Source organism: Poecilia mexicana, unplaced genomic scaffold (assembly GCF_051168715.1).
Source record: "Poecilia mexicana isolate PSO_F unplaced genomic scaffold, ASM5116871v1 scaffold_21, whole genome shotgun sequence".
In the NCBI taxonomy this organism is placed as follows: Eukaryota; Metazoa; Chordata; class Actinopteri; order Cyprinodontiformes; family Poeciliidae; genus Poecilia; species Poecilia mexicana.
Genome location: NW_028263390.1, coordinates 7,084,592 through 7,228,770, shown reverse-complemented (window position 1 = coordinate 7,228,770; position 144,179 = coordinate 7,084,592). Strand labels below are relative to the sequence as shown.

Genomic DNA, 144,179 nt, shown 5'->3' with positions numbered 1-144,179 from the left:
GTGTGTGTGTGTGTGTGTGTGGGTGTGTGTGTGTGTGTGTGGACAGAGGCCTCCTTGCGCAGATTGTGGCTGTGCGAATTGTCAAATTGGAGTGGATGTTTGGGTGTGGAGGGAGCACATCTGGAGGGAATTTATTGTATAATTCAGTCTATTATTGCTGCGGTCGGTGCTTAAGGAGCACGCACACAATTACCGTCCACTCTGCAAGGCTACAAGTGGCCTCTGGCCTAAACTAATAAACTGCGGACGAGGGTGGAGAGAAGAGAATTCATTTGAGGTTATCATCATCGCACTCCTCTCTGCTACCTCTCAGACTGACACTTACCAGAGTTTATTATAAATCAATGAGCAGCACTTAAAGTTAAAGCCCAGATTGTGGTCAGATTTGATGGGGATCTGGTTTTGAAGATTTGCATTAGATACAGACTGAGACAAAACAACTCACTTAAATTTTAAAGTTTGACGTGTTGAATTATATTTCCTAATGTCCATCTTATCCAATGCTGGGTTTTTTGTGTGTGTGTACTTTATTGTGAATTATGTTAGAAGACAATTTCTAGGTTTTAGTATCCACTACTTAGACGTTCCATCCACCGCTCGCATGTAAAATATACATTAGCAGAGAGATTATTTTAAAAATACTAGTAATGTAACAATATCCCATGCCGTGAAATCATACAACATGAAATGACACAATATTTGGGTCAAAGACAAACCTATCTCGCGAAATAGCATTGGTAGTTGAAGACTTTGTGAATACATTTTACAAGTATTCAGCAGCTCTGTCAAAAAGCAACTAGTGGCAAATCTCGCAATGTTTTCCGATTTTACTGTACAGCCTGACATAATGGTTGTAAAAATTGTTCTTCTCAATGAGCGACGGGTGTGGCTCCGTCCTGAAGCACGTACAGTCCAGTCTTCAGAGCCCTCGACGTTTTGTGGAAGCCAATGGCTCCTTTTCTTAATGAGGAGCTAGCAATGACGTGCTAACAGCTATCCAGTTGCTGTTCGCATGTTAAAGTGAAAAAAGGAACCAGCTTTGTGTTCCTTTGTTGCCTTGACAACGTTGGCCGGTAAAGACCACTCTTCAGCCTGCCCAGGAACGTCCAATATTTAGGGTAGGTGGAAGTGAGAAACGTGGAACTGGAAACTGTTAGCTGCTAGCGAGGCTAAAGGTTACCCCTTGCTGCACAGCTTTCTGGGAATAAAATTAATCTGGAAACAAAAGCATGGAGCTTCTCAGTTTTTCCAAAAACATTAAGATTTCGCCCACGTGTGAATGTCGTCGTGAAGGATTCATCCCCTCATTAACGTCTCCTATCATTATTTACTTCCTTTACATCAAATTAATCCTGTTTACGAAGGTTTTGCTTTCTGATTGACCTACCTAAGAAGGGCTCAAACCTTGTTGATCCGTTTACGAGTTTAGCTTCAACACGTTCTTCTCAGCGCCCTCCTTCTCTATGATGTCACCTGGTCATGCGTTGCCATGGAAGAGGAACTGGTGCGTTCAATCAGCCTCGATCTGAAAAAAGAAACACACTGACTGGAGGGAGGGGTGATGACCTGGACTGTATACATCTTTGTTTATTGTTTGCTTTTGAAGTTGAGTTCTTCCAGTGAGTTTATAGATACATAAATAATATCATTGTCTCGATGGATTCTTGAAAAAGAAAAAGTGAGAACATTAAGTAGGTGCATGAGCCGGAGAGCTGTATTGGTTTATGAGGTGACGGCTTTTCATATACATTAACTCGCGCCATGAAACAGTCCAAAGTTAAACCCACTTCGCCTTTTCCATTTTAGCAGGCCTCCTGGAATAGACTGGCGAGGCGTTCGGGATAAAGACTTTACCAGGGGGGAAAAAATCTGCCCAGGCCAGCCCGGACTCTATCTGACTGTGGCAACCCTGAATGACCCACGGTATGTGTGTGTAAGTGTGTGTGAGGGAGTGATTTTGGAGCTCCTGACAGTGTTGGCGAGGAGCTCGTAACCCAGAACAATAAAGTACTTCTCCTCCAGGCCTCCCAGCAGTGATCTCCGCCAGAAGTGAAAGGTTCAACTTGCTGCACGTGTCAGAGTTTTGACCTTTCACCCTCGGAGGCTGTTTGTCTCTCGCTCGTTTTCTCTGCCTCCTCTTTCTGGCCCTGCGCGTTCACAGTCTGAGACGTTATTTCTTTCTTTTCGTGTCCGTTATTAATGATGAGTTTAGTTAAAATGGTTTAATATTTCATTGCTGATTCTTGGACTTGGTGACCAAGTGATTCTTATTCCGAGAGAGCAGTTTGTTTATTTCTTAAAGTAATAGCGTACCCACAATTTCTCTAGATTGAATAAGCAATAGACGTAACACTACACATAAACTCTATTTAGACAAGAGTGAATGTTAAGATAATGCAATTAAGATGAATAAAAGCCTTAAAAAAGTAATATGAAAAGTCCAATCTGAAACTCTTGGAACATTTCCTTTGATTTAGTAAGAATTAACCAACGTTTTTCTTTTTTGAATATGTGATTTGGCTGTAATAATATTACACACTTATTTCTTTGTATCTGAGAGCTAACAATGAAACATAAGAAGATATTTGTTTTGTACTGGTGGATTATTTTCATTTGAAGTGTCATTAAACACTTGAGCCGTCGGACGGACTGAAAAGAAGACGATTTCTCAAGATTACCAAAGACAAGGTTTGGTTTGTTGCCATCAAAGAAGAAAAAAAAATGGCGGTTGTTATAGTTTCTGCACGAAAACAAAAATACAGGAATGATTTTAGATATTTTTGTTGGGGGTCTCATTTAAAAAAAAAAAAAAAAAATCAGATATTACGCTCGGTGCCAGTCCTTTCTAAATATATGAATAATTCCGGGATCAACAGCTGAAATTGGAGTCTGGGTCGAAAAAATCGCAATCAGATGTGAGTGGGCGCCTGTTTGAGTTAAAAACACAGATCTATCTGTTTTACACTGAGCTTTGTAGAAGTGTAACGTAAACCAGAGAGATTTATGTGGGCTTCAAACAGAGTTGTTTACGCATATTTGGCTGCAGAAGATCACCAAACCATTTCTACAGAGTTTTGGGCTCCACAAATCCATACGCAGACAGACATAAACACAAGGAATCCTAGACCACTGTTACCTTGGTTGTGCGAGATGACCATTGAAGACCAATCGACGAGCCAGGTTTATAAAAGTTGTTGAATCCAGAAAGAAGCTCATGGGAATGTCTAGGCAAGTATGGGCATTTGTTTGACTGGCTCAGAAATGATGTTGATGAGGGCATGGCAGGGCTACAGAATGAAGGCAATACTGTGCAATAAGAAGACTGCAGATTTCCTTATAGATATTTAAAAAAATCTGTGGAGCAAGCTGTGTGGAAAAAAATGTCAATGGTCTGACCTCTGTTTGGAGTCAATTAAATGTAAACAACAGAAAATGAACGTTGCTGTACAGTAACATCTCACATTTATTTTAGTAGATGAACTCTGAATTCAAAAACTTATCATATAGACACATTAAACTGATGCATTTAAAGCATTTGTGCTGATAATAGTGAAGCGCTTATTAAAAAAACTTGGTAACATTTTATTTGAAGAGGTGTGCATAAGACTGACCTGACACTGTCATAAACATGAAGGAGTCTTCATGAATGTTGTCATGAAGTGTCACTTGGTAAATAACAACACTTTTAATGCAAAGTTGCTCTAAAAGTTGTGTTAAAAGTCCATTAAAAGTGCCATCTTTGCATTAAAGTATCATTATTTAACAAATGACACTTCATGACAACATTCATAAAGACTCCTTCATGTTCACAATAAATGTTATGTCATGTCAGTCTCATGCACACCCCTTCACATAAAGTGTTACCAAAATTATACTACATAATACCAGTAAAAAAGTATTCTTGATTCAGAATTTATTTATTTTTTCTTATGGCCCACACACTCACAGTGAAGAAAGCTGACTTGATAGGTGCCTGGCAAACCCCATTTTTTCCTTCTACTTAACTTCCTTTTCAATATGATCAGTTGCAGAACTGTGTGAACAGCCAGCTTCTTTAGCTACAACCTTTAGCGGCTTTGGCTTTCCCTACTGGTGCAGGGTGTTAATGACTGTTAAGTCAGCAGCTTCTTCATCATTCATCATGGTGTAGACCTTGACATGACTGTAACATAAATTTTATTTCTAAAGACCTTCTTTTTTTTTGGTGATAGAGAGCCATGATGATGAAAATTGATAGAAAATACTTTAATTCTACCACTCTGTGTGTAATAAATCTATATGGCGTAGAGGAGCTCCCCTATTTTAACTGAATCCTGGAAATTATGGTTTTGATTTGCTGGGACGCACCTTCATGTCGCGAGGCCAGGGATTAATTGGACGGACAGACAGACGTTTAGACAGATCGCTCGCTCCTGTTTCCCAATCCAACCGCAGTATTGTCTCATTTCTGTGAGGTGTTATGCCTGCTGGGTGCAGCGCAATCCCCCCCAGCTCTGCAGCGATGTGGATGCGCTACAGTATTTACCAATATTGAAATAGCTTGGGATGAAGTGAGTATTAAATCAGGAATGTGCTTGTGGCAGATCTCCACCCTTGATAATATGGGGTGTTTTTTTTCCCAAGTGGTTTTGCCCACTTGTTTTTCCCACTATGTTTTTTTCTCCCTGCGCAATGCTCTTTCACTCTTCCAGTAAAACAGTGCATATGTGAGTGTGCGTGTGTGTGTGTGTGTGTGTGTGTGTGTGTGTGTGTGTGTGTGTGTGTGTACGTGTTTTTCAAGGCAGCTTGTTTTTATTCCGGTTGCTGTCTGCGTTTGTCGTTATACTATCTTTACAAGTCTCGGGTTGTAAGCTGGAATGTAAAGTCACACATGTCCAAGGAACACAATAAAATCTGCGGGTTTTACTTCCTATGTACAGTCTCTTGGCTATGCAGTACGCATTTATCTTGCTTATTCACATAGTTAGGCGTGCTATAAAAAATGGCAAACTTCCCCCGGCCTGTTGTGGTAAATAGATGTTGTTTAAAGCTTCTGAATTTGGACATTACTGGAAAACGCAACCATCTTGTGCTACAGTAAGCAGGTTCAGAATGGGTCCTTCCTTTTGTGCGTCTGAATTGTAAAGGGACCCGTTCAAGAAGAGCCACAAGGACATTATCATTCAACTTGAGCAGGGATAGTGGGTTGTATGTTTATTATTACTCTATCCCATTCATTCGAGGCGTTTCATTCATTTCGTTTTTTTTTGTTTTTTTTTCCCCCTTAACTGTGCCACGGCGTTCAGTAGCCGAAATGATAGCCTACTCCTTTGTCTGTCCCAATGTACAATTTACACAGCTTGGTGATTTGGTCAGACAGAGACCACACGATGAAGGCGATATACCACAGAGCAAGTGGCAAAAGGATAGGAAACATGCAATGAAAAGCGCAATGAAGTAGATGAGGTCACCCACATTCAACAAGCGAAAATCAAGAGACTCACAGCCTCAAAATTAAAGATGATCATTTCTCTGACCTACAACATTTATGCAGCCACCACTGAAAAACTTACACGAGTCAAGTGTTTTTTTTTCTTCTTCTTCTCCTTCCTCCTTTCCCTTTCTTCCAGGCAAGTCTGTGCATACATTCATTTAAGCTGAGTGTAGACAAACCACATGAGAAGAGGATACAAACAGAAGCCAATTAAAGAACGAATGGGGGAGGAGGGGGTTACAACAATAAAATTAATGTCATGAAACAGCTGCGGTCAGTGTTTGTGTGACACTTCACAGGCTTCCATAAAAGAGAGTGCAGAAGAAACTGTTTAGGTATAATGACTGGGAACCAGTTCACATTCCTGATTTCAATGGCTTTGTTTTTTTTTTTTTATTTTTAGTTTCGACTTGAAAGGGTCAGGAAATGTGGGTTATTATTGTTGGTTGTAACTGAGTTTTTTTAAGGATTAAGAGATGAAGTGTCTTCATTTAGTCTTTATTTTGCCACTTGAACAACATTTGCCATGTTAGCAAATGTCATCATAGATTATACGAGTAGTGTCGCCCCTAGATGCCAACTTAAATCACTTATTGGTTTTTGTTTATATGTGATAGCTAAAGTCTAGCAGCTATAAGTCTGACAAAGTGATATTGTGATTTCCTCAGTCTCATGAGTCTCCACCAGCCTTTAAGGGTAACGCCCACAGAGGCTGATGCTTTCCATTTCCTCAGAAATTGCAGTTTATCATTGTGGATGAAATATCCTGACAGCAACTGAAAAAAGCCATGATTTATTTTGCCTCACAAATTAATCTCCCTCCATGTTATGAACTGGCATGCTGGAGTAGCGTTCGCTGCCATCTGTTTAAACTCTTAAATGCATTGCAACAATTTCTGTTTCAAACAATATAGTTACTGAACTTATGGTAATCTCATTTGATATTTATAACTATGGCACATTAGCATAAACAAAGGTAAATGACAGCCAGAGCGGTGCAGAAATGCTTTGTAACTGTGGGAACATTCTTGGAAATTTTTGAGCTGAATGACGTTGTATGATTTACTCCTCGAATTCCACCAGGGGGCGTCACAGCGGACCGGAAGTGACATGACAGCGAACCGGAAGTGGCTGGACGGAGATTCGGAAGTGGTTTTCTGTCATCATTTGCTGAAAGCTAAATTAACCTTTAAGCTACTTCTTACTTACTTTTTAAAGTATTGCTCAATGTGGTGAGTTGATGAATGTTGTAAGCTATTGAGAGATATGTGTATATGTGTGTTTTGACAAATTAGCTTTAAGCTAATGAAAATGCTAGTGGTTTCATGCTTTATTTTTTGCATTAGTTGCTAATTAGCACAATGGTAGCTCTTGTTTATTGCACAGTGGTATGTAATGCTGATGTCCATTACACCTTAAAGTATTCAAGGAGTTAAATATGTGCTTTATAATCAAGCATAATCGGTGATGATATGATAATATGATTTACTTTAAATGTCTAAATCGAAGTTTTACGTTTTTGTTGATTTGAATATTACACAGTACTAAGTATTGCAATTTAGTTTTCACTTTGTTTAGTTTAACTGGCACTTTTTGATGCCGAGTTGCGTCTGCCGTTTCTGTGCAGAACATGCTCCAGGCAGGGAGTGAGAGGAGCTGTGGGCCTGCAAACACACCAGAGATGAGTAGAGCAATGAAGCCTCTGTGTGTCCTGCCACTTCTTGCTTTTATCTTTAGCTGTAATAAAGGTAAGTATAGCCAATATAAACAGTACAAATGTTGTGTTTACACCAGCTAGTGTGGTTAAATAAAACCATGATTTTTATTAAGAAACTTTTAGTAGACCGGTGTTGGTTGCATTTAGTCCTCTGTTGCACAACACATGTTCACTCTTTCTAATCGTAAGCAAGGTTAAAAATGTCCCAACACATTTATTTGATGTTGATTTTGCTTTTTGTCTTTAATATTTCATTTTACAATTTTCTTTTTTTTTTTAGCACATGTTTACAGGAATGCAACAAAAAGAACCTATTTGTCACTGTATAATTTGGGATTAAGTTATTTCATGTCATATATTAATTTGTTTTAAATCGCTACTTTACCATAAATTGGAGTCTAACTATGAAATATTTCAACATGATTTTTTTTCTTTATGCTACACAGTAATATCAGTAATAAAAGTGTTATTAAGCTATAGTGTATCTGTACTGTAAGCTCGTGAAATATAACCAAGCAAAACTAAAATTTAGCTCATCACATTTCAAACTCTCGTATAAAACATGTTTTTAAAAGCCTCACACATGACCATAGCATGTTCTGTTGACATAGACTCTCTCAATCTAACACTATAATCCACTGTATTTTACTGTATTGCACTTTAAGCTGTCCTTCAATTTTTCTTATCAAGAAATCAAATAAAACAATACATTATTAAACAAACAAAAAAAAAATCAATCACAAAATCATTGTGCTAAAACTTAAATTTTTTATACTGTACAGTCACTTATATGTCTGATTCCACTGCACAGTTTCTGGACATCGTTTTCGTTTTCTGCGCGTTGCGCTTTGAAGACACTTCCTCCGATTGCGTAGTGTGCCCTTGCGTTACAAATTAATTGCAAATGTAGGCGGCTTGTTTCTGCCCCACTTGTATAAACTTGATTTAGAATCCAAAAGCTTGTTCACTGGGTAGGAAAAGAAAAAAACTAAAATAATTTCTGCTAAAAAAAAAGTATGATGATCACGAACGAGGTAACTGGAGAATGTCTGGAAGACTGATTTATGAAAGTTATTGCCAAAAAGGAAGAACTCAATTTGTTCACTTTTGTTGCATATTGTGCATCAAATATAAACACAGTCTTCATAGGCTGCCTTTCAGTAAAAACAGCAGAATAAGTTTGCATTTAGATTGTCAAAGTAGGACAATATGCGAGCAGCATCGCTGAGGGTTTGTGTAAAATAAATAACAGTTTATGTGAGCTAACAAACAGGAGAGAAGCGAATGATATGATAAAGACACACTGATGTCATCTTTTATGTGCGGTTTGAGAGTAAGCCACGTTTCACGGTGGCATATTTTGACTTTATTTCTTTCCTTACCAACGTCAATCCGAACGGTCAGCAGAAAGACAGTTGGTTCTTGTGAACCCGGGTTGATGTCGGGTTTCAAAGGCTAAACGCGCTCCAAGTTCAATCACTCAGGCTCTTTCGCTGTCAGGACCCATAAACAGTGTCTCCGCAATTACCAACAATTACAGAGTAAACTTCCACCTACTGTTACTGAATGATTTTTTGTATGTTTTAAGGGGCCTTATAAATGAATCTGTGTGAAGAGCTGTTTGTTTTTGCATTGGGACCACAATCTTCTAATCCTGGAGCACTTCAAAGTATTTACAGAAACAAGCCATAACAGGATCAGCCTCTGAACAAGCCAACAGATCAAAGGGAGGGGCTGCTGCCTACATAAATATGGAAATAATATGACTCAGTGGGAACTTAGGGTGTAACAGAGACTCTACGGCAGACGAGAGGAATTGATTGGGAGACGCACGAGAGACAAAGATTCTTGTTTTAAATCCAGGACCTTGATGTTGACCGTTTATTAATGTAGTCAAACTGCTTGAGTTATTATTATGATTTTTTATTACTGAGGAGCAGTAGTAAAATTAATAGTTTTAAACTTTTCCTACACATTGATTTTTTTTTCTTTTCTATATTGAGTGGGTTATTGTGTTTCATCTAAAGTAACTAAAAGTAATAAATATCAAAGGCAAAATGCTTGGCAGATGCCTTTGGATGCATTGGCTCATATTAAAGTACACAGTAGTTCACTTAATAGTTTGACTGAGTCATAAATATTATTAAAACAAATCAACATCACTTTTACAACTGCATGTTTTCATAAGTCAGACCACGTTAATAATGTTGCTTAAATGAAAAAAAAAAAGACGTTGTGTACTTTTTAAATATTCTGTTGTATCTTTTTATAATTATGTCAAAATATCAGCTGTGATTCATAATTAAGATTTTGATTGACAATTTGTGTTATGTGTTTTTTTTTTCACTCTTTCTGCCTATTTTACATGTGAAGGACTTTGATCACTTTATCGTGTGTGTGATGCCGCTATGCAAATAAAAATTAATTGATTGAACGAGAGGATAAAGACAAGCAGATTTTTTCCCTTTAAAGATAATATCAACAGTGTAAACTCAGCACAGAAGAACTTCAGTTTCACTGGAAAGTGAGGAAATTGAGTGTGAATGAAAAGTGTTCATGGGTTATTCTCAGTAAATTCCCTCATATCACTTCTTATCAAACTGTGGACAATAGAGCCGAAGGAAGCCTCGGTGCTAAAAATGCTTGTTTAAGCAAAAAGTGTGGAAGGACTTTAGTAAAAAGGTAAAACAGGGCTTAGGTCAGACCCATTATATTTCTGGCAAAACATCATCTCGGGTGTAAGAGGAAGTTGTTAGCCGTCACTGTTAATACGGATTGTGAGCCATTCACTACGACTCAAGCTGCCATTAGAAGGAGGGTTTTTCCAACCATAGTAGCAGAATGGATGGGGACAGTTCAGGGATGATTTGAGTATCTCTGAAGCTGAAATATACTGAAGGCAACAGTGCAATCTGGATGAGATTGCATAGCAGCTGGAAACAGAACCTATTGATTTTAAAACAGATTGATACAGTTTTTGTTTTGGTGTTTTCAAGGAATTTAAAAACTACAAGGTTTCCTATCTAGTGTCTAATAGTGAGTTTAATTTGGTATATTTAACTTGTGCTGCAGGGATATTGGTATTCAGCTGTATGCTTTTCTTTAACATCCTAACATGGGTATGTTTACTGTAGGCCCTGGCCTTACGTTTTACAGGCCTCTGTTTATTGGCAACTTCTGTTTGACTTGTCTCGATGTCATCCACACACATGAAGGTAAAATGAAGACACAGATGGATTTGGTGTGAGATAAAAGTACCTATTTACTGCTTGGTCTATATTCTAAGTCTCTGTCCAATCATAGCTAGGTATTGTGCAGTTGGTGCTTTTAGTCAGATTTCAGTTAATTAAATCCAACTGAAAACTGATTAAATCCAAGTCTATGGAACACAAAATGTCACCAAAATCACTCTGTTCCTCTAAAATCTTTCAGAAAATTATGAAAGTGTATCAATTCATATTGTCAGTTGAATATTGTGATATGTATCGTATCATATCGTGAGATTATTGTATCGCTACAGCCCTAGTCTATAATCATTCCTATCACTGTAGAGTGGATTTGCTCCTTCACCATGTCGAAACGGGGAATGCTCAGTTTGAGCATCCGGTGGGGGAGTTATCAGGTGTCTTCCCAGGTGGAGTTCATGTCCCACAGGGATCAAACTCTGTGGGATGATGTAGCTATAAGGTTTAGCATTAATGAAATGCTAAAAAAAAAAGAAGTCTGGGAATCTTTTGTTGGTCAAATTACTTGTAATAAGCCTCAAGGTTCCACCTCCAATAAAAAAAGGGTAACACTTTATTTGAATGGGGGTGAATAAGACTGTCATGACACTGTCATAAACACCTGTCATGAACATGAATAACTCTTCATGAATATTTATGACTGTTGTCATAAAGCATCATTCGGTAAATTATTACACTTAATACAAAGTTGACATTATTCAAAATGTCGTTATGACATCTTGACATTAACCAAGAAATCATTACTGATATCAATTTGTTCTAAAAGTATTACTGATTGCACTTTAAAAATTAGGTATCTTTATGTTACTAAAGGTAAAATTTAAACAGTAATGAGTTGTCATAACAAAGACATTTTGAATAATGTCAACTTTGTATTAAAAGTGTCATAATTTACCGAATGACGCTTTATGACAACAGTCATAAATATTCATGAAGGCTTATTCATGTTCCTGACAGGTGTTATGTCATGTTTATGAAAGTGTCATGACAGTCTTATTCAACCCCCTTCAAATAAAGTGTTACCAAAAAAAGTTTTACAATACATTTTATATAAAGCAAGTATATGCCGTACTTCTGAACCAATACCACTGCTCTCTGTTGTGTTTGTCCGGTTTTACTGCTGTTCATAACCAGTCCTCGGAACCTCATAAGCTGCTGTAGCGGTAACGCAACCGTATGAATCAACTGGATATGAACAGAGAGAGTCTTAAAACTTACAGTACTCTGGCCCTTGAGAACCAGAATTGGACGCCACCGTGTTCGCTGATATGCTCAACTTAGGGCAATTAACTGTAGGGCTTCTAAAATTCAGTAAACGTCAGCTCAGACCATTCATCAATGCTTTTTTTCACTTCCTTTCACATCTTTCATGGCCAAGTTGTTATCTTACCGCACTTTTCTGCCATGCAGACATCCTAGTCATGTCATCCCTTCACAAGTTTCTCGGGTTTTGAAACAGATTACTTAATAGACTTAAATTTACTGTGCAAATCCTACTTAAGCTAAAATACGAATGCATATCATCACGTTTGTCTCATGCAGTCTTCATAATTTAACCTTATTTGAACTCCAATTTTATACTTGCAACAATGCATTCAGCTGCTTGTTGCCCACCGGCAACATGCGGCCCGAATCCATGCGGTGATGTCATTTTCTGTCAACCAGGTACATAAGATGAGTAGCTCTTCCAGGCCGCAAAATATTATGAAGGTAATAATTATCTGCTGGATGCTGACTCTGTGGCTAGGTATGGATTCAACAGAAACATAAGTCAGCATTTGAGCACTTTAAACTCTAAAACTTAACTGGAAAGTTGGCAGCCAAGCTTTGGTGGGAAATGTTATCCCTGTAACCAATGTTTGTATGCACAGGAGATAAATTTTGGTGCAGGGAATGTCAGTTTTCCATGTGAGTGCAGTTCAAAATTAAAAACAGCCCCATTCATAAAAAAGTATGAAGAAAGTCTGAGGCCTCGGTTCTCAACAGGAGAAAGGTAGAGCTTCAGTCTCTGCCTTTGGCAGAGCAATTTAAGCGTCTTGGCGAGTGATGGTAGGATGATGTACGGATAGACGGACTGAGGATCCGTCTGCTCTTGTTAGTTGAATTAAAAGTTGAGGGAAAGAAAAGGAAGCTCTTGATTCATTTGTTCCAATTATAACTTGTCTATGGCTGAATATGGATGGCTGGAGTAAGCTTTGTTTGTAAGGTGGCAGGACTTTGCTTGAGAGATAAGTCTGTCATCAAAGTAGAGTTGCTACTCTGGATTGAAAGGACTTGGGAATCTGTTCAGGAAGCCTTCAGTTTGTCCGTTTGGAGTTTTTCTTACTCACTGGCTTGTTTGGGAATGTCCTGGATTTCCCCAGAGAGATATGTACTGTTTTCTTTGTAATTGATACTGGATGAGCACCAAAAAATGGACAGATGCATAAAAAAATAAAAGGATAAATTAAGCAATCTTATGTTTTTGTTTTTCCCGTTTTTTGACACAAGAAGGAAAAAAAATAGCGAAACTTATCACTGATTGCAATTAGACCTTTATCTTTATTAATCTCACCAGCTTAAATATTTAATAGTTTCTCATTTTACTCTCATTCACTTTGGGTTGGTTCAGACTAATAAAAATATTTTTTCTGTGCCTTATGTTCACATTCAACCATGATCAGTAAATAATTAATCAATTACAGTTGGAATTCTGCAACTGTCTTTTATAACATGATAGGTCCATAGTTATGTCTCACTTTAAATCAGACTAAACTTTTCTGGTTATAGATCAGTTTTCTTTGTTTGCTAAATACCAGATCAGTGAGCAATATGTATATATATGTTTTAGCATTTAGCGTTGTGGAAATACTTCCAGAAGCTTTTAACTGTAGCTTGCTTGAACTTTGACCTATCCCTCCTGACATAAGTATCACAGATTTTCTATCTGAGGTGAGGTCAGGGTAAATACTCTCTAAAACATCGACATCGATGACCTTAAGTCAGACTGTATGGCAGGGGTCAATGTTTGAATCTTTATAAAGAAAAAAAAATTCTCATTATGTTGGCGTTTAGAAAATAAAATTTTTTAATCCTAAATGATCTAAAAAAGAAAAAAAGTCAGATTTTTTTATGTCACACTGAGAAAAAAAAATCATGTTGTTTCTATGCAATTTCTGTAAATATTTGGTTTAGGCTTTATTTTACCTCTTAGTATTTGTCTTACTCAAAAAGCTATAAAAATGTATAGAAATTTGTGCTTGCTGCTTGTGTGTCTGCAGGAGAGTGTGTGTGTGTGTGTGTGTGTGTGTGTGTGCGTGTACACGTGTGGGTTCAACACAAAAATTATAGAGGTGCTGGGATGAATATTTAAAGCAGATTTGATGACTGACCACAAGGGCCTGTGGCCAATTTATAGTGTAAGACAGTGTGAGCTAAAGAAGACAGAAAACGTGACCGTGGAGTTCACTTGCTTGAACCAATAGCTGGAAGCTTCAATGCGATGTAAACTTAAAAAGAAATACATATGCTTGACCCCTCATGTGGAGGGGTTTCTCTTTACCAGCATAATCGAGGTTGATGCTGGAAACCCACTTTTACGACTTCCCACTTTAATTTCTGCTCCAAACATAAAAGCATTTGTTATATAATAAATCCCAGCGACTTCCAGGGGGAAAACCTATAACTCACTCCAGTTGGGTAATGTCTTCCATTTGTTTAGTCACACACACACACAAAAAAAAAAAGGTTTTGGTTCAGGATCAGAGACGAGCGCATTTTTGAAAGTGCGCAGACTGGCCATTGATCAGTCAGTTCCTCCACAGTAAAGACCAGGACAATGCCTCTCAGTAGTCTCAACAAAAAATCTCCACGAATCACAGTCTGTTCCTGTCGCGCTGCGAGGAAGCTCCATGTCAGTGTTTCATCTGAAGGCGCCCACATGCTGTTGCTTTATTACCCCCCAGCCTGCCCACCCACACGTTTGGCTCGCTCCACCTAAAAGCACAGAGACCGGGCACACATAAGCCACACAAACATAAACTGTTATGAGAAAAGAAGGGTTTGATTTTGCACTATCCTGCAGACAGTGTAACAACATTGTCCCCAGCTAAGTGTTGGGTCTTTAACTACAGATTTAAGATGCTGATTTGTGGCTAGAAAGTTGGTGAAAAGCTGAAATGGTTGGGTCCTCATACTTACTGTGACATTTACTCACTGGAGCGGAGCTGCTTTGCGGCCACCAGCTGAGGATTCTTTTTATTTATTTTATTTATTTTTTTATTTTACAGCTACCAGGTGTGAATGTGGGCAACTATGAATCAGAGTTGCACTGAAGAGAATTTGTCATGTTGAGTCTTTGGTGTGAAACTGAAAACTTGCTAAAACTGTATCCTGGTCTTTTAACAAACACATGAGTTAAAAAACGTACTCTTAGTGGTAAGAGTTTAATGTACTACATAGAGTAGACCTTTATTTCTTTTTCTAATGTGCAAAAAAACAGCAACTAGCGACTGTAAAACTCTAGATGCTAACATTTCGTACAAATGTTTGTTACTTTGTTACCACTTGGGGGCAGTGTCAAGAACATTTAGTCGGCGGTTTAGTTTGTTTTTGGTGACAGTTGTTTCATAAAGGTGTACATCCTTTATCTATTGTTTTTTTTATTTGACTCTTTTTAAAGATGTAGCTGAATAAAATGTGAGCTCAAAGTAGAATTTATAAGTTTAACATCAACTCAAAACATGTTTTTCTTTTCACTTCACATTTATACTTGGGGACGGGGGGAAACATATCCTACTTCGCTTGTGCTTTAGCTTCACTACACGGCAATGAAAGTCAGCATTCAGTTTTGAAACTGGACTCATATGGCATCACTCTGTGTCTGTCTTATATCATGTACTTATCACTGACCAATTCCTGTGCAGGCATCTGACATCGTTCTGCGATTCATAGCATGGAGCTTCAACTATCAATTGGAACCATGTGTCTCATATTAAACACTTCCCCTGCACTTCAAATAAATCAGCCATGGTTGATGTTCAAATTTTATTGCTGCTGTATTAGACTGCGTCATCCCAGTCAAACTACAGATATTCTATTATTTTGTGCGTGTGTGTGTGTGCAGCTACTGTTCTGTAGTTCAGACGTGCTAACAGTGTAAAAACAAAGTAGATGGCTCTCACGCAGTGGAAAGCAGCTCTTTGGTAACTCAGTGGAAATTTAGGTATAAATACTTTGCAAGTTGCAGTATGAACAAATTAACCTGAATGTAAAGTTCAGTCAGAAATATTTTCAAACTTTCCAGTATGAACCAAACCGAATCCATGTGAACCAGGAAGAAGAGCTGGTGACTTCAATGACTTCTGTTTAACAGTTCTCTCTTTCCAAACTCATCAACTAGTGTTTGCTTAATCAAACAGTTGGTGACTAACCAGCTGCTCTTAGCAATACAAACAGAAAAACAATGCGTTTCTCTCCATTTTTACTTTTTAAAATAGCTGTGCAAACATGGTAACTAAAGAAGGTTGTGAAGACTTTGCACTGGATTTTTGAGGTAGAGATAAGTGAGAAACCTCAAACATTCCCACTCTGAGTTGGAAATGACTTCAGTGTTACCTTTTTTTTATGTGAAAAATTTCACTTCTTAGTCAACTCTAACGCACAGTTAAACCACGCCCTTCAACCAGTTGTGCACTACCAGTAAATTAGAAGGCTTTACTATTGGAGGGGCCTTTCAGGATAGTGGTACTTCAAGGGAGTCTGTAGTCCTAATGTATTCACACTGCAAATTCGAGCGTTATCTTTGCATACAGCAGCTTCATTTCAGCGAGCCATTGCCTCCCACATTCAGCACCCCGTGTCACCCCAAAGTGCCTCGGTGTGCCCGCGAATCAACCCTTTTTTTATTGGCGCCTCCCCCTCTGGCACTGCTGATAATTCCCTGTGATAAAATAATCTCATAGGTGAGGGTCAGACCTCAGGAGAGGATGACATGCTTCTGACTCTCCTCATCTATCCAGGCCTTTCATTACTAATCCCCATGCAGCTCTGTCTTGCGTGAAACCTCAACCTTATAGGCTCAACCTCAGTCCAGGGCCCTGAGACAGCCAGGCAGCCAGCCCCCCTTTGGAGAGGCACGCTCCCTTTGTGTGGCTGCACTCCCCCGGCTTGTCTGCCTCCCATTATTCCCCCATTCAAAATCCAAATCAAAGCCAGCTCGCATATGAAATGCGTTTGAGGTTTAAAGTCTAGTACAACTACAGCAGCTACTATTTCCAACCCTGCATGATGGATCAATATTCATGTTTCCACAGTAAGATCTATAGAGATAGCCGTTCTGCAGCAACTAATCAATCCAACGTTATATATATATATATATTATCCTTTTTTTTTTTCCAGGACTAATAAGATCTCGGTGATATATTTAATTACAAGGAAGTATGTTTTATTTTAATTAATACTGGCTCATTCTTGTGGCGAGACATGATTATAGTGTATCTTTTTACGCTCCTAGTTTGACAACTAGTAAGTCAAAAGGAGTGCCAGCAGCCTGGAGACGGGGGAAATGTGAAGTACAGACAGACAGATTTTTTTTTTTGTAGCTCTCTCTTTATTTAATCTAGCATGAGTGGAAATGAAACGACAGCTGCAGTGCTCTCACGTACTCCTCCCCCCTCTGACAGTGATGACGGACGCTTTTTGATTCCCCCCCACCTTTTTTTCTCCCTGGATGTTCGTTTTTGCTACGGTGCCCTTTCAATAAATATTTCTAAGTCTGTCAGTTAATTCTGAAATTCCATCGATGAACTCTGTCCAGAAAAATAAACGGGGCAGTCGCAGCAGTTGGCCTGGACGGGGAGTTGTTATTTTGTTCGGGGCTATTGGCAGCGACTCTTCACAGAAATATTGCTTATTTTTGCTTCGTTCCAGAGTCGAGCCTCTGACAGTTTGTGTGAAAAACTGCAAACTGGATTGTCGTTTAAACACAGCTCCTCTGCTCTGTAATTATGAGCACGGTTCACGCAGACGGCTTTTACAGACAGCCACAGAATAAGGATGGTTCCTCAGACGTACACATCCCTGCAATCTCTAACAAATAGTGGTCAAATTGCAATCAGAGGTATAAAAACAATAATTTTCCTCATCACATTAGTCATCGCATTTGCATCAATCTGTGCCTGCTGCTCGAGGATTGAACTAGAAAACCTTGGAAATCCCATTGGGAGTAATTTGTTGGGTAGGCTTTGGGAAAACACTGTGGTGAAATTCACTGTCAGCTCGCTCAGTTATATTTCTTTATAAAGGATGCAGCTCGCTACAGATGTTGACACAATTACCTCAAAAATGTCTTGCATCAAAACTTGCGACTGTCATCGGTTGTTTTTTTTTTTTGTTTTTTTTTGTTTTTTTTGACCTAACATGGGGCTTTGTTGTAAAAATCCTGAGAGGGGCAGTGGCCGCCATGGCCCACAACCCACTGAGCGGGCTCGCTCTAAAATAGAATGGTACATTCCAAACCAATATAACAGCGGCAGTGCACCATCACAAGACCGCAGTAAATGGCAAAATTATTGTGCATACTTTCTGAGGCACGCCTAAAAAACCCCACTGTGTCCACATGTACTCCCGCTAACATCAGGTAGTATTTAAGTGTCCTTCATCCTAATGTATGACTAAACATGCTGCCCCTTTACCAAGCAGCCCTGATATGCAGAGCGGGGCACTGTCATTCCGCACCAGACACTTTAAAAACAGGATATGGTCTGGATTTCTCAGCTCTATATAATAAAACCCAACTCCAGTTTGATTAAAGTAAGAGAAAAAGACAAAGAGTCATGCACACTGCCACCCACTTCCTGGGAAACTGCTCTATTTTGTGTGTGGATTTCCTGGCAGCTTGCAAACAAAACGCTAGGACTGACTGCCTTAAAGTCTTGTTGAAGGAATGACTTAATAGTATGACAGGCAGTGTCGGGTTTAGACAGCAGATTGAACAGCCTTATAAATTTACAATGATTAGTAAAAAAATAGGGAGTAAAGGGAACTAAGTAAAACAATGACAATTCCCGTACAATGCCCTGGAGCAGCCCTCCAAAGATGTAGGCATGGACAAAAACTAGAAAATCACACCTCAAGCACCCATACCCAATAAAAGGGAACCTGCTACCAGACAGTGGACTGCTTGTACCATTGACTGGTACAATGGTACCGCAGAACTCCAAACAAAAACAGCCACCCACATATGTGAACCCCATTGAAGGACAAAATCCACCAAGTGCATTCCTCATCCCCCGCACCCCTTAGACGTTCCAGAGCAGCCCACAATACTAGGCAAGGTTCTCACTGCCAGAACCCGGTCCATGTAGATGGTTAAGATGATTCCCTGAAACTCTTAAATCTGGAAAGGTTGCCTCTAAGGTTGACAACCTTTCCAAGGTATTCCATCTATCCATTCATTTTCTATACATGCTTATCTCTGTTAAAGAAGTAGGGTAGACCACAGACTGGTCACCAGTCTGTCATTTTTTTAGCCTTTTGTTGTTGTTGTTTTTTTCGTAAATCCAGATTTTTTAATCCCTTAACTATCACCCTCTATACTTACATGTAAGTCAATGGGTCCATGAGGATGCTGGTGTCATTTTGACAGTTAAACTATTGAAGTTTTCATCCATATCATGAATCATAGTTCTATTATTAACAAAATGCCAGAGAAAGTAAATAAGACAGGAATTTTCTGTGCTGCATTTAACAAGTGCCAACCCAATCCCTTAGTGCTACTTACTGCCAGTCAGCTGGCTGCTAAAAGGTTATTATGGTTTTCCTTTTAATACACAAAACAGGAATTTGACTGATTATAAATATTTCCGGTCAGCTATGAAACTAAAGGAGCACCACACTAACTATTAAGCTAGCTGATCGAGTAGACAGCTACACTAAACCAGCTAATATCATTAGCTGGTTTAGTGTAATGATATCACTAATATCATTAGTGTGTGAATGGAGAATGGAAAACAGCATCATATTATTCTGTTCAAAATGCATGTTTAAATTAAAACTGCTCTTATATTTTTGCCAAGTTCTGTGCATCAAAATATAAATAAGACATTTTATATATATATATATATATATATATATATATATATATATATATATATATATATATATATATATATATATATACACATATATAAACTATAAGATCAATTATTATCTATTTCTATTGCTTTAGCCAAAATTTTGGATTTTTTGCTTTTACGGTTGTAAAGAAAGGCAGTAAGATTATCCAATACATTTTTGCTTAAACTTTTTGTGTTGACATCAAGATACTGTCAGACTGCGGTATTTTTACTCCAGGGTGTCATACCTTGAGAATCGCATACCAGCCGACGCCTACACTGAAGCGTTCTAAAATCTGTTCCTTCTGTGTTTTGGTACTCAAACTCCTGTTATCCCACTCCGCTGCTGTAAAAATTAGGAATGCCCCAACAGTACTCCTTTAAAAAGAAAGCATGTGAGAATATTGAATTAACATTATTAAGACCATTAGGATACCACCCAGCGAGAAAAAATAGTGCAGGCCTCAGCCGTTCATTCTTTGCAGCTGTTAATCACTTTGTTACACTCCGAAACGTTCATCTGCATAGTTTTGGCCGGAGCAGGGAGGAGAAGTCAAAACCCAGGGCTAAACCAGAGATCTGTCTACGGCGTAGTCCGTCTTCCAACCCTTTCACTGAAAGCTCCCAGTGAAACACACAAACTCCGCTGTGAGGTATCCTTGAGGAAAATATCCACTTACTTCACAGCAACACATAAAGGTGTTCCTCAAACCAGGTGGAAATAAGGAAACTGACACATGCCGTCACTCCAGCGCTGTCAAATAACTCTCCTGTTTCCAGCTTTCTGAGGTGAGCGTATCTGCCAGGACTTTGCTGGCCTCCGAGGAGGATGCCGGGTGAAAGGGAGCAGTGACTCGGACCAAAGCTGTCATAAGATTTAATGTAATCTTGATGGAAAACTTCAGCTCACACAACAAATAGTAGTACGGCTCTATGTGTGCTTTGGTTTTTATTTGTTAACAGAATTTACGGTCTAAATATTGACTTTAAATTGGCCCTTTAATTAGCCGAAGCAGTTGGAAATACTCAGTAACCGATGCAGTGAAAGCGAGTCTTTGGATGCTGACACACACAAAAAAAGAGGGCTTACAACGCCGGGCACCAGGGCGTTGCTAGACATACGGCAACAAAGAGGCGTAACTTCCAGCTGTGACCTACAAAGATGAGGCATAGTTCATTTATTAGTTTGATTTTAACCTTGTTTAAAAAGAAATTTTACATCCATGGTCCAAATCTGCACTGGATGGGGATCAAGTTCATGTTCAAGAAACCAGTTTGGGGTGAGCTAAGCTTTATTGCATTATCCTGCTTAAAGTAGCTATAAGAAGATAAGTAGACTGAAGTCACAAAGGTACGGTAGGTGTCTGTTGAAACAGGGTTGGATAGAACCATGTTGGATACATCACAGTCTCACTCCACGATATGAGTGTTGCAAATGAAATTGTAACTCACTGGACCTCTTGCAATCAGTTAGTGACCAGTTTTGGAGAACTTGTGTGGATTGTAGCCTCAGTTTTCCTTCGCTGATTGCTGTCGGACCTGGTGTGGTCTCCTGCTGTTGTACAGCCTGTTTGCTTCAAGGATGAACATGTTGAATTTCCAGAGATTATATTCTATGTAGTTCAGTTGTAGTGAGAGGTCTCTGTTATGTTACTATTATCTCAAGGGTGTTGTTATTACCATAAATCAGTCTTTATCTAATGGTGGGACTACTGGTGGTCTGCGGGCGCCCCCTAGTGGTCAGTGGGGTACTGCATATAAACAATACCGCATCCCGCAACGTTAGCTCCACGTGTGAGGCATAAAGTTAGCTTACCAAAGGATTGCGTTTAAAAATGGTAATGGATAAATGGCTAAAAACCGGATCATTCAAGAGAAAATCTGAAGGTACAGGCAATTTCACAGGGTGAGTTTCAGAACTTTTGTTTTTCAACATTATTACGATACGTGCAGATTTTGGTCTGCGGTTTTGCTGAATGCGATATGAAGGTGAAGAGGAGAGCAGCGCTGCGACACACGCTGACTAATAAGACATTTTCCCCATCTTGTGTGAAGTAATCTGCCACCTAAACGAGTACTTTCTCAAAAGTCAACATTAAGAAATTATTGACTTTAGTCAAGCTCGTATAGCTTGCTAAAAAGTTAATTGTAAGTTAGTTTTGTCTACTAAGATATTTGCACAAGAAACTAGACCGCAAATGCTTGGTAAGATTTTGTTTTGGCGGTGTGAAAACCAGAGGTATGGTTTTTATGTGAATTTTGCAGTGCCGAGAATAGCAAAAAAAAAAAAAAAAAAAAAAGAAAGGAAAAAACAACAACATCCATTTATGGCAGTGTCGCAAACTTTTTCAGCCGGAGGACCACTTAAGCCATTTAACAAACAGTCATGGACCACCTAACTTGAAATTGCCCGGCAATAAAACAACAACATCTTAATATACACAACATGAATTTAAATATTAGTCTTTTAACTCATTGTCTTTGTTCATTTTTTTAAGGAATTACTGACCTAAAACTATATATTATATATATATCCTATATTTTGCAAAAAATTACTTGTAAGTTTGTTTTGTCTAGTAAGATTTTTGCACTAGAAACTAGACCACAAACACTCTAAGATTTTGTGTTTTTGTAGTGTGTAAAGTATTGTGTGTGTGGGTTACCAGTATCTTATATTTTTATAAGCTGATCTGGTCACCCATCAGTCAATGTCACTTGCTCGGTTTGAGCAAGTCCTGTATTGTGTTGCCGCCATGTGGCAACTCATTTTCTATTTTTGTTAACAAGCAATGACCAGGTACACTCAAAAGCGGGTCTGGTGACTGTATATCTCGGGGATCTGAGGTAATGGCTCTGATAATGCCTGTTGTTAGGCACATTTCACAGATCTTCCTGTTTGAGTCTTTGTCCAGATACCATGAATCATCTGTTGTACATCAAATAGATCCGCAGTTTCGTCTGACAATGGGAGTCGCATCAGCACGAATGTATTCCAGATCTGGCAACCTGATAGCACGCCTTTCTTCTCCCTGTAAACAGATCATCCATTCAAAGCTTCTACATCTAACTTAAGAGCAGCTAAGGCTCACTGTCCGCTGACTGGTTCCACGTGTCTGTAGGCGAAACCCGTGTGTGAGTCGCACGTTTGTGTGTGTGTGTGCGTGTGTGTGTGTGTGTGTGTGCGTGCGTGTGCGTATTGATGCTTTTGTGTGTGTGCGGCAACACTAAGGGGGTCATGAGTCACTGAGACACGGACATGACTGATGCCCCCTCTCTAGGTTTTACTCTAATTACCGCTGAGGTGTTAGTGATTGTCCTGGTGACAATCCAGAGCTTGGCTGGTGTGTTGTTACAGCCTCGCCAAGATGAGGCAGTCACAAATCCAAGCTCATAAGCTGTAATTGCGCGTTTTTCAAAAGTGCAGCACTACTAAGTCACAGCACACCTTGACGCTTGGATGTGCGTAGGCTGTGGCAAACAGCAACCCTGTCAACTGCTGTAGTAATTGCTGCTGAGTAATGTTCTTGCTTTGGCTCGGGTAACAAAAAAGCTCCCCAATAAATCTGGAGACCATTTTAGGACGTCACCCAACAGGCTGTGAGTTTGCATGGGAAAAAAAGCACTATTAAAAGAAATAGCAAAGCTGAAACCATGCAACCTTAACAACATCAAATTAAAGCTCTCATCAAACGCTGGCTGCCACGAAAAGGAGGCGAAAAGGCACAAAGTTGGCCAACAAAGCATCTCAGTTTGAGGAAATACCCACACTGCACAGAAGCACAGCCTCCAGTCATTTCCAATGCTAGCAAAGACAATGGGGATACGCTGAGGCTTAAGTAATAAGAACAAAATGACTTCCAGAGCAGTGAGGCCTCCTCGTTTTCAACGTGGCAGTCATGCGGGAAAATCAGAGCCACGCGAGCAGAGGGTTTCGTCGAGGATCAAAGATCGTGATTAGCCCGCACTGTCCGTCCGCCTTAATGGGGAGATCTGCTGCCAATGGCAACCATATGCAGGCTGGATTAACCTCTCCATCACAATCACTACCCGAGGGAAGAAGAGAGAAATACAAAGCAGGAGAGGAGGGCAGAACAGAGAGGTGAGGGAAGCCAAAGAGATGGGGACTAGAGAAAGGAGGGGGTGGAAGTATAGAGGTAAAAAAAAAAAAAAAAAAGCACAAAAAAACCCCAAACATTAAATGTCAGTCCCTGATGTGTGGCATAACACGTGTGCCCAATATGCAGGAACGGCTCCGGTAAGTTTACTGACCTATAGAGTCCGGAAGTTAGAGGAAACTGCCAGCTGAAACAAGTCTTTCAACTTTTAAATGAGCCACAGTAGATTTCCTGCACATTTGGAATTTTAATAAATCAGATGCAAGTGAGGAGAGAAGTGGTTGATATAATCATGTTGCTTTGAAGTCTGTGGTGTCATCACGTGTTGTAAAAAGTAGCCATTCCGTTTAAAAATCAATATTTAACTTAATAGTAACTGTAAATTTACCAGAGAGAACACAGGAAATGAAGGGACAGGGATCGTGAAGTTCCAGCCAGATGTAATTCATGGTTAATGTACTAACCATTTTTCCTGGAGGAGTGTTTACCAAAAGACTCCCTGCTCCAAGCTGCAGCTCTCTTTTTATATTATTTTTGTTTGTCAAAAGATCTTTACGGTGTCCTGAAAGAAGTACATTTGTTAAAACATTTTTTTTTTTTTACATTGGATTCATTAAGTCCTAGACTAGTAAATTTATTGAAATCAAATGGTTTAAAAAAGCGTAAACAAAGACTCTTGACTGGAACTACAGTATACGATTTTTGTGTTGACTGGTTTGAGGGTCAACATGTCTCTCCGCGTTGAAGTACATGAGCCTTGTGGACGAGCACCCGTCAACTCTTACTATTCATTTTGTTTAGCTGAACATCTGTGTCCCATTCAGATTTAGGGTTGTCATTAATGCCTCATACGGTGCCACTGATGCACTGTCTCCTCAGAAAAGGAGAAGACTGGTCAAATAGGAACAAAAAGGGATTTCTCAGTAAAATTCCAGTGCAGTTTTTGTATTTGTATTGTCTCGTACTGGGGAGAAAGTAGATCTCTCCACACCAGTTTTGTCCAAAATAATCAAAAAAAAGTAAGACAATCTGAAACTGACAAAAGCTTGTTGGTAACCCTTAGTATTCATGTCCTTTTTGAGTTGATCCAATGGTGGCAGATTGGAGGTTTCTATCTTCTATGTGTTCCAAGTTATGGTCTGTTGCTAAGTTCTAGTATCTTTGTGTGCCTTGGTGAAATCGTGGTGCTCACCTTGGGTTACCATCAGTGTACTCTCAGTGTTTTGTGGCCTAATAATGTAGGACCTACTTACTAATTAACCCACTGGCATCAATTGCCCTGTTCAGTATTCCATCTGGAAAAGCTGCTAACCCACAATTAACCCACCTGCCATAGCTGCTACTTCTTCCCCCACCTGCAATTTCACCGTTAACCTACCAATATAATTAGTTAACACCCTGACTCCACCATGGTTGTTCATGAGATACACCAAATTTTTTTGTTTCCTTGTGGACGAATGTTCAACACATCGGTATGGTCAATTAATCACTTTAGCTTTTAGCTTCCTCTAATAATACATACTTTCCAAAAACCTTTTCAAAATGCTGAAGTCTTCATTAATCCTTTGCCACCAGACAGGAAGTGGCTTCAGCTTCCGTCAAGGAGGTCAAATTTGTGACAAATTTTTAATGCTGGTACATTCACACCAGCCCTGCTTAGTGCGCTTTAATCAAACTAGTTCGTTTGTTGTGAAAGTCCGGTTCAGTTGGGGATGTGTGAACGCATAATCAAACTGATGCGGACCAATAAAGTGAACTCTGGTCCACCTAGAAACCTAGATCGCTTTTCCTTTGAAGTGAACTCTGGCATGATTCAAAGTGTGGATACAAGCAGACCAGAGACCGCTCCAAAAGCACGAAGCAGACTACAGCGCAGGGCATTCTGGGTAAATACTACCAAAGCAAACATGCTAGAAGAAGAAATAACATGACACCGCTCCATTTTTGTTTACATTTTGTGAATGAAGTTGTGTTCAGTGTCTTCTTTGGAGGTTTCCAGGTTGTTCCCTTCAGTGCTTCTTGGTGTAGCGCCACCACAGGCGGGTTGTGAAGAGGTTTTCAAAGGATTTGGATCGTTTGACACAGCGCAAGGTGAAAGCCAACCGCACCCGATGAAAATGTAACAAACTCAATTTTGGTCTCCTGGTGGTGAAAACAACTTAAATCGGAGTTACATTGAGCCTGGCCAAATGTATCATAGACTTGCAGAATTGATGGGTGGCCGACCGGAACCTTTCACACCACTTGCGGCCACCTGCAACATCAATTTTAATCTTCATTCCAGACGTCTGTCAGTCTCTTTTCGATGTGGTGCTCTTAGAATTGGTACTTGATAAATAATGTTGAATATTTAATTTCCAATCTAACTGTAATGTAAGAGTTAAGTCTCGCTTAGGTGTATCGACACATCTGTCTCAACTACTTTAGCATCTCTCTTAAAAAACAATAAATACACAAGAAGCAATTTAAGTTCACAGTTTGTTTGAGCCATCTCACACTAAACGCATTCAGCAATACATGAAATGACTGCAGCTATACCCGCATACTAACAAATTGCTCCATGTCTGTCCCGTGTATGTCAGTCAGCTGTTTTCCTCTCTACTTTGCGCCTCGTGCATACATGCGCTCCTTCACTCGTGTGCCTGTTCTGTGTTACTCAGATGAGCCATTGAGTCCTCGGTTTAATGGGCCTCGGCTCTCTTTCATCAGCAGAAAGCCAAGTCATCACAGCTGAGCGCCGGCGACGTGGGCTGGAGCCTTCAGGGAATAAGAGCCGGATTAAGTGATATCATATCGCTTAGCGGAGGATCTCCCTCCTTTGGCAGCCGTCCCGAGAGCTGGTCATGCCTTCAAAAAGTGTGCAGTCATTTGGCTCCGAGAGCGCCTTTATCTGCTCTGGTGATATTTAATTTCGCAGCTGTCTTGACGGTAAATTGGAATGAAAGTGAAGGCGTTTGTTAGCAAGAAGTGAATCACTTGCGTTCATGCAACCAAGTGACACATCAAGAGCATCTGCTTGTGTCTGTCCGTCTGTTCTCCTCCTGAGTGAGTGAGACCTTCTCTTAGGTAGACTTTTTTTGGACTGAGAATCAAGCTCAGCGTTTAAGTTGTCAGCTTTTTTATTTCCACACTTTTCCTGTTTAAAGCTTTGAAATCCCTCTATGTGGCAATTTAGCTCTCAGAATAAAAAAATAGAGAAGACGGTATAAAATCTTTCTTTTTTTCCATTCTGCAAAACTGAACCGTCCAAGACAAGCTCATGCAGGGGGATTTTGAACGCTTCGCTTTAATGTTACATCAATCTCCGTTTTCCTTTTGAGGTTTCCTTTCATTTGAAATAAATAAAACGAGGAGATTCTGTAATCAAGTCACACTCGCTGCGGTTGCGTAAGAAGAGAAAAGATATTTGTGAATCGGGCAACGTTTCCTGTGAAAAAGCCCGCTCCTAAGTCCACCATTCCGTTTTAATTAAGTGCAACAGATTCGACATAAACGTCATGGCCTTTCACATAATCCCGTCTGTTATAATAAGAACCACCGTCAGGGAACACTGATGTAATGACTGTTATGAACACAAGCGTTTCTAAAAGTCAGATGCCATTTATCAGGGCCACCCACATTACACTGTGCAGGAACGTTTCAGCAAATGTTCACAAATGTATTTTTTGAAACCGAAATCGTGACCCATGAGTAACGCTTTCTAAACTTTTGGCGTGAGTCAGTGTCATGCTAATTCTGTGGCAGATTTGACCAAAGAAAATTTGCATTTGACTTCAATACTAAGTGAAGGAAGCCGTTGAATTAACTAATATTTTGTAATGTAGACGTAGACATACTGACTTTTTTCCATTTATTATGCTTTGATGAAACATTTTTCTTTCTTTATTGAAATTATGAAAATGCAGAAATTGCTCAGCAACCAGATTTTTTTTTTTTTTTTTTTTTTTTTGCAGATTTGGATCATGTTGACAAATGTGACAAATGTACATTTCAGGTCATTGGTCCTTCAATTCCTAAACAGACAGTGATGTTTGAAAGTCATTTTTCTTGTATGTTTTTCTTCTCCATTCAAAAATTCTTCTTTCGCTTTTGTTGTCTTTGCTGCAGTACCAAATAGGATTGAGTGAATGCATGCTTTTATTTTTTCTACATAAAAATAAAATTTGCGTAAACCAAATGAGGACAGGAAACATTCTGTCTTAAGGTATGGAAACTGATATCTATGCACATCACTGATTCTGATTTTTTCAACTCTGAAAAATGGGAAAAGTATCCATTATTGATGCAGAGCAAGACTAAACAGTAGAATGAAGGAGGAAGTTCAAACCATCTCTTCCATTTATCCAATGTCTCTCTCTGCTTCTTCCTAGCAATTCAATCACACACAGATTTAAATAAGAGTGGCAAAAGCAAATGAATAGGGTTAGCAGTAACTGCCAGCAACCGATGGTGTTATCCTGTGTAATTATCTTTGCTGCCTGGAAATTGAGCTGTTAACATGTCATGACAGTTGTGAGTCTGTGATATAGCAGCAGAATAAGAAGCTTTTTCAGATTTGATGCAACACTGACTGCTACCAGAGATCCTTCCTGCCCGCAGCCTCACCGTCCACGATGACTCTCTGTAGATACTTGAATCTTATGAGTTATGACAACATTTCATTTCCCTTCTGGATAAAATGTTTTTGAATATTTACCAAGCTCATCTCCAGACATTCTTTTTTTTTTTTTTTGTATGTTAGCTAGCCATCTATCATTTTGTATAATACCCATACTGTAAGCCAATGAGTTTCCGCAGCCAATTTCCTTTTTTGAACAAATGTGCTGGACTTAAGCTTAAACAGCAGCAGCTCCCTGTTTGCTTGCATCATGTCATCTACATGTGTCTATTGTCTCTGCGTGGAGAACAGCTGATATTCTCATCATAGATTTTATGACAGAACCTTCTAGAAATATCTATTTCTGGGGTGGAACAGCAAGAAAGAATACACTGAAACATTTCATAAACTTCTCCCTCAAGTGCTAAAGTTAGAAACGTCTTCTCTTCCCAAATACAGCAAAGAATCTTCCAGCTTTAACAGAAAAAAATCATTTCTTTGATTTCTTTTTTGAGTGAAAACTGGCTCATTTATTTTGCAGGAAAATCTTGACCTTCAATGCTGTTCTGTTGATCAAAAGGGAACCAGGAGGATATTTAGATTTCTAAATAAAGACGACTGAACCAGGCTTTTTCTTTTAGGTCTCGTTTCTGTTATTTCAGTGGGATTGAATTGCTCTTGCTTTGCTTGAGCAACGCTCGACACAGTGGACCGGGTGGAATGTGTGTCTTTTCGGCGAAACTTTTGATAAGCTTCATCCTGAAAAGACCCCACCGCCGAAGAGTCTACCCTCAGTGAAGAAGAGCGCATCGTTTGTTAGGCAGTAACGAACGCGATGATGAGTGTGCGCGCATAAAAATTGCTGCATCCACACCCTTACTCTTTAGGGAGGACACCAAGAGGAAAAACTGTAAATCTTTCGTATGCAAGACTTTCAAGAATTTTAGTCACCCTTTGAAAATTTGCCTTGATGAGCAGTAATTGCCGTGTGGACCCTTCCATCTTCCGCACGCTTTCATGTCCCCTCAGTGGGTCTTGAATCACGGCATCTCGTGGTCTCCCTAACGACCCTCTGGGCGTCTGATGGAGGAGAGAAGACCACCATAAGAGCAAAACTTTGGCACCCGAGACGGTTTCGCTGGTGTGCCGTTTAAATCATCTCAGCCCAATTCCCATCTCAGTAGAAGCTTCATATTCCTGAACAAGATAAATATTTGCATAACACATATACTGTAGATGCAGCATTGGGCTCGGGCCAGAGACTGGGTAGTTAAAACATAAGCGAGAGAGAGTACCATTTACCATTAGGTAATTACGGCACTGTTTGCATTTCTCTGACAGGACTTTTGTGCATGTTTTACTTCCAGGAACTCCTCCTATGTAAAATATATCATTCTGACATTTTGTCATGTTTCAACCACAGTGTTCAGTGCATGCGTTGGGATTTTATTCTATCAGAAAAACGCAAAGTAGAGCATAATTGTGAAGTGGAAGAAAAGCGAGACATGATTTTTCCACATTTTTAAGCCGCCAACACGTTTTTCTTTTTTAAGACCGTCACGTGTTTTGCTCAATCCTACACAAACAGACTTTCATGTCAGAAGCACAGAAAACCATCCCCACTGAACGGTGCTGTCACCACCGTGTTCCTCTACGGCGATGTTCCTCTACGGCGATGTTCAAAACGACGCGTGAAGGTCAGAAAATGTCAGTTTTGGTCTCGTGTCATCACAGCACAAACAGAAGACCTTATGGCCTTCTTTTCAGCTGTTGCCTCTCAACAAATAGTTGCCCCGTCAACCAAACTTGAGCTTTGGATCCCTAAGGTGTTCCCAGAATTACCACGGTTGCTGCTCTGATTTAAGCTTTCATTGGTTAAGTGGACAGCCTTGTCTTAATCGCTTTGCCATACGCTTTCAGTTGTCAGACGATGGATTGAGTCAAAAGAGTTGAGTAAAAAAGCAAGAACATTTTTGCATTCTTTAACCTCCTCCTACACTTTCCTTGTTGTTTTGAAGTTATGTACTACTTTATGTTGGCTTCTCACTTAAAACCTCCTTTTCTTGTAGCAACATCTGGAGCTCATACTTTTTCTTTCTACAGTCACACCTTGAAAACTTACTGAAATATTCTAACTCTCCTGTTCAAATTAGGGAAACATAATAGTCCAAATTCCCTTAATATATACATAATAAGTGCACCCCACATTCAGGTCCCTTCAGTTACACAGAAATATCAGATATATCCTGGAACCAAAAAAAAAAAAAAAAGAAAAGAAACAACAAAAAATAAACACTGATAATTTGTTGAGAGAAAATTTTGAAATGTTTACGGTATCTCAGTTACATAATGCGTTTCGGGTTGTCGTCCAATTGGAGAGACACACTGCTGGCTTTCATTAGCATCAGGCATTTTTCTCCATCACATTGAGTGATGCTGCCAGAAGTCTGTGCTTCTGAAAACATTGCAGGGCCCTGCCAACAAGTCCCCCACACCTCCCCTCCGCCTCGTCCCAGAAAGCCCCCGCAACCTTCCCCCCGCCCCTGTTTTCGGCTCCGGCGCAGCCAGAGTGGGGCCGGGTAGCTGAAAGGCAGCGCAGGCAGCGTGGCCCGGCTCCAAGCCCGGCCACTTTGGAAATTGCCACACGCGAAGTGCTGGCCTCTCCGGTTGTTGGCATGACGGGGGTCACCTCTGGGGCCTCAGGGGTGGGTAAACACACATGACCCAAGACAAACTTTCACAATTCCGCCAGGTGTGCAAACAGGAGGCCGCAAAAATACCCGGAAAAAAGTCTGACCTTGCAGAAACAATATGACCGCCTCCAATGAACTCCTCTCCCAAACGCAGAGGGTTGCAAAGGAGGAGAGAGAGAAATCCAGGGTGGAGCCGTTGCTAGAGGACAGGACTCGCAAAGGCTTGTTGCACAACAACCATCACGCAAGATTGATTGGTTTGGATCGGGCCGACCCGTCCTGATTGGTCGTCTGTGTGGAACTCGTTCAGCCATACCAGATTGCTGAGAAAAACGAGAGCTTTTCGTGAAAGACATACTTGTGTTTTTCACCTTTTTATTTTTTCTTTAAGAAAGATTCCAGTTTGACAAAAGCCTCAACATGGCAAATTTCAAGCATAATCAGATTTTCTTTCCTCTCCTTTCTTTTTCCTTTCTCGGGCTGCATCGGCGATCCAATCCCCTGTCTCCTGAACCATTGTCTCCTGGGTCGGTGCGTCCCAGAGCTGACCTCTGTGGGGAGTCTTCCAGGCACCACAAGTTGGTCTGTGCGCTCGTATGAACTCAGACTTGTTTGAGCGCTCGGGCCCGTGCCATCGAGTCTGAAGGACGCAGCAAAACAAGGCCTTAACTGGAACCAGATGCGGCACTGTCCTCCCAGATCATCAGATATAATTTGTGTCAGATTTTAGTCCGATAGCCGCGCTCTCTGGCGAAGGGATGGGCTGTTTGTTTGCGAAGGACAAACAAAGCTCTGGAGTGTTTTTTTTTTTTCCAAAATTTGTTTTTATCTTCATCTGAAAGCTAAAGGAACCCCGAACACCCATTGCTGCCATCTCAATTTCTCCACTTTCCACTTAAAAAAGTTCATTCAGAAACGCTCCTTGAAGCCAGAGGCAGTTGATTTTCTCCAAGCTGTCATAAATCTCTGTCACACTAATATGTAGTTGTAACCAAATGATATAATGATATCATTGTTAGAGCTTACCTCTGCTCAGCCCCTCTGCGAGACAGTGAGCGAGCACGTAGCAGCCTGCTGGTTATACTATTAGCAATACAGATGAGAGATGTCTGCGTGTCTGCAAAGTCAACCTGTAATTATCATGGCTTTATGTCCCCAGGCTAGAGACTGAGTCAGATTTATAGATTTATTCTGTCTTCAAATTAGCATCGTGCCTCAGATTCCAGCATTTCATCTTGGAGGCTGCAGGAATGTTTTTAGGGCTGAAAAAAAAAAAAGGGCGAGTCATTGTAATTCACAGCTACACATCCCGAAACCACTCCGTGGTAAAAAAAACGGTGTTTGGAGGGGCGACGCTGTATGAGACTGTGCTGAGTTCTTCAAAGCGCACGCATCAGGAACCCCTCTCAGAGCTGCAGCCGCATGCGACGCGTTTCGTGTTTGCGAAGCAGCTGTAGACGTTTTTTTTTTTGTCTTTTTTTTTTTTCTTTTTACAGGGATGGGGAAAAAGACTGGTTTCAAAGTTTAGACTGCACTTTAACTGAGTGTCCTCTGTAAACAGAACTGGATCGCAGCTCTTGTTGTTGCGTGCCGGGTTAGACCTCATGAATCAGTTTTCTGGTTGTTTTTAAGTGTGTTGCTCATCCAAGAGCAGCGAGCCTCCAAAAAACAGACACTGGATTTTATGTGCACATGTCACATCAGATCGAGTCCCCTCGCTTTTATATTGTCTTGTGAAAAGCTGAGCTTATTGTTCTTTTTTTCCTTCTTTTTTTTCTGTGATTTCCAACATTTGGACATTGAGTCAGGTTTAGTGGATCGCAGTCAAAAATATTCTGTGGCTCATAAACGTGCTGGTTTTATTGGTTTTCTTTGCGTTCCAGTACAGTTTCTCTGTCACTGAGCTTCAATCAGCTCGCTGACTGAAGTGTTTCAGTCTTGTACTTCAGTTACTTACTTACAATAATCGAAATTCTTATGTTCTAAAATAAATTTTCCCTAAATATTTTCACATTAGGGGTGCACCAGTTTATCAGCCGGCCGATTTATCCTTAATTTTGGGAGATTGGTGATTGGCCGATCTTATCTACCTCAGCAACAGGCTACAAATCCACCACTGTCTCCAGTGAAAAAGGTTTGAGTGATAGACCAGCCCATGTTTACAGTTAGCAATACTGTTACTCCACTGATGCCAATTCAGAAACTTTCTTTCTATAATGAGCAACATTTCAGAGAAAAAAAATAAAAAAATTGGTATCAGCCAAAATCAGAATCAGCAGGCTTTTCAAAAGATCGACGATCGGCCAGAAAACTCTGATTGGTGCACCCTTAGTTCTCATTCATATTTTCAAAACTAATTTGTTGTTTGCATGTTCTCCACGTGCTCATGTGGGTTTTCTCCAGGAACTCCAGCTTTCTTCCGCAGTCCAAAAATATGACTTTGTTTGTTTGTTTGTTTAACAGGTTTCTCAGAGATGCTCTGGCATGACAGAGTGTGTGCCTGGTTGTTTGCCCATCTGTGTTGGATTTGCCTGTCCAGGCTGTGCCTTTCCTCTCAGCCAAGCTTTCCCAAACAGCATAGATAATAATAATAATAATACAAAGTGGATTAAATTGAACTGAAACACACAGTTCAGTTCACTGAAGGAGAACTGAACTGTGTGGACTTGAATTGAACTGCTTTAAATATGACACACTGAGCTAAATGTTAAATATATTACTCAATATAAAGTCAAATAATGTGAGTTGAATCACATCCTCTTTACCTTTATGTGAAATTCTCTAAACTAATTTGGACTGGATACAACTGAACAACTTAATTGTTTGTTGTTGTTGTTTTTTTTTTGTTTTTGTTTTTTTTGCATCACGTACAAATTAAGTTCATGAGCAGAACTTAATTTGTACGTGAAATGCATTAAATTGAATTTAATTGAGCAGACGCAAATTAAACCTGAATAAAAGTGAACTTTTGCAGACAAACTTAAAAATGTACTTTTCCCAAATATAACATTTCTTTATTCTACTCAGTTATATCACAATGTGAGTACGCTGCTTCAACATCCTTGCAGACAGCCGTTTTAAACTGATTTTCTTTTTCTTCCTCAAAAGCGCCTCCGACGTTTTATGAGGAAAATTGAATCCGCACGCTTCTTCAGTAGTTAAAAACTCTGGCGCTATCATAACACGATTAGCGCTTTCTGTTTGAAGCCGCATGCTTTCTTCGTGAGTAGTGGATGCATTCCTCCTGCGACTTGTCCTGGATTGATCTCTGCTGACTCAGAAGGAAGGCTGCATACCTCCCCAGCATCTAATACATAACACCCCCGGGGGGGGGGGGGTTACCTTCGCGCACGTGCAGTCGACTCCGTCTGGAGAGAACGTGCTTTACGTTCTGCGCTCATTTGTACTAGATTTTCGAGAGGAACCCTGCTGTCAGGAAGAAAGACATGTTAATCTCTGGAAAAGTGCAGGCGATAAATTTCCCCCGTAAACGTAAATTTGCTCTATTTAGAGCTTATTTAACGTGAATAAAGAAGTAGTTACCTAATCTACATGGCATGAGGCTGACGCTGTCATCTTTTATTCAGTGTGAAGCAGGGTTGATTTAAAGTAGCTCCATCTGATCTGAATTTGATATTCAGACATAATCAATGAGACAACTCTGTTTGAAATGATAAAACAATCCAGGCAGTGAACTCTGGAGCGCCGGCCTGCCTCCCCTGTGCTTCGGGCTGTATTGTGACTGGTTCAAGTCGCTCATACATCTTTCTAAAATTATACACCACAACCAAGAAAAACCCTCCACTTCTAAACAACTTCCAAAAATTCAGATTTCAGTCTCTCCACCTCTTTTTTTTTCTGTATCTTGTTATTGTGTTACACGGGGACTGAAAGACGAGTCACAGCATTATGAAATCATGTGAGGAGAGCAATTATCCATCACAAAAGCCCCACAGAACAAAAAATAACCCACCGGCTGGAGGAGACAACAGAGCCTTTTGTTTGCCCGATTGTAAGCGACACAGTGCCGAACTCCTCCCGCATAATGGCTTGTTTCTCCTGCGAGCTGTCTGCTTTTATCAAGCATACTTTGTTCTCTTCAGCAAGCAAGCCGGGTCTCTGGGCGGCTTATCTGTGAGCTCATTCAGGTTGTGATTGGCTTTTCTGACCTCCACGTTTGAGTCACGGCCAGCGCTGCATTAATTCATTCTTCCCTGCACTTGCCACTCATGACACACGGGCCATTTCTGTTTTTTGACATTTGCCTGGAGTGACGGCATCGTGTCACTGGGGGCGTCATGTGACTGCCGACCCTACAGTGGAGCTGTATCATCGGAGCAGTGTAATTATAACGCTGACTTGGCAGTTGAGCTGCTTGAACCTTGTTGACCCCGATCTCGGAGCCATTGTAAAATGTCTCAGCTGTTGACAGCTGACCACACAATGAAGGGTTCCCAGCAGTTATCTCGCTGTTTTTGCTATACCAGACTATCTGGATGGGGATCTGAGTACCATCAGCTGGAAGATCCTTAGTCATGGTGTGCAGGTCAAGAAGTTATTCCACTTTAATCGAACTTTAGTTTGTTTGCCTAGAAAGTCCGGTTTATTTGGGGAATTGTGAATACGCAATCGAACTCTGATGCAGGACAAAAACAGCAAACTTTGGACAAACCTAGGCTGCGTTTGGTTGAAGTGAACTTTGGCGCTGTTCAAATGCGCCGAAGCAGACCACAAAAAAGCAGGAAACCCAGTGCAGTGCAGGGCACTCTGGGTAAATACAACCAAAACAAATGCAATAGTCTAACGCCAGTGGAAGAAGAAATGGCTCGTCTTCTGAGGTTTTTGTGGTGTTTCCTTCAGTAGTTCTTGGTGCAGCGCCACCACAGGCGAGTGGGCGAACAGATTTTTCAAAGGGTTTGGATCGTTTGACACTAGTGTAAAAGTGAACCGCACCAAATGTAAAATAAAAAATAGATTTTTGCTCATGAAGGGATTGAATAGATTTGATGGAGTCTACTCTGGTGGTTCGGAAAGGGTTAAACCGAGTACCGGCCACTGTTTCCTGGATCGTTTTGGAGTGGGTTGTTCATTTAAAAAAAAATTACAGTGGAACAGTTTCTATCTTTGCATTACACCGCTGATGCGTGTTTTTCTTAATTTTCATCTGGCCAAACCGCATTGTTGAAACTAGTCCAGGTAGATTTCCTGTCATCACCCTGAAATAACCATTTTCGCATAGAAATTGTCCGACAGTTTGTATTAAGAGATGGCTACAACTATTTTATTCTTTACTTTAGTCTCCTTAATCTATCTGGCATCAAGATAAATATGGATCCACGTCAAACTTAGTGGTCAATGCAAACAAAGCGTCACGTATTACAAATGAATTGTTTATTTGTACTGAATTGCATCAGTAACGTTTCATTTAAAACAATGGTGCAGAAATCCATAATTGTGCCACTGGTGATTTTGTTAAAGACCGGTTTTGCTACTGCAATAAACAGATGAATTCATTCCAATGCTTTTCGCACGTTTTTTTTTTTTTTTTTTTTTTTTTTACTGACGGTGCAAAATAAATTTGCGCAGGACCAGCAGAGGCCTGCTCTTCTTTTCCATACAAAAGTTTCACAGAGATGTGGAAATAGCAGCAGGGTTTGGGTGCCAAAAGCAAGACGTCTAGCTCCATCTACTTAGCACACAAATTAAACCCGCTTGTCAGTGAACATTTAGAAATCATCGCTAGCGTCTCAGTGGGCCTCGCTGTTTGAACTGCAGTGTAGGTAGGCACTGTTTACCCTGGACCTGGTCCTTGATTAAAATGAGAAATGGGAGAAGAAAAAAAAAAAAGAAAACGAAAACGACATGGCTCAGTCTGTCGGTGGTCAGCCACAGACCCCTCATCGCAGCGCCTAGTGATGATCTGACTCTCCTCATTTTCCTTTTTTTTTTTTTTGCCGCACTTTTATGCAATCACAGCTCCTGGAGCTATTTTTAATGCGTGTTTAGGTTGTGCGCGCGCCATTCGATATTAAACATTTCCCCTTATTACTTTATTTTCCCTCAAAGCTGTGACTCCAAAAACAGCTGTCCAGACACCACAAGAAAGGGCCCCGGGCTCCCCTGGAAGACGTCGATACGACTTCTGGTCTCCCCGAAGGAAAAATATCTCCCTTTCATTAAAGGTAATACCGTAAGAGTACCTCACCAAACAATTCACGCAGAACATCAACATCCTCCAGGCGACGCGGCGTCTTCAACGAGACCTGGCCTGGAGCGCGCGTCACGCCGCGGCTGCAGCCCGGCGCTCAGGGCCCCGGCGACGGCGCGGGGCAGATATTTACCCTCACACCAGCCGGCAGGGGCGGCCAACAGAAGCTGATTGCAAGTGGTGTTTGTTTCCAATGAAAGCACGTTAATTCAGGCTCGGCCGCAGTGTAAACTGCCTTGGCGTTTTACAGATGTCGCCTGTTAAAGCGAATCACTGTACCTGCCTGTTTGCCCGGCCGGGGCCGTTTTGATGCCCCGCCAGAGAAAGTACACAACACAAGCCAAAAAACGTCTATTAATAAGCCCTTCCTCTCCTGATGCTGTAACTCCTCGGCATGTAACGTCTGCCTTGGGCTAATTGCGTCGCGTCATTTTTAGCCTTCACGGCGAGCGCTGCTTCACGGCACCAGGAGCGAGTTAATTTTAACTCATCTGAGGTATCATTATCCTCCAATATTTTTCCAGAAATGCTCCCATCCAAGAGCTAATTTTCTGTGAAAACAGCCATCGTCTCATGAAGGACATCTCCTGTGACAAAGCGAAGGAAAGGAGCGGCCCGTGTTTTGCACGCACGCGCGCGCCGCACTAATAGCCCGCGTAATTTTCGAGCATGTTCCAGCACATGATACTTCCATTATGTTACCGGGAGAGCTTGTGATAATAAAGTGAGTCCGTTTCGAAAAGGTGTGTGTGGTCCTGGGTGGTAGGAGGGAGAAAGTGTCTGGCAGGGTGGGCCACCAACCACAGTCCTCGGGGCAGACCTTGGTCAGAGCTCTGAGGATGGCCAAGCTCTTCAGCACCGCACAGACAAATACAGCCAGAGTGGTGTACGGCCACCGGTGGAGAGCCAGTAATGAATGAAATATTATATTCCGCATCAAATTCCAGACCGTAACGTTATTAGCCTCACATAAAATTATTTTTTTTGACAGCGAAATGTACATAAATTAGAAAAATGTCTCTGCAGCAATTTGAAGTCTTCAACTGGCAGCAAGGCCTTGAAAGGATTTTTTTTATTATTATTATTTCATGAGAAACTGTAAAATCATTTCTCATCTGCTTATACTTTGTAACTGGACAGTTACAGCGCTGTGAGCCAACCTGAGTGATTTAAAAAAAAAAACAAGAAAAAAGTGGCCTAGTCAAAGTCTAGTATTCAATCCAGCTGAGAGATGCATGGAACAAGCTGTTCATGCTTATAAACCCTCCAATGACATGTGAAAAACTTCCTCCTGGGTATCAGAGGTGTTGCGCAGTCTGACCAAAGTGACGTTTACATTTTCACACTGAACCAGATTTGACTGGGATTTAACATTTTCCCTTAATAAATACAACCTCCTTCTGAAAACGTCTTCTTTGTTTGATATTAAAATTTATTTGATGATCTGAAGGATCTAAGTGAGGCAAAAAAAAAAGAGGAAAAACAGAAGACAACTACACGGGGGCAAATACTTTTTTTTTTTTTTTTTTACCATCCAATGTTTCAAACTGTATTTATCTATTCAAGGAAAGACAATAGATGTTTGAAACATTACAAGAACAAAGTTTGATATTGTAAGCAGTTTAATTTCAGCTCTTGGTGCTGGAGTTTTCTTCAGGGGGCTGAACCACTGACCTTCCCGACAGTTTTGCAAGTAAGACAATATTTGGCCGACTTTATCTAAACTCTGCGCCTGTATCTCGAGGAAAAAAAAAAAACACATGCTCGGCTCGCCTCAGATAGAATCTGTTCAGTTTTTTAAGAATCTGTGCAGTGATACTTGAGACTGCGCAGCATCATTACAGCTGAGATTTTCACCATCAAGGATGTTTATCGCATGCCGTGCCACCCAAGAAGTAATGTTTCCTGCCATGCAGTTGACATTTATGCTTTATTTTTTCATTCCGCGTCTCAGGGCTCAATCACGTCGGGCAAATTACACCCCCATCAAACTGCACGTAATTTATCGTGGCTCCGCCGAGCTCATGCCGGTGCTGGACTTTGTCCGAAAGTTGAGCGCTTCTGACAGAAAAGGCATCCGTTTGCAGTAACCTTAAAAATGTTTAGACGTGACCTTAAACATTATTCTTGAGAAACCTCAGAATCACGAACCAAGCCGATCCGTAAACGCGGCCGGCACTGTGTTCCTGCCAGATCTAAAATGTGCAACAATCATTAAGTAGGATTTTTTGTTTGTTTGTTTTTGTCTTCTATCTAGAGAAAAGATGAAGTGCTAAAGGTCGATAAAATCTTTTAAAAATGGAAATAGGTGATGGGTGTTTCCTATATGATGCTGGGTTTGTTTTCCAGGATTCAGATTGCCTTTCCCGGAGGATTCTGAAGCATGCGCTTGCAGCTCAAGAGGCATGTTCTTGTTTTAGACGGCAAATATTTACAAACCAGCGAGCCAAAGCAAACGTTTCACTGCACAAAAATAAGGAAGGCGGTAAAGGCTTGTGGAAACGCTGTTGTGCTGCCGAATTTATTTATTTCTTTATTTTTATAAACCTACAGCGAGGTCAGTTATGGAAGAAATGAGACTGTAAATAAAAAAGCATTTATTTTATTTACACGCATGTTTGTTAAAAAAAAAAAAAAGAAAAGAGTGCAAACTAAAGTCGACGCGTCATTTACTGGTGAGGCGGTTTTATTTTTTGGAGGCGTTGCTGCTGCACAAGTACGCTACTTTTTAAAACAACGCAAGTTGTAATTAATCACATGTAGCACTAAAAAAAATCTGAAAATGATAAGATTCTCATGGGATGACATCTTTGAGTTTCACCATGCATTCGACCACCAAAATGTAAAACAACTGCTGTTAAATGATTTAATTTACTAATTATTACACCACATACAGTTATTTTTATATAGACTACAGTAAAACTCTAAATAACATAGTTAGCACACTTCTTATAGTGGAAAAGACAACATCTTTGTTTTGTAGTAATACAAGTTAATGGTTAGTTTGTTGGGCTGTCTGCTCATGTAGCCAACATGTAGTTTGCTGCTCGACTCTTTATGCTGCTTCATTGGAGTGATGGGTGGTGCTTCTTTACTTTCCATATTAAAACTGCTCATGTTTTTCTGGAAGCAGGTGTGCTACTTTATGCTTCACTTGGCCAGAGAAAATTGGTTGTTCTGCCAGTTTTTCTGGCATCTCATTAAAAGGTCTTTGGACCAAAGGAACGCTACGGTGGAAACTCCAGCGGCTATAAAAGCAGAACATTTTAAAACTTTGTCTTTCCTAAATACATTTGATTCCAAATGCCTACTGAACTGAAATGACAATTTTTTATTTTTTTTTAATGTTGAGTTTTTTTCTTGGGGAACAATTATTTTAAAAACCATTGAAGTATAGAACGTACATTATTTCAATCATACAATGTTTGTTTTTTTTACCAGAGTTATTTCCAAATCTGATGTAGGAAAATAAATAAATAAAATTGTACAGAGACGTATCTTAACTACTGGTACTGGATTTGTTGATTACAATATATGTTTGTAGTTAACAAACATATATTGTAATCAATATATGTTTGAGTATTTCTTGAAACAATATGAAAATACCTCAGACTCAGTCATATAAAATTCAATCACCCGAATACAACAAGTTCTCTCAGGCATTTTTTTTTAATTTGCTAAAAAAAAAAAAACTTTTTTTTCTTACATTTTATGAATTTAAAACCACAAACTTCAATGTACTTTTCTGAGATTTTATGTGACAGCTCAGTACAAGTATTGCATAATTGTCAAACAAAAGGAAAAATCTGACTTTGTTTCATTCCAAGAAGGTGAACCTCAGCTTTGCTAAAAGGTTTCCCTACCATGATGCTAACACCACCATCCTTCATCAAGGCTATGGTCTGTTTAGTATGATATCCAATGCATTTTTCTGCCATACATTGCATTTTGCATGTAGCCCTCAAAGTTAAATTTTTGTTTGTTTGTTTTGCCCAGGTACATTCTTCCAGCTCTGGTTAGCTGTTACTCTTTTTGGCTTTCCTCCAGTGTTGATTTTCTTCCTCCCACTCTTCCATAAAGACTAGATTTGTGGAGTGCACTGCTATAACATTGCCCTGCTAATACATTGTTCCTCAAGAGTTGTGGATCTCTGCAGCTCCTCCAGAGTTACCGTGGGCATCTTTCACTTTTGCCTTGAAAGATGTTCTATTTTGAAGTTTGAGGGCCGTATTTTATCACTCAACTCTTCTTTAATCTTAATCAACACCTTATTCCCCACCTGTCTGTTGTGTTCCTCGATCTTTATGATGCTGTTCGTTCATTAACGTCCTGTAACAAACCCCTGAGGCATTCACAGAACAGCTAGCGCTCCGTCTGTACCCAACGAAGGACGGAACGCAATTAACTGCACTGTGAGAGAAACGTGCTGAGTGCAGGCTCACACATTGCCTTTCAAAACTGAGCAATTATGTGGCGCTTTATGTTGATCTGTCAGGTGAAATTCTCCCATGTACATTAAAAGTTGCAGTTGCAACATAAAGACTTTTCTTTGTGAGCGACTATCACACCTCATGACTGTTTTGGCAGATTTATGCAATTATTAATCACTACAACAATGTCAGTTTTCTCTCTGATTTTTTTACGGTTTGATGACAAGATGAGATGCCAACCGTTTATCTCGATGATCTTCATACCACTCATTCTTTTGGTTCTCCACCAAAACCTCGCCTCCCTTTATGATCCGTCAGAGCTCACACCTGTGATCGCTGATCAAAAGCCCAACTGTCTCTGTGGCGTGCAAGCATGTGTATGGCTTGAGCCTTCATGGGAATTATCCTGTGATTAATCACTGGTTGTTGGCTGGGGTGGGGAGGTTTGCAGGGTGTCTGCGTTCGCGTGGGTGTTTGTGTGTGTGTGTCCGATTGTTCACAAGACCGTGTGACGTGAAGCCATCTCAGCGAGAGGACAGGTGGCTGCGATGCGTGGCCTCTTACAGGAATCGCCCCGGTCCTTCTCTTTAGTGGAGGCCGGTGACGGGTCAGTGCATTGGCTTGGATGCAAATGCACATGCACAAACGCATGCCAGTGGAGCGTGACGCAATAACACAAAGTGCTGTCTGCGGCGCGGCAATATTCAAGACGGGAGAAAACAGGAAATTTCGGGCAAGTCTCCTCGGCCGAGTGTCATAACACCTCCGCTTTCCACTCGCTTTTTCTCTCTCCTCCTGCTGCACATGCTTACACAGACAAACACACGCAGTCGCACACACCCAGCCTCACACCGCCAGCCAGTCAGCCAGCCAGCCAGCCTTTCGCTCTTCACTCACACCCTCAAATCTTACCAAGTTCAGCTCTCCCTGCTCAAAGGCAGACAGGAGCAGCACGGCAGCCTGTTAAACGAGTTGAGGGAAGGAGCAGCGGAGTCACAGAGAGAGACATAGACGGGAAGGAGAGAAGGAGAGGAAGGGGGGCTGAATGAGTGAAGGGAGAGCAAGGCAGAGAGAGTCACTGTTGCCCATATGCCGAGAGGAGCATGGGCGGTTGAGCAAGCTGGCCCCCACTGAGGCTTCCTGACTCATGGGAGCGTCAGGAACCGGGTCCCAAGAGAGCCTGGAAAACGCTGCCGGATCACGCGTGGTGGGAGAAGGAGGGGAGAGGAAAAAACTCTTGGAAGGGGAGGCAAGAGGCAAGACAAGCTGCAACGGTAGGCTGTCCCACTCAGCTGCTGTGCCGTGATGACGTCGGCGGGCATGTGACCCCGGGTCTCCAGTGACGCCGCATGGAGGGCAGGAAAGAGACGAGTTTTAAAGCTGGTGCCTTTTGGGTTGTGTGAGGGCTCTGCTCGCCTCCCCAACAACCACAGAACCACAGACGTGCGGCTCGGGGTTGGTGTCTGAGGGCGACCTGGAGTGTAAATGGTTAATCGTCACGGGCCAACACCAGTCACAAGGACGGCGCTAAGCAAGTAAGTACGTTCCAACCACACTGGCCAGGCAAGCCAGTCCGACACCATCTGATCTATCCGCAAAAGCGATATTTGCCTCTGCAATTTTTTCTTTTTTTTTTTTTTCTCTATAAAACCAAACCTGGTCGTTACTTGTGGTCATCCAAATAGTTGATACGTAGAAGCATGTCTTGTGGATGGCTTTTCCATTTTTTTTCCGCCTTCATGACACGCTGCGTGCTCTTGGTTTAGGACGTGTCGAGGGTCACAGAAACCGCAGAGGAACAAAAGTGGGGCTTGCTGGAACCAGAGGCAGCCATGGCATCTAACAGCCTCTTCAGCACAGTGACACCATGTCAGCAAAACTTCTTCTGGGGTGAGTACCTACATTCGCCGGTCGCCGATTCTCTTCTGGAAACAGGTCGGTTGCGGGGCTCGGGGTCACAGAAAGGACTCGGTGTGGGGAGGGGAGGTCAGCTGCTGAGATGCGGATAACTTCTCTGATGAGGATAAAGATCTTGGACCTGAAGATCTTGAAGGATTTGAATCCAGACGAGGATCAGCCGAGGTCACCGCCATCAATTTTTTGAGCATTTGTGGTGGAAGAGAGAGACCCAACCGTCATCAAGACTTTTTGACAAGTGACCAAAAAAAATAAAAAATTAAATCTGCACTGAGAGATTCCAGTATTTACTTATATGCAGTGTTTATAAATATTCCTGGAAGAGGGAGATGACATGTTTGTGCAACGTACCCTTAGATTTAGAGAGCGATGCCATTGCAGAACCAAAAACAAAGGCAGGGGTGATATTTTTGACAGACGTAAACAGCCGCTGCGCAAGGGAGTTTACAGTTGAGCATTGGAACAAGATGTGGGGATTACTGGGCTGTGTGTGGGTTTATGTGTCTCTGTTGGGAATACAGTATTGATTAGGCTGCCAAGAGGGATCTGTAATCGCTTCCTAAAGCTGCTCGGTCGCTCTGCTGTCATCAATTAATCTGTTTAGATTTCCTCCAGCACCGCAGCGGCTTGAACCGGCTGACGGAAATTCGGAACTGAGCAAACTCATCATAAACTCGGATTTAGAACAACCACTTCGTTCTGATTTTTATTGGACGTCTAAAAATAACTCCTCGCCTCGGATACTTTTTAATCCCCTCGTTTCTCTCTTTGAAATTAGGGGACAAAAATAACTCCTCAACAGGAGCAGAGGCTACCTGGGAAGGCCAACTTGCATGTTTCACTTAAGACCCCCTCCACCTCCACCCTTTCCTGTAGATTTACTTTAATCTGCTGTGACAGCTCTTTTACAGAGTCTACTTCAAGGTTGCAAAATTAACCATATTGCATGGATTTTTTTTTCCAAATTGAAGGAAGCAAATATTTCCTCCTGATGCAAGACCACCACATGTCTCCCTCCCTGCTCCGCTCCGCAGCTTTCGCTCGCCTTGTCCAAATCAAACGCGTAAAAGATGTTTTGCAGAAGTCGCTCCGTGGTCAGCCACAGCTGCTCCGCACAGAAGCAGGCTGCAGGGAATGTGGAGAAAGAGAAAGACAGAGAGAGAGAGCTTTCTAACAATCACCGCCACCTATTAACGCTCTAACCCCCTCTGACCTTTCGGCGAGTCTCTGGGGCACGAGAGGATAAGAGAAGAAGAGCCTGCTGCGGTGCATTCAGGTGTAGATCTCTGCGAATTTCAGGTAGGGAAGGTGATGAAAGTGATAATTAGTTTAAGTGTAAAGGCATTGCCACTTGTTATTTAATGTCAGGCCCGAAAAAACTCAGTCCCCCTAATCAAAAAAAGAAAAACATGATTTAGTATGTTTAACATATCATGACAATTGCAAGTGGCACCGTAAGTAGTTTTCCTTGAATCGCTTCGTTAAAATTCCCAATGAAGTTTCATCTTTGCTTCGCTTTAAAAGCTTCTAGTAAATCCGTTTAAATAAGATCACATTTTCAACTCCTTCTGTTGTCGTGTTTCGTTTGGTCCAGCGACAGTCTGTTTTCATCAAACCCCTCCCTTTGTTTGTTTGTTTGTTTTTTTCCACTCTGTCTGCACATTGCTGCTTATCGGGGACACTTTTAATTCTAGACCCAGCTTTTAATCCACAGCAATAAACTGAGCTGGCGAAGATTTCTAATTAAGCAAAGACAGAGGATCATTAAAATTTGTCTTGGCACTTTGCGTCAGGCACTTCTCATTAAATCGCTTCGAAATCCATTTTTCTTTTATTATATCTCCTCATACTGGCAGATCAGATGGAGAGGGGCAGAATAATCGACAACACGTGTGGCACCCACTCAACCGCCACTGCCTCTCTGGGGAACATTTAACTGCCTATTTTCTCTCTTACAAACCTAATTACGTATAGACAATTAAGCCACGGGTAGCAATTATCGTTCAATAAAGTCGTGCAGGAACAGTAAAGAATAATAAAAAAATAAAAAAAGAAGAAGAAAAAAAAAGGCAAAGGGACCCGAGTCAACACGATCAAAAGCGAAAGGGGTAAATATCCGAGGACTGCAGGCGGAAAACTTCACCCCCCCCCCCACCTCTGAAGAAAATCTCGGATAATTTGCAAGGGAAACCGTATATGTATTTGAGAAAGGCAAGCTTCTGTTGCATAAGTATTGCCTTAGATCTAACCACAGGCCTGCTTCTTGGAGACATCTTAAAAGTGAACCAGACATCACCCCTCCTCTCCCATCCCCCCATGCCCCCCAATCCTAGCCGGGGAGCGAAGTGAAGCCCACTCATCAATAGGTAATTTGAAAATGCCAGAGGGGGGGAAAAAAAGAAAAAAAAAAGCGGCAGCGCTTCACTGGCTGCTACTGTGCAGCGGAGACTCTTCCCTCAACTCCGCGCTCAAAGGAACTCTTTTTAGCGTCTCTTAATTGTACCTCTGAGGCAAACTTGCTATTTAATCCCAGCAGGGTCATACTTGATGAAGTAAAAACGCTTCTGTTTGTGTTTGCAAACTGCCCGGGCTAATAAAACCTATTAGCCTACGCTTGTTCCCGAGGGGGAAAACAGAAAGGTTCAGAGTGTTAACGTGATCAGGATTTATTCAGACATGGATTAACCCGCTCTGTAATGTGAGTGAAATGTGAAAGCAGCGAATGGTGGGCTTGTTGCGGGCAAAACTTAAGCTGCAGGTAGCTATTACGGTCTGAATGAGAGTGTCATGGAAACACAATAACCTGTGATTTTAATGGGCTGAAACAAGCTATTCCCACTTTTTTTTTTTTTTTTTTAGGAAACTATCTGTAATTTTCACCCTTTCTACAGCGATGCTGCGAAGGCAACAAAGGTTCGGAGTAGGCATGGGCTGGTTTTCACAGTATATGGAGGGTTTAAGAGTCCCCTTTACAACACAACAGAAACAGTCTCTGATCACGTTCCTAATTTTTTAAAGTTCTTGTAAAGCGATACGTGAGAAAGTGCCGGAGCAAGCCTTGATTTATGACTGTATGGGTCATAAATTCATACAGTGACAAAGCGCTGACCCTGACAGACCAGTTGCTGTGCAATGGTGGTCAGCTGAGTTGAATAAAGGAGCCCACACTTTGCAAGAAAGATAAATTCATCTGTTTGGAAGTAGTTGGAAAAAAAAACAGGAAACTAAAAGGGGCAAGAACCCGTCACTCTTGTTGGCTCAGGGTCTCTGGGGATTTTAGGTTCGTAAAATGCCTGGATGTGTCTCGTTGAAGTGAAGTCTCCCTTGCAAGTTTGAGGTAAATTACAAACTTTTTTTTTTTCTCTGTTTGTGAAATGCTTTTGTGAAATGAAAAAAGTCTCCCGAGTTTGGGAATCAAATCCCAGGAGGACTTTGAGGCACCTGCTCTCCCACGTAGCACGATGACGCCCAAAAACCGAGCATTGTCAGTGCTTTTATAGCATTAAACCTGTGATGTAATCAGACAAAATATCAGTGGATGGATTGGATTACCCTGCTCTGCCGACTGATTCTATTAAATCACAGTTTTTATCAATTTCTGAAGACAAAAACAAAGAAAAAAGTTCCTCACGTCCTCTCATGAGGACTTGAGGACACGTTCCAGCTCATGTCCTCTCATGAGCTGGAACGTGGAAGAAGCACCACCTATCACTCTTAGTTAAACTATTTTATAGTATGTTTGTTAGCAGCTGACTGCGAATGGCAGATAGCCTGACAAAATATCCAACTCCTATAAAAAATGGATCAAATTCTGCACATTAACCTCTCAAAATAATAAAAAAAATAACTACACGTAGCTAATACCATCATTATTACTACTAACAATAAGTATGCTACATGATTTAAGCAACTGGAAAAATAAATGTGTATGTCCTGCATTATATAGAGGCAGTTAACACCAAGTAATGTGTTGTGTAAATACAGTGAAACTTATTTTTACTCAGTGTTATCGTTTCATGTGAATCTCATACACATGCACAGGTTAAATAGCCAACAAAAGTCTGCCAGTAAAAACTTGTGAGAAGCGCTTCTGCATGTAATTTCACATACAGCAAATAACCTGCAAACGATTGGATTCTGTTTTCCTTCCTAACTCTGAGCTATTAGTTCATGGATTATCGTCTGGCTTCGGTGGAAGAGAAGGAACGGAGAGTTGTTAAAACAAATGAGATTACTCTAATCCCTGTAATATGAAGACTGTGACAACAAACCCACAATTCGGCGCACATTTTCACAAGGCAGCGTGTATTATCTTTTGTTTTATCCCAATACCCGCTTGCAATGGGAGTAATTACACTATTATGATAAGGTGACCTGCCAGCTGACTGTTCTGCCTGTTGATAGTGTTGACGATAGACTCGCTTTTTAAACACAGTTACTGCTAACCTCTCTTTTTTTTTATCTCTTTTTTCTTTCTCTTTTTACAATCTTGTCCAAATCTTTGCCATTTTTATTCAAAGTAAAAGTCTGACCGGTTTGATTTTGGATAGCTTTTCGAACTCTCGACTCCTCTACACGTTGACAGGTAACCGTCAGCCGGCGAATCTTTTAAAGCAGCGCTTTTTCAACACTTAGCGGGTTCAGGCCCTCGTCCTCGGCAGCAGCAGCAACAGCAGCATCACGCTGGGCGAATTACCGTTATCCGATATAAGCCCTCAGAGAGGAAGTAACTACCTAACACTTTGAAAATTGGTCTATCTTGGACCGGGTTCATTCTAATGAAACACAAGCCGCTTCACCTCGCTCTGTCCCGTGTCAAGTCCTTCCTTTTTTTCCCCTTTGCCACCTTCACCTTTATTTGCGTTTGATTCCTGTTATTCGATCAGCAGACGGCTTCGGGCCGAGCTGATACAGCGATCTCGAACCGCAGGGAAACCTGAACATCATCCCGCAACACCCCTCCCCACCCGCTTGGACTTTCAGCCTTTTCTATATTAAGAGGAAATATGGAGTGTTGCGCTTTCCCCGTGTTTGGATTCAGCTTGTAACGATGTGAGTAAATGAGAGCGCGGCCCGCAGCACCGGCACAAGGCGCTACCTGTTCTCGTCTGCGACGGGGGAAAAATGGCCAACTATTTCACCCTGTTTGGTTTAATCTGAAAGGAATGCGGTATCCCCTCTGACTCGAGATGGACTCAAACGTATATGTAAAAAACCTCCACTTTCCTGCGAAGGATAATAAAAAAGAGCAGGAGCTGGAGTGGCTCATCCACGAAGTGATTAAATAAGCACACATGAGTAAATTTGATTCATTTCTAGGAATGAATTAAACTGGTATCCAAGTAGCCAAATGTGATCCGTCTACGAGTTTAACTCCGTTTAAATATTTTTAAATAGTCAAACATTTTACCATTTTAGCCTGTTGTTGTGTGTCTTTTTTAAAGTTTTCATAATCCTTGAACTTTTCCACATTTTGTCCCATTAACACCACAAACTTCATTTGTCTTTGCAAATTGGCTCGAGTTCAGTCAGATTGGATGGCGAGCCCCACTGGGAATGCTGACGTTCCAAGTCTTGCAACAAAATCTTAATCGGATTTAGCTGTGGGAGTTTCTAACGCGTGAATATTCTTTTATCGAAGCGCTTCCGTTGTCGCTTTAAAGCCGTTCAGCGGGGAGGTGAACCTCCAGTCTTCAGGTTTTCCTCTAGGGATTGTCCTGCGTTTACCTCCATCCATCTCCACACCTATTCCGACCATCTTGTTAGATGCGAATTTCCTCGTCTCACACAAAGTTCTGCATGTAGTTCAGTTTCAGTAGATCTTCACGGCGCTTTCCTCTCGTCGGTTTTCCGTAAAGCCCAGGTTTGCAGTGATCTGTTGAACTGTTGAATGTCTCTCCCACCTGAGCTGAGGATTTCTGCAGCTCCTCCAGAGTCATCATGGGCCTCTTTGCTGCATTCCTGACCTGAGAGTTTATGTTGTCAGATAACAGATTAGAATTGAGCTCAAGGTGATGGTCAGAGCTTAAAATGTTACTTTAAAGTCTAACTCTACCTTTACCTTGAGGCCTTCACAGAACACAGGAGTGTTTATCATGACTCTGAGGGGGAACTGGGCAGATTCTCTACTATTTTTAGAGGAAACATGAGCTGCGTTTCCATTGCAAATGCACGCAAAACTTTTTCGATAGTCTCTTAATGTCGAAAAAACACAATTTAGCAATTGCGGTGTTTCCATGAAATAAGAAATGCAATTAAAATCACACATGAGTAGGTGATAAAAATGCATGGCGGTGACAGATGTAAACACTTATATGAGGAAAGACCCTGGGAATCGGCGACCTATACAGATCCCTGAGATTTTGGGAGTTTTACAGAAAAGCGACGGCTTCAACACGTTCGAATGTCAAAGTCAGTTTTTGGTGAACTGAGCGATGCTGTGAGACTTCTGGTGGAGCCGTCTGAGCGCTGTCTAGAGAAAACTGGCCTGATGCGGAAAAAGTGTTTCTATCGTAGTTTTGCGAAAAACACCAATTTTGACACAGCTCTGAAAAACCACTTCATCCTAGTGCAGGCTTTTATTTTGAAAAACTTGATTTGTTTTATTTTTTTCCCCCTTTGTAAATTCAATTTGCGCAACTGAATGGTCAATGGAAATGCAGACCCTATAGTATTTGAGTCTTAATACAAATTACTGCCACACTTTTCAGATTTAAAAAAAAAACATTTTCAACTCGTATATCATTTTCCTTCACCATTACTCTGTTTTGGCCCGTCACACAAAATCCTAATTAAATACATTAAAGTCCTGACAAAACATGGAAAACCTCTGCCAGCATGAATACCTTTGCATGGAGCTGAATATGTAGGAGCTCTACTGTAAAGTGTGTATGCTGTGCGAGGGCTTCGAGTGTGTGTGAAGGTGTCTGTGTCAGGAAGATCTGTCCACTTGATTAATGCGCTCACTCAAACTGGCACCTGGAACCAATCCCCCCCCCCTCTTCCCTGGTGAACCCCTCAGCCCGCCCCCATGTGCGCTATATGTTTATGTGTGTGTGCATTCCACACACTCTGCGCCTTCAGCCTGACTGAGGCTGAGTGTTGAGCAGGAGGCACAGATGGAACCGAGGAGGGGGCGATTCGGCGCGGAAGAAAAGAAAGGTGTGTGCAGGGGAGGGAACAATAGGTGGACGTGCAGCAGAGGGTGTGGGGTGTCATTAATGGCACACAGGCCCCATCTCCTAATTTGCTCGAATTACCAGCCCACGCAGAGGGGCGGAGAGTGGGGGGGGGGCTCCCCTGCCAACGTCGAGGTGTGAACACAACAGATCAAATACACCTGAATGTTGGGGAGCCCACCCACTCGACGACACCCACACAAGCTTTATATGGTTCCCGACCGCTCCGTGATTCGACGACGCACGGGAGACGGACGTTTCATGTGTCGCGGATTCCGGTGGGAGAGATGTAGTGAGCAGCACAAAAAAAACAAAAAAAAATCAGAGGGTAGAGACGGCCGGTAGCTACAGATTGGTCCTCCGTAGGGCTGACTCTTCAGAACCACCTCCCATATGGCACTGTCAAAGGTTGCAATTTGCCGTCATCAGCTCTCCTCGCCTACCTCCCTTCTCTTCCCTTCCGAGGTCCCCTCCCACCCACGCTTTCAGGAAAAGGGCGATGACAAATGCGATGGGGCGGTGATGCTTTTGGCCACCACAACAGTCAGAGTCACCAGTGCCGCGCCACCTGTGGCACGCACACACTCGCAGACACACGCACACACACCGGCACACACGGAGACTCATTCAAATGCGTTCACCGACACCAAAATGAAATACGCCCCAGGGACACAAAGGGTGGAGGTAGTGGAGGGTTTGGGAGGGTGGGGGGTAGAGGAGTGTGTGTAGGTGTGTTTAGTGTGATGTTAGTCTTTGAACTTTGAATCGGGTGTGTAGCTGACATTGACAAGTCTCTGGGGAGAGAGGGGGAAGCGAGAAAAGGTAGCTCTCATTTGTAGAGTGGCCTCTAGAGAGGAAGAAGGAAGGAGAGAGAGAAGGAAAGAAACTGGAGAAAAATCTTCAGATTGAAATGTTTTATTTAAATCTTTGCAAACTTAACCTATGCAAAGAAACAATATACTGTAATGATTTTTTTTTTTTTTTTTTGCTGGCTCTATTTCCCTTGAGTAAGTTTATACAGAAGTAACAAATCTACAAAAACCTGTTAAATTTTCCTTTAAATGAGACTTCTTATTAAATACACTATACTACTAATCTACAACTCCTAATGTTTGGCTGTGATGTACGTAATGCGGCAAGTCGACGTTATGAAGCTTACAGCTGCAAGCGACCGTCCTCCGCTGCGGAGAGAGAAGTTTGTTCGTTCATTTCCTCGGCTGCCATTTTTACAACTACAGGCAGACTGCGATTCTAAAACGGTGCAGAAAATCAACATCATGGCTCACAACTTCTCCTTATGCTCGCTGATTGACCTGGTTGAAATTGTACTTGAGAAATCAAGCTCAATGACAGAAATCCCAGGTAGAGCACTAAAGGGAGATGAAAATCAAAAAGAATAGTATGAAAAGGCAACAACTAGGCTGCTGTTGTGTATTTGAATTGATATATATTTTTTTGTATTTGTGGACAAAAAATGGTGACCAGTGATAAATACGACGAGATTATCAATTATTTACTCTTTTCAAACACATTTGCATATATAAATTGTTTTAAACAATCAAGCTGAACAGGATGTGTGCCGACAGTGAGATGCTTTCTCCGTATCGCAGGAGATGAAGTTCAGTTTATTTCATAGTTGTGCCAAAATAACTCTAGTGTCCAGCCAGATTTTCTGGAAAAAGCTCTTCTGTCACTGAGTTCAGAACACAGAACAGATGAACAAATGAACCTAAATCAAATTTTGAAAAATGTAAGACTGATAAAATTGTGAACGACACATAAATACAATCCTAAACTTATATAGCGTGTGCACATGGAGAGGTATCAGGAACGTTGCAAAATTTGTAACATATGTTTTAGTAGCTGAGAGGTCCTGAGCTCATGTTTTTTACACTACTCAGTGTAAAAACGGCTAAAACACACCAGGCTCACACACCAAAGCTAACTTTAACGATTCTAAATGCCATTTTAACTCTCACAGCAGCTAAGTTGTCTTGTTCTTGCATCAAATGTCGCAAAATTTCCTGTCACTTCCCTATTTGTGAACTATCAAAACGACAAAATCAGTCCCACTCTAGAGCAGCTGTAACCCCTTGTTTAATAAATGTCCTTTATATTATAAATAATTGAATAGTTTTTCTCACTCAGCCACAAAGCTTCCTTCCCGTGTTTCATTCTAGTGTATTGCATCATTTCACATTGTACCAAACCGTATCGTTCTGTGCAGTATTGTTTTGTATCATGGCATAACTTGATGCATCGTATTGGATTCTGCTTACCTGATGTGAATCATGGCAGGATTGGTGAATTCAGTCGTATTGGACCCGATCACTACCAGTCCATCAAGATACAGCCTCGCTGTCTTACATTTAAAGTAAATGGGAGGGAAAGTTACAGAATAAAATAGTTTTGTCAAAATGTCTTTGAGAATGCTGACCGTATCTGGAGAACTGCAGTGCCAGCCTGGCTTATTCTGATACTGAAAAGTTATTTCGTCTTTTCCTGCTACAACTTTCTTAAGTCTGCAGTTCTTTTTGCTTTTGAAGAAAAAATAAAACACAGTTTCAAACTATTCCTGCAAGGACAGCAATGTTACCAACCTGCAAAAAAAAAAAAAAAAATCCCTTGAGATACATTTCGGGTTGTTTGAAAGCACTTTCCTCTGACTGACTGGGGCGGGGGACGTCTTTTAAGAGTTTTTCTCTTGTTTTTGTGTTGATCCGTGAGCTGTTCCAGTTTACACACTCTCTCAATCAAATCACACTGCTGCTCCGACGGGCTGCTCTGGCTGATCAAAGTCCATATACATACATACAGTCTGATCCTTGCTGGGGTAGGCTTTCGGTCTGGAGCTGAATCCTGTCACTCACCCAGACAGCTGCTCTCTTACAGTCATCTGTAGTTTTTTTTTTCCTCTTTTTATTTTGCACTTAAAAGTTTTCCTTCAACTGTTACTCTGTTCATTTCATTTCACATCTTTCCTCAAAGGAAATAGGTCTCTCTCTCACTCTTTCTCTCGTTCTCCTTGTTGGACAGAGACCAATAACGGGCCTTTTCCACTTTACCTCCCCTGATGCTGAATGAGCATCCCAGAGGAGCGGGAATATTTTATTAGAGTGATATTTTGAAAGCTCCTTTTCTCCTCCTGCCTTTCTTCCTCTCCCGTGAAGGAGTCCTACGATGCTGCGACGCTGCAGCATATGTGTTTGTGTGAAGGAAAACAGCTCACACAGAGCAAAGATGATTCAAAGTCACGGCTAAATGAAAGGCTGTGAGCTCCGGTCTATTGAGTTGCATTGTTTTCTTTTTAGTCCTGCTTGGGAGGAGGATTACGGCGGGGGCAGGAAAAAAAGAAGAAGAAGGGGGAAAAAAAGCCCAACAGGGACAGAAAGTGAGCGGTTTGGTCTCTGGAGAATTAGACTCAACACAAACAAAAATAGAAGTCAGTCAGTTTTTGCTGACAAACATTTTTTTAATGCAAGGGTGTTTCTTTCGGGAAGTTTGCATCATTTATTTAGTCTTTTTTTTCATTTATGAGAAGGCTGACATTTCAGGATGAAAATGTAGTTGGTGGATCATAGGAGACAGGGCCGGCCCAACGTTAATCTGGGGCCCTGAGTGGAAAGCAGTGTGGTTCCGTTGTTGCAGTTAAACCCACCAGCTACTAATTACCAGTTTTTAAATTAGCAAAGTTTCATAATTTTATCTTAAAAAGGCAACAAGTGGTTTTTAAATTTTTTTTAAAAACCGCACAACAATAAGTAAGTTATTTCTCTTGTTTATTAATTTGGTCTGGCAGCCATTTCTGGAGTTCGGCTCAGTTGGAAAGGAGAGGCGGTTTAATTAGTTAGTATATATGGAAAATTGTCATTTAGTGATAATTTACTTTGTTTTACAGCATCTATTAAATGTGACCACTAATACACACAATTAGCAGAATTAACAAGAAAACTAGCAATGTTACAGTTTTGAGCCTTAAAATAACTGTTGGATGATGAAAAGTTTTCTCTGTGTGAATACAACTGCTACATTTTCATATCCTTATACTCTAAATAAATGCAAATTTAAAGAATTTTAATACTTTTATTATTATTATTATAAAAGCTAATTTAAAAATACAAAATAACCTCAGATTAGAACCTTGGGAATGTTTACTTCTATGAGAAGCTGAGCGCTCATGGGGGCCCCCTGCTGGTCTGGAGTCACTGGGCAACAACTTATTTTGCTGATGCCTAAATTTGTGCCAAAAATCTAGAAACTAAGACTGGTCTCATAATAATCAAACTAGGAATGTTTTCCTGTGTATGATTACAACTAGTATACTTACTAATTCTGATAAATACTTCATTTAAATTTGTTAAAAGAAATAATAATAATAGAAATTGCACCCACTTCGCTCTAAAATGACTGCCAGGATTATTTCGTTTTCATAGAAATATGGGTTTCTAAAATGAAAACAACTGCATGCTCTTTTAAAGAAATGTATTTCAAATGGTCTTTGCATTTTATTCGCCTGTTTTGCTCTCACACAGAACATACACTTAGATTCACTTCATTTGCACACAGCCAGATAGATCAACATGCACGAGTCCTGCTGGACCCTGCAGAAGCGGCGGGAACGGCAGAATCGGTCTCACTGGTAAACAAACAGAGCTGAGGCTGCCGGGAGTCTTTGCTGGGCCTCCAAATTATAGCCTGGTTAACCAAAGTCTCAGAGCCCGTCCCTTTTACTGCAGCGCACATGTGTGTAACATACACGCCCACATGCGTTTGCCTGCATGACCTGTGCGCATTGAAGACACCGCGGAGGCCTGCATTAAAAGCGCATATGCAATCAGGTTGAGTGAGCTCGTCTGCGCGACAGTCGAGGCCGAGAGTGGAAGGTTTTATAGACATTAGCAAGGCTGAAAGCGAAGCACACCCCAAAGGCCTGTAATAAATATTACCCAATCATCAGGCTCACAGTGTGAGGTTATTACTGATGAAAAAGATTGGTTCGCAATGTAAACACGGGTTTAATGTTTACAGCTTTTAACCGTGTGTATCCGCTCTCTGAGTCTTTACTGGCAGAAGTTGGTTTCCGTGGCCTGAACCTGGTACAGGGTGGTAAACGATAAGGCTTTGTGGGTAGCAAGTTGTCAGACAGTTACCTCTTTTTTTTCCCCAGAATGATGCAAAAACAGAGCCTTCTTGGTGATGCAGTCTCTTAAACCATGGTTCAGTGAGAGCAGGTTGGAGTGTTTAGAGCTTCTCTAATTGTGTCTAAATGAGTTCTGCAACTACTGGGGACAGTTTTCAGTTCCCCGGAGGATTCACGAACACAGCAGAGTGATCTACGGTGCTATAAAATCCAGTTAAAATATTTAGGATGATCAGTTCTCGCAAAATGATTGGTCATAAATCTCGCGCTTCCAGAGTGTATTCCGAGCGGACAATTTAATTGTCAGCTCGAGACCACATCCCAACAACTCTGTTGCCAGAGAGGGGGATATTTAATGCATGTGACGCTGAAATTCTCAGCTTTGCCATAATGCAACACCGCAGAATAGATTGGGTTTGAGGGACAGTGTTTCGCAACGTAATTGATGTTCCTCGTGGGACCCAGCAGTTGATGAGACTCTGCTCAAGACTCAATTTAGACTCTATAAAGCTGGCGTCATCCGAGTCTTGGCTAGGCGCAGAGCAGACATGACATGAAATCTTTAACAACCTCTGGAATAACCCGAATACATGTGGAAAATCCTGGATCATAGGTCACACAATCAGACAATGATCATTTATCTCCGAGGGAAATTTCGCCAAACTTTGATGATGTTTCCTTCATTAAATCTGTAATTTTTCCAAAGATGTCTGCAGCTGATTTCTTCCGAGGACATCTCAGGCTGCAGGCTATGAAAGTGAGCTCCATCCTCTTGTCATTTTTCTCCACACGCCCACCTTGCTGTGAGTCATTTCTGACCAGTCGCCTAATGGGCTCGGGATAATTACAGGCTAAGGTTTAAGGCAAATGCCAATCTCTGAGAGAGCTGCGTCAGCCGAGACACTCTGAAATTAACTCATTCAGCAAAGGGAGCACTCGGAAGCAAGACCTGGCGTAAGCGGAGTCTTCTTGGAGGCGATTCTGACATGTAAATGGGGGGGAATTCGAACCCAGTATGTGTGGCCCCCGGCCTGCATACGTCAGGTATGTTTCTTGGACTCAGAAAGGATAAAAAGAGAAGGAAGTGAACTCTCACAGAGTTGCTTTTCAGCTGTTGTCTCAGAGTTGGAAACATTCACTGGATCTAATGGCAGTCTCGGTATTGTTTACCACAAGTTAAGGTAAAAAGAAATAAAAAAAAAATGTATGCATGTGCTTCTGCATATTTGGTCGGCCATATTTCTGGTACCCCCAGTAAAGATGAGTACAAAGCCTTTAAATAAATCAGTCTTTTACTATACAGGTATCATCTTGTGAAAATTAAAACACAACTTTAATTTTAGAACATTTAGTCTGTGTGTGGGGGGGCGGAAAGATCCATGTTTGACATAATAATTGGCACCCCGGACGATCCCTTTTGTCTACATTTTTAATGCGATCAGAGTTTCTTGGAAATTCTTATTAGTAATCCAAAACTTCCTTTTCTCTACGGTATAAATCTGATGTGAAACTGAGGTCAGTTTCTCTCAGGCAGACAAGCAACTATGCCATTCAAGTGCGGCAGATGTGTTTTTCCACCATAAGTCAGAAACAAGAAAGCAGCTACACACCTAAGCCTGCCAATGTGTACAGTCAGATCCAAAAAATAAAACGTTTCAGTCGACTGACCATGTGAAAAAGAAAGCTGGACGAGGAACCGCATTTATCTTGCCACCACGCATGGTGAGAAGGATGTTAAGGGAGCTAAATATACAATTACGAGGCATCATCTAGATGCCAAATGGTTGTTGGCATGTAGAAGCATTTTCCCGAACATAAACAAGTGGAGTTTGCTAAATACTATAGGCCTTTAACTAGAACCATGTGCTTTGGTCCAGTGAGACTAATATTGAGTGTGTTTTTTTTTTGTCCAACATTCCACGTGGGTTTGGTAGGAGTATGTGGAAAACAACCTAATGCCCAGGAATGGTAGAGGATCTGTGATGCTGTGGGGCCATTGCGGCTCCACAAGTCTAGGTTTCAATGTGTGTGTTGTCATAAGCTCTTGAAATATCTGATTACTTTTATCCTGCAAGGCCATGACATTTTTCTGATACCAATCTAAAAAACATACCGACAAACCAACTCAGAAATGGTTCATCAGACAAAATAATCAGCAGCTACTTCATGGCCATTTAGGTCGTCAGGCCTAAATCCTACAGAAAAACTGCGAGGTGTGGAAAGAGGAATGGCCAAAGATCCGTTTAGCTATCATCTGACCTTAAAGTCTAGAAGACTAAGTGCTGAAAACAAGGTATTTCTTGATTTTTCAGCGTTAGGTTGTGCTACTGAAATAAAAGCTACATATATATTTAGGGCTTTTCACTCATCTTTAGCAAGGGTGCCAGTAAGTGAAGGCTTTCTTTCATGGACTGACTTATAATATATGTCCATGCGAGATGTGCAAGCTTTGACAGCGGCCAAACAAAACATACGGTAAATTTAATTCAAACTTTAAATACCCCAAAACTAAAATTGTGCATGGGACATTTGCAGACATGCGGTGGTTTTTGAATGTTTATGTCTGTGTGCAATTGAGCATCCATGATGGCATCCCTTCTCACATCGGTTTGGGTCCAGTGCTCCTCAACATTCCTCTCACCTACCTTCCTGTATATACATACATATATCCTTTCCCAACGTCTCTTTCCTTTTTCTCCCTCATTCCTGCCTGTGCTTGTCCTTCCAGTTTCCAAGCTGCAGCGCTGGAAATGGTCAAGTGATAGCCGATAGGTCCCCTGCGAGTGCTACCGCTTGTCTGCCTTCACGCCATGCAGTCACTCTATCTGTCTTTCCCCGTGTGTTGGTAGCCCACATAAATCATCATCAGTCAAACTCTACGGACAGGGACAACAGAAAGAAATACCCCTCTGTGAGTGCGGTGTTAGTTTTGCCTCGCATAATGTACGCAGGGGATAAGCGCTCTTGGATACATGAGAACCGCGTGTCTTGCAGATGTACTATAAATATTTTGGTACTAGCCGGCTAGTTTGCAGGGAGGAAGTAGACCAGTGAAATACACAGAGGAAGGGGGAACGTGTAAAGTGGAATGTTGGCCTAGCCCAACTGTCTGTATTGTCTTTAGCACCTACAGATGGTCTCGGTCCAACAAAAACGTTCTTTACAGGGGTTCCTGTTCCCAGTCGGGGCCTTGTACCTATCCAGGATATGCTGCGTTTCCTGCGAGCAAATCCGCCAAACCAATCTCCGAGCGGTCATAGTTTGATTAATAGCATAATCATGGGTGATCGACACGTGCTTCATAGGAAAAACCTGCGGAGTTTACTGATGCTGTGGTCCAAATCGACGAAGGAACTGAGCGTAGCTAGTGCTACAAAAGCTGCGAAGGGAAAGGGAGGTCAAATATGGTTGGCAGGTTTAAAAAATGTTTGGTCGCGGCAATGTAAAAGAAATCTACAATTTAAATGTGAAAGAACTGAACTCCCTCTGTTTGGCATGTTTCTGGCCCCAGCCCCAGGCACTGTCACCCAACCCCGTGAAAGAGCAACACAGACACACATCGAAAGTGAGCCGACACGCACACATGCGCCCGCACGCGCACGCTTTGACAGCAGGTGGTGTGAGACACGTCAACAACTAAAGGTTCGCTGGCAGACTCAGAGAGAGTTCTCGGCTCTGCTCTCCGGTCGCTCAGATCTATCATTGGGGCTCTTTAATGGCAGCCTTCATCACATATTACTGCCTTATTTTCTCCTCTCCATCTTCTAGCCCGCAGAAGTTCCTTTTTTGTTCCTATTTTTAAGTACAAGTGATCTCAATTAGGGACCTCCGTGAAGGCAGTAGGCGGCAGACAGTCAGAGCAATAAGAGCGGGGAGGAAATTGTCTTTATACCCCCTCCTCCAGACTCCCACCCACCCTCCTGCCACAAGCAGCGAGCAGCCGCCCCCTCCTTGTCTCCATCTCGTTTAATGCTCCCCTCTGCCTTTGCTGAGTAAAATATCAGACGAACTGTGCCGGCACAGCCTTCTTCAAGTCCTGTACGACTTTCTGAAAGTAGTTACACATTAAAAATGCCCAGACACACGATCATACTAACAGGCACGCCACAGAACGTGCCGTCCTCATCCCAACGGCTCACGGTGATGTCACAGGCTCGGTCAAAAACAGTCATTAAGGGCTCAGCTCTGATCTGGGATCAGTGTGTGGATGTGACTCGCGTCGATGAGGTCAGGGCGAATAAAGCCGAGGCCCGTCGCCGTCCTCTGCCCCGGTTCACAATTCAGCCCGCTATCTGTGACGCTACTTTCAAGGCGGCACATGTGTTCTTTTGGGCTGATTGGCTGGCAGACTGGGTCTTTGGCTGGTTTTGTTGCAGAGCCCGGTGGGCTCACTTGATTGGCTTGCTGGCAGGCCACTGGGCTGGTAGCCTGCCAAACGTGGAAACATCCCGTTAGAGCTGAAAAAGCCTGGTCCTCGTCACTAGAAACCTATAATTTAGCGTCTTGAAAAATGCAGCACTGTGAAATGGATCTTTAATCCAAAGTCTTTAGTGAATGCACTTTTTTTTTCTTTTGAGTGATGAGAGTGCACCGCGTGCTGATGTAAGAAGAGGGTGCAAGTAAAAATAGGGTTTATAAGTGTTCTCATTGTTTCTCTTCAGAACCTAAACTTCGGTAAACTGCGTGAGTGCAGAGGCTTAGCATCGTCTTTGGATAACAAACCATGTTGTAGTGGGCTTTCAGGAAATCTTTCTAAAGCATTTGATAGTGTGGATTATAGCCTTGTTTAATAAAGGCTGCTTCATGTAAGCTTTTTGTTACCTTGTGTTGAATTGTTTTTTTAATCTACCTACCTGGGTGAATGAACCCGGTTTGTGTCTACAGGTAACAAGAACTCCACAGTTTTGGAGGCAAGGGTTAATCTTGGGACCAGTTCTTTTATTTTTCTATTTCTGGTTCTGTAACTTATCTTGAAGAGGTATAGATCTAGATGTGTATCAATTGTAAGCACAGTGTTACACACCTATGGATACAAAAGCGTCATCTTTATAAGTAGAAGCAGAGTCTCTTCCATCGCAATTCAATCCTTTTACAAAGTCATTTGGCCAATGTGAAACTGGTGCTTAATGACAAAAAGACAAATCATGGGATTTTCATGGGCTTTTGTTCGAGTTAATAAATTGCAAACTTCAGGAATTGGTTAAGTGAACATCTTTATCGCTTAGAACAGTAGTTCATTAACTGTGGTGGCACTTGGCTTGCTTCTTAGCGGTTGGTACTCATTATGTCGGTATTTGTTTGCTAAATACAAAATAACTGGCTACTTACTGCACGTGGTGTTCTCTGAAGAGAGAACTTGGGTCTGGGAATGACATCCAACAAAATTTAATCAAATAATTTCGGCTCAACATTTGGAAACCAGTGTGGTTTGCTAATTGCTCAGTGACCAGGCAACTACTACTAACAACACAAACCGAAATAGTAAATGTTATTCAAATGTAGGAAACCGTTCTTCTGATGGTTCTCATGTACAAAATTAAGCTAACCTGCTCTTCAAACATTAGCTCCCCATTGATGGAAGGACTTACATTATGTCGTTAACTTGGAAATCTGGAATAGAGTTGCTCCTTTGATTCCGTTCTTGTTGGTAGGATATTTATGATTTTTTTGTTGTTGTTGTTATGGACTCTGGCATTAGAAGCATTGTTATCTCAATGGGTTAAACAAAGTAAAGTAAAAAAAAATATAAGTCGCATGCGTTCTGCTTGAACTGCAGCATTGTGCCATGCTGTCATCTGTTCAAAGTGAGGAGTTGTTCATTGCAAACTTACAGGGATCCCTTGAAACATCAGAGCGTTCACAAGCAGAGCAGAGAGACTTCTCCGCTTTGTTTAGCTTGCTGTCAACATAATAGACAGCGGTTGCACATATTAGCAGTTCACACGGGGCCGCGTCACTCCGAGCGGGACCGACAACAGAAACTTTTCCTCCCCGTTTGATAATCTCGACAGGAAAATTAGTCACAAAAGCGTCGGGCGAGTTGGAGCTCTTTTCTTTTTTTTTTTTTTTTTAAGAAAGCAAATAATCGAAACTGAGAGGCAGAAATACAATATTGCCATAAATCACACGGCGCACATCCCCGCTCAACGCGGCACGCAGTGGTTCTCTACTGTTAGTGACTTCTCCTACTGTGCGATGACTCCAAGCCAGTGTAACACAGTAGATGAAAAACACACACAAAAAAAAGCGGAGGGAGAAGATCCAGCTGCGCGCCAGGCGAGCTGCAGACCTACTGCACGGTTGAGCGGCTCCATGCTCGATTCATTACCGCATCCTGTTAGGGGCTGTTAATGCAGGAGGAAGATCGGTCAGGTATCTTGTAAAAAAAAAATAAAATAAAAGATTTATATGTTAAAGCTTTCTCTTTGTCCTTTTTTGGGAGAATAAATCTGCCAGAGCGAGGTAGAAAAGTAGTAATGTTATTCAATAGGATATTTGTGGCACATAAAAAATAAAAATAAAAGAATAACGGGGACTTGTCTGCTGTCTCTCGCGGACATCAAACGGTGAATTTTAAGCTCACGTGGCGGTGGGGGGGCGGTGGGGGTTCGGCCCAATATACCTCTGATTGCCAGAAAGCAGAACCTCGCTGCGTGAATGTGCAGCATATCCTGTACTACCGGGAGCTGGGAGACAGATGCTGGATGTGCAGCGGGGGAAGCAAAGCGGAGTCAGATGGGACAGACAGTCTTTGATGAGCTGCGCTTGTCAGGGCTAAAGTCACGACTGGCTTAGCAAAGGAGGAGTGAGGAGAACTGGGAGGCAGAAACCGAACAGGCACTGGATGGACGTGAGCAAATATAGGCATAAAATATTATGCCTGATTAAAAACCGTTTTTCAGTTGGTTTAATACCTGGAAACCCAGCTGAATCCCTCCTCGAATTGGATGTCAGAATTAAAACTAATAAATCTGATCGAGCTAATGGCATGAAATAGACTCAATCGCTGTTAATATTTAATCTCGGAGATTTCCAGCCCATCCGTGACGTGCTCCCCCAAATTGCATTTGAGCTTGGAGGCCGTCCACGTCGCTCCACCACGTAGCCTATATGCGCCCAGGCGAAATTATCCCCGCTGAAATGTAACTCCGCCGGAATGACTGCAGCCACGGTTCCTGCAAAGGCCATGTTTATGACTATTACGGATTTAATTACTACTATTCACTTTTATTCATCCATGAATTTGTTAGTTGATCTTTTGAGAATGTTTGACAATGCGAACCATATTTCTGGTGTTTGAGGCACAGCGAGAGGGGGGGAGTGTAATTCAATCACTTTTTTTTTTTTTTTTTTACATCCTCCACCTCATCCTCACGACGAGGTGCCAGATGCATCTCACCGTTTTCAGACTACATATATATGTTCACATATATTTTTGGCCATCAAGCTATTTAAAACAAGAAACCACTTTTTTGAGCTTTGAAACATAACCTTTTTTTATTATTATTATTTCAATATTAAAGCCAAGTTCAACTTTACAACATGAAAACAAACTGCAAAACCCCCTCACAGGATCCAAATAAACTAACATCTGTGCCTCCAAGTAGTCTAATTTATTTTTGAAAGAGGCCTGCAGTATCAAAGGCCTTTGTCTCAATGACTCTGAGCAATAAAAGCCTGTTTGGGAGCAGCGGGGGAAAAAGAGAAGAGAGAGAGAGAGAGAGAGAGAACACAGAATGGTAATACACATGCCGCTGTGTGATGTGGCACTTAGAAAAGTCTCGCTGGGAGACTGATGGGTAATTAGACTGGGAGGGTGTGTGGTGGTAGATGGCTGCGATGAAGAGCCTCACGGAGGGTAGAGGATGCCCTCTAGTAGAGGTGAGAGGGGCAGCATCCTCACTTAAAATCAAATAAATAAATAGTGTAACATCGATATGTGGATGTAAAGATGCCTGTCCTTTTTTTTTTTTTTAACAGTAATGGTGAATGTATTTATTTTTCATTTATTTCGATGATGCTTACAGTAAAGATGAGAGGAGCAGCATTCTCATGTAACATTAAACTAAAAGTAATAATTATAATTTTCTTATTTAATTGTTTTACTTTTTCATGCCTACTGTGTTGATGTGAATATTAGATTTGTGTTTTTGCTGGATTTTTTTTTATATATATTTTTTTATTCTGTTTATTCATTTTCTTGATTTTTTTTGTGGTTTTCAACAAACAGCATCTGCACTTATATTTAAATATATATACATATATTTTTCTTATGCTTGTTTAATGTTGATGTGTGGGTGTAAAGGTGCAGTTGGTGGTTTTCCAAATTAGATTTCATTCCACTGATCATTTAATAGCCTGTTTTTATTTTTATTATTATTATTATTTTCTTTATCAATTTGTGTCTTTCCTATTTAATTGTATTCTTACATTTCAAGCTAGATAATTTTAACAGGATGCTGTAGCAATTGTAGTGCAATATTGAAATGCATATTTCTAAAAATTAATTTAAAAAAATATGATCTAAAAGCCCTTTTCCAACCGAAAAAATGGCCTCTGGGTGATTTGCTGTGATGTTATTGTCACTATGTTGTTAGCTACAATTCTTATGAAGTTTATTTTATTTAACCCAACACTGCTGTGTATCTGAGTCACTCTATTATCGCGTTTCCTTTCTAGCGTGTCAATGAAGTGGGGGGGAAAACCACCCAAAAAATGTCAGACAATTAATGAGATTCAGAACATTATTCTTCCTCTTCTTCTTCTCCTCTTGTTCCTGCCGAAAGAAATTAAACACGATTAAAATAACTTGTAATTTTTTTTTTTAGAATATTATTGTAAACTCGGGCGTAATATATAATTTAAAAAAAATAACGTAAGGTTTCATCTTTCGGCGTCGTGTGCATGTGGTTTCGTTTTCTTCTAATGAAACACGTATGTAATTGATTTAGCTCATCGTGTGCGGCCCGAAAAACCGGTGAAGTCTTTTTTTTTTTTTTATAATTCGAGTGACTTTCGTAGACTCGGTTGGCTGCTGGATGGAGAGTTGGTTGGTGGGGGGGGGGAACGGGGGGGTGCTTAAAGGTAGAATACCTGCTGCAGCTAAATCTCGGCTTACACCTGCGCAGCAGCTCTCCCCTGCGCCCGAAGTGAAACCCTACTCCTGCGCGTCCTACCTGACTCACCGCTCTCCGGTGACTCAGTGGCTCCGGCCCTTGATGGGAGCTCAGTCCGAGACGCTGCTGTTAGGCGCACATTGTCGAGCGCCGTAACTCAACACGGTCTGACTGGAAATGACCACCTCCGACGTCAGGAGCGCGCTGCCAGGTCCACGGGAACGGTGACATGACATGTCGGTACGTTCACGGTTTACACGCGCGCCGCGTAACCCTCTCGTGTGTGTCTATGTGTGTGGGGGGGAGGGGAGGGGGTGTAGGAGCGCATAGACGACGCTGAACAAAAAACGATTGTCCGTGTTGTGTGGGTGTGGAGGTGTGGGGGGGCAGAGCGCATTAGAGGCGTGATAGATCGCGGCGCAGAGCGGAGGGAGCGGATCTGACTCCAGACACCACGTGTTGGAGTCGCATCAGCGCAATAATTGCCGGGGCGCTCGGGCTATATAAACCACAAAAACGCCTGCGCACGGGGAACCCCGGCCCTCCAAACACTAACCACATTCACGGCCGCAAAACGGGATTCGTTGTTTTTTTTTTTTTTTCCCTTCCCTCCTCCTTCATCTCACCGGCGATCATTTCTTTTCTCTCTCTCTCTCTCTGCCTCTCTCTCTTTCTTTTTTCTCCCCTTCCCCAGGCTTTTTAACCCTATATACAAAACCTGCTTCGCGGCCGGAAGACCTCCAGAAAGATTTGTTGAATTTGCAGGCGTCGCGGGATTATAAATAGGCTTGTTAAGTATTGTTGAGGCGTAATCTTTTCACTTTGAAACTTTCCTTTATGTGTACATAGCCTGCGGGTTTCCAGAGCGCCTTTCTGTTTGGCACAAAGACTTCAATGACGCACCTGGAGGAGCGCTTTGACTTTTTTTTTTTTTTTTTTTTTTTTTTTAAAGCAAACGAAAGCAGACAAAAACCTTTTAGACCGTCTGGTTTAACTGTATAGCCTAGTTGCGCGCTCGGAGATTTATTTGGTGTTATTACAGTGAGAGCGCGCGCCTGCGTTATGGCACGTGGATTCCTCCCTGGAAAAGCTCTCGATTTAGAAAAAACGCGTCCTTAAAGCTTTTTTTTTTTTTTTTTTTTTTTTTTCCGCCCGCGGGAGAAAGTCTGCTTTGTAGTCGAGAGAGTTTTAGAGCGCTCAACCGAACCGAGAGGCAGCGAGTGTGAGAGAAAGCGGAGAGAGCCCGACAGAGAGAGAGAGAGAGAGCCCCCCTCTGCAGCGCCTTTCCGCTAATCCACGGTGTTGTGATGCGAATTCCCGTAGATCCCAGCGCCAGCCGGAGGTTCAGTCCGCCGTCCAGCAGCCTCCAGCCGGTCCCAGGGAAGATGAACGACGTGAGCTCCCCGGCCGGCCAGCCGGACGCGGCGGCCGCGGTGCCGAGGCTGCGTCCCCCGCATGAGAACCGCAGCATGGCCGAGATCATCGCCGACCACCCAGCCGAGCTGGTGCGCACCGACAGCCCCAACTTCCTCTGCTCGGTCCTGCCCTCCCACTGGCGGTGCAACAAGACGCTGCCTGTGGCCTTCAAGGTGAGCTCAAAGTGTTTTTGCTGCTCGGTTAGAAGGAATCCCAGTAGGAGCCCAGCGAGTGGCATTCCGCTTTCAACTTTGAGCTTAACGTGTTATAAGTTAGAAATAAGCCAGAAATGCGTCTTTGAATCCGAACATATGATTAAATTCCACGTAGGACCTGAACTGATCTGAATTTTGATTCTTTGTAATTTGTTGGACTTGTGGATAACAATGTTTTTTGTTGTTGTTGTTGTTGTTTGCTATATAAATACACTGAATAAAAGTTGACTTAAACTTATCCAAATGTTTTTAATCCCTCTACATTTGTAATTAATGGGGTTGCTCCAAAATGTATTATAGTCCTTTTTCATTTTGAAATTTGTTAATCTTTTTTTAATTAACTGAAAAAGCACCAGTTTCTATAAATGTCACCACAACACTTTATTTTATTTCTATAATTTGTATTATCATCTATGTTAATTTATAAGATAACTCCACTTGTTTTTTTTTTCTTTCTGATTAATAAGTTGATTTTAACTCCTTATGCTTAAAATTGTGCATCAAGAAAATAATTTCTCTGAGGTGGTTTCACAGCTTTAATGCAAAATCTTGAAAAGAAAAAGTAGAAATGTATCACAGGAGTCAAATGGTTTTTTTTTTATTATTATTTAAAACAGAAAAGCAACAATTACACCTCTTCGCGTAGTTTTGAATAACAGTTATGATGATCTGCACAGCATTTTGATTTTGATTATTAGACTTTCTTGTGAGCCTATGAAGTGGGCTGGCAGTCTGAAGAAACAGGTGGAGGAGGGGGGTGCAGTAGCTTCAGACAGCCAGAGAAAACTTCCTTCATCCCTGCAGCTTCTTTGGCATCTCATTAAATATGCTTTAGGAAAAGTAAGGTGACAATGATGGAGTATTTTTAACTGTTTTGTCACAGCAACATTTTGAAAACCTCTGCATGTCTTCACATCAAAAACCTATTTAGTTTTTAATATCATTGACAGCCACTGAAATTATCATATCAAATTTAAATCCTTTAGAAACGTGTCAGAATGAAGAATAACCACATTTTTTTTGCCGCCTCCATATTTAAACACCCAAACACATCAGGTTTTATTTTAGCTTTTTCAACAAGATTTATTTGGTGTTTTTACAGTCTAAAAACAAAAATAAATATGCCTCAGGAATAAACAAGCAAAACAAAAACAAAAAAAAACAAGCGGCTCCAGGAATAATGTTTTTAACATTTTAGGCTTTTGAAGCCTCGTCATTTATTTTTTCCCCTGATATCCCGCCGATTAAAAAAAAAAAAAAGAAAGAGAAAAAAAAAAGGAGGCCCTTTTAATTAGGCGGTGTATTTCTCAAAGGACAGATCAAAGACCCTCGTCAGTGGAAATGTATAGCTGAGGCTCTGGCTTGGAATTAAACGTGACAACTTTCTGAAATATAAGTGTTATTTCCCCCGTCGTTATTACGAGGGGGCTCTGTAATTATCGCGGGGTTTTGCTCGTCCTCTTTTATCCGCGTCCAAGAAGCTAAATGATAACACAAGGCCTCCACGCTCAAGATGGTTAACATCATAACATTTATCTTATTGTCAGATCGCTTCAGAGGGACAAATTAAAACCCATCCATCAACATGATTTGGAGGAGGATGGCATGATGGGGAAATAATAAAGGAGAGCAGAAAGCCTTTCTCCATTGCTTTATTTTATTTTATGTCTCAATATTTTTCAGATTTGAAAAAGGGATTAAAAAATTTCCTCCCCTTCTTCTCCTCGACAGGTGGTCGCCCTGGGCGACATACCCGACGGGACGGTCGTCACGGTCATGGCGGGCAACGATGAGAACTACTCGGCCGAGCTGCGGAACGCCTCGGGCGTGATGAAGAACCAAGTGGCGCGCTTCAACGACCTTCGCTTCGTGGGCCGCAGCGGCAGAGGTGAGGCCTCAGACTCTCTCGGCGCTCGCTGCCGCAGCCTGCAGGGAGCCATTAGGGCTCAGTGGTGTGGATTAGTGGCCACATTCCCCCAAAGTGGCAACCACATAATGATCTCCCTAACTCCAGGGGCTAAATCCCACAGCCCATATCCTTAAGAGAGGCCAATAACGTCGCTTCTGCAAGCTCAGGACGCGGCTCCTTTAGAGTTAATTATCCACAATAAGCAGGCGATGCTTCTTGAAATCCTAAATATTTCATGTTTTTATTTATTTATTCTAATAAAGAAGCCGTTTTCCATTTTTTTCCCCTTTCACCTTGCATAACCTCGGCTTGGTTCAGGTCCGTAAACATGCTGGGTGGTGTTGCGTCCCCCCCCTCCTCCCCGGCCACCTCCAGGCCCCCCGTGGCTGATCGTTCTCTGCCCACATCCGCGGGCTGCCGGAGTGAAACAAACTCCTGTTCAGTCCAATAACATTCCTGGAATGCTTGGCATCACCAAGCAACAATTCAGATCTCTCGCTGCTCCCATCGCTCGTTAGTAAATCATCGTATTTCCAAGTCGTGACGCTTGGCACTCGCCGCTTGCTCCCAGCCGTTCCCCGTTTCTCTGGAACACTCCGTTCGTTTTTTTTCCCTTTTGAATCTCCCCGCCCTCCCTCCTTCCCCAGTTAAAGCGATCGCAACAGGTAGCTGTCGGTTAAAAACAAAAACAAACAAACGGGTCGATGAGCATAGAGCGGTCGCGTGGACGCCCGCGACCGGTTGCCACGGAAACCTTTCCTCGTGCGGCTTTTGCTGAGACACAGAATCTCGCAACAGGAAGTGACACAGGAGCCAGGAGGGTGGATCGGAATACGAGGTGTCTGAAATGAATACCCTCCGGTGACAGATAAGTACAAACGGAGAGAACTGATAGCATGTTAGATAGCTAAAAGTCACGGCCAGAGAGGGAGCCGGAGCCAGGCGGGGGCGGACGGGGATCGATAATTACAGGCCTGATGCGGACGACGATAGCGTGGACGCATGGGGCAGGTTATTCAGAGAGGAATCAGATACTCCTGACAAGATCTTTGGACTTAATGGTGTTCCACAGGAATTGGCTAATAATAGGAGCACCGGTACTGCATTCACATCCCTTTGACGTTTTCACGCGAGCGCAACACAACCACAGGCTGCAGTGTGCTTCTTCTGTGATGAGACATGAAGTGTGGCTTAATAAAGTGGGAATCACATCTGGAAAGTGTGGCATGCTTTTTTTGCATCCACCTTTCACTGCAGTCACAGCTGCCAGTCTTCTGGGAGAGTAAAAGTCTCCACCGGCTTTCCCCGCCTGTAGAAGGAAGATGGGAAGGAGAGCACCTGTGGACGGCCATTTTTGAATCTCAGTCGGGTCAAGGTGTGGATGTGTTATATGTTCATGTAACACATGAAAATGCTGCGATCTGAACCCATCTCTGAAGCTCTGGCTGTATGTTTATGGTCATCACTATGCATAAGGTTCCTGCCTTGTCCAGGATAGTCATTTTTTTAGTTCCCTATGTTTGGCTAAAAGACTGCAATTTCTACCTGGAGGCTCAACGATCCGATATTAATATCTGTGTCGGTCCCAGTATTGAAAAAAATTCTACATCGGGTATCGGTGGCGATGCGTCCATTACGTAAAAGCAGATTTGTTCAGTCTAATTCTACGAGTGACGTCACGGTTAACTGTTTATTTTACGTTTTATTTAAAATTCCTAATTGTCTGTGACTGAAGTCTGGGTAAGGAAAAAAATGTTCTTCAGAAAAACCAGGGCCAGTTCAGCACCAAAGTGAAGACTTTCACCATCCAGAGGGACAAAAGAGAGAAAACCACAATCGTTTTAATTCGTCACGCGATCGATTGGTTTATTGTTCATGGCGACAGGCCTACATGTTGATTACAGGATGATGGCGGCGTTTTCATCTCCCTCTCCCCCCCTCGCACCTCAGTGGAGGTATGTGGGTCACCTGTCGCCGCTGCTATCTGCCCGGTCCATCTCTTTGAGAGCCATGTTTACTGAGGTTGTAAAGTGGAAGAGAGAGGGGAGGGTCCGTGCGCCCGGATGGCTGCGAGTGAATGGACAGCTGCTCCCTCTCCTCCGTCCCTCCCTCCCTCTCCCCTCTTTCCCGTTTCCCACTTGCAGCCACGCTTGCGCGGCACGTCTGCATACCTCAGAAGTTAGTGTAGCTGCTGACTTGGCTGTTGTGATATGATTCACAGCATTCCTCGTGCATGAACATGGGAATACACGCGCTTGCACAGACAAGCGCTCAGCCCCAAGGCAACAACTGCTGGGGATTATCAAGAAAGGAAGTGACTATTAAAATGCCTCTCGCCGTCCCACACGGCAGTAGAGATTCTTGATAACGAGATGCTGGCTGCTGCGACGCAACTCCACAAAACTAAATTGAGCACTTACCCAAACAGAGCTGATTTAATGTTGTTATTTTGTTATCGTTCTCTTTAGGCCAACATCTCCTTGTAACGTGATCGCTGTGACACTCGTGACTTAGGAATGGTTTTAGAGATAAATGCCAGACATTGTCTTTGCAGATGGCATATCCTTTGATCTTCTTTGATGTCACCACAGGCAAGAGCTTCACACTGACAATCACGGTATTCACCAACCCACCGCAAGTGGCCACGTACCACCGAGCCATAAAGGTCACCGTGGACGGACCGCGTGAGCCCAGGAGTGAGTACCGATGCATGCATGCACTCGCAGCACAGTAAGGCAGCGTGCCAGAGCGCGCGAAAAACATTTCTTCCAGTTGAGTTTGTCTTGAGAAAGATGAGTCAGTGAGTGACAAGACAGGAAATCAAAACTGAAAGGTATTTAAAAAAAAAAAAATAAATACAAGCTTATATTATATTTCCCACAGTTTAAAGTTTGAGTGCAAGAACAGATTGTGGATCTGCTTTTAAATCTGAAAGGGGGAATTGCTGATTTCTTTTTCCCAACTGATACTCGGTGAAATTATTAGGAATAGTTCTCTTACTCGTGATCAGATGTCATGTCGCAGTTAAATTTTGGAAAAATAGTCGTATTTGCATATAAAGGTTGCTCCTTCTCAATGTGATCTCTTCAGTTGGATAGTTTGCAGGTATGACAATGAATACCTGCAATGTTTTGATGGTAAAATTGACAGAATCTAAATCAGTTTTTTGAGGCGTTAAAACAGTCCTGCATCTCTGCCATTGAAACATGAATCAGATAAAAAATTGTAGAAAATTTGTCATTGCAAGTGTATGCTGTTTTTTTTGTTTTTGTTTTTTGTTTTGATCAGCTTGGACCTGCATCATCTTCCCTATCATCTTCCATCTTCCCTTCATGTCTCTGAGAATATCTTTGAACAAAATCCATCTGATCCAAATTCACCATGAAATCCAAACATCAGGATTGGGGTGAAATCCAAACATCAGGATTGGGGTTGCTCAATATGTTTCCAAATGTTCTCACCCGTTTTACAACAATCAGATGCCAAAATCAACTAAGCTGTAGTCCCCAAGTCTTGACTGGCTATTAGCCTTCCACCACTCTGACAGTTTCTTCTCTTATCTCCACTTCTCAGTCCCCTGCTTTAGATTTTGGCAATAATATATATATAAAAAAAAAAAAAAACAGCAAATGCAAAGTTTTATAAGCCGATATCAACAATCTAGACTTTCACAGGAGACATCTGTTAGGTTGCAGCTGTGCTTAGATGCTGATCATTTTACTCTCTCAAAAAAAAAAACGGTGAGGGAATGAAAATGGTATTTTTGTTGGTTTCGCATACAAATGTTCCCGGGGTGCGATTTGTGGGGGGGAGGGGGCATCCTCTGCAGCGGTGTTTCCCAATGCTCGTCCTCTTGGCACACTGCCCTGCATGTTGTAGGTGTTTCCCTGCTTCAGCGCACCGGAGTGTTATTTATGGCTGATTAACAACGTTTTACTGAACTGCAATCATCTGAATTAGGCATGTTTCAGCAAGGAACCGTGTAAAACATGCAGGGCAGTGTGCCTTGATGGCCAGGGTTGGGAAACACCAGACTCTGCAGGACATTCCGTACCAAGAATGCGTCATTTTATACGAGCCAAGGTGTATTCGCTGTATCCTACCTGATAATTTAAAGTGTTTATTATTATTATTATTATTACTACTACACTTAGTGTTGGCTGTAAGACAGTGATTACTGTGGTTGTGTGATTTAAGTTAATACTTCACAAGAAGAAGGTAGTTTGGTATCATTTGGGTTTGACCAAAGACGATTTATCTGTCATGTTTCAAGTCAAACCAGGATGAATGAAAATAGGGTGCGATGTCTTTAAAAGTTATTAACATAATGCTATATTATGTAAATATAGTATTTCATTTTTATGGCTATTTCCTTCCATTATTCAGGAAATTATGTAACTACAAAGATAGACAAATTGATGGTTTGACTGCATGAGCTTGAAGTAGTATAGAAATGGAAGTAGGAAGCAAAGAAGTAGCAATGTACGGGTAAAAATGGGTTCAGCAATTAAAGTTGTAGTTCAGTTTGAGTCGTTAAATTTCTAAAAAGGAAATTTAGAAAGAGAGAAGGAGGAGAGGAAAAAGGCTAGCGGTACGATACGTGACATTGTTTGAACTAATTGTGACAATTTAGAGAATTGACACACGACGCGGCATTAGTGGCTTACGAACGTCTACACTTTTGCAAGAGGCTTTTGCTTCTCATGGTTTCCTCAATTGGACAACATTCTTGTTACTCTGCTAAATTATCCAATCAACTATAATGTTACTTTAATCTGGATCATTCTTTAAAAAAACCTCTTTATTTAGCCACAGGTTGTCGCTAAATCCAAATGTTTACGCCACTCCCAGAAAACTGATTCATATGGTCTCAGCTGTTGATGGGAAGACATTTAGTTGGAAGAACAACTATAAACTTAACAAACTTGTGAGTGGAGACATAAAATACACTAATATAGTGTGAGTAGTTTTGGTGTTCCTTCAAACAGCTCAAGTCAACTGGATCCTTAGTCGCAAGCTGACAAGCTATCAGCCTTTCTACATTTACTTCTGGTTCTGATAAAAACTCCACTGGAACTTGAACAAATCCTTTAAGAGCCAAAGCATTTCCTCTGGTTTTCACAAACTGAACTGTTTGATGTTGAAAACAACAGCTGCGCTTTAACTAAACCGTAGAAGTGGCCCAACGGCTAAAAGCTAAAGCTAATCGACGGGAGACGCTAAGGTATTTCAGCTGAAAAGTTCTGACATGCACAAGCCGACAAGCGATAGGAAGTTAAATAAAGGCGAACCGATGTTCAGTTTCCTGTCTTACATAAACGTGAGACAAAGTATTCCTGAAAGGGTAGTCCGGGTAGCAGAGTGCTAGCATCAGCTTCTTTTAATGGCCCACATAAAAACAACTGAGGAGGGAAAAAAAAAACTTTACTGTAGACAACAGTGCCAACTGGTCTGGCATGCAGCTGTTTCCACAACCCTCCTCCCTATTCATGAAAAAAAAACAAAAAAAAACGATATTCTCATCTCAAGGCGTCTCAGGGAACAATATCACATCACAAACAATCCACCCACCCACCCAGCCAGCCTGCACGGTCACATATGGCACCAGGACACAGAGGAGCCAGGAGACAGTAGGATTACTACCACCATCACTCAGTGTTGTAGGAAACCGGCGTTCGGTGCCAGAAAAACGCCTCACGCACACCCGACAGTCAGCACTGCGCAGACATGGCGCCCCGAGACAAAGGCACATGCTTGTCCTGGAAGCGCGCATTCTCTCACAATCACGCCCACTTCATTTCCCCCACCACCGCCGCCGCCGCCGCCGCCACCACCTCCCTTTCGCACCAGTGTTTGATCAAAAGCATTTCCTGTGCATCTGCTGTCCCCCGTCAGAGGACTTTCAAACAAGTCCCATTACTCGGTGGCGAGCAGATGGGAGTCGGAACTGAGTTTGTTTAGAAAACCAGAGCCGAGTTAAAGAGACGCGAGCAACTGCACAGGAGGACTCCGAGTTTTACTTGTTGTGAGAAAGGGGGACAAAAAGTTATTCAAATCTTAATTGTACCGTGCATCGTCTTGCAAAAGTATACAAACCCCTTAGATTTTTTTCACATTTTGTCAAGTTTTAGTCAAAAACTTCTGCGTTTGCAGGGATTTTATCTGATGCACCCATACGTAGTTGTGCATAACTGCGAAACGGGAGAAAACAATTCACAAACAAACTGTGGCGTGCATCTCGATGCATCCACTGAGTCAGTCCCACTGCTTGCTTCAGTTGCAGCTGCAAGTGAATTGGACTAAAACCCTATCAAAAGTAGCTCAAATTGTTGAACATCTGAACATAAAACTTTTAGTTGTACCAAAGATTCTACTTTATGGAAATGTTTGGATCTAGCCAGCAGAGATTCAACTCTATTTCAGCCTCTAACTGTTTTTTTTTCTGTGTTGACCTTTATTACTTACTTCCCTCCACTGCTGGAAAAAGGAATCCCCACAGCATAATGCTCCCACCGCCTTGTTTTCCCGTGGGGGCGGTGTGTTCAGAGTGACGCGCAGCGTTAGTTTCCAGCCACACACAGCGTTTTGCATGCAGGCCAAGAAGCAGAACTGTGGTCGTTTCTGAATGCTGCCCGGTACCCTACATCGTTTCTGGCAAACACTAACGGGACTTCTTATGGCTTACTTTCTGCAGCGGCTCTCTTTTTGCCACAGGATATATCCAGTTCATGACTGACTGGCTAGGTTTGTAGTTGTGCCCGTACTCCTTTCATTTCTGGATGATGGATCAGTGCAGCATTAGTTGTTCAGATTTTCGTTTGTGCTGTAGCTCTGTTTTAAACATTTCCATTACTTCCTCCCTGGCCTGTCGGGTGTTTTTCTGCCCTCATGATGTTGTTTGATCACAAATGTTCGCTAATAAAGTCTTGAGGACTTTGGAGAACATTCATATAGAAATCCAGGATGTTTTCATACCTGATAGTTTGGCAGACTCGGTTCAACTGGGGACCAAAGCTGCTACATTTTGAGCCGGTGAGGTTCACTTTCACACTGCACTTTGTGAAACCAACTAAACCCTTTGAGCAACGTGTTTCCCCACTCGCCTGTGGCGGCACTGCACCAAGAAACACTGAAGGAAACAACATGAAAACTTCTGAAGAAGACACAAGTGCAACTTCCTTCTTCACGAAATACAAAACGAAAATGGAGTAGAGTCAGATTTTAGCGGCGGTGGGATTTCTTGTTTGTCTTTGTTAAAAGATTTCTCCTGCTAGTGCTAGTATCTCGTGTTTGTTTTGGCTGTGTTTACCCAGAATGCCCTGCGGCGTACTCCACTTCCTGCTTTTTGAGCGGTCTCCGGTTCGTTTGGCGTTTACGTTAAACAATCAAACCTCACGCCAGAATTCACTTCAACCGGACCGAGACCTCGGCTTTTAGGCGAACCAGAGTTCACGTCTTTGGTCCGCATCAGAACTCGATTGCAGACTTTCCAGGTACAAGGACTGGAGTTCGATTAAAACGGGCTAAACAGAGCTGGTGTGAATGCACCCTCAGTTATACAAACCTGGGCTGATCTGAAGCGATTTGGTTGAACTGGATTTTGTTCAGGTGTGTCATTGTGAAATGGGCTGAATTTATTTTAACACACAGTTTTAGATCTTACCTTGTGTTTAGAAAATACAATAAAAGTCCCAATAAAATGCATCAAAATTAGTGGTTGTAATGTGACTAAAATGTGAAAGACTTTAGCTTTTAAGAGTATGAGTCTTTTTGCGAGCCTCTGTAATTGAATCATAAAGACTGTCATCCCACATAACCCCTGAACCTCTTTGCTTTGCTGTTAAGTGGTCAGAATTACCCCGGTGGTATAATTTACCCAGAACTAAAGCCAGAACACGTATCCCTCTCAGGGGTCATTACGCTGAGGTCTAAGGGTGGCAAAACACACATGTGCCCTCTCCCCTGCTGCCTCCCCCCTGCCCCCTGCCCTCTTTTTTTTTTTTTTTTTTTTTTGTCAAAGTTTTCGGCGCTCGCTCACTCGAGCCGAGGGGCAGCGGCTGTCTCCCACCGTGCGATTCTATCTGTGAACGCTTCATTTAGACATGGTGGGCTTTGTCAGCCATTACAGCTCTTATTTTGTGTTAAACGAGCGGGTAATTAGGGGGGCCTGTAGTGCACCGGGCCCCTGCTGGGAGGGGTCAGCGGAGCGGCGGAAACAGTAAGCTGTCTCAGGGGTTTGACATACACGGGCGCTTTATGGCTCTCTGCTGTCAAAACACAGTGTTGTTTCTGGAAAATAAGGCCGACAATAACCCTCGATTTCAGGCGTGCGGTGTGTGCCGGTCTGGAAAGTAGAAGTCAAGGGACATTTTTGATCCTTTTATTGATGTTACTTTAACACTTTGCAGTTTTATTGACCCTTCATTAATAGCTCATCTGGTGGTGGGTGTCTTTCAGGAAGGACATTTTGTCCCTGTGTTTGATGAGCCTTATGGCTGCCATATGAGTCCAACCCCCCAGCACCCGCCCCCCCCCCCCCCCGCCTCGACGGATGTGATTTCCCCCCACCGTCTCTCCCCCTCCCCATCTAATATCTGTGGAGGAATAAAGTGGGACCACCCGTGAACGAGTGGTCCTCGTATCTCTGCGCAGTCGACTTAATTAATTGCGTGGTCAGAGTGATGAATATTAGCGAGGCTTTGTTTAAAGATCTGTGGTGTGAGGTTTACAGCGTGCACGTGTGTGTGTGTGCGTGTGTGTGTGTGTGTGTGTGTGTGTGTGTGTGCGTGTGTGTGTGTGTGGGTTTAGTAAGTGGTTAGTCAGGTCCCTCTGACCACTGCGCTATTAGCAGTAGGCTAACTTGGTTTCTGTGGCTTGCATTGTCCTTAATGGCTTGACAGCTCTTGGTTACCCTGTGGTTTGCCACTGCACCCAACAGCTCACCAAGTGTGTGGAGGCATGTGTGTGTGTATGTGTGTGTTTCCTCCTTGTGCTCGCAGATATGATCTGCAAAAGTCTGCGTCGGATCTCCCGCGTTTCTACCCGTGCTGCGTTTTTCGCAGGGAAAGCAAGAGAGTAGAGAGAGAGAGAGTGTGTGTGTGTGTGTGTGTGTGTGTGTGTGTGTGTGTGTGTGTGTTATGGGTGTCATTAGTTGAGTGCAGCCACAGTGCAGATTTGGAGCAGAGCTAATAGGCCTCATTAAATGTCATTTTGAGCTAATAGACAGGGAGTGGCTGTTTAAACCAATATGCTTTTATAGGTGGTTCTGTCTCCTTTCAGCTGCTCCTTATGGTGGCTGTGGCCAGCTGAGACAAACTTCCTGAGTGATTATAGCGGAGCTGCAATAACACAATAAACAAGGCTTTCTGTCCAAACCCACTGTTCTCATTAGAGTTAATTGATCGCAGGCGAACAGAGAAGGTGACAAAACCCCGCTGTGGCATCCATCACAGTCTGTCTCTTCTGGGGCTCGCGCCTCGTAAGCGGCCGCGAGTTTATGTTGTGCGTCAGCGCCGTTGGAGGTTCGTGGTCAGATCCATCTTTGCTGTTTTGGCACCTGGACAAGTCGAGACTTTGGGCTTCTGGGTTTGGGGATGGGAGCGAGGGGGCGGGTGTTTTGGTTCGGTTTTGGTCAGGGTGTTAACAAGTCTGGTGAGGAGGCCCTGGTTACTTAAAAGCCTGCAGACAATATTAGTGGTTCAGAAGACCTGTCTGCCAAGCCAGAAGCCCCTGTGATACACATCCACACACTCACAAAGCCACTGTACTTGTATGTGCATATGTTGTTGTTTTTTAATGCCTTTAGCATTACAGCAGCTTCAGTTTTAGATGTAAAGTGTTGCAGAGCTGGAAGATTCGAACTAAAATATGCCTATATGTGATTCAGTTAATCATATTGTTTAAAATACTTAAAGTCAAATGTAAAACCTGTGGGATGAGCTAACAAAAATCATGTCTGTTTCAATATGCAGGGCTAAATGACTGCTGTTGACCTCCTGAATGTCAGACATAGTACTTTACCAAAGTTAAATGAGTAAAGTCAAGTTTATTCTGATTGCCCATTTCTGCAGTTCAAAGGTTTTACAGCGTACAAACATAATACAGTAACCAGCAATCGTCAAACAGGTTGATCAATGTTCAACTTACTGCTAACCAAAACAGACCGATTTAAAGGAACTCGGTGTTTCGGCATGTTTTCAGGTTTCTGGAAGTTTCTTCCAGATTTGTGGCGCATAGAAGCTGGATGCTGCTTCAAACATCTTGGACATTTTCACACTTTGTCTTGTTACAACCACAAACTCGGATGTGTTTTCATTTGATTCACCAACAAACAGTGCTAACCTACCAAGGTAATGACATGACCGTGAACAAAAAACCTGGAATCACAAGTAGACAGACAGGTGGGGGAATTTACTCATTTTAGTTGACATCTCCCAACACACGGCACTGTTACACTAGACTAGAATAGCCGCCTTTGGGTCCGATTTCAAAAGTCTTTAGAATCTGTGGCAAGTCCTCATAATAGATGTTTTAACAAGCTATCCATCCAATCTGAAAGAGCTTGAGCTGTTTCAAAAAGTATCTGTTTTCCTCTCTCCTTCACTATTTTGTGCTGGTCAGTAACATAATAGTCTCAATACTTTGCCAGGCGCTGTGGACGCGATCAAAGGGAATACGAGCCAAGTTTTCACATCATTCTGCCTTTAAATGTAGCTGCGGATGAAAGGCCTGAAAATGCGTGAACGTAAATATTAAGAAGTGTTTTTTTTCGATGATGTCGTAGGACGAATGCACTGTCCCAAAGCGTGACATTCAAGCTGTTTTCTTTGTGGCGGATTTTAAAAGGGCGTAGTTAGACACTCGGTGACACTTGACAAATTGCTGCTGTTAATTGTTTATCTTACACAGCATGACTTTTAATCCTCGATTTTGGGAAACATAAAAGACAGCAATAACAGGTTGTACTTTCTACTACATTAAACTCAATATAAACCTCCTTTTTCACGTCCTTCTAGAGTTACACGAAATACGTTGGTAATAGTTTGGACTTCTCTTCTGAAAACTGTACTTTAGAGCTAAACCCGGGTGGAAATAGAAGCGGGGAAGCTGAATTTTTCACACTGAGCAGAAAAATCGACGTGCCTTTTCCATGGAGACGGGAAGAGCTCTTTAAGCAATTTATTTTTATTTAGTCAATCATACTAACGATTTATTTACCTACGCATTTTACATTTGACTTTCTATGCAGTCTGAAAGTTACAATTCATGTTCAAACCTGACGGTAAGTACCTTTACAGATGCTAATTGCAGACGAGGATCTTTAGATGTTATCAGTGGCTGGCTTTTATTTAAACAAATTAGACACAGGATTCAAGGCATGTTTAATCTCTAAGGTTGATGTTTTGAGCAACTTGTGGGGAAAAAAAAAAGCAGAACTTCTTGACTCAATCCAGGTAGGAGGATTGCAAAAGAATCACCTTCGTCTTGAGGCTTTTCGCAATGGGAACCGGACGAATAAAACTCACCCAAACATCAGGAGGAAAAGAAATCAAAAAGCAGGATCGAGAAAGGAGAGAAAAAGAGGAGGGTGAGGAGGGATGAGGAGGGCGATGAAACAAGAGCAAAAATACTCCAGGCTTTTCCCAAGGCAGCCAGTCACTTGAATGTCTTATGAAGTTCCTTGAAGAGGTGCCAAGACTCCTACAACACAGAATTATTCACAGAGAGGGCAAGACAAAGAGGAACACAGAGGAATAAAGAGACACAAAGTGAATCATAAAGAGATAATGACAAAAAGGACTATGTCTGGATCTGGTTTCTCTCTGAGCTGCACCAAAATAAAAACATCTCTCGGATTTGTTCTCCCCTGTTCTGAGTCAAAACACTTTAATGTGAGCAGAAAGGTGCAGAGGGAGCCTGTCTGGAAACCGCACACAGCCCAAACTGTCTGCCTTGCTCTTTAAACTTTGTACAGTATTGTACAAATGTGTATAAAGTGTGTTGAATAAATGTATGGCCTCTGGGAGTTGCTGCATGTGTGTGTGTGTGCGTGTGTGTGTGTGTGTGTGTGCCCTTCCCTCGCCTGGCTAGCTTCCTCCAGGCTGGAACGCACGGACCACACAGACGGCTGGCAGAGCTCCACGACAGCCTGGCTCCCTCTTTCTCTTTTTTTTTCCCTCTCCCACTTCTCTTTTTCGCTCGCTGCCTCGTCTTCCACACCTCCTTTCTCATCTCGCTTTTTGTTTTTTCACTCCTTCCTATTTTTCTCTCCTCACAAAAAAAAAAATCTGTTTTCATTCTCCTCCCTCCGCCGTGTCTCCTCTTCCCGCCCTCCTCTCCTCCGGGCTTTTACACCAGACCCCCATGGCGGACAGGCACTCGGACCACACCGAATCACCCGTTTCGCCGCCGCCGACGCCACGCTCTGCCAGTTTTGGATCGTCACCTGAAATAATTCATTGCTCCTGAGAGCCCCACAAAAACAACACGGCCACTGTGAGAGCATTGAATAATAATAATAAAAAGAAATGCACTGAAATAGGGGGCCGGTTTATTCATTCGTCAGATTTACTGTTTCGCCGTCACTGACTGGCTGATTCGATGGCGGCCCCGCGGGACGGGAAGGAGGGCCTGTGGACTCTGAAACAACCCCAATTGTCCAAACTCACCAAGCGACCATGAAGGCCTCAGCAGAGGGCATGATGGGACAATAAATTTGCATTTTGTCTTTATTCTCAAACGTGTGACGAAAACATGCGTTTCCGTCACACGTTTCTGAGCCGAGGTGATACGCAGAAGAGCTTTCTGTTGATGTGTGTGTGCGCGTTTCTGGAATTCGCCTTTTCTAGGGACAAAAGAGATGTCAATGAGGAGGGTTTGATTTTTGCAAAAAGGGATATTACCATAAATTTTCCCAATTTTCCCAATAACTTGACTGTATTTTGTTGGGAATCCTAAATCACCAAAAACATTTTACTCTCACAAAGGGTTTTTTAAACATTTTTTTTTAGACGTTTCCGTGCTGTTTTAATAGAAGAATATTGCTTTGGATCAAGGAGGTTTTTGGTCCAACCAAAACTTTAACAATAAACCCAAGCTCATTGCTAAAAACAACACCAGCAAATGATGTTCTTGGATCTTTTACTTCATGCTCTGGATGTGAATACCTGAAACCCCCAAAAGAAAAGATAAAGCAGTGTTTTTTGAGCAGCTGCAGACTCACTCATAGTAAAAGGGTTATGGCCAGTTGTTAATCAAAAGTACACAACATTTGCTTTGCAGTCTGTAGCGATGGTGCTTGTTCTCGTAGCAACATCGCATCACCACTTCATTCAGGCCCAACGTGCCGCGGTGCTGTTTCGAAGGAGGGAGGAGGAGTCTGGTGGTTGGAGCACAGAAGGTGAAACGGGTCCGACCTTCTCACTGAAGGGACTTCCTGACTGCAGGAAAAGTATGATGGAATATTACCATCATGGTTATACTTAGGCTCAATTTAGTGGTTGATTCTCTGGTATAAATTATTGTCTGAATCATTAGCTGTGATGTAAACAGCCAAGCTCATTCATATCTGCCTTAAATATACTAGTATGTGCTACTCAAAGTGGAAATAATCTGTTTATACTGTAGCTATCACTATGTTTTAAACACATAGTAGTCAAAATTGACTAGTTGTTTACCTCAAAATATTCAAAAATACAACTTTGGGGCGACATGTAAGTGAATAAATCTGATTTTTTTTTCTTTTTGTGAGAAAACAAAAGAGGGGAAAAGTCTAACTGTTGTTTGGAAATGTCTTGACAAAATGATGGAATTTGGAAGATTATATTGGTTTTAAAAAAGCAACATTTTAAAACTTTTACTTGAGGCTGACATTCAACCTCTGCTTGATTACTACTGAACAGCAAGCAAAGTTGTGATATTTTGCAAGAACTTAGTACTTAAGCAGAAACTTTTACTCAAATCGTTTGAAGGATTTAATATTAATGAAAAATAATTCAATGAGCTTAAACAAGTTTACTTGAATTTGTGCCTTAAAGATAAAGACCCTTTACCGGATGATTTTGTCATTTTCTTCTGTTTTTGATGAGTTCATAAAGACACCAGGTGTAAAAAAGTGAATTTTTTTTTTACTTGTAGGCATGAAATGAATGCTTTGTTTGCTTAATTCAGACAGACTGACTCATTTCATATCACTTCCCTTTGCTAAGCTACGCTATCCCTGTATTGGCTAAAGCTGCGTGTTTTTTGTGAACGAAATTTAGCAGGAGGGACATAAATCTTCCTGTCTTATTCTTGGACAGCAACCAAATGGGCTTGTTTTACCAATTTACATCCAAGATTCATAACATTTTGAGCTGTGGAACGTTTGAAAAAGAAAAGCGGACACAGTAAATCCAGCACAATCAGCTAAGCTAGCTAGCTAAACGAGCCGCGCTGTATTTAAGCGAGATCCTGTGCTGGGGGCACATGAGAGACAAGTCATTTGTTTGAGATTTCTGTCCTCGGAATCAGATTCATTCTAATGCAGCCATTAATCATTGAGGACTTGTATTCTGTTGCCTGCTTGCTTTAAGTAACACTTATCAGATCAACAGCTGAGAGTTGAATCCAGACGGCTACAATAATACTATTCTAGGATCAGAGTACAGTGGTTCAAGATATAATCTAAAGAAATGTTATTGATCCATTATTATTTCTGGTTGTGTGTGTGTGTGTGTCTGTGTGTTTGCATGTGCCTGACCCAATGGTGCCAGTGTCAGTGTGCAATGATGCTCTTGTTCATGATCGCATGTCCAGACGTTTCCATACCTCCTTTCTCTCTCTCTCTCTCTCTCTCTCTCTTTCTTTTTTTTTTGCTTCATAAGAGTGTGTTAAAGTTGCTCACATCTGGTCTGAATCTGTCCGTGTTTCCGGCCGCTGGCTGGGCAGGGAAGTGGCAGGCGCTATCGAAAATCTCCGCTGTTTTCACAGGGATGATGGGAATCTCAGGGACTTTCCCTAAGGCAGTGAAATCATCCGCTTTTCCCGCTCCTTTAAATACCCCCAGCTCATTCCTCCACCCAGCGAGGGTTCCGATAAAACAGCTGAGTTGTCTTGTGTTTGGCAACTGTTGTCCTCTAAAAGGTGTAATTAACTCATGAAAAACTGTATTTACCGTCAAGGCTTGCTAAGCTAATGGGCTTGAGGTCTGGCTGTTGGGAGCGTAGATTGGTCCCTAAATGTTATTGTTGACATCTTCCATTCCTGCAGTTTGTGAAAGAAGTGTTTTCGTTTTTTTTTTTTTTTTTTTTTTTTTGGGGGGGGGGGGGGGGTTCTGGTATTCTGTGTCCAAATATACAACTTTCAAACCTGATAGACCAAGATGCAAATTACCAAAACGAAAAGAAACAAACTGAACACCTAGAAGAATTACTCTAACCTGGATGTAATTAGGTTCCAATGTAGACTAATCTTTAGCATCATAGGTTCAGCGTCAACACTTAGCTAAAACATTTAATGAGGTTGTAGATCCATTCAATAACAGGCAATACCAGGACTTTGTATTGCCCTGGTATTGCCAGGACAATCCTTTCTGTCTGGTGACCATTACTGTTCTGACAGACTCTCTGGCCACATCAAACTCGTGATGCTCTGGCAATGTATTCATTTTTGCTCAGACTGTACTATTCCCATCCAGAATGAACCAATAGTTTGTCAACTCCCTGAAGTTTTTGATAGTTCCTACTAGGGCTGTTGTAAACGAATATTTTAGTAATCGAGTAATCTATCGATTATTCTTACGATTAATCGAGTAATCGGATAAAAAAAATTATAAAATGAAATATTGGTAAATCTGGCATAATACCGGTGTTACTATCAGGTATCAGTATCAGTCCAATTTTTCATATTTGAGCATCCCTAACAGTTGCTTTTTTGTAGTTTAGAAAACTAACCTGTAACAATAATAGCTCACTTTCTAAGTTAACCAGAATAAAAGTTATAGAAAAATCTGAAATTATATTGAATTTAATAACAAAGAGGCAGGCTCATAAATATGCTTATAAAAAATGTCTACAATCCAGCTTTTAGTTTATGTATTCATCTTCAGTGAGTTTAATAGATTAATTAAACTCACCTTGCCACCTAACCTGTCACGCTTTGGGTTTGAAAATACGGGAAATGCCGCCTGGAGTGGGAGGAGAGGGCGAATGAACGAACATGGGGTGGAGGGGAGGAAATAGACCAGCGGACTGACGAACCGTTAGACCGGGGGACGAACCCGGGGGAAGCAATACGGGATATTTACGACACCTTCACTGGTCACACTCAGAAACTCATCTACCAGCCATGTACGATGCGCTCCGCCACCCGTTTCTTCAGACCGGGATATGAAATTTATTGTGCGGTTCGTCGGTAAAGCTACATTTACACGGTAAGCATCAGCTACTCAGCCGCCCGCCCTGCTCAGTCTATCCGCTCACCTCAGCGCTCTTCCCGCCGTTCGCTTTCAACCAGCAGCCCCGGAGGAGAAATGCTGCCGTACTCCAGGCATTCCCCCAGTCATTTTAAGGATGCTTATTAGTTCCCCAAAAACGATAAAAAGTCGGGCATTATCATCAATCAATAAAATCCCCACGGGCCAATCTTGAAGACTGGACTTTATGCCGCTGAGACTTAGCTTTTGTCAACAACTCAGAGGCGGAAGTGAGAGCTCCGCGCAACGCAAGTGAAGTCCCGGCCGGAACACGGTGCGCTAACTAATAAAACGTAAATTAACGAAGCTTCGAGGCAGGTAAATTTTCCTCGAGGAATTTTAGTAATCGAGGTACTCGAATCATTCGAGGAATCGTTTCAGCCCTAGTTCCTACAAAACCTAACTCAACCTACATATTAATATTTTACCAAGCAGTTAAAAAAAGCTCATATCTGGCAGTAACCAGACTAAGGGTACAGTACTTGCTGTATATTTTTATGTTAAATTCTTTATATTTGCAAAAGCAAAATTGATGTGCACTACCTGATTATTGTGGTTACTGGAACTGGCTTGTTTCCTTTTTTTCAGAGTTTCGATGGTCAGCTCATACCTACACATTGCCATTAAATCCTTTCCTTCTGCATTTAACAGTATCATCCTTGTGTACTTAAACCACAGCCAATCAGTTTATTGTTTAGGTATTAGACATAGAAATATGGATAGAAGTACTCATAAACTGCTTGAATCTCAAACAATTTTGTTTCCTAAAAATTAGTCTTGCCCCATATTTCCCTTTGTTTTGGTTCTGAATCATTTTTGGACCAAGTGACTTGTGAAATATTACAGATAAACACTTTAATAATATTTGTCGGCGCCATAAAACCACATTTCCTTACGATATTATGAGTAAAATTTTAAAACTAACTTATTAACTAAATCATTAGCTATCTGTGGTGGGCACCAATTTACAATGCATTAAGTAAGTTCTTTTGTACCCAAACTACAACAGTTCACCCAGTCCACAACACATCGGTATTTATTCAAATCCATCCCCACCTCTAATTGTGAAAGGCTCTTCACTTTAGCACAAGCCCAAATCATTATCAGCTCACCTCCTTGTTAAAAAAAACAACTGTTTTGTTTGACAAAAAAAATGTCATGCTGCTTCCCACCAAATATAGCCGACCTCATTAGAACTCAATTTTAAAGTAAATTTATTTGAAACTTGTTTCCAGAAGGCATAAACTCTGTTTTTAAGTTCATTTTGTACCTTATGATTCATTGGATCCAATGGACCTTTTTTTTTTTTTTCTTCTTCTCTTATTTCTCATGAGTCATAAAAGTTGGTGTATATTTGTTCAGGTGTGGCTGTAGAGTAGAACAACTTACCATGACTGCTGAGTCTGGTAACATTTCCACATGGGACTTTTGGTGTCTAAAACTGTTTTAATGTGTTGCTTTATTTTGAGCATGTGAGCAGTTTCACATAGTTGTTTTCCAAAATCCATCTTGAAACACTTTTGTTTCTTTGTTGTTGTTTTTTTTGCTTTTTGACTTTCTTGTTCTACTTTGAATTATTGAGTATTTTAATTTGGAGCGTGTCGAGTAGTTTTAGGATCCTGTGGCCTTTAATTTGGGGGTTTAGGGTTTAAGGAAGCGACCGAAGCAACCCGACCTTTTTCTCTATGAATGATTTACAGCCTGAGCCACCGAGCTGACTTCTCACTTAACTGTAAATATTTACAGTAACAGTAAATTTAACCTGTCCAAATACCACGTTTGTTTTTTCGGGATCCTCCTGCAAAGAGACGTTGTGATCCAAAACCCTCTCTTAACCGTTTCACCATTTGTTGCAGCCTAATGGGGCCTGTGTCGCCTGACTGGTTCAGAGCTCTTAATTTACTGGTCATTGGGGGTCTCTTCCTCACCCTGTCCTCCTCCTACTTGTGTCTGTCCCCCTCATCTCACTTGGAACTCCTTTAGCTATTTATTTCCATCACCCGGAGACAGGCCGAGCACAAAGCCTACACTGTGTCCCGGGGCTTTTTTAGGACAGAAACGCTGCCTGTTTTAAAATGGAAACGCTATGATTGACTGGGCACGGCTTACACGGAGGAACGAGGAATGCCTCGACATGAATAAATTACCCGCCGGAATGATGGAGACACACTATTAATGAAGTATGGAAGTGAATTACTGTCGACACAAGATATTTTGCTCTCTCTGCGTGCGACGTTAAATCAGACTCAGCCTTTCCCGTGGAGTCTGAAAAACAACACAACAACAGCTGAGGACATCGTGAAGATGGCGGACGAAGGCGGTAACAGAGGCCGGAGTCCGCTGAAAAGCAGCACGAAAAGCGTGGTTAGCTTGTTAAAGTGCTCAGAGACAAAGACCTTAATTTTTCAAGACTTATCTTGTTGTTTCAGTAAAACACACTGATGTATTTGGCCTTGTCTGTTCATCTGTCCATCCTCAAGAAGTTACAATATTAGTGAAAAGTTCACTTATTTCAGTAACTCACTTCACTAAGTGCAGCACATTATATAGATTGATCAGACACGCTGTTTCATTTATGCTAAGCTAATAAAACATGACATTAAAAGTTAAAATATGACATCAGACTAAGAAGAGAACATTTTTAATACAGAATCATGAGCTTCTATGTTCAAGACTCTTATTTTCACATGATCTTACAAACAATATATCTTGTCCGCACCAAGGCAATCACAGAGATCACACTACAATTATAATGATATAATTACATCCTGTCTGACCAATCAATGACTCCTTTTTTTCCCCCCCCTTCCAGTCTGATTCATTGCAGCCAGATTTTTGGTGTTTTTGGTTCCAAGATGTTGTTCCACAGTGAAATAATTTGTTGTGAAGAGCAAGATGGTTTTTAATGGCATATCTGAGGTCGAAATAAAGCGGAGTTGCAGAGGTGGAATGGTGCCAAGCTGTAATGGGCGACTCTGGAAGAATCCACTCTTGTCATTTTGCATTTATTTACCCATTAAAGGGTAAAAAGTCTTGCAGAAGCTTGGAAAGCTGAACACGTTACGCAGCAAAGCTCCTCCAGCCAGGATGTCAGTGATACATTTGATAAACCATTCTTTTCTCTTTTTTTTTCCTTCTATGTGATGCTTTAGAAACACAAATGATGACTGTCTTTTTTTTTTTTTTTTTTTTTGTTTATCCTCATGTCTGCTCTCCTCAACACCCACCCTGAGTTGTAGGTGTAGTGCCAGGCCTTTGTTCCCAGCTCTGACTGCAGGCAGGTTGGGCAGGATTCTGAAGTAGCTCACTGTTTCTGCCTGAGCCAGCTGGAGCTCGGCCAAACACAGCAGGAGTTTCTGCTCTCCTCTGTTTGATATTTACTTTACCGCTTTTACAGGGGAACTAGTGCAAGACCAGACAGACATACTGACACAGTGCTGTGTCGGTGCTGAAAAGAACTATGCATGTGTGTATGTGTGTGTGCGCAAGGCCCCACCTTCACTGAACGGCAGTCCACACCTGGCCCACGGCCTGGGAAGGTTTTGATTGGGTTCCCACTGCAGGCTTGATAGGGATGGAAAAGGGTTGGGCTCAGAAGAAGAAAGTGTACTTGGTCTGGTATGTTGCGGCTTACCGCACATGGGTTATCTAAGTTCATGATTTTTTATTGTTTACTAGTAGCTACAGTTGCATATCTAACAGTATTAGTGGGTGGACTGGCTGATGGGACGACCGGGGGCTTTCCCGGTGGCCTGGTGGGTTAGTGGGTCTGTGGTTTAGCTCGTGGAGGAACTGTCACATTCGCCACAGAGCCTCGTCATTTTTGGTGCATCACGATGCCTCCAATTACACCATTTCAAATACCTTCTCTGCTCTCCTTCGCTACAATTGGGCAGATTTGGTGCATGCCCACTGGGTGGACCTGCAAAAACCTGAATGAGTGCTACCAGGCTAACCCGGCCTACGAAAACAATTAGCCACTATGGTGCTAATTATAAACTCAAAACAATCACAACGCAGAAAAGCTTGTTCTCCAGTAGCACTGCATAAATCAAATCTCCGCCTCTGGCTCTCGCATCCAGCCGAAGAGACAAAGTGAAGAACAGTAGAGCTGAATATCACCGGCATAGAAATGATCAGACGCGTCTGATTACTTGGCCTATATGAGAATAGAAAAGAAATTTAGTTTATTTCAAGCTTCTTCCTTAGGTTCAAACAAAACACATGCATCTTCAGAGCTTCGGTATATTTCTCTCCAAGTTGTCATCCAAGGCAATGCTAGATATTAGCCTAGCCTTTTGTGGATTAGGTGCCATAAAGTAGCCTGAATCATCCCACTGACTTGGAAAAGCAAACTGAGAGTCATAGCACCAAAGATCTGACTTGTCATCTTGCAGAGGATATTTGTTGAAACTGAACGTTTTCATTTTACACTTGATATACTTTGTAGTAACAAGTCACACGCAAAACACCAACGTGTGGCAGAAAACTGATACTGATTACCACCCATACCAACTCTTCCCCCTTTGCTGTGGGGATTGTTTCTTCTCAGAAGGGACAGGAAAGCCGGTCAGAAAAAGACTTCCAAGCCCACACACTGGTTGCAACAACCTGTAACAGTAGTTGCCTCAAGTTGTCTTTGCCAAAATGATAAGTCCTGCCATTGTCACATGAACGTAACTGATGTAGCCCCTCCTTCTTCTTCTCCTCGCTTTCTTTCTTTTGTTTTGTTCAGGGCACCGTCAGAAACTTGAGGACCCGCCCAAAACCGGCCTGTTCTCAGACCGCCTTAGTGAGCTTGAGAGGATGAGGGTGAGGGTCACGGTTCCCACGCAAACGCCCCGGCCAGCTCTCAACACTGCAGCCAACACCTTCAACCCGCAGGGTCAGACACAGATAACAGGTGAGCTACTACGGTTAGCTTTTGTCAAAGCGAGTAGTTCAAGTGTTAAACATCCACCTGGTGTTTAAAGGATGGCGATAACAAGGCGTTGAGTGTAAGCAGAGTTTGTGGAGCAACTAGTTACATTCACTCAATTACATTTACTTTTAGGAGTTTTTGTACTACTCTGTACTTTTTACTTTTACTTGAGTACTTTTATTATGAAGTATTACTGCTCTGACTTGAGTACAGTTTCTGGATTCCCTACCCACTGATTTGAAAACATTATTTTTTTGTTACTTATGTGAATTATTGTCATTTTGATCCTTAAAATACCAAAATTTCCACTTAATTTCATATTTTGGCCTGTGTGATGATGCCATTTTTGAATATTAAATGAAGTAGTAGACTTTTTACCAAATACTTTTTTATTCTCTTGGATGTTTCCATTTTTTTACTTTTACTTGAGTAAAAATATGGTGAAGTAGTGCTACTCTTACTTGAGTACATTTGCTGGGCACTCTACCCGTCTCTGAGTGTAATCCAAAAAAAATGAAAGCATCTCCAGCTTTTTTTACGACATAAACTTCAGCATGGCCTAAAGCTGCAGAAAGACTTATGACTGCACACATGACACACATACCCGCCTTACAATTCATGTTTTATGTCAAGACAAGGCATTTGAAACATTTTGTCCTTTTTAACAATGCGTTGGAAATGCGACACCGAAGATGCTCGAGCCTAATCTCCGACTCGCACCACAAGCTTTATGACCGCTGAGCGTTTGCCAAGCATTGTCCGGCCGAACCACTTACAGACTCGCTGTGAAACATCAAACCCCAACTGGAGCCGCGGCCTGACGGCACGAGAGTCTGCGGAGCGTGTTATGTTGCGTCTGAGATTGTCTGTCCCCCCCTCTGCCCTGTCGCTCAATCAATCTCCAGCTTAGCCGGTAACACCATCTCTCACGGCTGGGCACGGCCGCCACCCGATCGCTCCCAAATCGGGAAACCTGTCGCACGTGGTTATTTAAAGTCTCAGTTATTTTTGGAGCCGGGCATTGTAGTGCTTCTAAGGGGATCGTTAGAGGCTTGGTTAAACAGCGCCTGTTACACACTCTGGCTTAAAACGCGGACTCGTTTTACCGAATGATATTCAGATCTGTTTAGTTTGTGAAATCGTAAAGTAAGAATAAAATTCCCATTTCGACTCAACCTCTTGCGCTTTTTTCCCACTTAACTTTTCTAGCTGTACATTTTCATCTGCTTGCACTTTTTGTCCTTTGTTTTTAATACAAAGCAGCGCCATGGCTAAAGTGTTTACGTTTCTTTTTTTTTTCTTTTTTTTTCACATAGCAACCGCTAAACCTCAATGCATTTCATCGGGAGATGAACACAGAGTTGTGCTTAACTGTGGAAGGATAAAAAAAAAATAGCGTAAAAATAACATTCAATCCCTGTTGTGTAACATAGTGGTGGCAGGGTGGTGCTGTGGGGCACTTTGTGTTTAACAAGGTGGAGAAGGTTTAGACCGAAATCCAACTGAGAATCTGTTTTCTTTTTTTTTTTTTTGTAGCTAAATATTCCAAAAGCATCTTCCTCCTTCCACGTTGTAACAACGCACCGCTTTGCTTCACGTAAAATCCCTATAAACTACATTGAAGTTTAACACCGTGACGTAGCAAAAAGTGGAAAAGTTTCTCTTGGCACTGCATATCAACTTTCTGCCTGCTTGCTGATGTGTTTTTCTTTCACCCTCCTTCTCAAGCCCAACTTCAGCATCATTTATTCAACTAAATACAAAGTCTATTCTTCCAGTAGCCTTAAGAACAACAACCTACAGCTTACAGTGTTTCTAAAGGGAAAAAAAACAGAAAGAGCCTTCACGGTCTGTTGTGTCGTTGCACAGACACAATAACAGAGTCTATCACGCTGTGGTATTTAGCGTGGCGTGTTTACATCCTGGACCAGGGCCAGCGAGGCTTTTCTGTTTCTCAGCTGCCAAGCACAAAGTTTTATAAGGCAAACAGGAAGATCTTCTCTTCAGAGGTAAACATTGGTTGTGTCACTGGGGAAACCTTTTCCAGAATACACACAAGTGATATCTGTAATCCTAAATAAAACTACAGATGAAAAGAGACAAGGGGGGGGAGGGTGGAAGAAGCTGCTGCAAATGTCTGACTTTAGCAAAACTGATTGGAGTGTTTGAATGTGCATGTTGGGGCACTTGTAATTATTCTCCCTTTTTTTTTTCTCGCTTCCTTTTTTTTCCTTCCTTTCCTTGCTTCTTTTCTTCCCATCAGACCCTCGTCAGCCCCAGTCCTCTCCTCCGTGGTCGTACGAACAGCCGTACCCGTCCTACCTGAGTCCCATGGCGTCCCCCTCTGTCCACTCCACCACTCCCCTCTCCTCCAGCCGAGGCACGGGCCTGCCTGCCATCAGTGACGTGCCTAGACGATTGCCAGGTAGAGCCATTACTCTCTAGGGAAAGATAAACGTCTAATATCTTAATGCATCACGCATAAACGCAGGTCCTCTCACTGCGGAGCATTAAATCAGACAGAAGGTTTTCCTGTTACGGATCAGTTTGAATTGCCAGTTGCTTTAGTACCAAATGCCAAACTAACGAGAGAGAGAAAATTCACATGAACTCGAAAAACTTTGAAGAATCTCAGACAGCTAAGAGGTTCATGTCCTGGCTTTGTAAGCTTCTGATTGGCTGATTAACAGCACCTGAGTGAGTCAGATGAATTGAAATAACTACAGACAACTCTAAACAGCGTTTTAATGTTTAGGCCGTTCATGAAGGGGTTCTGTGTAGAGGTTGCTCTAGACTCTTTCGTTTCCGGTCATTTTGACTGACAAGGTCAAACAAAGAAAAACAAATCCTGTCATAATCTGCTTATAAAATGATAATAATGACTTATTCATTTGCGGTTTATTTTTCTCTAACAAGCTGAACAGAGACCTGCATCACAACATCGCCCAGAAATTACATGAACACATGCAACTTTTTCATCCACTTGTGAGTGACCAAATGTCTCTAGTCCAGTTGCGGACGCTATTGTGAGGGTTTGGATTTTTGCCTCAGACAAAAAGTATTTTCATGGCTGTTTTAATGTTGATCTGAACAGTGAATATACGCTCTGATGCAGCAATGGAGTTGTGTATTACACGCAAAACTTCAGCCAAAGTTTTGAAATCGGGGAACATTTCTCAGACTGAAATGATTGAGGGGTTTCTCCTGATCCTGCAAGGCTTTGCTTCAGTGGAAGAAAATTCTGCCGCATTAGCTCCTTCTGCACCAGCGGTTCAGCTGCACTGGTCTGTGACCCATGAGTCAACTGTCCTTAATTTTTTATCTCCCAGATAGCGAGATGCATTGAGTTCAGTATCCAAGTCAGTGGTAATGGTCTAATACATTTCTGATAGATTTCCTTCAGATTTTGCCATCAGCATTAAAAAAAAAAAACTGGTCAAAGATGTAAAATATTTGGTCAGAGCGACCCTTTGTCCTGTCCCAAAGATGATTGTGAAATGTGAGAATTAACTCCAGAACAAAGGCAGCTGCAGGTAATGGAGAGTTATTATCCATAGTGAAAAAAATGATTTACCAACATTAACTGAAAAGACACTCAGTAAGGAAGGAGCCAGTACTCCAAGACAAACATAAAAAAGCAGTTTACAAATGAACTCTGGAATAAGGACGTACATTTTCAGAGACTTGTGTTTGATTTGATGAAAAGGTTTGACTATAGGGCTTAGTGCTACTTTGGGAGGGAAAAATGGGATACAAACAAGCCTACTGTGAAGAACCGTAGTGACAGAATCATGTTGTTTGGGTGTTTTGCTGTGCGCCTTTAAAAAAAATGGTGACATTTTGAGGAAAGAACATTTTGAGGAAATATTGTCATCATTTTCAAACTTCAGCCAGGAAGTTCACGTCTTCCAAATGGACAACAAGCCTAAGCAAAGAGCCAAGCTGGCTACAAAGTGCCTTAACAACAACACAGTCAGTGTTTCAGAATGATCTCAGTCCTTCAGAAGATTTTTTGGTCAGAACTAAAAAGGTGTTCATCAGAAAGACGAATTAAACACCTGACACACTCATGTAGCTATATGTCTGCAGGAATGAGCCAATATTCCAGTAACCTAGTGTTGGAAGAGTATCCATTATATTTCATCTACGTCAGAGGTGTCAAACCCGAGGCCCAGGGGCCAAATCTGGCTCGCCGTAGCTTTTCAAGTGGCCCTCTAGACTTCAGATTACATCAGTAAGTCCCTCCAGTTTTTCACAGATCTGCAAAATTCACACAAAATCAACAAATCTCCACATTTTTTCTGATTTTACTGCAAATTTTCTCAAAATTGATCAAAAACACAGAATTTAAGTCACTGCCGCCTCAGCCGTTCTTTATGTGAAGTTACAGTCTGTAATTCATACGGCGAGTAATAAAAAGTCACATTTAGAGTCATACATTAGCGCAAATATCGTAAAAAATTCCTTGGAAATATTTCCAAACAATAACCACAAAATCTACATTTTTGACAGCAACAAAACACTAAAACAATCGCAAAATCCTGGAGAAGCAGCTATTTATTGATATTTTAAAAGTTTAAGAACATTCAGATTTTTGATATGACCCAAAATGAAAATGAGTTTGACACCCCTGATCTACGTCATCCGAACTAAAAGGCAATACTACCAAACACTAGGCAAATGAACTGCATGTAAATTTCTGCATTAGAAAAAAAGCTAAAAAAAAAATAAAATAAAATAAAAAGTTCCCTGATGTCAAACTGAAAAAAATCTGATAATCCTAACCGGCCTGAAAAAGGAAAAACAATTATATACATTAATACATGTAAAAATGTGATTTCAGATGGGCATTCACACTTTTACACACTGGTGCTAATAAAAAGGTCCTCCCCACCCAACATCCCCCCTCCGCCCCCCCAAAAAAACCCAGCATTTATCAGCAAGTTGCTGTTAGCATGAGTCTGATCGCCTCGCTAACAGAGGACAGAAAAAGAGCTTGTTTCCTTTTTCGCTCTGCGCCTTTGATCCCAGAGGAGCATGGGTAATAACAGGCCTCGGGATAATAACAGGGTCGTGGCTGACAAATAAAGTGTCTTTACAGCGATACGCCGCTCTCTCAAAGCATTCTGGGTAATAGCATTAGCCGCTTTCTTCGCGCCGACGGCGGCGTCTGCATCCCGATTTGTCTCCGACGTGAAAAAAAACTCCTTGAAAACTCTCACATGCCGCCAAACTAGTTTCTCCCCCCGTACACCTGTTTGACTTGCTGCCATGTGTAGGTTTCTTTCTTTTTCTCTCTCTCTCTCTAAGTTTCTTTTTCTCTGTTTCCTTGTTCACCCTCCTCTCTGTGTGTGTGTGTGTGTGTGGGTGTATGTTAGTATGTTTATGTGCCCCAAGCGAGGGCGGGTGATTAAGCGCTGCAGCCGTGTGACTCTGCATCAGAAAGGTTTAAAACCCAGCCAGCTGCCCTGTCAGCTCTGATTAGCTCGGTCTTTCCCCCCTCGGCCTTTCATCTCGCGAGCGCCGGGGCTTTTGTTCTCCGAGTGACAGATGTGCACGAGAGAGCATGCGCACACGTTCCAAAGCCCAGCCTCTTCCCCTCCCTCCCCTGCCAACCCCAACGCCCCGCTCGCACACCTGCGCGAGGTGATGCGCCTCAGGCTCGCTGATTTCCAGAGATCATGTTGACACCTTGTCAGGAGGCTCCGTAACATTATCTGTACCACAGATCATGCGAACAGAAACTGATATGCCCCTTTGAGTTTTTCACAACTTGTCACTTTTCAATCACTAACTATTTCAGTTGTGCGTAATACGATTGACAAGCGAGCTGCAGTGCATAATTGGATTGTAGAAGGAAAATGAAATGTTGTCAATACTTTATAGAGCCACTCTTCTACTAGTCTCTTGGGAAATGTTTGTTTTTTCAATTCTTCTTTGTAGTTTGCAGTAGACTATCTGTAAACTTAGATTTATAAGACTTTACACAGATTTTTAGCTGGATTTAGTTTTGGCCTTTGACTAGGCCATTCTAAGCAGAGATGAATCGATTAGTAAAATAATCGTCAACTAATTTAGTCATCAATCATTTACTGGAGTATACAGGCTCAAATTTGCTAAAAGAAAAACACTCTGAGCAGTAATTAAGAAAGAACTGTATAAAAAATATCTACATTTTACATATAAGATTAAAAAGTATATATTTTAACCCAAAGCATGAAGTGGCCGTTTAGCTTCACCTGGTTCAGATCCAGTGAAATAAAACAAAATCTCTTATTAAGCACCGTTTGCTGTCCAGACTGGCGACCTGTCCAGGGTGAACCCCGCCTCTCGCCCGGAACGTTAGCTGGAGATAGGCACCAGCAGCCCTCCTGACCCCACTAAGGGACAAGGGTGTAAAGAAAATGGATGGATGGATGCTGTCCAGTTATTAATCAAAATATAATTATTATTATGTAGTTATTTAATACAAACAATAATCAACAGATTATTGTTGATTATTGTGTTGATGTACGTCAGGGACTGAGCTTTTCACATGTTGATAACAGAAGTGGTTTTTTCAGCTGCAGGTGCATCCGTTGCTACAAAGGTTCAAATGTACACTAAATGAATGCCGTGTTATGCAATTTTAGGCAAAACAATGTTTGTTTGTTTGTTTCAAAAAGGAGTTGAATTATTTATTATTGTTTATGTATTTCTAATATGATATAAAACAAGCTAAGGTGGTTAAATGAAAAGTCTTCAGAATGTGTCTTTCTTTTTCTAAAATCATATTAATCAATTATCCGCCACTTCACCAATGTCCCTATGTCTGATTTAAAATAAAATGTAATCTCCGTAGCCTGAGTTTCCAACCACCATATTTCACCTTGGGGAAGGTGTGCTCCGACATATTTAGCATTTTGCATTTGGGTCAATAAAAAAGAAAAGTTCAGTTTGGGTCACTTGTTGGGTCTCCTCCTATGTGACCTTTGAGATCAGCTTTACAAGGACCTTTCTGAAGCTCTCGTCCAACAAGTCTTCTTGCCACTCGTCCATACGGATCTGATTTGCAGAGTGCACCACTTGTAGTTGCCGTGGTAACGGGCTCTTACAGATGAGCTCTGGGTCTCTGCAGCTCCTCCAGAGTTACCAGAGGCCTCTGTCTGCCTCTCTGTAAAATGGAAATGACGGGAAGGTGTAATATCACACCTAAACATCATAAGGTGTGATATTATGATGTTTATCCACGATCCTTCCACATAATAATTAAAGGGGCAGGGTTATGTACTTTCTAGGGACACAGTGCCATCTAATGGCACAATCAAATAACTGTGTTACCTTCAGTTGTATATATCAAACATGACTAAAAAGAATGCTTTGAAGTTGGTCATCTGTCTCTTTAAGAAGCTCCTACTCTTTCTGACACTGCGCTTTAAGAGAACAATGCAGAATCGAGCTGAGCTTCTGCTCCTCTCAGCTCCTCCAGACTAGCGGCAGCAGCAGTTAGCAAACATCTGGTGGAACTGCAAGTCCGCTAAGCTCATCATGCAAACGACTTCTCAGTCCAACGCTGCTAAGAACGGTTGTAAATATAATAATGAAGCATAATGAGAAGCATTGTTCCCTTAAGAGCAGGAGCTTCTTAAAGAGACAGAGGCCCAATTTCAAGGCGTCAAATTACAAAGTCAAAGTTATGCTTAGCATATATTTTATAACAACTGAAGGTGACATAGTTGCTCGATGGTGCTGTAAAATGGCACCAAGCTCCTGGAAAATATTTAACATCATCCCTTTTAGCAACCCAGCCCATGTGCTGAGCAGTGGTCGCAAAAGTTCATCAAACCGAGTCATAACACCTAATTCGGAAATGACGCCTCGCTGTTTGAAAAGCCCCTCCAAACATTTAGACACTGTTACACTCTAGTTTCCTCTCAGCTAATAAAGTTTGATCTGGCTCATCATCACAGGGCCCCTCTGAGCATCGGGGTAGGCCAGAAAAAAAAAAAAAGAGAAAAAACAGTTAAAAACAAGAGTCGGTATTTTATTGAACAGCATTGAGATCACACTTCTGCCCCACAACAGAGACAGTCGCCCACTATTGCTATTTGAATCAAACAAATCTGGTGGAAAGAGGAAGTTTAAGAGCCCTAATTGGCAGCATATGCTATCTGACGCTAGCGACAAACCCCGGCTTCGCAATCCCTCCCTGCACATAAACACCGCAGCCCTCCTCTCCACCTCTCCACCAACCCAGCCCCCCTGTCCTCTCGGAGCAGACATGGTGACACGGAAGACGCCTTGTGATTTATGATAAGAGCGCCATGGCTGGACTAAACCACCGAGAGGAGACGGATGGAGGGAGAGAGAAGGAGGAGGAGGAGGAGGAGGACCTCCTATTCTCCTTCAACTCTTTGCCCAGCGCGAAGCTCGCCGCAGCCAGTTAGTGGTTTTTGGGTATTTTTTAAGGGATGAAGCAAAAAGAGGAACGAAGGGTGAGATGGAGCAGCTCCCGCTCGGCTCTCTCCGTCGCACACAAACACACCCGTGCGTGCCCGTATACACACACACACTCATACACGCGCACGCAGTGGAGCCGATGGGAGGCGAGGAGAGGAGCCACATCAGAGCTCAGCCCTGCCTCATTATGGATCTCATGGAAACTGTTTCTGCACAAAGTGTTTCCACATGTGCAGCTCCTGATTCATCCCAACTTGCCTCTTTTTTTTTTTTAATGTGCATACAGTATTCACACACATCCACTCTCGGCACACGCACACACAAACCAACTCCACACGCATATAAACAATCATTTAGACACACGTAAACATGCGCCAACACACACACACACACACACACACACAGAGGAGCGCGGATGTCTAAATACATTAAGGCATGTGTGGCTCAGCGGAGGTTATCAAAACTCAGGAACGGTGATTCAGATAGTATTTATAGATAAGTGCTATTCCATAAACCGCAACGTTAATTTTGCCAATTGGTGAATACACATATTGGACTCGAAATGACTGTAAATTTACAGCAGGGTCTTTGTTGGGGTTTTTTTTTTTAGAATTTCTCAAGAGACAAATTTATTAAATTCAATTATTCTACAAGAGGTTTTAAAACTGATACACAAAAAAAAAAAAAAAAAAAAAGATGTGTAATTACAGTGCCGTGCAATGAGCTGCTGGGCCTTTTTCACATTTCGCCACGTGACAACCGCAAACTATTTTATTAGGATTTTATGTGAGAGAGCGGCACAAAGTAATTCAAAATTTAATAACGTTTTTTTTTCTTCTTCTTCTTAAAAAGTGGTTTTCAAGCTTGGTTTTATTTTCCCAAAAAAAAATAAAAAATAGAAAGTGTGCCGAACTTTACTTTTTCATTAAGGAGAGGCAAAGGCAATGAGAATATGGATGAGCTACCTGTTGGCTCATTGTGTCAGAAAACCTGTTAGACTCTTATAAATTATTTAAAATTTACTTTTTCTTTAGCTTTATGTCATTTTGTTCCCTCATGAAAAACAACCTGAAGCATTGATTTGATTCTTTCATGCATCTTTGAAGGATCCTTGAATCTCCCGTGGCAACCATTTGGCAGCGTCTGAATGCTTCGTCCCACTCGGCTCCTCCAGACTAGCGGCAGCAGCTGTTGTCTGCTGAGCTCATCATACCAACTGTTTCTCAGCCCAACTCTCCTAAAACCTGTTGTAAACAAGAAACGTTGCGATGACGTGCCGAAGGCAGAGTGTCGGGAAGAGCTTTAGCTTGTTAAAGGGACGGGCGCCAATTTCAGGGCGTCAAATTTCTTTTGAGCCTTTTTGTCAAAACTGGAAACAACGTGCCTGGAAAATACGAAGCGCTGCCTCTTTTATATCCACCCTGGTTAAGTGTCAGCTAGCTTCGAGGGTAGACGGAAAAACTTGTGTGCAAAGCTAACGGAGACCTACCGCAAAAGACTTGCAGCTGTAATATGCAGGGAAAGCTGCTTGTGCAAATAATTCCCAGGACACCACAGTTGTTAGTTTATTTTCTAAAGCCATGTGTAGTTTCCTTTCACTTCACAGTTTCACTTCTACTTTGTGTTGATCTATCAAAAACAAGAAAAAAAATCCCAATGAAACTTATTTTGTTTGGTTGTAGAAGAAGAAATCGCAAAAACAAACAAACCCAAACATGTTCAATAGAACTTATATTTTGCAAAAAAACAAAATCTACCAATGGAACCACTCTTAGCAGATTATTTCACTTATAACATGGGAAAAATGTCATAAGTGAAATAGTCTGCCAATGCAACTACTACTTTTTATCTGTATTAAGGAATTATTTACTTAAAATAAGCCCTTATATCTTGCAGAAATGTTACTTATTTTTGTTTATTTCCAGTATATTAAGACGTTTGCACTAGAAGCTGAACCAAAAATACTTTGTAAGACTTTGTGTTGCTAGAGTGACTAGCTCATTATTCTGTGGGGGGGGGGGATTCTCGAAAGGCTATCCTACTTCCTGATTATCTACTACCCTTTGTTGGCTTATCACATGCCGCTTCAATTAAATACACTGACCGATTGCCGTAATGTTCCAAGAACCTCCTAAAGTTGACCGTGTGCATGAGATCTCCACGTTGATAACGATGTTTTTCCTTCCTCCGTGTTTTTTCAGGGTCTTCCGACCTGAGTCCGTTCCCCGGCCAGTTCGAGCGCCAGTTCCCGAGCCTCTCCTCCATCACGGACAGCCGCTTCTCCAGCCCGCGCATGCACTACCCGGCCACCTTCACCTACACCCCGCCCGTCACCTCGGCCATGACGCTCGGCAGCGCCCACTACCACACCTACCTCCCCCCGCCGTACCCGGGCTCCACCCAGAGCCAGAGCGGACCCTTCCAGACCAGCAGCACGCCGTACCTGTACTACGGCGCCTCCTCCAACTCGTACCAGTTCTCCATGGTGCCCGGCGGCGACCGCTCGCCGTCTCGGATGGTGCCGCCTTGCACTAGCGCCTCCACGGGCACCTCGTTGGTGAACCCCAACCTGCCCAGCCAGTCGGAGGGCGGGGTGGACGGCGACGGGAGCCACAGCAACTCGCCGACCGTGCTGAACCCCGGCGGCCGCATGGACGAAGCGGTCTGGAGGCCGTATTGAGGAAAGACCAGGGGGACGCGCGGATGGCAAGTCAAGTGATGTCGCGGTTTACAAGCACAAAACCCCCTTTTGTTTTTTCATGTCATGAAAAGGGGAATTTCTTTCTCTTTTTTTTTTTCCTTTTTTTTTGTTTTTGGGTCCACTCCTCGGCTATCTCCACCTTCTGCTTGGAAATTAAAGCAGAGATGATGATGATGATGGTGGGGGTAGGGGAGGGGTGGGAGTTGGAAAAATAAAATAAAAGAACAGACTTGCACCGACTTGTCTTCCTGGAATGTGTTTGGACCGAGGCACTACAAAGGGAGCCATTCTCACAGCAATAATGAGAAGAAAAGACACAAGAAAACTATTTTTGATTCACCAAGCCCAGGCAGACGGGACGTTGTTTCAGTTTTTAGGGCAGCCCCACCAGCTAAGGGATGCTGCGTCGACATTTGTAAAAGACTGCCCCTCTGTTTTTTTGTAACGTGTTTGTACTTTATTAAAGCTTTTTTTTTTTTTTTTTTTTTTTTTGCAGAGCATGTTTTTGTACAATATCGAGATGCAACCTAAGCACTGAGTAGCAGATGAGAAGCGTGTGTTACCCAAAAGCGGCGTGGACATTCATTTTGCTCTAAACCAATTAATTTAACTTGTACATTGTGGGTTTATGACGTTGATGTAGATTGAAGCGTTTTTTTTTCTTCTTTTGTTTGTTTTTTTTTCTTTAGTTTTAACTTATAAAAGCCATAAATTATGTATTCTATTTGAAACTTGAGTCGAAGAAGTGTAATCTGAATATTTTTGATGCATCTATATGACTAAGTTAATTTTATCTTTGATAGGTAATTTAAGATTTGTTGTTTTTTTTTCTTTGTTGTTGTTGTTGCTGTAGTTGCCCCTCCCCCAGAAAAAAAAAAGATTTAATAATGATCCCTTGGAATCCAAAATTTAATTTCTGGAGAGTATTGCAACACTTTTTCTTCTGGTGTGTTAAAAAAAAAAAAAAATTCAGTGTAACTGCTCGACACATTAGGAGGCCAACATCTTCGGTAGGCGTCGACACACATTTGGCTCGGAATTAAACCTTTGGTATTTATTGAGCAATAACTCGCATCGTGCCTCTCGGCAACGCGGCATTAAAGCCAGATTCAGTGGGGAAGAAAATAATTATCCGTTTATGGAAATTTTCTTTTTTTTATTTTGTCTCATCTGGCGTGCACTTACAAACTGCTTTTCCTGACAATATGAGAACAATCGAAGCGAGTCCAAAGATGGATGCGCCTGGTTGTACAAGTTACAGCGTCAGGTCAGACCTTTTCTTTTTTTTTTTTTTTTTTTTTTTTTTTTTTTAAGGCTCAGTTGTTTTTTGTGATACATAAACTCCTCAGGACTGGAATAATCCCCCGAATGAAATTATCTATATCTGCTTCTCTTTCTCCCTTTCTCTCTCTCAGTTTTTTTTGTTTTTTTTTTTGTTTTGTTTTTCATATCCAGCCTGGCCGAAAGCTCAGTCGAGATTATAGCTTACACACGCCAACTTTATTATAGCTTTCATATCATGTGCAGAAGATGACTTTGAAAGAGTTTGGGTTAGTGCGTGACACACATGCAGAGAGAGAGAGAGAAAGAGAGAGAAAACAAGGAAAGTGAAAAAATAAAAAAGCACGACATTCCTTCAGACGTTTATTTATCTACAGTTTTTTAGATTTAATATCTAACGTCCCAGCCTAAAACAACATTCTCTTGCAGCACTATAAGGAGCACGTCTGCATCGAACCCAAAGAAGTGCTGGGGTTCAGGGAAAAAGTGCAAAAAAAAAAAAAAAAACGAGGTGATTGGATTCAGCTGCTGGCAGCAAACTGGTGACCAAAAAAAAAAAAAAGAAAACGAAAGAAAATATGGGAGACTTGTATGTTTCTTTGATAAAAGCACTTATTTCTTGTTTTATTTCTAGCAGCACTCACGGCTGGCTGCCAGCAGAGCTCGTGGTTTTGGGTCCTGAACGCAGCCATCTCGCCCCCCCCCCAACCCCTGCACAATGGATAACACTTAAAAAAAAATTCATCTCATCCCACCAGACACTTGGTGTTTATTTGAAGCAAAAAAAAAAAAATTGAGACTATTTTTATTATTCCGTGCCTTTTTGTTATTTAATGTTTGCAGGTAATGTAGCCCCTGCGTGTGTGTAAAAAAAAAAATAGTAGAGAGAAACACGGGGTCAGTGGGTTCAAGCTTTTCACTGAAGGTTTGCACGCGACCTCAGCCGAGGATGTTTCCAAACTCGCTTCGTGATATTGGAAAATGTCACGTTGCGTTTCCCCCCCCCGACTGCCTCAGCTCGCACGGCCGATAAAATATCTGAAAGAAAAAAACAAACAAAAGAGAAATATTTCCAACTGATTTTAAAACACGGCCTTGTTAACATTTGCTACCCCATGTCTTGTAGTCTGATTTTTTTTTTTTTTTTTTTTTTTTTTACTTTTGACAACCTAACAGGAAATGAACGCAGCACTGACATCCCATACTGTCTTCATACGCTTTGACTTTTTTTCTTTTTCTTCTCTCACCTCACAAAAAAGGTTATTCTTTTTTTTTTTGGGCAATAAACTGTCACGGAGAGAAAAAAGCCTGTATTATTTAACAATCAGTGTGTATACTTGTACTTTGTGTTGCTCCTATGTAAAGTTTACGTGTTATTTTCCATTGTTACGCTCCTTCTCATGAACACTTGTCAGGAACTGAAATCTAAAGCGACGCGGTTAGATTCTGCTGGTACGTTTCATAAAGGGGATTTTTTTTTCTTTTTATAAGAAGGGACAAACAGATCTGACAACAGTGAGTGAAATTGGCATTGTGATTGTACATGTTTGTTTATTTTAAAAAAAAAAAAATAAAGCCGGTATTTTGTAACTTAACTTCCCTTTCTCAATGTCAGATTTTTACCTCATCCAACACATCATATATTATTTTCTTTTTTCTCAGTTAGTAGAATTTTCTGCATGTTTATTTGCTTTTTTAATTTTTTAAAATGTATGTTTTCTTGGTATATATTTACTTTGTTGTGTAAGTCTTATTTATTTAATCATTTATCTAGTTATAAATGTTTATTTTATTATAATTATCCAATTTTATTTTATTTATACTTTAGTTGTTTATGTTTACCAGAATTTCATAGATTTTTTTTTTTGTTTATTTAAAAAAAAAATCAAATAACATTTAATTTATGTTTTCTTAAATGTAATTTTAACTGATTTTCTCCTTGTTCTTAGAATTCATTTGGGTATTCCATCTATTACTTTATTTTGTTTTCTTCTTTGGTTTATGTTTATCTAAATGGTCACCAGAATTGATTCATTTACTTAATGTTTTCCAACTCAAACGTGTGAAACATGGAGAAACTTTTAAAAAGTAACCTTAAATGTTAAAACAGGAGCAAAATCAGTTGCGTAAAGCTAAAATAAACACCTGAAAGGACCACGTCCCAACCAATTAGGCGTCATGGCAGCGGTCCAGTATCACGATTTTTTTTTAAATCGTATATTAAAAATCGTACATTTAAAAAAAAAAAAAGTAAGGGTTTTTTTGGAAAGGAACCCCTCTGTGTACACAACACGTTCAATGGAGTTACCTCTCCTCCAACCTTCTGTCTGCACCAACGTTGTTTTTGGGTGTTGGGGGTCCAGCAGCCCGGGGATTGTGGGAGGACGGGGGGATGTTTGGGGTGTAGGGGCCACGCTGCTGCTGCTGCTGCTGCCACAACCGCTGCCATGGCTGCGTGTCAGCGGCGCACTGTGAAACCAAAGAGATGGAGACAGGAGCAGAAAGCAGGGCGAAACCAGGCAAAGCTGTTTTACATTATTCCAAGACATAATAGAGCCAATCTAAGTGTGTGTGTGCGTGTATGTGTGTACACATGCTGAAAAGCGAGATCTACACCATCTCCATATGTTTTGCTAAGGCCGCGGGGATTGGGAACATTCTCTGGATTTTCCTGAATATGGATTGCGTGGAAAAGAGGCTCGGCGCTCGGTTTCAGGTTCGCATTCTCCGCGTTCTCAGCCATGTCTAGCAATTACAAATAATGAACTCCGGAGGAGCGGAGGAACCCAGACACCCGGGGAAATTAGCATAATGTCCTCCACGCACGGGAGAGAGGGGCATCAGCGCGCGGGCCATGACTCATTCGGAGGACGGACGTGACGGACGGACGGAAAGGGTCGACGCGGACCCGTTCGTCTAAAGTTGGAGCCGAGTTCGTCTCTTCTTACCAGCCGCGATGTGCTTTATCATTTTTTATTATTTTTTATTTCGAGTCTCGTGGCCAGCTTTATAAGCAGACATCATTTTCTGACATTATGCAATCAGCAGAGAATACAAGGAGGACTTTACGAGTAGGCAAAACCACACTGTCTGAGAGCATGATGGTAGTTTGAGATTTCTTTTTTTTTTTTTTTGTTTAAAGACAGAAAACACACACACACTAAGAGAGAGAGAGAGAGAGAGACACAGACATATCTGACAGCTCAGTACAAACTGTTTACTTGACCTCTGCAAACTTTTTAGAAGAGCTGCTCAGGCGGGAAGTGATCCTCAAGGGCCTCATACCACTCAGGGGGCAGTATATCTCTTCCTATGTTTCCGTTTCTGCTAACAAGGCTGTGTGTGTGTGTGTGTGTGCGTGCGTGCGTGCGTGCGTGCGTGCGTGTGTCTCAGACAGCTATGTGTTTAAGAAGGGGGGTCTGTGCATCTTGGTTTCTCATTTAGTCCCAGTGATCTCTGAGTTCAGGCCTCAGCTCTAATCCTCGACCTTTTTGACCCCTGTCGTCTCGGTCATATCGGCGCCTCACACCGTTCATTGACTCTCGTGGTGAGAAACTTTTCGTTTTGGTCAAGATAACTCCAGCATCCTTGAGTTTCAAACCGTGATAACCGGTATATTTGCATACTTTGGCGCTCTCTAGTGGCATTTGGGGAAAAAAAAAAAGAAAGAACTCCAAAGGGAGCAGATTGAATCCCATTTCTTCCATCAGGATTTTATGTGGTGGATTAACACAAAGTATTGCATAATCGTTGCAGTAGAAGGATAAATGGTTTATTAATAAAAATGTAAACAGCAGCTTTCAAGTCTTAGATAGACTGCCAGATGGATTTAGGTCTGGACTTTGACTAGGCCACTCTAACAATATGCTTCTGTTGGTAGTGAACCTCTGCTTAGGCCTTGAGTCTTTTGGAGCCTTTAATAGGATTTCCTCCTTGATTTTCCTGTTTTCATCTTCCGACAGGGAGGGCTGGGCATAGATTTGTTGCTTAAGCCTGTTACTGTAAGCAACAAATCAATGAATTGCGTGATAAATCAAAATGAGCTCAATCATTTCTATTTGCATGATTGACTGATTTTCTCTTTTCTCTCTCTCTTTTCACTAAAAACTGGATGACCAAAGTCTTTGGTTGGGGCTTTGGTCCCAGCTAGCCTTGTTTATTAAGGACGATGAAGACTTCATGGTTTGTTTTACTTGTTGTTTTATTTGGTGTGTCTAAAATGTCTTCTAGATCCTGTATTCATTAGAATTGAAAGTTTATTGATATTTGAAAATGTGTTCTTGCATTACTATACCTTTGTGGTTTTATTACTTAAAAATTGTCTCATAACAATATTATCGTTTATCGCAATAACTCCTGGGGCAATTTATCGTCAGGGAAAATTTGTGATTGTGACAGTAACTGGTTTCTCGGCTGCTTCTTAGATTAGTTCTCCACCACTTTCTCCCTGGCTCCTCCGCTGCGTTCCTTGGTCTTCGTGATTTTGTTCGTTCTCTGATGTTCTCTACCAAAGCCTCTGAGGTCTTCACAGAACTGCTGGATCCATCAGATGAGTTTTCAAGGAAGCTATGGCATCTGTGGTGTCGAAGAACAAAAAGTAGGAGAACGCACATACCCTTTTCAAGACATTATGTTGGTCCATCAACCCAAACCCTGATAAAATACGTTACAGTTTATGCTTGTAAGGTGACAACATGTGAAAACGGTTCCAGGGTTGTGAAAACTTTTGCGAGGTGCTGAACCCCGGTGCTCAACACCAGCGATATGCACAGATAGACACTAGGTGGTTCTAGAGCACCTGCCTCTTTTTCTTCTGGACAAAAATGTGCCCCTTTGAAACTGTTTCTTTGAATTTTTTACAGTGTATATTGTATGACCAAGGTAGAATTTGTGGACTTAATGGGCCATACCACACATTTTTGTTATTTTGTACAACAAGAATGCATTTAAAACACATCCTTGTTTTGAGTTGATTGTTTTTTTTTCTTCAGGTGGGCATTGTTAAGCATCTGCATCAGACAGAATATGACTGTTGATCTGAAATAGGTTATATACATATGCATGATGTTCAAGTTGTGCCTGTAATTAATCTCACACAACTAAAGCAGCCGGCAGCTCCTAGCAACAACAACAACAACAACTATTTTTGGCAAAAGTCGTTTTTCACCAAAAATGATTTTCTTTTTTGTCTTCTTCTTCTTCTTTTTTTTTTTTTTTGCAAAATTTTTTAAAAAGAAATAATAAAAAATGAAAAAAGAAAGAAAAAAGTGGTGATAATAATTATTATTATATCATCTTTGACAAAAAAGAAAAAAGAAAACAGCTAGGCCATTATTTTAGGGAGGTGACATTGTGGTTCCCTTTTTCCACTTGCGCACCTGTTCCCCAAAACGTCTGTTTACGCCACTGCTCTTGTCCCACTGAGAGATTCTCCATTAAATCAAGCAAATCTATGAAAGCGCTGTTACAAAACCTATAATGTCTACATTTAATGAGAGCTGCCAGTCCAAGTTATGTAACATAAAACTGACCACAATACCTTTAAAAAAAAAAGAGGGAAAAAATGAATTGATATGAAAATTGGACTGTCAGGACCATGGACAGCAACCAAACACATAAACAAAAGGCTTCTTTGTCCAAACCCTTCGCTTCTTGTCAGCATTTCAAATTGCACGTCAAACATAGCAAACTCAGAGCATGAGACTGAATAAGTTGTAACTTAACTCCAAACGTTTATGCGACATTCTTGTTGCATGACATTCCAGCCAATGAATTGTAAAAAAAAAATAATAATAATAATAATAATAATTTTGGCTAGGAGCCTCATTTTTTACATTATCGTTTTATCTTTAGCTTTATTAGTGAGTAAATTACAAAAATAATGAACCGGCATTTCGCTTACTGTAACGACACGCAGCCATGAGTGACATTGGGGATTTTGTTTTTTTTTTTCTTCTTCTTCTTTTTAGGGGAAAACCCACCATATACGTAAAAAAAAATGCCAGCCATTGTATATGGTTTTGCTTTAAACATCCATCTTCTGCGGCACCAGGGATCAGAACCCGTGTTAGATTCAAGGTTTTATGGTTTATGGTTGGAAAGAAAGTAAAAAAAAAAAAAAAAGTAAAAAAATAAATAAATAAAAAATGGCTGCGAGTTTCCTGCTGCCCGAAGCGATGATTTACAACTCTGAATAATAAAGTAAGCACCCGCCCGATGTGCATGGACGTGTGAGGGCTGCCGAGGATCCAGATCCAGAAATATCCGACATGAGGATGTGAGCGTAACCGTGCAGCGAGCGAGGGTTACCGCAGTGAGGTTATGTATGTTGGAAGGCAGCACAGAGAGTGGAAGATGAAGGAGAAGAAGAAGAATATCAAGAAGAAGAAGAAGAAAAACTCGTCCTGGCTGGCTCATTGGCTGGTATCAGTACCTGACATCATCCTCTCACATAATTAGCACAGTGTCCACATCCTTCTCCAGTGACCAGGGATTATTTCATGTGGTTCAAGCCCCGACCAGTAAATCCAAGCAGGACTTTAAAAAAAAATAAAAAATACATCTGGGCTCTGCAAGTCTGCAAGACATGATTGCTGCTCTCTGGAGCAATTATTCTCAAGAGCGCTCCGATATGTTTATTGTTAACGAATTTTTTTTTTTTTTTTTTTTTTTTTTTTTTTTTAGTATTTTAATTTTTTGGTCTGATTGTTTAAATGTTATTATGCGGAATGAAACGAACAGTTGGCTTAAGCTCAAACTAGCAGGCCTCTTTTTTTCTCAGCAGCCAAAAAAAAAAAAAAAAAATCCGCTCTGGTGAAGTCGTCAGTCTTTAGCCGAAACCGCAGGCGCGCGCCGGGCAGATCAATAATCCCCATCAAGCTTCACCACAAAGCCACTCAAACGTCTGAAGATGGAGGGTGGCGGAGGGGGTGGAGGACCTACCGAGAACCCGATACTCTCTGAGATCCTCTCTGTCTCACTGGAGGAGACGATGACGTGTCTTGTGCAGCCCGTGTCTTTCTTTTTAAACATCCTGCGACCTGATTAGACTCTTCCTCCTCCCACGCGCAGGTTGAGGCTGATCCCAGGGAGCTGGTGGTGGCTGATGGGGGATGTCAGAGGACAGACGGTCTTACTAAAGGAGAACACAGAATAACAGGAGACCGGCCGGGGGAATGAATCCGGAAACTAGAGAAAGGAAAAACTGAGTTGACTCTGTGCTGTCTTTAATAGTCTCGTTGTGAACTTCTTTTTTCTTAACCTGGGGTTTTATTTCATAATTCTGAACTCATTTTATTTTTATTTATTTTTATTATTATTATTATTATTATTATTATTATTAGAATAAATTAACACATTTTCGAAATAAAAAAGTATATATTATTTTTAATCCATCACCCCTCCAAAAGAGAAAATGATTTTTGTAAATGACATTCATATTAACTGACATAATAAAAAGTATCAATGAAAAGTATTCCTTTAAAAAAAAGCTCAGTCATTTGAATAGAAGCAAACACAATTGCATTGAATTGAGTGAAAGAAATTCAGTTTAATGGACTGAACTGATTGAATCACACTAAAATTGAGTGAAATGAACTGATTTGAACTGAACTGAATTTTGTTGAACTGAACTCAATTGACAGATGCATATGTGTTGCATTGTATAGTGCCTTGCAAAAGTATTCACACCTTCAGCTATTTTATTGTAGTTTTAATGTGAAAGTCAAAATCACAAAATCACAATATTAGTGCATAATTGTGAAGTGGAGCAAAAAAGAATAAATAGTTTTCAAAGATTTTTACGGACAGAAATCTGGGAAGTGTGGTGTGCATTTTGCCACCCTTACAGCTGAAAACTTTTGTGGTGTATGACTGCAAAATTTACAGAGTATCTCAACAGGAATTATCAGTTAGATTAACTGTTAAGCTCAGTATTACTGGTTTATTATACTTAAAGTTATTTTTCATTCAACGCAGAAATTTTTCGCTAATGTGGCACATCTGCCACATTAACATAATACTTTATGTAAATTTATATTGTTTTGTGACATATGTTCTTTACTAACTGTGTTTTTTGGATTTAGAGCACAAAGATTAGTTCATTTTGGCAGTGTTGTGGTACTCGAGATCGGTCTTGGTCTCGAGTCCGGTCTTAAGACCGTTTTCTGATGGTCTCGGTCTCGTCTCGGACTCGACCGCATTTGGTCTCGGTCTTGTCTCGGTCTCGGGCGCTGGTGACTCGGCATTTTATTTCAAGACCAGTCGAGACCGCAACTGTGAAAATATCACTAAACGTACAGCATACTGTCCAGTTTATTTGTTAACATCTTTGTTTTCAGCTGATGCAAAACGCACCGATTAAAATCCAAGCAACTACATGTTTCTGTTACTCCCCCCTCCTGCTCCCCTCCCCACCTTTCACTCGCGGGCGGCGCTACTCCCTCCTCCCTCCTCCCCCTCCCCACCTTTCACTCGCACGCGGCGCTCCAGGACATGCGCAGTGGTTTTCTCTCAGGCAGAAAATGTTTGTCTAATCGTCAGTAATATAATAGCGCTGCATAAATAGTAAGAAATCCGATGGCCACAGCTAACTCAGCAGCGCTTCGCTTTCACAGAGGATGGGGACAACGTCTAACTATTTTCGTCACTTAGAAAAGTAGCTCAAAGAAGGTAAGCTCCGTTAACGTGATGTTAGCAAAGCTAGCTGCAGAGACACATAAGCATTGTAATGAAAAAAAGTCACTCACTGTCTGAGTTATTGTGCGGAGATGTTGACTGTCTTGTCGCATATATAGGACAACGCTATGTCCAAAAGTCTGCAATATAGTGATGTGACATTCAGAAACAGTCGATTCTTCTCCACGGCTCTTTACTTATAGATAGGACTGGAGTATCACTCACTGAGAGCCGTTGTTCTATCAGATTACCATACACTGTCAGAATAGCATACATGCAGTGAGTACCATGCCTGCGCATGCGCATTAAGAAGTCCGACCGTCAGAGGAGTTGTCAGTTCACCACATGCAACAAGTTATGACGAAAATAAGTCATTAAATTGTTTTCAATGATAACTATATAGATATACATGTGTTGTCATGGTTTCAAAGTGTATTTAAAGCAGGTCTGGCTGCAGCTGAAGTAAGCTACAACACACGCCCATGTAAAACTCACTTAACCGCTAAATCAGGACGCCATACAACTGTTAATAACAAAGTGTATGACGATCTACGTCATGATTCTATGTTGCTAGCATACATGCAGTGAGTACTATGCCAACGCATGCGCCTTAAGAAGTTCGACCGTCAGTGGAGTTGTCAGTTGCTGACAACTCCACTGTCAGCAACAAGTTATGACGAAAATAAGTCATTAAATTGTTTATAATATGACATAATATGATAACTAGATAGATATACATGCGTTGTCATGGTTTCAAAGTGTATTTAAAGCAGGTCTGGCTGCAGCTGGATGCCATACAACTGTTAATAACTGTTAATAATGATCTACGTCATGATTCTATGTTGCTGATTAAATAAAATCATATGGTAATGACAGCGTATGCATGTCTGAGCTAAACGTACGACTATCTGACAACGTATGCTGATCCGACAGAACACCGTGAGTTTGTGCTAAGCATATGACAATCTGACCTGACAGAACACCCGTTCTTTGTTCTTGTAATGCTCTGTGTGCACTGCATCATTATTTTATTTAATTATGTACGTTGATATTTAAATTAACAAATAACTAAAACACAAGAAAGAAAGGGCATGCACTCTTTGATTGTTTTTGTTCAAAGTGGCAGCTGTAATGTCTGCCATGGTGTCAGACTACCTGGCTTCATGTACTGGGATAGAGAGTGAAAACAGACACGATGAGCGCCTTCTGTTTGGTTACTTCTTGCTTGTTGCTCCTTGGTCAGTGTTGGTAGTTGAGCGTTATTTACCGTCAGGGCATTGCCTCAATTGCTATGTTTAATGGTGCAGAGAGTGGTGGTTTCTTACATGAGCAATATGGGCAAATGCCCAGGGTGTTATGTTTTTAGGGATGGCACGAGACCATCACACATTTTAGCACAGAAATGGAATATTTAATATTGGTAAAATGTATTAAGTATTTAATATCTAGGTGTTTTTTATGGGAATATGGATCTTTCAGATTATTTTGAGAAGCAATTTCGATCATATTTTACATTTTATTGTATCATGTAGCACGGCCGCTGGTCTTGGTCTTGACTCGGTCTCGACTTTCATCGGTCTTGGTCTTGACTTGGTCTCGGACCCTAAAAGTCTTGGTCTTGTCTCGGTCTCGATACACTCTGGTCTTGGTCTTGTCTTGGTCTCGGGTTAGGTGGTCTTGAACACAACACTGCATTTTGGTTATAAACCAGATTATGCCGTTATTCATCACCTGTCATTGTTTTGGCAACTATATCAGTAATTCGCCAGTAGGGGTCAGTGTCGCTTCATCAATGATGAAGAGGTCAAGGGAGAAACGGCGCTCTCAGGGAAATATCGCGTTATCAGACAGAAGGAGAAGACTGTTTCTAAGATGGCCGTGAGCGCTGTTTAGCGACCATACCACACTAAACTAAGCTATTTTGAGTTGCAGGTAAGCTGGTGATGTTAATGATGTTATATTGTGTTATGTTATTGGGTTCTGTGAAGAATAGGGTACCATATTGAGTTCTGTATGAGTTTCAGTTATCAGCTACTTTTACTTTAAACGTGGGGGAGTAACAACAAATGTGTGTATGTGGATGGAGAGACTCGCCTCCTGTCGGAATCGAAAGGTGGTTCCAAAAATGGAAGCCAAAATGAGCTTAACGCTTCTTAATAATCAGTAATCAAAAAAAAAAAAATGTAATGGCATTTTATCAATGACACTTTTCTTTATGATTACTGACCGACTATGTCATGTCTCCACTTGTATTTATGATGATTTAAATCTCTGGTGGGGTTTGAAAGTCTCCATACCATTACCCTAATCATTATCTCACTACAGATTATCTGTCAGATTGAGGTTGGTCCAACCCTGTAAAATTATGTCAGAAGAAACATGTTGGCAAAATGAAAAGATTACCATAAACCTAAATCTGCCAGATTAATTAAAGGGTTTGTGCTTAGTGGTTGGTCTGGACTTTGACTGGGCAGTCGTAATATCTGCTTTGATTAAACCATTCTATTGGATTTCTGGTTATGTAATTAGGGTCTCTATCCTAACAAAAGATGAACATGGTCCAGACTCATGCCTTTTGTAGCTAGGAACATCAAATATCGGATCTCATATCATGTAATTTCCTTCAAAGAGTTGTTATAGATGCTGATGGCTGTTGACAGGAAGAGTCTCCTGTAGCAGACTGTGTTACAGCCAAGCTGAAGAAGCCTCTGATTGAAGACACTATTGTTGTGTAACGGTCTTGTTAAGAGAATGAGAATGTTGAACTACGGGTGGCCGTAGTTTACTAATTAAGTGATCTTGGAACCAGTTGGCTGAAATGAAACAAGCAGGAGTACAAATGTATGAAAAATGACGCACTACTTTCTGATGGCTCGATCACATCAACCTTCAGAGGAGGCATTGGTGGCAACTTTTAACCAAAGTTATGCAAAACCAAAGTTGTAAGGCCTAGCTCTGCTTTATCACCTAAAATCCAACAGAAGTTTGTGGCTTATTTTTTATTTGTTTAAGGCCGTACTGTACCTTCTTTCTTGGTATTTGTTGGCCTACATAAACAGAAAGTCCACCGGAGGATATTCTCCTCTTTGTGAGAACTTACTCCAACTTTCAGGTGCCTAAAGTCCGAACAGAACTTGGAAATAAATATTTTCAGTTTTCTGCTCCATCTTCTTGGAACCAGTTGTGGAAACACATGAATCCAAAGTTGCTGTTTGTCACTAAATGTTTCTAAGGCTGTTCTTGCCCTATGTTTCAATTGAGGAGTCTTTTAACTAATTTATTTGTGCCGATGCTAGCTTGTACAGTTTTGCTTTAAATGCTCTGTAAACTTTGTGTGCTTGGAAAATATTTTCTTATAAAAGCGATTTTTAATCTCATGGGATTTTCTTGGTGAAATAAAGGCTAATAATATTACTAATAATAAAGTGGTTGTAACAAGAGAAAATGTGAAACATTTCAAGGGGGTGAGAATACTTTTAGAAGGCAGTGTAGATAAGAGATCATTTTCAATCAACTTTAAAAAGAAAAACAAATTTTCTGGATAGCACGACAATATTTTTAGTGCATGTAAACCCCATTCAAATGGGTGTAAGAAACATCTGCTCCAGGTGCAATAGCTGAAACAACCAGCTCTGAGATCCGACTTGCTCTTCTAGCGGGTTAAGCAGCTGTACTTCTGCAACTATAAGTCTGGCCTTTAATTGGATCACAGGGTTGTTTCTGGTGGGTCTTCAAATGTCAGGCACGCCAGTTTGTTTTAATCAGCAGAGGTCTCAAAGCGGGAGTCCGTTTACACAATTTATGCCCGAGTTGAAAAGGTTTACTAAATGTAGCCATAAAAGTGCAGTGTGTGACTCCCTGTCAGCCCATACGGTGGCCAAGCCAAGGCCAGCAACTGGTCGATCCACTTGGGAGTGTAATAACAGATTAATGTGGCTTGCCAGGCCCCAACGACCAGACGTGTTTGACGTTAATGCTCCACTGTATATTATCCAGCCTGGAGAAATGTTGAATGTGAGCGATGGGATCCAAGGACAGCGATGTTTAGGTACTAATTACCAAACAGCAAGGCACAAGTCTTGCTCCATATTTCCTTACCCCTGTGGAAACACTCGGCAGGCTCCATTTATTTTCTTTGACTGTTGTTTCTGGCACGCCGGCGTCTCGGTAAACACCGCTCGCCCACCATTGTAAATCCGACAGGCGCAGATCTTTCAAGTTTTAGACTCCTTTGAGGAAAAATGGAGACGGATCGGATGGCGGCGCTCGGCTTTTCCGTCTTAATGAGAGAGTGGAGAAGAAGGATGGCGTTTGATCCCTGGCATGGAAGCCTCTATTTAAGCCTGTCAGCGGTCATCACTCTCTCTCTGTTATGGATAGAGAAACAAACCTGCACCGCTGGATTTGATCAGCTCAGTCGGTCGGGCGCAGTTAACCCTTTGCAACACGTTCGCAATCGCCCCAGGAGACCCTCTTGTCCTGGTGACAACCTCGCAATCGCCATGCAAGGAAGGAAAAGAAAAGAAAAGGCAGAAGCAGATCTGTGAAAATATTGATTTATTTGCAGAGCTTCGCTGTGAGCAACTCTCTCAGTCATCAAGCTCCGGTTTCACATCATGTGTTTGTCCAAACCATACAAAAGCCTTATGGCTCTTCGAGGAAGTCTCGCTATAGTCACAAACGTTACAGCAAGCCAAAAACAGCAAGCCCCCAAGACAAGTTTCCTCTCTCCTCTATGTGGACACTGAGACTCCTAAACCTGAACTTTTTAAGCAGTGGATGTTGATGGACTCATCAGAGTGTGGAGCTGCAGGGCAGGGCTGCTGACCAGTACGGAACTGGTCTGGAAGATGGTTTTCATCGCGCCACTAATGGCTCTACCTAATCAGACCTGATTGGGCCGCTGAATAAATAGTACCTCCATTTATAGTATCATGAGGTAACTCGAGACAAAATCAATACCTGAAGTGGATTTTTAACAAGTGGGGAGAAAAACTACAGGCTTTAACTCCTTGTTGCAATGCATTTAATCCCAATGAGTCCATCAATCACAATGGCTTGTGTTTCAGATTTTTTTCATTATTTTTTTTTTTATTCAACAAAAGGCACAAAATTTTAAATTTTGTTCTCTAAAAGCCCTGATGTGGGCAAGTTTGTTCATTAAATGACATTAAATCTTTCAAGAGTAGGATGGGAATCTCAAGACACTCATAAGCTAAAAATAAAAACAAACCCCAAGAATTAATGAAGCAACACTGAAGGGAAAAAAAAAAGGAATGACGGACGATTGAAAACTGAGAATTGGAGCTGTTGCGTTCAGAAAGCTTTGGGCGTTAATCATCCATCACAGATGAAACAAGGTGTCTCTCCCCGGGAGCCGGAGCTCGATAATAAACACAGGAGTCAGGCTAGACTTCTGTGGGCTCGGGAATAAATAAAGCCAACAACCTTGACATCGGCAGCTAGTAAAATGTTTTGGCCGTGCTGTGGAGGACGTATGAAAGAGGGCTTTGTCTTACGAGGAACGTATAAGGACAGACACAATCACGTTTGAGTGAAAAGAGTTTTGTCAGAAGTTTCACAGCAGAGCCGACTAAAAGCTGGCTTTGGGTCAAGCTAAATAGGGTTCGATTTATCTTCTGCTCCGCTTCTGTTTTTCCATGTCTGCCGATGTGATTGAAATACCGTTTAAGTACAGGGAGCGCTGAATTATTGCAATCCATCACATCTGGAGTTGAAAAAGACAAAGATCTTATGTTTCTGCAGAGTGTCGCACGAAGAATATGCTGAGTACTGTAAATTTTGTTTTTCTCTTTGCTTATGGATGTTGTGTGTGTTGCTAGTTTATTGCGTTGGTGCTCAGGATGGGGGTTGGTGAGCTATTTGGCCAGTCTCCTCGCCACGTCCCTGTAGGCGTTCTCGATCTCGGTGTCTGCGGCGCAGGTGTTGGTGAACTCTTCGCGCGAGTCGGCGTTTTCCAGATACCGCCACACGCCTGTCATTTCTGATGGGATCTCGTAGTTGCGGTACTTCTTCGCGACGATCTAGGACAAAAGCAAAGCGTTGTTAGTAGCTAGCCATTTCTTTAGTCCCTAACCTTCTTAAGGTTATATTAAGAAATCACATCTTAATTTAGTATGTTCAGTTGACATCAAATATTCACATAAACAACATTAAAAGACATAATTTAAACAGTGCTTTAAACTGACTTGATCAAACATTTTGGGTATCCTTCCACAAGATCAGTTGCTGACATTTTGGCCCAGGTTTGCAGATTTGTTGCTTACACACACCTTTTTATCTCTACCTCTAAATTGCCTTTGCGACTAACATCAAGGCCGTAATGTGTGCAAGCCTTGGTATTGAGATGCGAGCCCAATTTTTTTTTCTTTTTGGAATAATGTTCTCTTCTCATAATGCCTTCTGTTTAGTTTCCCTCTTATTCTTCAAGTGTAACAACAGTCAACTTCAATTTTAGTTTCATTAGACCACAGGAGATATCTTTTTAAGGTTTTTGTCCTCAAGTGATATGCAAACTGTTATTTTATGCTACTTATGGAACAATGGCTTCTTCCTCACTGAGTGGGCTTACAGCGCGTGTTGATACAGGACTCATTTCACTATGACAAACTTCAGTCAGCATTTTTTTGTCAGTCCATTGCTTTTGTCCTACAGTTCATTTGCACATTTCACACTAAAACACACTCATGTCTGTGAACCCATCTCCTTCCCAAACAGTATGGTGGCTAAACATTCTTCTAGTGATGATATTTGTATTTAATTGTTCAAACAGATGAGGGTGATGTATTCGGACATTTGTTAAATTTATCCAAGGATGAACCTGACTTGTTGAGGTACAAAGTTAACATGGCTATAACATAAAAAATCAACTTATAATACATTCTTAGTGTTATCTGGTGTGTTGTTTTTTTTGTTTTTTTTTTCCTGTTTAAACTTTGCTTTTGGCAAAGTAAGCTCTTCAACCTATAACGACAGAATGGCAGAAATACAAAAAGCATGTTTTGTACTTTTTTTTTTAACACTGAAAAAGTTATAATTTTTATATTATATTTTTGTATTATAAGTTATGACTTGGCCGTGCAACAGGTAATACAACTAAACCCTTCTTTTCTTCTGTAAGCATTTTTGCACCGGTTTTCTAGTAACATAGAGGTATATCGAAAGGCAACTTTTAAAGACATGCCGAAATCTGTGGAACTTACTTGACTTCCACACTTTTATCCTGTAGTGTACTTGTCTCTAATAAAGTGGCCAGTATTCCAAAGAGATTAGTTGCCATAAATAAACCTTCACATCCTCCAATCTTATGAAACTACACTCTAAACTGAGAATAAAAATGCAATTTTTTTTTACATCGTTAATGTCAGATCACACTACTCCAATAAAAGATTTATTTGTTAAGTGTGAAGTGTGTTTATATATGTTCAAATTTAAATTCATAACAAGAATAGTGGCTTAAAAATGTACACACTACTGTACTGAAAACTAGCTGTACACGCAGCGACTGTTCCCATTATCTGCCTCAGTTCCAGGTCATTTAGAAACCTTAACCTACCTTCACTATATGCAGCTTGGGCAGCAGATTGCAGTCTGCCAGGGTGAGTTCATTCCCATCCAGGAACAGCCGTTTGGAGGCCTTTTCTTCCTCCATGCTGTTTGCGTCAATCTCTTCAGGCAGGGGGCTCGTGAGGTAATCATCAAGCTTCTTCAGGGCTTTGGTTAGACCTTTCTCTAGAGCTGAAATGCACAAATCAAAAACACTCATCATCACGCACGCTGATAAGTTGTGACTTATGTGTTGTGACTTGTGTGTTCAAAAATCCCCACTAGATGGCAGCAAAGTAAATGAGAGGATCTAAGTTAAAGCCTGAAAAGTTTAGCTTTGCTGCGCTCTAGTGGCGAAACATAATAAAAACTGCTGTTTTAACTGTGTAAAGCTGCAGATGTAAATGCATATGTACAGGTATATGGCAGAGAATGATCTCCCTACCGGCATTGGCCTCGGCTTTGGTGTTCTTGATGAAGGCTGAGAACTTGGCAAAGATGTCGTTTCCAGCTGTATTAGACTCTCTGTGCCTGGCAGCCAGTTTGGGATACCTGAGCGGGCATGGGGAGTGGGCCGGAAGGTACAGTCAGACCAAAGCATCTGGATGGAATTAACACCTGGACTGGAGCTTAGCACCGAATTTAAAACACGTTACAGAACCGCACTGAACTGGCATCCCACCTCGTTTGGCGTTTGCACACTAGGGTCCATTTAAAACATAAAAAAAACTTTACAGGCAATAAAAGAAGAATTAGGTAATCTGGCGTTCTCAGTCTGACTTTGAAGACATTTTAAGAGACATTAATAGAACCCAATAAACCCATCTTAGCTTTGGTTAAATATCATTAAACATGTGGGATAGAGCTTTAAATATGGATAGTTGAGATTTCTAGTCACTGGATTTAATGGTATCTATGGCATATAAACATCAACAGAACCCCCGAAATAACAGTTTTATCAGAAAATGTCAGCTTTCATCAAAGCTAGCCATCCCTTACTCGACTAAACGGCTTCCTGCTCCTTCAAAAACAACACGAAGTTGTCATAAATCTAACCAAAAGCAGGCGGTGTGCAGTCTGATAAAACACACATGGTGTTGTAAAGCTTTCCATGTGAATTACTTTGGAGGGCAGAGAACTTCCTCAAGAAACTCCTCGATCTTGTTGATGTCGGTCCTGACTTCACCGTCGAAGGTTAGGAAAGGGGGGTGCGTCCCCGGAGCCAGCTTCTGCAGATCTTCTGGCTTTCTGCAGAGGACACAGGGACAACAAGCCGTCACATAAAAACCGATAGTAGCACAAAGTGCGAAGCGAGCAGCTCTTTCTTCACCTCTTGAGGTCAACAGTTGTGACATTGAAGACCACTCCTTTGAGCCAGAGGATCATGAAGAGACGCTGGGAAAAAGGACAGTTGCCGATGCTTTCTCCATCACTTCCTGCCTGCACACAGACACAATGGTCAGTCAGGCCAGTGGATTACATTTGAAGTTTCTATGTTATTAGCTAATTACAATGGCTTCAACACGTTGTGACTTGGGTCAAACATTTTTTATTCTGACCCACAAGCCTCTCACAATAGTCTGCTGGAATATGTACGTACCAACATGAACTACATACAGCTTCTACTCCAGAACTTAAGTAGAATACCTTGTGAAGATGTAAGTTGGTAAAAGTGTCATTATCTAACGTGAAACAAGTTCTGTACTGTCTTGGGTCCAAAGGCCAGAAAGAAGAACTCAAACAGAAACATGGAAAAAAATATATTAAAGATTGCAAATGGACACAGGGAAATGGACTTGATTCTTGGAGACCTCTTTTTTGTGGTCTTGATGATTATGAATAGATTTGAAGTAAAAAGGGAGAAACTTGCAAAACCAAGAACACCATCCCAACTGGGGTGGCAGCATCGTGTTGGTGCACTACACAAAAAAGATGTTAGGGGAAGGACATTGTGTGTAAATATGAAAATATCATCTCAAGGCATCAGCCAGGTGGTTAAAACTTCGGTACAAAGAGGTGGCAGAATTTAAACTCGATGAATTTAAACTCAATTCTTTAAAATACTGTTTAAAGAATTTAAACTCAATGAATTTAAACTCAATGTTTTGGAGGGACCATCACAAAGTTCTGATCTCAATCCCATAGAAAATTTGAGGGTAGAAGAGGTTGTGTGAGCTTCATACAGAAGATTAATGAAATAGAATGACCCGGATTGGCAGCATTTCCATGAGGGGAATAGTACTATGACAAGCCATCTACATTTATACTGCTCATATAGAATTAATCATATTGTAAACGTATGTCGGTTCATATGAGGTCTTTTCATTGTAATGTTCTAGAGATTAGATGTAAAATGCATAAAAACCTGCAAAATATCACGATGTACTCCAGCTATCAGACAAAACCATGACAAACTTTTTGTAGATGTTTATCTTATATTTCTTAATCAGTCAAATGAGGACAGAGGCTGTCGTGTGTTGTCTTTTTGAGAGCAACATGGAAGCATTTCCTCTTCATTTTCCATGTGTGTACATGCTGAGATATCCTGTGTCGGCATGCAGAGCACCATCACTGACACCTGATCCAGTGGATCGGTTGAATTGAACATATCGATTGCATCTCCAGGTTCACCGGCCGCTGGGGCGCGTGGAGCAGGATCTGACCCGCCACCACACAGAGAATAGGAGCAATGACCCTTGAGTTAGTGTTTGGAGCCAGTCTCCATCATTCAGCGCATTAATGATCCAGTAATTAAAGTTTCTTGAACCTTTGTTTTTAACCGAAAAGAGCATGATGTGTTCCAGCACCTTGAATAAATGAATCCTGCAGTTTATTTTTCTACTTTTCCACACACAAGTCAAAAAAGGAAAATACTGTAAGAAACACAAGACAAAACTAGATAATATTTAATTTCCTGTCAATGGCAAGAACACAATAATCTTAACCTACCGAAAAAAGTGTAGGTTAAGATTATTATACCTTCACCTTGTTAAACAGAAGACATCAAAATCAAAACAGCAGAATATTTCCTGTATATTTTTTGAAAACATATCTCCAGCTATGACAAACTCATAAAGGAAAGAATAATCAAACCTTATTGTATTTGTTTGTATGACTTTTATACAATTTTTTTTAATTTAGGAGTGAAAATCACACCTCACAATTATTCTACACCTGAATCCATCTAACTGAACTATAAATGTTTTTGATATTTGTCCTGACCTGACCTTTATGTTTTGCAATGAGTCAGAATGTGCTCCATTGTGTTTGTTTATTGGATAAAATCTCCATAAAATACAAGTTTGCGGAAAGAAAATGAAGGAAAACTTCAGCAAGCCACTGTGCATCAGAAGAATGAGGCGTGTGCAGTGTTTACATACCTACATGTGCTTATGTCTACACAGCACTGAGACCAGAAAACTGAAGCCCCAGGCTAAAAGCAGCTGAGTCAACTGGATGTTCAACAATCCATTGATGCTCTCAGGGCTGCCTGTGTGTATTGTTACGGCTGGGCTCGCTTGCACGGAGGTAACACAATACACATACAGCAGATAATAGTCAATCAACATCTAGAAAGTGGCGGAAAATAACCGCCATATGGGAAGACCTGGTAGTCCGAGGAACGCGTGAAGCCAGTGAGTTGTCAGCTTATTTGAAGCTAATAAATGCAGCAGCTTTTTTGAAAACAGAACTTCAGTGAAGGTTTTATGAATTTAGCACAGTAGACCCTAATTCCTCCAAATGTTTCCAACATGACAATCATGAATTCCTGCACTTTATTTAGTCATTGCATGCAAAACAACTGCTGAGTGATGGATTTAACCCAGATGCTAGTTTTAATCCAACATTGAGTCATGACCCAGTTTAGTTGGTTGTAGAAAAAGAGTCTTATCGTTTTACAACCGTGCAACACTCTGACTTTACAGAGGCTCTTCCACATGAATAAAAGTAAAATGGTAAAATGTTTCTGTTTAATAATGCAAATATAAGTTTGTCCTGTTGAGTTGCATTTACACTAAAAAAGGGGATTCTATGCTAGCAATTTTATTAGCATTTTACCTGTTGAGTATTTAGCATGCTAATGCTAGCTATGTTATGTTGACCAAAGAATTGGTCATAAATTCAACATCGACAGGCCTGCATACAATTTTATACAGCCAATAAAATATTATTTGACTTTTATCCAATATTTTTCAAATAATCAAAAAATAAAATATACTAATGTTATTAAAAAGGGTTTATGGGTTTCTCTTTCTATCCTGTTCATGGAAGACTTAATGTGAATGTAGCACACTTCAACAAGTCTATTTTCTGCTTATTATCTGTGATTGTTCTAAATAAATCCTAATTATGATAATGATATGTCCATTGCCTTTGTCATAATTATCATAAAAGTTAAACGATGCTTCTTTTAAACAGTTTTTGAGAATATGTGATCATTAAACTTGGTTTAATATTTTTTGACCTTATGCCTGAATTGAATTGGAATTACATAAAAATAGATCATTTTGTGTTTTTCCTGTTAAACAGATTATAAATTCAGTAGAACCTGTTAAAAATAACATAGAACAGAAAATTCATTAAATTAGACCTAAACCTGACCACTAGGTGGCAGCAAAGTGCTCCTCATTCATTCACTGATACGTTTACTGTCCCTCAATAGGCATTAGTCAATACATACTATGTTATGTTGATAGTAGTCTACAAATGCTCCCTTGGTGTTCTTTAAACACTACTAACATTCTTCTTCTTCTGGTTAGAAACACAACCTAACCCTTTTTCATTAAATCAACATAACGAATAAGGGCTTTGACTGTGATTGAATTTTCACAGTCCATTTTTTCCAGGTCCCTCTCTAGTTATCAAAAAATACAGAACCTGCGACTCCAGGGGTGCTTGTGTCTCAGTTTTCAGATTTATAACCAGGACATCCCAGGACAGCCCCCTGTCCATCTGGGTCACCTCTCAGAGGGCACATGATGAACCGACTAATATTAGAATGACAGCTGCTTTGGAAACTCTTTTCTCTAAACAGATTTATATGTAAGATTTTCCATTATCCTCTAGCAGATCAGAAATTATGGACCGTAGTTGTTTAAGGTAAGCTAGTGCAGGACAAAAATTACACAAGTTGCGAAATTTGGATTTCTATAAACATATTTAGTTTACTGAAACAAATCAATGATATAATTGGTGAAATATTTTCTCCATTTTCAGGCGATTATTGTCTAAAAAGACGAAGAGCCGAATGATAAACTGACTTCTTCTATTTCCAATACCACTACATACAACATTAACATTTTGTAATGCTTTAGAGAAGCTACTTATATAACACATTTCCCCCTGAAGCCAAAGTTCTCCTTCGGTATTGGGAACCAGTGCAGAGGCCAGCACGAGCCTCCCAGCATCAGCAGCTTCAGAAACGCTGTCACGGTAATCCTGCTGCTGCTGAAACTCTACCTCCACTATTGGGTTACCTCAGCTTTCCGTATCACACCGGGGTCGCGGCGTTAACGGCTGAAACTCTGCTGCTGTACTCACCCAAACTTCATCAAAACGTCAGAAAATCCCCGACCCCGTTTATCTGTCTTACCTTCACAAAAAGTTCTATGTCAGGTTCTCTGTCTTGGCTGTTTGTGGACATGCTGTCTTGCTCTTTGTTTTGTTTTTCCGTCCTTTTAAGTTTGTCTCGTCATTTGAGGTTTACATCCTCCATAGAAGACATCCTCTCTGGAAGGATTCCTTTACTCCAGCCGTGATCTCACTCTCTCTTCTTCTATTTTTCTTTTTCTTCTCTCAACCTGAGCAGCTCTTTAATCCGAGGCCCTCCACCTCAGTTTGGTCCCTCTGAAAGTAAATTTCCCTAATCGTCGTGACAGTCCAGGTGCTGGGTGTAAAGCCCCGCGCCCTGATTTAGATTCAGATGAAGAGCAGAGGCACGGCTCATCGACACAGAGTGCTGAACAGGTGTCAGGCCTTACCATACCAGGGGGTGGAGCCCCATCTCTCACTTCCATCCTCACTGGCAAAACCCTCACAAATAAAGCACATCTTATCTCCTATTTTCAGAATCCATCTGTTTAAAAACCTCATATTTTTTTTAATATTTCCACAGGGTTATTTAGTCTGATGGCTTTCATTTGTCAAAAAAAAAAAAAAAAAACAAGATGGAAAAAAAAAGCCTGTGTTGATTTCTACATATTCAGGCAAAATTATTTTTTCCCCCCCCAAAAATACAGTCATACTTATGCCACTTTGAATTTTCATGCCTGTCACTCTGTTGGTTATTTTTATTTATTTATTTATTTTTATTCCTCGAGCACAGGAGCGGCAGCATTCATATTTAATTCATGGTCCACATGCGTCTGCTCCGGCAGGTTTTATGTGATCACCAGCAGCAGCGGAGACAACTCCTCAGTGGCTCACTGATGTCTGATTTGGTCTCTGAAGGCGGGAAGTAGGAATAATTTGCATACAAACCGTATGGCGCTGCAAAAGGAACTGGGCTGCAACGTGTCTGGCTTACAAGGTTCTGACAGATCTATCCGAGCTGGAAGAAAACATTCCCGTCACCTTGGAAAGCATAAAACGAAAGACAGATGTGAAGGAAGTAGAATCTGAACCCTCTATTTATAGCACAGCTCCCTCTCCTGGCTGACACAAATGCATGCAGTACCACCCAGTTTATAGGAAGAGGAAGGCCTGAAACTCTGAAAATGACTCATTTCAGAAGGGAAATATTAAAAGGTCCCCAAATGAAAACTTATATATGGTGAACATGATACAAAATTATTGGAAAAGGTTTTTCTATTATCCAAATTAAGCCTTAGTTGATAGAAAGTATAGCAGCATTTAGGTAGATGTTCTTTTCAGCAGATCTAATGGGATTTTAAGGTCACTGCATGCAAACTGACAACTACTAAACAATGTTTGCTGAACATAGATTTACAGTTTTGGTAAAAAAAAAAAAATAATAATAATAATAATCGTCCTTCCAAGAATTGACTAGTGACCTAGATGTTGGCATATAATAAAACCTATTGTGACTTTTCAGAGTTGTAAAATTATGTCTCTGAAAGCATCAATATTTCAGTATGTTGGAGAACAAGAGCAGTAGCCAGAAACTGTTGTATTCTTTAACCCTTCATCATAGCCTCACGTCTTTACTTTCAGGGATTCATCCGTGGACAGCATTTTAATCAGGGTGAGGTCTGGACTTTGACTGGGACTTTGCAAAACCTTGGTTCTGTTTTTCAGCGACTCTGCAGTAGATCTGTTTATGGGTTTGGGATCATTGTCCTGTTCTACGATCCTAATTTGTCAAAGTTTTGACTGTTGGACTGAATATTTGACTGAAGAACAGTTTAAAAAAGCTCAGTGACTAAAACATCATTTGGTTGAAAAATAAGCCAGAAAGGTCAACCCTCCACCATGCTTGTTTGGCATCTCTACTTGGTCTCATATTGTTAAAGGCAATTGTTCCAAACATTTGTTAAAATTTTGGAATTTAAGTTATGCTGGATCTTCTTGGAAAAAAAATAAAAAATAAAAAAAAAGACGTCTTCCAGAAAGTTTTCCATAGCACCATATCTCTTCTGTCTTTTTCTGAACTGTGACTGAAGAGTGGCAACTCCATTAAATAGTTTTTTGGAAATTACCATCTTTCTCAGACTGACTGCAGACATTTTTGCTTCTCTTAGGTCATTGCTGTAGTCTTACCATTTTGGTATTACTATTATCTATGTCTAATATTAAAATTAGTTGGATGGTCTGGAAAAAATAAGCTTGACTTTAAAAAAAAAGCAAAAAGGAATAAACATGTAGGGAAGAAAATACTTTTCACTAAGCTAACACTTGAATCTAAAGTAATGAGTTTATACTGAAATCTTTTCTTAGACTCTGTGTCGTTATACATGTTCCTAGACAAAGGGAAGCTCAAAGCCTCACTTGTTGGGCTAATCATTCACCAGCAGAATCAAACAGTAACAGGTGTTTGTGTCTTTCCGGAGCCAAGGTGAAGGAGGCTGTTTAATGTTCTCTCTTGATTTAACCCCTCCACGACTAGTAGCATTGTTCTTTCAAGTTTACAGAAACCTCGTAAAACGACACACCATGAATGCGTCAAAGCCCGGATGTGTCCGCTGGAGAATCGTCTTCTCACTATTACCAAGAGAAATTACTGCGTTTAAAAACACAACGGCTGCTGCGGAAATGTCTCTCAGATAACTCTTATAAGCTCCGTTGAAGGGGATGAGTCACGCAACGTTGTCAGCAAAAAAAACAAAAAACAGGCGATGTCCTAACTATCCTCCCTAGTTTTATAGCGGAGCTGGGGTTAATTTATAGCAGCCGTTGATGATTAAACCGCTGGAAAATCCACACACGCATCTTGGAGTTTCTCAGACGGGAGGGCAACGGACAGTGGATCTCGTCAGTCTCCATGACGATTTATTGGTCGGTGATTATCATAATTGTGATATAACAACACCAACATATAACATTTACTAGCCAAAACTTGGCGCTTTTATCGAGCTCGTATTCTAAACGTTCGGTGTTGATAAACTCGGATAGGTGGGTCTTTACCACGGTGAACTATGGTCACCGTTTATCATGATTCTGAGATAACTTGTAGTTCTGACCTGATGTCAGTTTGTGCCTTTATCAGCTGTCACTGTAAATGTGCTCGACAGCGCTGTGTATGAGCTAAAGGTATATCCATCTCGACTTGCTTTTAACTCGGCTTATCAAAGTGAACTTTCAGCATGCTTTTTGGGGTGTTTTAAAATTTTATCTGAAACAGTTTACATTTTTATGAGGTGTTTTTCTTTTTATAGGCAGTAAATAGCAAACAGACTATAAACCAAGATTAGAGTCAATTTTACGCAACGTTCCACTAGGTGGATTAAAACTGTGAAAGACTTGGTTTAGGGATGCATGTTCGCCTTCTGTCGGTGTTCACACCGGAAGTTAGACCTTCCCCAATGAAACGAAGGGTATGTCAGTATGAAGCTGAACCCTGCACACCTCTAGGTCAGTGCGTGTCCCGTTGTGTTTGTGCATATGAATGGGAATCTTATCAAGAAATGGTTTGTAGACCAGCCAAGGTCAGATGGTCCTTTTAAAGTATTGGCGATATATCTGGTATGCACACAAAAACACAACCCGAAATATTTGCTAAATTGATAGAAAAGTGTTTACCCTTCAAGTTTTTCACATTTATCCAGGTTGCAATTATAAACTTCCATTTTATTGCAACTTTATGTGATTTCCACAGTGAAACATGGAGGTATTCAGCATGACCCTGTGGGGATGCGCTTCTTCAGCAGAGAAGTTGCTTGAAGTCAGTCATGACCCAGTATAAGTCCAGAGTTAAGTCCAGCTGAGAATCTGTACCAAGACTTAAACACTCATGGTCACAGATGCTCTCCATTCAATCTGAATGAGACTGAGTTGTTTTGGAAGGAACAATGGGCAAAGATTTCTGTATTTACATGTGCAAAGGACTTGATTCAAGGGGGCCAAATCCCCATTTACGTGACATTCTTCCAACATTTATTTTATTTAAGACACTTTGAAAACAATCATTTTCATTCAGCATTCGGCCATCTGCAATCCCAACGAAATACATCAAAGCTTGAGGTGGAAGCCCATAATAAATACGTTCAAGACGTGCGAATACTTTTGCTTACTGTTGCCAAAACCCATTCTGGCATAAAGAGTGACTTTAATATTTCCTATTGATGGGAAGTTTTCAGTCCTGCAGTAGCTGATGGCTCCACTCCACAGCTATCAGTAAATCAATGAAGACACAGGAGGATCTGAGCTGGCCTAGAGTTCACCTTTGGTTACTGTGGTCTTTTACTGTGAATGAGTTAAGTATTACACGACTTAAAAGGTTCTGCCTCAGAAAAGCCACAGCTTACATAACATGTTCTATAAGTATCCCTGCACGTTCAATCTGATAAATAGTTTTAATTATATTATGTTTTGCTGTAAGCTTTTATTAGTCAGGCTCTCACACTAAAACCGTGTATAAAAGTGTAGCTAAAAATAAGCTTCCTACTACTTTGTAGGCATTCACTGCTAGCAATGCATTTCATTACTTTATGCAATGTCAAGCTTGTGATGATTTAGAGAAATATGCAATACATGCCTTTATTGAAAGACCTTTGGCCATGTTAATGTCAACACCATCAATGAAAACTTGTAAATTTAGGGCTATATAGTCATCAAATTGTAAAATGTATATTATGAAGTTAAACTTTGGCTGTTTAAAAAGCATTTACTTTTATGGAAGGTGCAGTTCTTGTTACAATTAATTTAAAACCTGTTTATATTCTATTGAACATAAGTGTAAGCAGAATATGAGGCCGCATGGGCTGACATATCTGATCATTTTAAAAACGCCATTCAAAATGTTTACAGTAAATCAGTGCATAAATAAAATAATGTTATGGTGAATACTAACTGCCCAATTTTTACACTGCCTCATTTTTCCATGCTTTCAATCTATGGTACCTTTCAAATTGACGGCCACAAGTAACAGACAACCTCCATTAGTTTCTGTTGTATGTCAGTAAATATCAGAACAAGTTTACAGTATCTTGCTTAAAGAAAATTATTTCAAGACTTAGAAAACTGTTCCTCGAAATTTTATAACTGAAATTACAGAGTACCTCAAAGCTAAATGCTAAAGTTCCTCGGCCAAAAACAAGGCATCAGCTTATGCTGATGACAAAAAGCCAACAAACAAAGCTTTATATTACCATGTCTCACAAAGTCCCAAGACTGAGTGATGCCTTTGTTAATTGTATTTTAGTTAAGTCACAGATGACAATGTTTTTCTGAAGTTCAGTGTAGACAAAGCTTAAGTTTTATGTATTGAAACAGACCCACAGAGAATAAAACTAATAAAAAACAGGTTTTAATACATGCAAAGCCGTTTATGTCATTTGTAAAATAACTTTACAAATGAACTTTGACTGTGTGGCTCATATAAAGGAGACGTCAGTCTTCCTCTGGTGGCTGTTAGACAATGAGCTTAACCGGAAGCGGGTCCCCAAATCAGATTTTTGCCCAGGGCCTCACACAACTTAGGGTCGCCTCTGGCAAGAGTTACTTAAAGTAAAAGAATGCACTTCACGCCCTCCTTCGACATAGCTCGGAGTTAGTGACCTGACTCAACCTTGTTTTTGAAGTTTATAAAATCAAATTCTTACCTTGACAAAGAGGGAGACCTTGGGCTCATTGGGGTCAGCCGAGGCCGCGCTGCTGCCATCCAGAGTGACATTCTCCAGAGTTTTAAGGCTGTAGTCCACAGACTCCTTCGTCTCTGGGATGGTGTTGGGATGGGTGTAAGACATCAGCAACCCGTCCAGGGCATTATCCTCATCCTGAATGTTGCTGTCGATCGGAGGGTCATCGCAGGGGTCCCCGTGGTGGGAGGAGGACGAGGAGGAGGATGAGGAAGAGGAGGCGTGAGAGGAGGCTGATGAGCGCCGGGAGCTGTCATGCTCCTCTCCGTTCACCCGTTCCACTTCTGGCTCGGGCGGCAGGTCCATCGTCGCCACAACATGTTGCTCATCCGTCAGGTCTCCCCCGTCTCCCTCGTCGTCGCTGGAGGACGAGGAAGAGGACGAGGAGGAGGACGACGACGAGTTGCTGCGTTTGCCACCGTCCTTGATCTCCATGTATTCCGGGGAGCTGCGCTCGCCCCCCTCCGGGGCGTGGACCTGCACCTCGCTGTACAGATGGTTCATTCCCTCACCTAGGTTCTCATACCTGGGTTGTTGGTCAGGGCTGTCGGCTCCGCCACGGTGCTCAACTTGATCATAGACGTGATCGTAGACGTGATCCATGACGCTTGGATTTTGGTGTTTAGGCGTGGAGGGAAAGTTGTGCAGTGTTCACAGTCCGCCTGCCTCTCACTGACTGGTGTCTGGGCAAACTCCAGCTACTAAGCCATAAAGGACCTTTGATCCGGCGAGTGAATAATGCAATCACTGGGGGCTGTGCCCTCAAGGACATTCAGGTGAAGCAAGTATTTCTGTATAACTGTTACAAAATATATCTGTACTATGACGGGCCATTGTTGATAAAAAGAATTTAAGACTACATTTCCACCAAAGCACTCAGAAATCTTTTGATCAATCAATTTCTAGGAAATGTCTGTACTACGACAAAAATTTTGTAGTACAGAAATTTTTAGATTAATCGCAATTTTTTTTTAGAACATACATTAAAATGAGTTTAAAAAGTTTAAAACGCTCAACTTTTGAAACTTGGAAATTTCTGAGATTATTCTCCAGATTTCTGATTCTTTGCTGATATTTTTGACTTTTCAAACTCAGAAATTGAATATTTTTTTAATCAAAAAGTTCTAGATTATTCTCTAGATTTCCAGGTTATTTGGTGAAAATCAGCAATGCTTCAAACTCAGAAATTCCCTTTTTTTTTTTTTTAGAAAATTTCTGATATTAATCTCAAAATTTTTGAGTTTTTTTCTGAAATGTTACCACTGATGAAACTGTTACCAAAAGAAATGGGGTTAGGATGTTCAAGAACAACCATAAAATCTCTTATCCAACTAAAACTGACCATTAACTGGACTTGGGATTAAACACCATCATCTTTCCACTGAAGTTAATCTAACATCAATGTGAAATGTGGCAATGTCGATCAAGAAATAACTCCCTGCAAAATAAGCTTGTCATACAATTAATGTTTTTATTTGGAAGAGCTTATAAAAACCTTTCTTAATAATGCCAAGTATCTGGATAGACCTAAAATACACTACAGGATTTACAAATCACGGGTTCTGCTGTAATCTACCGTGAAAAGTTGTCACCTAAAAGCGCATGCCTTTGAGGATCACGTCGGAAGTTGTAAGAAAATTTTACTGGTCCAGTAAGAAATCATCAGTTTGCACGACATAGGTACATGGAAACATAAAATAGCAGTTTGTTAGGCTGTCTGAAAGCATGAAAATTCAGTCAAATGTGTCTCAAATATTTGGAAATAAAGACTTAGTTGATGAATGAAAAACTGGGAATTTTACCTAAAGACACTGAAAAGTAGTTATCTAGTTAAAATATCTTGAAGGGGATTGGAACCAGTGTCATATTCCCATAAACAATGTGGACACAGATAAACCTGAAGACCACCAAAAAGCAAAACAGACAAAGGTTCAGGTTTTTATGAGCCACTTTATTTTCAGAAGACTCTTAACTGCATCAACATGGCAAAGATAGAATCTGTCACTCATATTAAATATTCACTGTATCCAAATCCAAGGCGATAATAATAAACTCCTTTGTTTTCAGCAAGTACAAATGAATCATTTTTGAAATATAATACTGCTGATCTTGAATAATTTCGAAATACAATAATACTTCACTTCCATATCAGTGGGTCTGGGAAAGTTATTAGACAATACTTTTGTTTATTAAAACATTAAAAGGATGAGAAAGTAGGTAGTTCCCATATAAATGCTTTTAATTTATTAATTTAAATTTTGTAAAAAGTATATCTATATTTATATCACAGTGATGTCTGTTGTTTTTGGGCACGGTTAAGCCATTCGAAAAGCAAACAGAGAAAATTAAACCAATCTTTTTGTTTATATATATCTATAAGGTGCAGCAAAAATATACACACAACTGATTTGGATTCAAGTCTTCTAATCTTTTCTGTAACTATACAAATTAAAAAGCTTTCAAACTAGAGTCAGTTTTTCCTTTTTGTTAATTGAAATGGCTACTATGAACTAGAAGTGCAAATTAGAGGCTACACGTCCTAAGAAGCATCCAATACCTTGTTTCGATCCTGTAGTGCAAATCAGGGGATCGTGTCTTGCGAGTCGTTCCGAAAAATTATTCTCAACCAAATTGACAATAAACCCTAGAATTCCTAAGACACAGTACAGACAGTTTGCAATTGCACTTCACATTTCACCGACAATATGGCCATGGTTACAACACTGAATTACGACACAGTAAGTAGCGAAATACACAGTCATCTATGAAAGAGAAAGAATGCCCTCCCGAGACAGTCAACAAGTAAAGCCCCCTTCACACCGGACTGTGACTGGGCCACGAAAGACCTTCTGCTCTGAATGCCTTCATGAGCAGATCCGATGGTGTCAGATAAGGCGCGCACACCCCCAAATTGTGCATTTGGGCAGTTTGCAGGAAGGTTGCAAAATTATTCAGGCTGCAAAACTTTTGTCATTAGTGGTAGCATTTTGATAGGATGATCAAAAATGCAGTAGAGAAAGCGGATGTACTCCATCATATAGCATAGTAGAGACATTTCACTCTAAAATGAGGTTTTCCAAATTTCCTAAGGTAAATTTGTTGTAAACTTCCAACTGCGATAGAAATCCAGGAGACTAGGGCTGCCTTAATCTGGTGTGAAGAGGGCGTAACAGACCAGAAGACAGAATGAATGCTCGAGAGAGGTGTACTCTGTTTAGTTTAAAGGCAAATGGTAGCTGACTATGAAAGAGCAAGGTAGTGTGACGTGAATGCCCTACACATGAAGTAGCTTGACACACTGAGTGAATTTTCCAGGTAGCATTCAAAATGAACAGTGACCATGACCAGTCTCCTGAAGCTACAGCAATTTTTTTTTTTAATACTTGAGCAGAATCACAGCATTTCCAGTATAAAGTAACATCTTCTCCGGTGCTCAAACCACAAGCAGAACAAGTGGTGGAAAACTCTAAGTAGACTTTGGTCCTCCTTTACTTCATGACATACAAATCTGATTTGCATAGATTTGAAAATGTCAAATCAAAACTTGCTTACCGCCTAAGAATAGCTCAAAAGTAGCATGTTGAACAGCTATTTTTAATCTCCGACACGTTTCCACCTCTTTCTGCTAGTAGGAAAGCAGACGAGAGACGGCAAAAATTCTCCACACACTTCACTGGTGGACTTTTTCCGTGTAAAAACTATGAACGTTTAAAAGGCAAAGATTGTCTGAAGGCATACCCAGTTATCTGATTTCCACACCTGTTGCTCTCAGCATCTCTTGTTGGACATAGGATCATAAAAGCTGGTTCCAAACAGTGGACTCTCATGCAGACCCCAAATAATTTAAAATAGAATAGGAACTAAGAAAGAAGTCAAAAGATAAAAAAAAAAAAAAAAAAGCGTAATTTGTTTAGATCCTAACAACCAAAGGTTTTCCATAGTTGCCAATGTATCTACATATGCATATAAGTATAATCTGGATCATAGATCAGTATTGTTCATGTTGGATAATATTTAATCTCCTTATATACACTACTAGCCTTTACAAGACTCTCCACCTTCAATGGTACTCCTGGTAAATGTGCGTAAAAGCATTAAGATAGCGCAGTCTCACTAAAGCACAACTTAAAATTTGAATGTAATTTGACCTAATGACCAGTCAAGAGTTAAGATTTTAATATTAAAAGTTCAGTACAAGTCAAATCTAACCGAAGCACACAGCTCCAGTAGAGATCACAGTAGAGTTTAGAAATCTCCTGGTAGGACAAAAAAATGAGCAAATCTGTGTCATTTAATGACTTACAAAGATCAGCACTCATCTAACTTCAGTGAATGGAATGTTTTTTGTCATTGAAATTTTGTCCAACTAAATTTGTTTTTTAGAAATTTCAGATTTTTTGAAGGTATTCTGAGAGAAAATTGCTACTGTAATACAAAATTACTTAGAAAAAAAATTTCACACATTTTTACCAAGTATACCAATAAGTGTGAGCAAAGACCACGTCAATGCAAAAGCAGGTATTTCTACTTTTGCAAATTTTTCTTTGATTTAGTCAAATGTATGTTTTTGAATAACTTAAATCCTTATTTTTGTCACAGAAAAATAACTTCTTTTTTTTTTCTACAAGGATAGATGTCCAAGCAAACATGAACTGACTTTCACCATCAACTATAAAACACCTTTGGTAGATTATCAATCTGAGCATACTGATGCCTCTGCATTATCCCAAGTCATAGTTTTTGCCACCAAAAGTTCCAGCTTCTCAGAACCACAGATTAAAAATCCACTCTTAGTCCTAAATCTCTATGCAGAAAGTGACACTGAAGTTGTTACATGATCTCAAGTTAAATTCACATCAAAGCATGGTTACATTATTTATTTTATTTTATTTTTTATTAAACCTGCACCAGAAGCAAACCCTATAAACGTTTCGCTTGCACAAACCACATCTGTTGGCGTTAGGGAAACATTTAGAGAACGCTTCTGGGCCAAGGAGGGTACCTTGGGGAGCGACCGCCCCTCTTCTTTTCCATCTCCAATCCTTTCAAACTTCCTCAGCTACAGGTGTAAGTCCTCTTGCAGTAAGGGCTGCGACATCTCCCAACTTCTGTGTTTGAGCGCAGGCCGCTGTTTTAGCGTCACCAATATGACGTAGACCACTAGGAATCCGAGGACCATCACCACGCCGATGAACGAACCCACAACTGGGGCGTACGAGTACCTGCTGACCTTAGGGGGAGGGGTGGAGTGGGCCGAAGCGGGCGCTGAAGTAGTCGGCTCCGAGGACAGCAGGTCCTGGACGTTTAGGAGCGAGCCGTTGTTTGGCAGAGGCTGGACGGCCAGGATGTGGCACATGAGAGGGTAAAGGTCAACAGATCGCATGGAGGCCTTGATATAGTTCTGGCGAAAGGCTGGACCCCTGGCTACAAACACTGGCTGCATGTCGCGTAAGGTGTTGTTGTAGCCGTGGTTTCCAACTGAGGAGGAAAAAGACAAGTCGGTGTGAAAGTTGTAACAGTTACTTCTGTTCATCTACATATTTCCAGTTTTTTCATATGTTCAGACCCATCAGGTAATAATAGATTCCAAAGCTGTCCGTAACAAATCTAAAAGAACCATTAAAGTTAGGCAGAACTATTAATGTGTAAAAGTTATCTACGTTCCAAATTAGGTGAAGCATTTATTTTTTATAAGTTTAACATAAGTGGACAAGTGAAAATGTCCAAAAATAACACATTATTATTTTTCGTGTGGCTTTAAACAAACCAGAGACTGAAATCTGGAACCCGTTGCATAAAAAAATAAAAAATAACAAGCCCTGTTTATGGTACCAATTTGGAAACGTTGTTATTCTCTGTTCCGGTGGAGATCAGATGACTGATTGCAGAATAATCCACTTCTTTAGTTTTAGTTTGGTTTGTGAACCTTTAGTCTCTGGAACAAACTAATCTTAATTTATACTAATCTTAATTTATACTAAATCATATAGCATATTTACTTTTTATGACCTTTTAGTAAAATCTTACTTCAATCATTCTGAGCTATTCCTTTAACACAGCTCAACCAAATCTATAAAGCAGACTTTAAGTCGGTAATGGAGCTAAATTTAAGACGCTGCTGATGAGAACGACGCCTACAAAGATGCAGTAATTCCTTAGTCATGACTTTAATTTTAATGCCAATACTCTGTCCATTAATACATAATGCACAATACACTGAGAGCACTGTTAGATGGCACGGCTGTTGTTTTGTCCTCCAAAGAAAGAGTCAGCATGTTCTCCTGTAAGGTGCAGCTTCCACATGGACATTTCACTGATTAACAGGCTTTCAGCTGTGGCGGAGACAGGCAGTGTAATTAGCTAGTGTGGTACTGCATCTGAGACATATGTTCTGACATTTCTAATCTGAACAGAAGGAGCTTTTTTCTTTTTTTCTTTTCTTTTTATTGAATTAGGAAAAGCGCTGGAAGGCACAGCGTTAAAACTCACAGAACTCCAACCCCCACCGCCCTGTTCTTTTCTCCGGTCCCATGAGAACATGAATCTGGCCCCTCTTCGTTAATTACATTCGGTATAACTTGTGCTAGCTTCTGGATCAGGGACAGAAATACATCACCTGTGAAGCTATAATTAGAGCAGGCAAACAGCTGCTGTTTAAAGCTAGATTTTAAAAAAAAGAAAAGAAAAAAAGAAAGAAAAAAAAATGTGCAGAATAACCAGAATAACCTGGCAGCATTTTCAGACGTACACATGAAGAGTCCGGTCCTGTTCTGCATGATGGTCCAGCCCTCCTTGGCCTCCAGGAGGATGGGCATGATCCGGACATTGTGCTGATAATGGAAGTGTTCGGGAATGTTGTCCTTCCTGTACGCCACCATGTTGGGGTTGGCGTCCGCCAGCATCGCGTACACCTCGTCGAGCTTCCCTACGAGGCAGACCACAGGCAAAGGGTCAAGTTTTATTTCCAACGCAATGACACGTAAGCATTTGTTACAATACGGTGAAAAAATATTAAATATGCAGATATGCTTATGACTTTTTCATTAATGCTCATAACTCGTATTTTATATGATATAGACACTAAAGAAATGGGTCAGGAACTATAAGCATCTCTGCACTCCTGCTGATAAAAAACTAATTGGTTTTATTGTCTCACGGTCTGAGTCATTCTGTTAGCCTTTTCCTAGAAAACAAATGTAGCAATCAGCTTTTGTCCAATTTCCAAACTTTAGTTTTTTGTTTGGTTTTGTTAAAAAAAACACTGACCTGCCACTATTTAAGTTAGCCAATTCTGATTACTCTTTAAAACAAGAAAAGATACAAGATTTATATTCAATATATTCTCGTAGTCTTTCTACTGTGAGCAGACATCCATCCAGTCATGCTTTTCGACTGTGGAAATACATGAAGAAACCCCAACCATGAACGGGAAGAACATAAAGAAACACTCCAAGGTCGGGATTCAAACACAGCAACTTTGTGTTGCAAGGCAACAGTGTTACTAACTGCACAATCCAAAATTAATGAAGACATGAGCGTTTTATATTGTGAGAAAAGATAATGTGATATAGCTGGTGTGAGACGGGGAGAAAAGTAGCACACTGGCTTCTAAATCTTATATTAGCGATTAGAAGAGTTAGCATTACTAAACAGCTGTTTAACACACTGAAAGGTCAAAAGGATCAAATTAAGCTATGTAGCTGTATTGTTATTTGACCTTCCTGTTATCTGCTGCAAGTATTGCTCTCTCACAATTTAAATTGACCTGAAACATGTCTCTACACGCCTTGCATTATGCATTTTCTGTTTCCAAAGCTTCTTCAATCCCTGATTCCTTCCTCTTAAAACACCTCACTGATGCTGAGAATGACTAACTTTGAGGCCCTAACCACTGAAAATTGCAATGGTTCAAGAGATGTAGACATCTTTATTTCCAGATAAAAAGTAGTCCATATCATTTAAAAATAATAAATTAAACAAATCATCAAGTGAAAAAGACACACACATCCATCACAAAACAGTTATTACAATATTTAAAAAAGCTTGGGGTAGGGTTGGTCAATAAATCAATAACAATATATATCGTGATAAGACACGTGATCAATGTATCTGATAGAAAATTCAATAATTTCACTGATATTTAAAAGAAAAAAAAACAATAATTATTGATATCAACTGATATGAAACGCTTGTATCGTGATACACCCATCCAGCAGGTATATCTGAAGTTGCTATTGCAACAGGCGGAGTTTTTACTATTAAGATGTTTGACACATTGGTCATGGGACCAGGTAGCTATTTGTGATGGCACTTTCACTGATTAGAAAAAGAACAGATTTTGAACTTTCTAACCAGGAAGAAGGCAAAGAAAAACGCCCAACTCCAGTCACCAGACGATTATTTCATGCACCATTTAATGTATCGTTACCTTCTTTGGGCAGGATTCCCACCACTGGACTCTTATCCACCCAGGTGTACAAATCTCTGTCCACATACTGGTCCAGTTCTATGATCTTCTCGGGGGAAAGCTGGGCCATCCCGTGGTCACTGGTCACAACGAGGTTCACTTTCTCATACAGCCCGGCCTTCTTCAACTCATCCAGGAGGAACCCGAGCTTCTCATCGATCCCGGCGATGATTGCGTCCATGAGCGGGCTCTGAGGTCCCAGGTTGTGGCCACTTTCGTCCGGCTCCTCCCAGTACAGAATTCCAAAATCCACGGCTTCCCCCTCAGGCGCGGAGAACCACTCGATAATCCGCCGCACCCTGGCTTCAAAGGAAACTGAGGCGTTGTACTGGAGGTAACGAGTGGGGAACACGCCGTGAATCAGCACGTCAGATCCTGGCCACATGGCCGCTCCGCTCCGCCCTCCGTCCTTCTGAACCGTCACCCAGAGAGGCACGGCCTGCTCCCACCACCTTGAGTCGTAAACGCTGTCTGTCTCCATGGAGAAGGACAGGTTCAGAGCTGGGTCGTACATCTCGTTGGCCACGACGCCGTGCGTCTCGGCGTACAACCCCGTCACCATGCTGTAGTGGTTCGGGTAGGTTTTGGTGATGTAAATGTTCTCCACAAACTCGACCTTCACGCCCTCGTCCATGATGCTGCGGAAGTTGGGAGTCGGGACGCGGTAGATGTAATCCCAGCGGAAGCCATCGAAGGACACGAGGAGTAGCTTGGGTCGTTCCTTGTGGCTGTGCTCCTGATGTTGATTGCGTTTAAGGGTGTGAGGAGAAACCAAGGGGAGAACCATGGCAAAGAGGTAGAAAGGAAGTCTGCAGCCTCCTGACGTCAAGTAGCTCAGCATAGTGTGGCTTGTAATGACCCAACCTGCAAAACACAAACACTAAACCTGCTCAAGCAAACATTTATCTGGAAGAATTATGCATACAACATGTAAAATGACTAGAGGTGCACCAATAAATGAATCAGCTCAGTTTTTCTTAATTTTGGGAAATCAGTTATTGGCCGATGTTTACATGTGAAGCTGATATTCAGTCAACCACTGTCCTCTTTTGCTCTGCTGTAAGAGGTTTGACAGACGGACTGGGCCATCAGGTTGTCTGCATGTTTGCAATTAACAATAGTCAACCCACTGTTACAAACTCTGTGACATTTCAGATAAAATCAGTATCGGACAAAATCCGAATCAGCAGGTCAGACTTTTCAAAGATTGGTAATCTATGATTGGCCAGGAAACTGCAATCAGTTTCCTGGTTATTGTAATTTCCTAAAAATTACAATAAAAGTGAAAATCCACCCAACCAGTCAGCTATGTCCAGATCTGTACAGTATGCCATTTTATTGGTTTTAAAAAACGATGGGTAAAAACAGACTGTTGCTTTTTATGATGTGATTATTAAAATGACAATGTTTGAGTTCTCATAAAATTGCTACATTTTCCTAATATTATGCCTGTAGTCTTGTAATATTATGACTTTTTGTAATTAAAAAGGAAAAAAAAGTCTTAGCCTGACCCTTATATTTTGTCGTAGCATATTGACCTAAAATCAATGCCCAAATAAGTAAAAGCTGTAAAACATTCTTGTGAAACGTGCTGACATCACTACAAACTATGGAAGCCCAAGGAGTGCATTGATGAAAACAATCCTAATTTTCCAAAAATCAAATCTAAAAAAAAATCAATTAATAAATAAAATTAATTTAGCGCCCACTCCTAACTCTCTTTTGAAAGGCATTCTTCTCATAATATCCACAAAGGACGAGTCAGTCGGAGAGCATTGAGATATTTTAAGCTGTCTTAAAACACCACAAACACCTCTATCCATTTTATGTCTTTGAATCTGAAATGTACACACTCTTTGAAAATGGTGGGCATTTTATCACCGAAGCAGTAAATGCATTCTGCTCAACTACAGTGTAGTTCTATGATGAAACTGGTGCATTCCTGTAATGTTGGATGATACTGCGTATATACAAATGAGGGACGTAGACTTTTAGGAAAAAGATGCAACTCTGATATTGTTAATTATTGAGATCATGATAATATAATAGCTGGATAGATTCATGTCTGCTCAACATAGCGGTCAGCAAAAATATGCTATATTTTAAACATGTGATCTGGTTGGGCTCAGTTGAAACAATGAGAGCAGCAGCTGCTCTCTGAGTGCTGCTAAAAGAGAAAGTGATGCACCAACAGCGTTCGATTATATGCCAACCTTTCTAATATGCGCTGGTGGTTTATATTTCAGAAGGAGCCAACTGTAGAAGATTTGTGTATTTTAATCCCCACATAAAAAAAGGCTGACTGCAAAGCTCATTAACAATCTCCCTCCAGCCCACATAGATATCCCAAGATGTGCTTCAAGAAACAGTGGGATACTAAAAATAGCTCTTAACAACTGAGTATGTATATAATGAAATTCACTTCCCTCCCTATAGAAATGCATAATAACCACTTTTTCATAGGCCTGTTCTTTATAAACAGAGCACAAAGTCTGTAGCATTGAAACTACAAAACTCAATGTATGTTATTTTGATTTTACCTAGAACTGTTGCTTAGCAGCGAGAAGTTCCTGGGTTCGAATCCCAACCCGGGGACTTTTTGCACGTACTTTGGTCAACTGAGACCAAAATCGAACCGTTTCTAATGGAAAACTGCAAGTTGAGTCCTTCCACCAGGACAATGACCCTAAGCATTCAGCCAAAGTCACAAAGCAACCAGTCAAAGCATATTAATGTCTTAAAACGACTCAGTCAAAGTCCAGACCAAAATCCAAATGAGAACTGAGGCAACCCGTGAAACTAACCATTCACAGATGCTCCCTGTCCAACAAAAAAATTAGAATTTGTGGTTGCATTGTGACAAAAATGCAAGGATGTTAAAGAGTTATGAATGCTTTTGCAAGGCATTGAATTGATGCACCTGAAGTATTTAATATGTTATATTCTGAGCTGTGTCTCCTCATCTATTATATTCCACTACTTCAAAATTAATAGAAAAGCATTTTACTTTAGGAATTGACATGTTTTAAAAATTATTTATACCAAACTTGTGTGTAACCGGTGTGTAATTGTTGCTAAAAACATAGTTGTTGATGTAAATTCATATGCCCAGATTGACCTTACAGCAGCAGCAGGTTGGCATATAAACGCATCAGCAGAAATGGTGTCATTTGGAAATATATCCGATTTAATTACCCTACACAGACAGTTAACGACGCGGGATTTATAGACTGTAAAGTTTTGATACATTTCTGCAGCAGAGCTAACCTCTATGAAGCTCTGCTGGTTATTGAAAACAATAGCCAGGTAAATGTCAGCAAAACCCAGTGTGCATTAATATAGCATCGGAAGGCGATAGATCGGAGAGAAAGTAAACACATTTGTAAATTATAATAATGATTAAAAAAAAAACAAGCGCGCTTACCTTATCAGAACCCAACCTTTCCTCGGTCCTCTCCGGCTGCACAAAGAGATAAACAGCCGGACCGGTTTAGTTCTGCTCTGCTCCCGGGGCGGAAGTCCCGCCTCCTCCTCAGCCTTTCGCAGTTAGTTGTGTGTGAACCTTTTTTTCTCTCTCTCCCTGCCCGGTTTATTTACAGTCGCCGAAGCAGACCCGGACCATATGAAGGCAGGAGGCTGCGCGCACACGTCTTCTTGGCTGCAGGTGCACGAGAGGTGATGGCGCTGCTGATCAGCTCTCTCGCGGACAAGGGGAGCGCGCGGTCCACATGACGTAATGTGGGTGGGATGTGGTGGTGGGAGGTCTGAGCGACGGGTGGGAGGCTGAACTGGCAAAACAAATGGATCAGTTGAACTTGTCGGTGTTTTTGTTGTTTTGTTTTTTTGGGTTAGGTGGGGAAGAACAGCAGAAGAAGAGTAGCCATTTCCTGATAAATGCGTCTCAATGACAGGACATTCAAATCTAAAAAGGGAGTATTACCATCAGACTGCATTACAATGTTGCTCCAAATCAGTAGTTTTTCTCCCCTCCTGCTTTGAGGTTAAAAGCGATGCAAGGATGAAAACTATGACAAAAACTATCCACAAGGTGTCAGCCAAGTTCTACCGTAGACTAGACTTTGTGCTATAAAAAGAAATTACAGTCTGTTTGACAGCAGAGGTCTTTTTTAGCCTAATTAAATTTACAAACCCATAATTTTAATGATCCCGATTTATGCTTATGAGCTAAACTGCTGTGCTGTATGTATACCTCTTGATTGACTTATTTAATATTTTGTCATCTTGCTTTATGACTTTTTTTTTTTGAGAATTCATGGGACATATAAACACAAAGTAACACACAATTGTTGAGGCAAAATCAGACATGTTTTCATATTTTTTCCCCAACACTACACACACTACTGAAAATGCAATCCAGTAGCAACACTGAAAGAAATGGTGGTGGCAGCATGGTGCTGTGGGGGTGGGGGGTGTGCTTTTCTTCTACAGTGACAGAGAAGCTGGTAAGAGTTCATGGAAAGATGAATAGAGCGACATGTAGACTAATCCTGGAAGATAAACTGTTAGTGGACGCAAAAGACTTGAAGGTCAAACTTTTTACAAATAAAAATCTGATGCAAAAATTCAAACATTGAGAAAACATCAAATAGTTTTTTTTTTTTCACCATTCATGAAATATATTTACACGTATGTAAAACTGACTTCTGTTTTGTTTACTGCTGGACTTTATGTAGCAGCAGCATTATATAATTTTAGTACAATCGTTTTGAAACCAAGCTATTGTCTCTGTTGTATCTGTGGTTTAAGTGTAAAGAGTTAATTCTTGATAACAATTTAGTTACAAAATGGCAAGGGATTAAGTTTAAAAAATAAATGGTGTTGACCTGCAAGTTTGCTTTTTTCGTTTTTAAATAACATTCAATTTCAATAAATTAAACTGGTCAAAAATTACTAAGATATAACAGCAAAGTCTTTCAATACTTCTGTCCCAGACAAACTTGACATGGGAACTTCTTAGTAATTCTTTAGTTTGAGTTACATTTCACATCTTAGATGGGCAAAAAGTATGTTTTTTTTTTACAACAGAACTGACTAGTGAAGTCAGTGCAATTTATTGTAACATCTTTTAAATATACATGCTGCTTTCGATATAAATAATGCAGGTGTATAGCGTTAAAGATATGACATTCACAACCCTGTTAGGAAAGGGTACATTTATTTTACACAACATTGTATTCTTTTTATTAGCTTGTTTAATTTTTTTTATCATGTATCCATCGACCATCTGTATGTTGCATTTTGAGGCTCTATGCAAGCATTTCTCTACTTTATGTGTTAAGCTTTGATGTCGTTTGCTTAAGAAAATCCCCTCAAAGCATCGGTAGCAATAGGTTATCATTTCTTTCTGCATTAGAATAATGTCAAATTTCAACCAATCACATGGAGCTGGTTGCACATTATTTAGGTAGTTTAAAGGCATCTGAAGTAATAGTGCCCATTTTGATGCATGTTGTACTGATACAATGTTTGTTGTATGAATCTTTTTCATTCTTCTTCAAATTAAAATACGTTTTATTGACTTTAATAAGCTGCTTTTGTACTAAACGCTTAATACAGAAGGTGGGCATGGAATGAAATCCAAGTTATAGAGTATTTTATGTTGTGTGATCATAACACAGAATCTAAACACATTAAAATGCCTTAAAAGCATTAATTTCTGCCATGCTGTCATCTTTTTTATGCAGATGACAGCATAAAAAAGGAAAAGTTAAAAATTATCCACAACAAAATATTCTTCCGTTTTTGTAACCTATAAAATCTTTTGACTGCATGTCGTACTGATACGTTTATTGTATGAATCTTCTTCATTCCTCTTTTTTCTTCTAGTTTGCTGATAGCTTGAATCAGAACTCCGGAGTGTCCATCCGCACATCTGGTCCTGTGTGTTCTGGACTTTTAAAGCAGCTTTGTATTTGGGCCTATGTAGAATCAAAAG

General features: G+C 41.1%; 3 protein-coding genes across 5 annotated transcripts; 1 reads left to right on the top strand and 2 right to left on the bottom strand.

Annotated features, from left to right (window-relative positions):
- The first annotated feature begins 42,218 nt into the window (after positions 1-42,218).
- Positions 42,219-103,854, top strand: runx2b (RUNX family transcription factor 2b). 2 transcript variants are annotated; one of them, XM_015002430.2, is made up of 8 exons: positions 42,220-43,108; positions 43,340-43,463; positions 66,248-66,513; positions 68,287-68,443; positions 71,056-71,160; positions 89,653-89,820; positions 92,102-92,263; positions 100,479-103,854. In XM_015002430.2, the coding sequence occupies exons 2-8, from the start codon at positions 43,406-43,408 to the stop codon at positions 100,955-100,957; spliced, it is 1,395 nt and encodes a 464-aa protein (XP_014857916.2). In that variant the 5' UTR covers positions 42,220-43,108; positions 43,340-43,405; the 3' UTR covers positions 100,958-103,854. The 2 variants fall into 2 exon arrangements, with proteins under 2 accessions (XP_087858333.1, XP_014857916.2); XM_088002207.1 differs by lacking the exon at positions 92,102-92,263 and having other exon boundaries at positions 42,219-43,463.
- An 11,623-nt stretch (positions 103,855-115,477) lies between these two features.
- clic5b (CLIC family member 5b) lies at positions 115,478-130,464 on the bottom strand. 2 transcript variants are annotated; one of them, XM_015002435.2, is made up of 6 exons: positions 129,721-130,464; positions 119,832-119,941; positions 119,624-119,749; positions 118,947-119,053; positions 118,512-118,693; positions 115,478-116,979 (listed from the first exon to the last, which is right to left on the bottom strand). In XM_015002435.2, the coding sequence occupies exons 1-6, from the start codon at positions 130,357-130,359 to the stop codon at positions 116,815-116,817; spliced, it is 1,329 nt and encodes a 442-aa protein (XP_014857921.2). In that variant the 5' UTR covers positions 130,360-130,464; the 3' UTR covers positions 115,478-116,814. The 2 variants fall into 2 exon arrangements, with proteins under 2 accessions (XP_014857921.2, XP_014857922.1); XM_015002436.2 differs by lacking the exon at positions 129,721-130,464 and adding an exon at positions 124,095-124,763.
- Positions 130,465-131,686: 1,222 nt separating this feature from the next.
- Positions 131,687-141,933, bottom strand: enpp5 (ectonucleotide pyrophosphatase/phosphodiesterase 5). Its single transcript, XM_015002429.2, has 4 exons — positions 141,648-141,933; positions 138,185-139,087; positions 136,505-136,681; positions 131,687-135,234 (listed from the first exon to the last, which is right to left on the bottom strand). The coding sequence occupies exons 2-4, from the start codon at positions 139,062-139,064 to the stop codon at positions 134,816-134,818; spliced, it is 1,476 nt and encodes a 491-aa protein (XP_014857915.1). The 5' UTR covers positions 139,065-139,087; positions 141,648-141,933; the 3' UTR covers positions 131,687-134,815.
- Between the last annotated feature and the right edge of the window lie 2,246 nt (positions 141,934-144,179).

Coding starts and splice junctions, on each gene's coding strand:
- runx2b (XM_015002430.2), top strand. CDS start 43,406: ATGGCATCTAACAGCCTCTTCAGCACAGTGACACCATGTCAGCAAAAC. Junction 43,464..66,247: donor TCAGCAAAACTTCTTCTGGG/GTGAGTACCTAC, acceptor GAATTCCCGTAG/ATCCCAGCGCCAGCCGGAGG. Junction 71,161..89,652: donor CGGACCGCGTGAGCCCAGGA/GTGAGTACCGAT, acceptor TGTTTTGTTCAG/GGCACCGTCAGAAACTTGAG.
- clic5b (XM_015002435.2), bottom strand. CDS start 130,359: ATGGATCACGTCTACGATCACGTCTATGATCAAGTTGAGCACCGTGGC. Junction 119,750..119,831: donor ACAACTGTTGACCTCAAGAG/GTGAAGAAAGAG, acceptor TGTCCTCTGCAG/AAAGCCAGAAGATCTGCAGA. Junction 118,694..118,946: donor CAAAGCCGAGGCCAATGCCG/GTAGGGAGATCA, acceptor TGTGCATTTCAG/CTCTAGAGAAAGGTCTAACC.
- enpp5 (XM_015002429.2), bottom strand. CDS start 139,064: ATGCTGAGCTACTTGACGTCAGGAGGCTGCAGACTTCCTTTCTACCTC. Junction 136,682..138,184: donor GGGAATCCTGCCCAAAGAAG/GTAACGATACAT, acceptor TCTGCCTCGTAG/GGAAGCTCGACGAGGTGTAC. Junction 135,235..136,504: donor CAGGACCGGACTCTTCATGT/GTACGTCTGAAA, acceptor TTTCCTCCTCAG/TTGGAAACCACGGCTACAAC.